Raw genomic sequence first — 121,926 nt, forward strand, 5'->3', positions numbered from 1 at the left:
TACGACACGCGTGGTAGGTCTGTAGCTATGGGGCATAGGTGCTGAGTTTTGTGAGGAGGGATTGGGGGAAGGGCGATAGATCGAAACACTGGAAATAACTTTAGGAAAATAATGTAGATAATAATTGAGGACAGGAGAAATATATTTTTTCTGTTTTGTTGGGAAGGGGGCGCCGTAAAGTTGTTATTTCGCCACTGAGGAAACAGCACCGATATGATCGAGACGGTACTTGTCAGTCTCTCGTCTTGATTGGAAGGAGAGGTTTACCTTGTTCTGTCTCCAGTTGTAAATGCTTATCTTGTACTGAGTCTCGTCTTGAAGTGTAAATACCCATTCTGTTAGCTTCTCCTAGATTTTACAGATGTATGTCTCATTCTTGGTCTCGTTTTGACAGTTCTTGGAGGATCTAGTCTGATCTTATCGTCATTGTTAAAAGGTCGTCTCGAATATTTTCCACCTTGAATTTTTAACTTAAAAAGGCTCAAGTTCCATGTGCCCCCCCCCCCGCGCTTGTTCGGAGCCCTTGCAATGTACCGTGCGTCCATTTCGATCTGCAGCCGAGAGATCGGGAGAAGCGTGGCGGGCGGCACTGACGGAGATGCCGACATTTGCGGCCTGAAATGCCCGCTTATTTTTATGGACATATGCAGACATTTATATAAATATTGCAAAACGAGCACTAACCTGTGTTATAAGAGTATGGTTTTAATTTTAGTAGCTTAGTGACTGTATGTGCCGATGATTTTGACACGCCCACCTCTTTTGAAACACGGCGTAGAGGTTTGTTTGGAGAACGTTCTAACGCTGCACCAATATCATCGAGTTTTGCTTCGGTTAGAATCCGTCGTTTTTGCTTAGGTGTTTTAAAATTTAACGATACAGTTTCTCGTAATTTAAGGACAAGATGTCTAACCGTATCTCTGTGTGGAGTTGAAACGCATGGGAATTTCTGTATAAATTACCTACACACGTCTCGACACGAGTTTGTTTTCACGTAGGTACGTGTCATACATAAAAAAATCTTTGTTCTAACGTGAATCTTGCGGCTGGCATTCCAATCGTCTCACTGACACGTCACACATACACACTACAATAACACAAACAAGTAACTGCAAGTAACCAAGAATAACACTCTTGCGCACAGTACGAAATTAACACGCTCTTGGTTTACATTGCTCGCCACTATATTTACAACTCCGTCTTCATCTAGTCGCGAAGGAACAAAAAACTCGAGCTCGGAGATTTCGGATTGCAAGGAAGCTCACGAACACTATTGACTTTTAACGGTTTCTTCTACAGCGTAATCTTGATACAGTGTTGCACATTCAAAACCTCCAAACGATCCCCATCGGCACAAAACTCTTTCAAGGATATAAATTTAAGCAGGACGTTACTGGTCAAAACTATGATTAAAATGTTTTATTATCTGTGGCTCTTAACATCGTTTCTAAAGCGTATTTTTTTGTGTATATAAGAGCAGAACTTGGATGAATTACAGAAGAACTTTTGCGTGTTATAACACAGGTTAGTGATCGTTTTGCAATATTTATATAAATGTCTGCATATGTCTATAAAAATAAGCGGGCATTACAGGCCGCAAATGTCAGCATCTCCGTCAGCGCCGCCCGCCACGCTTCTCCCGATCTCTCGGCTGCAGATCGAAATGAACGCACGGTAGTTGTAGATGGAAAAGAAGAGATTAAAATTAAGCTGTCCTCTGCCCCCTCGTCTCCCAATCCTTTCCCACCGGGGTACACTGGGTTTATTGTTCCACACCGACCTCGCCTGTACGTAAAAAACCTGATAGATTCAATGGAAACCTGGAGGCGTGGCTGCAATTCTAATCTGTACGTCAATCTTTGTGTCACGTACTTCTTGCTGGTAGCGAAATCTTGAGGCTACGTTGATCCAACTAGCGCATTTTTTTTTTTCCATTTTTTTCAAAACCAGAGATAAGTTAGAAAACATATAGTCTAATTTTTAGCATGTGACCGGGGGGGAGGGGAGCAAAAAGACCCCTTGCCCCCCGGTTCGACGTCCCTGATAATATTTATATTCATGTTATACGTTCGTTATCTTATTATAAATTGAATCAATCACACAAACAACGTTGTAACCAACAGTTTTGCCAACATAGACGTAAAACTGGAGACTTGCTCCCCTGATTATCTGGAAAAAGTTCGTGTAATTCGAATGGTGAAATTGTAGCAATATTTTTTTACAAAGAATATTGTTTTCTGCGATTTACAGACTGTCAGTTACAGCAATTAACTCCCATGTCCAACAAAATTACGAGAGAACATTTTTACAAGAGATAGTCTATTAGATTTATGTTGACTGTCCTAAATAGGGGTGTGCGGGATGGAAAAAAATTGTCAGGATGGGATTGGGAAGGAAATATTAATAATTCTGATGTTCGGAAGTTAAAAAATCCCCATTTCCGACGGGATCGGGAAATTTTCGGGAGGGAAAATTTTCGAAATTTCCCTATGGGGTGAAAATCTCAAATTGTACAAACTATTCCCCCTTCAAGTGATTGTTTTTGGACTTCTGGAATAAAAACTGTTAATTCCAAGAAATTTCAGACATTTATAGTATAGTGTGTACAGTAAATATGAAGAATTAACCTCTTTTATATAAGATCCTTTGGAATTTCTCTGTTCCGGATTACGAAAAGTTCGGAAATCATTTCTCGGGAAGCCGGGATCTGACCTTGATAATTCGATTGCATCCCATTTCGCCTACCGTTTCCCGTAATGACTTATCAGCACCCGTCAATCAGATCTGACAGCTGTCAGCCATTTTAGGCAAAATAGGATATCCCGCTTCGTCGAATCCCATTTCGCCTAAACCGGTCGGAAGGGAAATATTGCCAGTGAGGGAAATTTTGACGGTTTCAGATGTAGCTAACGCATTCGTGCAACGTGAACACCAAACAATTCGGAACATGTGCCGATGATAATTACGAACAGTCACATGAGCCAAATAAATAGTCAGGTGTGTCATGAGCCAAAGTCAGCATTTTAATAGCCAATAGTTTTAGTCGTATGCTTAGTCGTCCCGGGAATCTGTGGAGCAAGGTCGCGCGTGACGGCAGAGAAGGGGAGAAAAGGAGTGAACGGAGCGAAGCAGTACGCGCTACTCCTAACAGCTGGTAACGGAAGCCGCATTTTTCTCTTCATGTACTCACTTTCCCTTTCACGTGTTTATTGTTCGAGCACTCTCAAGTCACTACTTGCGCAGAGACTCCTTTTCGTTCGCTTCCCCAAGAGGTTCCCAGGATATAGTATAATTAAAGTAAGGTGCGGTTAGGTTAGGTTATTGTATTATTAACCTAACCTAACCTTAAGTGCTAATTAAAGATACATTAACAAAGCAGAGCACGTATCTCTCTGTTGAGAGACCGTTAAATTTCCCTAATTTAAAATATTTCCCCTTCAACCAGCTTAGCCGAAATGGGATATTCCGTTTCGCCTACAATGGCTTCCAGGTCATGAATCACATTATCTTGTGCTGATAATCAATTAGGCGAAACGGGACTACACGGATAATTCACACCCCGTCATTTTGAATTATTACTTTTTTTTACCGTAACCCTTCGGCATTGAAAACATGAACCATAAAGGACAGTAAGCGGACCTTGTTTGATATTTGTGCATTGTGATAAAGTACAAAAATACATAAAACTGTTCATCAATAATAATAGGGCGATGGCGCAGTGGTATTGTCGTCCCCTTGTAATCAAGGGGTCCCGGGTTCGATACCCGGTGGAGTCACATAGTGGTTCGGATCCCACTTTAAACAGTAGGTCCAGTCCCGATTAGCCTAACTGTGCATGAAGTGTACGTAAAACACCAACTGAATTAAGTTCACTTATTACAGCAACTTACAGTCTGCAAGTGACATAAAATATCACCTCTAGAATTACATTGTATTTTCTCAGATATTTCGGGGGGGGGGGCAAGTTCCCATTCTGCCCCACCCCCCTTGAGAGCGCCCATGATATGTACGTACAAAGGTTCACTCACCGGTCCAATTTGCAAGATATTTATGTTGGTTGGTTGATTGGTACTGAAAAAAAATAAAAGGGATGAATAACACCCTAAACGCAACTCCAACTGGCGGCTGGGAAACAGCGAATCAGCGATCAGCTGAATTTTCTTCGACTGAAATCGGGCATTCTCGAATCACAAGGTACCGAACGTTGTTCGCGGGACGAAACAAATGACCGTTGGGTCCACCATATGTTGCGAAACGTACTGTAAAGCACGAGAGAGTCTTCTCGGGAAACGATATGGGGTATGTGGCATCTAACAGCTTTTTCGACATTCCACACCTTAGGTACACAGTGTGCAGCGTTTTCGAAAATGCGCTCTAACGCGTTAATGACGTATTTCTGGACCCATGTTCATATAACATTATTTCATCGTCTCCATGTGAGGAACATGTCCCCCAAGTATTGACATATATTTATGATGTTACACCCTGTATATATATATATATATATATATATATATATATATATATATATATATATACACACACTTACAACAATATCAAATGAAGTATTTATTGGTCTACTTTTAATATGTAATAACATTATTTATATATCATATAATAATTCATGTGTGGGTGTAAATTAAGACCTTCCACTCCCACCTGTCTTCAATGATTTCGCAACCTTTTTTTTCGATTATTCTTGTTCCGTTTAGTACGCGTGCAAAGTGTAAGTACGTTCCAACAAAGAAAATGCATTCTATTTTATTCCCTATACATGATTTAGATTCTACAATTGAATATACATTAATAGAAGTATTGAGTATAAGTGTAAACTTGAATTCTTTTGTGTTTGTAAAATTCTCCCCAACCCATCCTTCTCATTGCAGGAGTTCCAGAAAGAACCCCGATCAACCAAAATCAAACTTTGTATTCAGTGGCCTAAACTATACAATAGAATATCACATTTTCTCATGCATATCAATTACAGATCAGTGCCCCTACGCACATACTCTCACTCTTGGTGCGAACATCAAGGACAGAGGAATGGCGGTCGAAACGGAAAAGCGCCCGGGTCGCCAACAAGAATCACTGGGGGGGGGGGGCTATCACAACTGGAAGACAGGAAACTGAAGCTTAAAATGAATTTTTCGTTATAAACAAAAATACGCAAACATAATAAAAATATTCCAAAATCTCATTAACCCACTCCTTAGCTTTCACCCTCCCCAATATTATTTCCCTGCTAGGGGTCCCGGGTTCGAATCCCGGCCTGAGCATGGATGTTTCTGAGTATCCATTCATCAATTTCATCATATCATCACTCATCCACATCTTCGCAAATTAGCCAAAAGTGACACAAAAAGCGAAGCAAAATTAAGCAAATCAATGAATCAATATTCTTTTCTCAAAAACGGCTTTTCTTTCAACAGATCCATTTCAATACATATGCATTTGAAATTCTACCAGCACACTGATCAATTTCCTGATGCAATGTGACCATCACATCTGAAAGATGTCGAACTCGGCAGAAACCGGATCCAATGTGACAATAAGAAAAAGTGAACTCATATTTATCTAGAGAGATTGAAGAAAGGATGCGAGGAGGGGTGGGGGACAAAGCAACAACCTGTCAGGATGCAATATCATCCTCAGCTACTGCGAACGGCCTGAATTCGATCCTCCTAGTACAGTGGCGCAACCACAGGCGTGGGACAGGATGGGCATTGCCCCTTCCCCAACCACGAACGGAAACCCAATTCTAGGGGGGAAAGGGAGGAGCAAACAGTAAAGAAAGAAGTAAGGCCAACAAAATCGAAGAGAAGTATGACGAAGTAGGATATTCAAGATGGAACCGAAAGCACCTGAGAGATTCGAACTGAATGAGGGCCGAATTTCAGTGATTGGAAAATATTTATTATAATAGAAGGACTTTTGTTGTTGCACTTTTGCCAGAGGGATTTGATTTTGTATACAACTTGCTTCCTGATGAATGTTGAGTTTTGTCTGTTATATACTACCAATTTTTATACAATCGTTTTTATCTCTCTTTTCATCGTTTTTAATTTTATATGATATAGTGGAACCACGAGCAAAACAACCTGCGCAGACCCGCGACTTCTGTGCACCGTACTCCCGCGAATAGGGGAGGGGGAGAGTGGACCATGCTTCCTTATGGCCCGAGGTGAAGGGAAAGCTGCGCGGGGACTTTTCGTCCCAAGGTTTTTTTCCTTGTGGTAGATCTATACCTAGCAGTAGCGGCGATTGGGTGCCAAAACTGGGGGGCAAGGCCAGTTTATTTTATCTTCTTTGCATTAAGAGGCCATAGTGCGGGGACAAAATGGGGGAGGGAGCAACTGCCTCCGAATGCCCCCCTAATCGCGGCCACTGATACCTACTAGTTCATATTTCATACGTAAGATCGTTCATGTGTGCAGTACATGATTCGTATTATGCTAACACTATATATTTGAATATTTGGTTTTCTGGTAGGCAGTTCTTCATTTTTCCTTACGTTTCCCCCCTTTAAAACCTAATTGTGTCTTTTTTATTTGTAATTTAATATAAAATTTGTTTCTCGTGATCTAAACCAGTGTTCCTGAACCACCAGGCCCTGGCGTCAATGATACCGGTCCTGAAGGTTCTCCTGAAGTTTGCGACTTGCAGTCCAAGCTGGCAACCACCTGGAAAGATGTCCTCTCGTACGGGGTTCACCAACGATGAAGAGGAAGGAAGTCCTTTCTCGCAGGTGCTGGGGAGGAATCGAAGCCACCGAGAGGGGACCGTCACCCGTGCAGCCTCCAATTTTGAATTTTAACGGTAGGGTCTTTCACGAGTTAAGAGTCGGAAGGTTGAAGCGAGTTGCAGCCCGATGTGGCAACCACCTAGAAATATTACCTTTCGTTCGGGTTTGAGCTCGACTGTGATAACACGAAATGCTTTCGCGGCAGTGGCGGTGAGCGGGAAGTGGGGGGGGGGGGGCCTTGATTCCCGCGTCCAAATTTGAAGGTTGACGGACGGGCACCACGGGCAATTTAGTTTGCGCAGCAATTTTCTTTGGTCCAAATTGGTGAATTTTGTTTCGTGTTTGCTGATTTATGTCATCACAAATCCAGGCATACGCCTGAAGGGGGTTGAACCGGTTCATCAACCCCCCACCTAGATATTGACAGTCTTCATGTCAAGTTGCAAAAAGGTCAGAAAGCTCGTTACTTTTATTGTTAGATCGAAATAATGTTCAATTAGTCAGTTTTCTAACAGAATAAGAAAGCAAAAGATGTGCTAAACCGAAAAATTCAGTGTAAAACAAAGAAATCACTTTATGTTTTCATATCCTACCATTTAAATCAAATAACAACTACGTAGTTTCACAATTTTCAAAATTCCAAAAATTAGACCTTTTGTGTGAACATTATGTGCTAGGTCACACAATATAAACACTATGACTAAAATTTCTCCTAACCATTAAAGCTTTTTCTTGAACGAGGTGTGTAAAGAGTTAATAACAAAATAGAATAACTATGCATTTCAATCCACTTACTGCATAAAATGTCAAATAATAATACAAAAACAGTTTTACAGGATTTTCACTCATCTGGTGGATCGAGTGCCAAGTCTTCCCAAGGATATAATAATAATAATAATAATAATAATAATAATAATAATAATAATAATAATAATAATGATAATGATAATTAGTAAACAATAATTGTATTATTATAATAATCATAAGCATGATAATAATAATTAATATTATTACTATTCAAGTTTTATCTTTGGGCTGAACCCCCCACATACATTTCTGAAGACGCCAATAGACGCCAGGTACTCTCCCCCAGACTAAAAATTGTGGCTGTGCCTGTAGATTATTGATTTTACGAGTAATTTGAAATGGAAGTCGATTAATGGTTATCTAATGGGGTAGGGGAGACTGAGAGATTTATGCAAATGAAATTTTGAATTCGAATCACAATTATTTTCAAACACGCGGACTAGCTTCTGTAACACATGCAATTTAAATTTTATTATAGATAACTTTATATATTACTTGCATTGGTGTAACTTGATGTAGATTGGATGACCGTGAACTCTGAGAAGCACTGTTTTATCATTACAAACAATATTAGTTTCAGGAGGAAATGCACCTGTCGAATCAAGATGATAAACAGACAGTATTTCACAGTAAAGGCACAAATATATAGCCATATAATATCGAGTTATAAGGAAAGTTTAGACCTAATTTTACGTGTAGCAAAGCGCTAAGCTGTTTCAATAATTTTGTGAAAGTTTAGAAGGGGGTCAGTTGAAGAACACCTTCGAATTTCACTATTCTTTTAGTTTTCCTCTACTTAATAACAATGAAATATGGTTTCGACCATAGATGTGTGCAGTTGATAAAAAAAGAAAGAAACAATCTTGCAGCCATGGAAAGTAACAAGATAAAAACTATCGCAGAACGTTCCCTGGTCTGCTCCTTGTCATCGATTGTAGTGAAACTCGACGAGGATTGGCAACATTGCGGGCCGCCTCCTCCCCTCTCTGTCTTCCCTTTATCCCCGCTCCTTCTGGTTCGGCAAGCTACACCGAAACCAGCTTTCAGTCACTACACTGCATTCGTAGCTATGGCTGTGAGGTAACGGGAGGAGCTTTTAAGAGGGTCTCAGTTGGGGTTTGGATGACTGGAAAGCGAAGTGTCTTTGTCATAATCGTCGGGCATTGTGTTCCCAAGCTTGCACCGAAGTGTATGAACGAAATTCTGTTGTCAGCTGAAAATTCAACGAGGATTCGTGAATGTTTTGAAACGTTGTGCTCAGAGAATTGAATTAATGAAAGTGAGAGGAACGAGAGCTGTGAAGTTGTGGCTCGCAAAGATGTCATGACTGTACCATAGGAAAATAACAAAGTCATGTGGAATGTTGTAGCAGTTCGAAACGGGAATGAAATTTTGCTGTAAGTATCTAATTATTTGGTTTTTGCACGAAGTGTAATTTTTAGTACTTTGTAGCCAATATAAAGCCTTAATACTACTTCAGTTCTTGAATTAGCAAAGTTTTGAACGAGCATATATTTTAAAATATGGAAAAAAATCAAAAATATAGATACCATATTGATTTTTGCGTGAGAGAGTATGTAAGCATTCTAAAGAAGCAAAAGTGGATCGAAGGAAGCATGCACATGAAAGCTAGCAGGAGTTCGAGTTCCTTGCATTGTAGCAAGCTCTGTCACTGTATTTCGCGCTAGTGAGCTTACCTTTACATCTTACTGCTGTTCTCTTGCAACAGAAAGAAGTGTTATTTTATTTCCAGAGAGCCTTGGTGGTTTTGTTATGCATCCCTCCTCGTCGATCGCGCGAAATATTAGCAATTACATTTCAGATTATTTTATAATTACTATGCTATCTCAGGCTTGTTTATACACAACGCTGTATTTTCTGGAAGTAGCTTGCATGAAAAATTTCTCCAACAATGTAAGACTACGTACTTCAAGAGATTTGGTATTCACGCTGTCAAAAAGGAATAATTTGATATTAAGAGATTGGGGTTCGTGAGGTGAACATCTGGAGTCTAAGGAAGACGCTTGGGCAACCACTCGAGAACGAAATTCTCTGTTGTCTCGAATACACTGCTTTATGTTTGTGTGTCTGTGTGTGTATTGTATTGTATGCATGTACACAGAGAGAGAGAGAGAGAGAGGTAGTATTATATTTCCATACAGCACCAATAAATTTACTTCTTTTAAATGTATTTCTTTTAAAAAAATATATAATGATTTTCCAGTACACAAACCTGTCACATGTAATGTTTTCTTTTATTTTTGTCCATATTGCATCTTTTCATTGTGGCCTGGTTTAAAACAAAAATATTCATTCGGTGATATATAATTATTGGAGAGACAGTGCTCCAATGAATTGCAGTTAGAATTTAGCATTCATTATATGTAACGGTGATTTGCATACAATCGGACACGGACACCCCTTTTAGCTTCTTTAGAAAGTTTTGCTGAGCACCCATATATCTAGCTACAATGCTAGTTTTTGTCTAGGACGTGGTGGTGGGGGGGCGAGGACGAGTTAACTTTACTCTGCACAATTCAACCAATGAAGTAGATATTTTGATAATTGCAAATAATGAGCTAAATTTAAAACTGTCTTGCTGCAAAATTATTTTCGAGTTGAATTGTCTTTTGTCACTTGTAAAATGTTGCCTGGAACATTCAGCTCGTAGAACGTGTGTATTTGTGAACCGCGTGCAACAAAAATAAATCGTGCATTTGATTTAACATTTACAATGGAATGTATGTGTTCGTTTCTTTAGGATTTTTTCTTTTAATTAGAGAACCGGGTACTGAATTGGCTGACACTAAAAGTCTTCCCTTCCAATCAGGCCCATAGCCAGACATTTATTTCGGGGGGGGGGCTCAAACCTTATCAGCAGCCGCCATCTAAAGGCAAAAAAGTGTGGGGGGGTAGAAGCCCTGAAGATGAATTTCTCCGTATATTACAACTTATTACACAAGATGTTCAATTCTTCGAAGGAAGTAAAATTAATTACCACTATATACTATTTAAATTAGATATTTGTAGGATTTCGGCCCACTGCGCCCTCCCCTTCGCTACGTGCCTGCTTCCAATAAATAATTACATATTGTTTCCTGTAGTCGTGGAGTTAAGAAGGATATATAGTACGGAGTATCTTTTTATTTGAAGGGTAGTTGCGTTATTTTACGTTCATATTAAATTCATACTTTGTGCTCGTAAATTTAATTAAAGACAATTTTATATAGTAGTGATGCAAATATTGAGAAAATCAAATTTCCGTTATTCCTTACAAATTCATTTCTTCCAATTAAGGAAAGAATGAAGTCTGCAGTAAATACCCATTCTCTGTACAACTTCCTTTATTTTTGTCTTTTTAATCGCACATAACAAACTGTTGCAGGTTTCGTACATGTAATTGCTATGTAACCTGCGATTCGACTTCCATCGCTAATCAGACGATACTTGAATATTATTTTTAAGACTGTTATGCCCAACAGCTTAAAATCGTCTTATGAACCTGTTCATAAAATTGTACTAAATATACAACTAGAACGAAAGGCACGTACGTACAATTTTTTGCAGAATATTTTTATATGAAAGCTTACTTTATCGGACAGACCTAGCCTAATAGACATTACTTGTCGCCTGAACTAAATTTTCATGCAAAATTTGATATTCACACGACATTTGTTTACAACTCATAAGATGATTGAGTATTTGGCTCAATTTTCTTGCATCATTTCTTGTGAAGACGCAACCTGGAGAATCAGGGAAAACGAATTCATCATGAGGGGTCCCCGGGTTCAAATTCTGGCGTGGGCATGGATGTTCTTTGTGAGTGTCCTTTCATCATATCATCACTCATCCTGATCGTTGCGATTAGTCAAAAGTGGCAGCAAAGCGACGCTAAATTAAAATAAAATCAAATCGAATATGAATTATTCACAAATGTTAATGGAAAATTTGTTGAAATCTAACAGTAGACACAGCATATAATGTAAGATAAAGTTACCGACATATACCAAATTATTCAACATGCCCACTTGCCCAGTTCATAACTTGCTACAGAAACGTCCTAACAAGCAAACGTTCAATAACGTGTAAGACCAGTCTTGATTGGTTACTATAGTGTTAGAAAGCCAGGTATACTAAATCCTAATTCTTAGCGAGATATTGTTTTTGTCTCATCATCTGTCATTGGTTCGTGATTTATTGTGGCCTCCCCCATGGCGCAGTGGTAGCGTCATTGCCTTGTAATCAAGGGGTCCCGGGTTCGATACCCAGTGGAGGCACAAGTGGTTCGGATTCCACTTTAAACTGTAGGTCCAGCCCCGATTAGCCTTACTGTGCAAAAAGTGGACTTAAAACAGCAACTCGTGATTTATTGTTACTGTCGCGATTAACCTAGAGAGGTAGAGAAACCACGTAAAATAAAAATTACTTCTAAAGTGAGCTCACCACTAATCAAGCAATGCTTTAAATCTAGACATACGAAGATCGTTTCCTTTCTGAAACCCTTGATATTACATGAAACTAAATAGTGAAATCTTGTAATGTTTGAAGTTTGAGAAAAGGAGTTTATTTAAAAAAAAAAAGTAAAACAAAACATATCTATTCTAAAGTAAGTAATGAATGCATTCAACTGGTGTCTTCATTTACGTTACTGGCAGGCACGCATCTAGAAATACATTTGGGTAGTGGGGGGTTCGATCAAGTGTCTTGGTAATAATACTAATAATAAAATTAGAATAATTGTGTTAAATGAAATTAAAAGAATAGATACTGTATGTAACAGCATGCATTCATTATCTAGCTTACGTGTAGTTAAGATCGCCAAAATTTGTATAAAAACAATTGGCCTGACTGGGAATTTAATGTATAATAGATAAAGATTTGAATATTATTGACCAAAAATGAGTTAGATCCAATTGTAATAGGCAAAAATAATTATGCAGTGATTACAATTGACGAAAAGTAAAGTTACTGATTAATACTATATGCATATTATCATAAGTAGTAGTGTGCATAAATCTTTGGAACTGTCCTTCCAAGCCATATGAGCCAAATTCCTTGTCTTCCAATAAGTTCAGCGGAAATAAATAACCATCGGTTATGTTTATTATTTAATTTTAGTACTTGGTAAGTCTTTGAGGTAAGAGGGTCCGGACCCCTTGGCCTCCCCCCCCCCTCGCCCTACATACGTCCTTGATTGCTGGCAGTTATATTAAAAGACTGTGATTATTGTCTATGTTGGCAGCTCGTAAACTTTTGTTCTCTTTATCACCCTACATGTGTTTCTTGTAGATAAGAAGCATAGCGGACACTCGTAAATCAATGCACTGAAATATGTTTCAATGTAGAAGGGCTGCCCTTTGTCTAATTGATGTTTACATTTAGCAAATTTACCGACATCTGACGGTCTTTATACTTTTTTCTTAAGAAAAATGAATTTTCTCGAACTTCTTGAAGCACCTTCATGTAATGCGCATGCAAAATGGTATTAACCTCCATTCTTGCAAGGAGTGATGTGGCAAATGGTAATGAACTTCGAATTTACGAATTTATCTAAAACCACTAATTTTAGAAGAATTCTCTGACAAAAAGAAATGAAGTCATAGTGCACGTAAATTGTGATAACTTCAGGCTGCAAGTTCCTAGTTTTCTTAAAATTCGCTATAATTTCTAGTTCAGTGGTTCCCAAAGTGTGCGCCGCGGCCCCCGAAGCCGTGAAATGTTCCAATGTTTTCACTGAAATGACACTTATTTGCACATAGTTTTAGTACTTTTTACACAAAATGTTTCTGAATTTGAAATATGTCTTTATTTTTTAAATTAAGGCATGCAACCTAACCACACCAACTGAGCGTTGTAAGTGTTAGATAGGCCTACATTCTGACTTGGGCGCCATGAAACGAAAAGGTTTGGGAACCACTGTTCTTTAAAATTGTAACATATTGAATTCTATGAGTAATCAAAAAGGACTATATGGTCTAATGAACGAATATTGACGAACTGGTGGGGTTGGCCTTTCGTGCGAGTGGCCCTGGGCTCTGTCCTCTGCTGCAGATTTTGCTGTTGCGACACAGATATAGGCAGTGGCGCGTACAGGGTGGTTGGGGCTCATAGCTCCCTTTTTACTAACTTTCCTAAAAATAAGAATAACAAGGGGAATGTAAAATGCAAAAGAAAGAGCGTGACCAAGTTTGCGAAATTCATGGGCATGCCACCGTAAATAGACATTTCCACACTTTTTGTTTTAAAGGAAGAACTATCCGCCAGTCTTATTTTCTCCATGAGATGGTAATAAATAAATAGTACAGTTTGAGTGACAATAATATGCAAGTGATAATATCTTATCAATTCACGTTTGAATCCACCGACACATTATAAATATTTATATTTTACACTATGCTACTTACATCTACCGTGCATCGTACCCACATACATGCTGTCTAGTATACCTAGGCTTCATGTTTCGGAAATTAGAAAACACGCATAAAGAATATACACAGTCTATTCGCATACTTCGCAGACTCCTCTTCTTACGTTGAATATTCGAATCTATATCAACTTTTCACAATGCTATAATAAGAGCGGAGATGTTAATTGGACTATCGGCGCATTATTTAGCATAGCGCTAACCTGTTTCCATTGTTTAGTAGGCAGGAATCCCTAGAACTCCCTTCACCCCCAATACACAAAATAATGTATTCTATCATTACCAACTGAACCAGTAGCGCAGGAACGTTTTTCATTTGGGGGAGGGGCTACAAAATTCAACCTCCGTAAATTCCCCCATATATATGTATGGGACGCACGAGAAATTCCACTTTAGAAGAGTGGAGGTTTTAAAAACAGATAATTCCGAAATATAAAAGGCTGTAGACCTCGTTCTGGACTCATTTGGAATTTGATCGAACATAAAACCAAAAGTTTGCAATACGAAAATTGTAAACAAACATCCACTTATTTATTTTAATGCAGGGTGCGATTTGAATCATCCCGACCTCTAGTTGTAAATGAAACATCCCAACCAGGCAATAGCGGCGATTGGGTGCCAAAACGTGGGGGCAAAGACAGTTTACTTTCTCTTGGTAGACAAGGTTTAGCATTAAGAGGTCAGAGTGCCAGGGCAAAAGTGGCAACAAGGAGGGGGGGGGGGGGCGTTAGCCTGCAGCGCTATTTCCTGAAAGCAAACTTTATCTTTTTCCTTCGCTTCACACTTATTTAAAACAATGTTCATGTCCTTGTAGAGGTTTTCGAGAGCACATATCAAGTGAACTAACTAGAACCACAATGTAAGCGGTCTGAATTATGTTGGAAAGGAAATATAAGGTTTGTTAACAATGTACACTTTTTGTATTGAGCTGTCCAGTACTACCAAAGAAATGACAAAACATAGGTTCTTTTTACAGCAGGACCTTGTGGCTGTCAAATTGAGGGGGTACAGTCACGGACACTGCCGGGTAATTGTGTAATGAATAAGTGTATTCATTACAACCCGGCAGCGTCCGTGACTGTACAAGGAGTACAATTGGATCTACGGATTTAGGGGGGTACAGTTCTTTCCTCCAAAAATTTAGTGGGGTCAATGTATCCCTGTACCCCCCCCCCCCCCCCGAACAAAGCTGTGTTGAAAACTCCACAGTAATATATAAATCACATTACAAGAACAGTTCATTGTAGTACTAATATTTAAACTCAATATGACACACACAACACATGCCATTTTGGTGTGAAATCTCCCTCATATTTGATCTATTACATCATTCTTTTTATGTTTTATATTGTTTATTTCCTTCACTGCAACGATTTAATTTGTGAGTGGCATGGCTCCATCCATACTGGTATACACATGCCTGCATCATTAGCCAATAAGTGTACATATGTTTATATCTGTAAGACAAGGTCTTGTAGAATAAATAAAAAATGCATCCTATCTGCTTCTTTCACACAAAACACGAGCAACAGACTGAAACTGAGAATATCAAAGTATAAATCGAAGAAACACTGTTAATATTAAAAATTAAAAGGAAGGCTCTCAATTTATGTTCAAGCTTTTCCTATATGTTTTTACTATTTTGAATTTCTACTGTTCTTGTCATCTATGAGATGGACTTGTGCGGATTGACTATCCTGAACTGTAATTTTATTGCCTATGCTCCAATTCTTTAGTAGCTCAGTATTCATTACTTTTCTAACTTTTTAGCTTTCCGACTACTATTAGATTTGGGGTAGGGGTAGATTTCCGGATATAACAAACACAAGCTATATCCACCAGAAAGAAGGTTGACACTACTGTCAATGTTGTGTGATCGCGACTTATCTTTAAAATATGATATAATAGCTCACTCAGTGCAACAGCTTCAACACAGCTTACTTTTTCAATTGTTTGTGTTGCTTGTTCTCATGGACGTCCGCAGGATTTTTTCCAGGGAGGGGCAAGGAAGGTATTTTTTCGGGGGGCAAACAAGGCACATTTTCCCCAATAATAGGGTTGTTCCCTCAAAAACATTGCTTATATTTGAATTTATCATATTCATGCAATAATTAACACATATTATTGTGGCTGAAATGAAATTTGCGAAATATATAATTTTTGGTTGAGTTTCATTTTCCAGGGGGATGGGGCACGGCGCCCCCTTGCCCCCCTTTCCGGACGTCCATGGTTGTTCTGATCTTTTTCGCAGATTGTGTAGATGCTGAGGAAACTGGTTTGACAGCACTCGGTGTCCACGATAAGTGGCCCATGTTGAAATTCCGTACAAATTGACATCTGATATAAATGTTCACTTAGTCCGAGCAGAGGCGTCCAGCTTTCTTAGCTTTCGCGATGAGGGCCTCCCCGATGGCGCAGTGGTAGCGTCGTCATCTTGTAATCAAGGAGTCTCGGGTTCGATACCCGGTGGAGGCACATAGTGGTTCGGATCCCACTTTAAACTGTAGGTCCAATCCCGAGTAGCCCTACTGTGCATAAAGTGGACTTAAAACAAAAACTCAATCAAAAGCTATCGCGATGATTATTGTACACGTGTGTGTATGTGCAGTGTATATCACGAGGATGTTAAACGTTATTCTATTCCATTGGCTGTATACTATTCTGCCATGTAGGATTTCAATTAATCAACTTGAATATTTATCATTCACGCAGAAGTTTCAATTGCAACATACTAATTGGGGAAACATTATTACAATAACATAGTCCCCAGCTTCCGTCATTATTATCCTTTCTAACAAATTGAAAGACTACATAATTACACCATATATTTGATTCTTCTGAAACCTTTCGTTCCACTTTCGCAAAATTACAAACTAAGATGCTCAAAAAGCATTAAAAGCTGCCGTTTAGGAGGCACATTTCATGTGTGTAAAGGTGTGGTTATCGATTATGAACAATTGCAGGGAAACCACTGCGGTTGTGATTTTTGTACGTTTGCATTAATCTTTCTCATTGGACTGTGGCACCATTTTTTAAAAAGTTGTTCTAACTTCTGAGCGGGAAAAGTAAGCTAATTTCCAAAAAAATGAAGACTTATTGAGGTAAAGGGGCACCTCAATCATGGCATCACCTGTCAGTGATAAATGTACATACAAACGTATATCAAAATCACAGCATCCAATCAGCATATTTGCCAGTAGTATTAATTATGTTAATACATATACAAATATGAAACAGAAATAGTAACTTGCATACAAGTCGTTAATTGTAAGGAAAACAGTCACTTGTTCACTTTCCAGTAAGTTATAGCGACGCCAAGGGTCCCGGGTTCGAATCCCGCTCTGGCTTGGTTGTTTGTGAATATCCATCAATTTCATCACTCATCGCCATCTTTGCAAATTAGCCAAGAGGCACAAAACGCGAAGTAAAATAAACTAAATCAATCAATCAATCAGTAAGTTATACTCATTGTTTTTGAAAACAACAAAGATTCCCTACATTGACTTGAAAGTTATACACAGAAATTGCGTTTTCGCTTTGTCTTGAGAGAAAAACCCTCCTGTGAGATATTAGCCAATGCTTCTTTTTTTTTATTTTAGGATCCCTTCACACGGGTCACTGAGTGGCGCCACTCAATGGGCCCATGTGATGTGATCCCTAGTGCGAGTGCACACGTAACCACTTGTTTAGCCGATGTATACCACTTATGTGACATAATAGCTTCCCCATGTGATTCTCCACAAAATATTACCCAAGTTCATCGAACCCTGCCTGCTGCTATTGCACGCGTAAGTTACACATCATCCATTGGACAGAGTAGATGGTCCTGTGTTCACTTCAGAACAATGTTGTGGGTTATCGTCTCTCCGATTGCGTAGTCACATATAGTTATTCGGATCCCACTTTAAACTGAAAGTCCAGTACTGACAGGGGCGTGCCGTGACCTTTCGTGATAGGCAAGCGATGGGTTAATTTTTCGTTTCGGTTAATTATAACAATTTCAAATATAATATAGGTCTAAACACATCCCTACTTACAATAATGTGCATAATGGTGAAGTATCGGGCTTGAGTGTGTGAAGTGCATACATACCGTAAAATCAAATCTTCGCTGCACGGTTTATAAAGAAGAAAAACAGTCTCTCGATATGAACTTGTAAATTTCAACCATGACGAAAATAATGATTTACTTGATATTTGAGGGCAACTGTAAATTAAATTACGTTCTTTTTTAATCCTGAAAATAATAAATATCCTATTAGCATAAAGTTTCGATCTTAAATAAACGGACGGGTTTCGGTTTCTTACTTGGCTAGAATTATGAATCATGACTTGTGTTCAGTTGGATGCAAGCGCAGATGTGATTCTGGGAACGTTCATGTATTTCCACTGCATTATAAAAATTGCTCAAGTCACTGTAGCCTGTATAGTTCCATGTTCCTAAATTTGTATTGAACAAAACACATGGCCAGCAAAATAATTTATTAAGATCATTGCTGCCACATAACCACATAATATTGTTGTAGTGAGATGTTTTAAACTGCCTAATGAAAACTTTCCCATCTTTCTTAGTTGGTTTGGTTATGCACAGTTCAGGACACGGTCGCTCATGATTCACAATCACAAGCTCCAACTTTACACCATATGTTCTCGAACTGAATGGTTTTGAAAGAAGGTCCCTAATCAAGGTCTTACCTGCAGCACTGCAAAGACTTTTGTACTTGATACAGTATGAAGAAGACCTTGCTAGAAGATTGAAACGTTACGTTTAGTTTATGTTTTTAATAAAATAAATTACTGCCTCGGTCAGCATATTTAGTTTTTCTACTACTACTAAAAAAAAATAATAAAATACACATTAAAATAACAATGGTATTTGTTATTATTATCGGTGCTTTTTCTCTGGAAAGAAAGTTTCTGGTACTCCAAGTTGGTTTGTTGTTATTATTTTTTATTGTGTTCATCACAAGAACTATTCTAAATATTGTGGTATGTTCATAAATGATCTAGCATCCATATAGGCGCGCGCACGCTCGAACTCACACAAACACACATTTATTTTGTTAAATAACATGTTTTTGTTTTTTCCTCATCTATAAAAAGATGCAGATACGACGTACCGTTGCTTGTCAGCAGTAAAAGAAGCAGTGATTGTTATTATTATTGCATCCAAAGTAAATATATAAACACAAGATCTATCACGTCTGTCATTTCAGGACATTCTGTTCCCATTTACATCTTAAACTAATAGCACTGAACAAATGTCATTTTTTTTCGGTATTTACGGACAGACCACAGACAGGAGACACATCTAGTAGAACTTTTCTGCCGGATCCTGTGGCCGAGTGGTTAGCACATCGCGCTGCGACGCCAAGGGTCCCGGGTTCGGATCCCACTCGGGCTTGGTTGTTTGTGAATGTCCATTCATCAATTTCATCATTTTATCACCCATCCTCATCTTCGCAAATTAGCCAAGAGGCGCAAAACGGGAAGTAAAATAAAGTAAATCAATCAAGTAGAACTTTTCTCTTTTCCTCTTCATGCATTGTTTACAAGAATTAAGCTAACAAAGGATGGTCTCTTGTACGATGTATTAAATAAATAAAATGCATGTCCAATATCGCAGCACGTACTGAGTTTGCCGGAACGGAGTTCCATTTCACTTGAAGCCCTGGGTGTAAACGTGAAACCGGAGTGCAGGCAAACAAACGTTAAAAAATTCTTCGAACTCTCAACACGCCACGAGCTTGTCTTGCCCACATGTGCTCCTTCGAAGATTCTGACTTAGTAGTTATTATTTTCGATTTCCGGTGGTTCGGATGCCACTTTATAAATGCACAAGAAACGAATCGATTGATGCACGAAAGTGTATTTTTTGGCCTTTGGCAAGAATCATGTTTACAGTTTGATGCATTTTTGTATATCGTTTGTGAAGGTAAAGACAAATTTGTATATCGTTTGTAAGGGTAAAGACAAATTCATTATATGATGCAACTGAGCATTTATTTACACGTCGAGCTGTACTTTAATTCAGCAACTGATGCATCTTCCTGTACCTGTCTCGATGATGCACTTAAACATTTGGTCTGAACTAAAGACTTTAGGCATTTGTTGTTTCAACTAATGCATTAACTTTTTTGGATGCAGTTCCGGCTCCGATAATTATTTGTCTGCAATGAACTTAAAACAAACTTTACGAAACTTTTTGCTTTGCACACTCCTTCGGGTTTTCCTATTTTCTTATAAACCCACGAGGATGTGATTGATATTTACGAGACGCTCTTGTGCACGATAGGTTTTTTGTGCTAAACTCTGTGAAAGAGTGTCGCGAACTTTCGCGCGTTCAACAGCTTCCCTGCACGTGCATAGGCCACTATGATGAAAACTGCTACCGACAAGTGTAACAAATCCTGTAAGACTATCGTTGTACGTGAATAACTTATAGTTCTTCTTAGTAACATTATTCGCCACAAATTATCTCCAAAAAGGTTTGTAGAGCTTGTAAATATATGAAGCATTAAACATTCGATCACTTTCAGAGTACAGTGTCAAAGTCTCTCAGAAAGCTACGTGGAAAGTGAATTTTGAGAGCTGGCAATCGTAGAACGCAGAATGTCTGGTGAAACTTTCAGTTTGTTTACATCCTCTCTGTCCAGAAGGCAGAATGTAAAGTCTTCCGGTGTGAAAAGCTAGATGAAAGTTCAGAAGCTCTACTGAACTTTCTCGATTTGGCGGAAATCCTATATCAATAGGACGGAATTTCAAAGAGAAGGGCAAACAGTCGCATGAGTACGGAAAATCTATAATTTGATCACTTGGGATTTTAAGCGTATTTGCAACATGACTTGAAGCTTTCATTTCAGCAGTTCAGTGATTCAAAATGTCAGGTTCCTTGTGACATCCTTTGTCTTTGGCCCGATTAATTTTGCACAAACTCCCGTCTGTGCTCAAAGTATTCCTTAAGGCTGTGCTTCGTAATTGTCCCAGATTATTCAAGACCGCCACATGAAATGATCTGCATGGCCGGGGGAGAAGATTCCATAAAACTGCCTTGTAACAAGATTTTTATTCTTCCCTTGCTAACTTTCTCTTTAGCTTGTTTAAGATACCAGAAAACTATCGAAAGCACACCAAAGTAAAATTAAATTCTTACTGGCACTTCTGTGAATAATTATGTGGTAAAGCAAGTCATGCTGCTCATGCCATCACCTTTTATTTTTGTGGATCCCTTGATAAAAAGACGAGAGCGTGAAGAGATCTTATTCAATTGTTGCATTTAGACACTACTTTATATCATATACACCATTGGAATTAAACCTGTACTCTCATCCACTTCTCCTCTGCAACTGAGCGAGTAATGACTTGCTTTACTTTGGATTTCATTCATTCGAATTCAACAATCAGATTGGTAAATGTGCCTAAGAAGAGTTTGAGTTCATAGCAAAAATAAATAGCAACGTGTTTCCGCGTACCCATGAGAAATAAAAAAATCATCTCGATGGTCGAACTCGTTGAGTGATCTTGCCTCTGAAAGTTCTGGGTTCGCTTCTAGCCAAGGACGTGGTGTTGGCTTTTCATCTCTCTATTCATGCTATTAGCACAAAGAACTAGAAAAAGCGTCTTCAAATAAATCTTTACAAATACGTATAAGGCGGTTGAATTCCGAGACCTGCCAATGTTAGTCGGAGCAGGTTGATTTTTTTTTCTGTACCCCCTTATGTTTTTATTGGAAATATTCCTCTTCTAAGACAGGGGTTGACGTTGTATTATCAACTGATCAATTAATCGTGATATTTTTTGTCGCTGTGTGGTAGTATTTGACAGGACCTTGTATCCCGCAAGTTGCATTTCTAATATTTCCTGGTATCACTAACATGGCCTCACCGTGCTAACATAGTACCCGAGTTCCTGAGCTAGTGAGAGAATAACAGTGTGTGTCAAAATTGTGTGGAAATAAAGATCATTTCAGTCAACACAATGCGATACATCAACATCGACAGATTGTTTAAAATCGAGCTATTTGTGACGATTAGGAACAGCAGATTTGAAAAAAAAACCTCTCCTTCCAGTTCCATTAAATTGAGGATTAATAGTTTCTTTCACTCCTTCTGCTCTCTTTATTTATTTTTAAAAGTTGTTGTGCTGCTCGATCCATTTTTTCAATAATGAAGTTTCCTTTACAAAGTAGCAGAGTTAACACACGTCGGCGATAGGTCCTTGATCTTCTGTTTTAACATCGAAGACTGGTTCTGAAGTTGAATGCCCTTTCGCTCCGCATCTCGAAACTGGCTTCGCTTTTTGCGGCTTTCTCACAATGTTTAATAAACCCTGTTTTCTTCATGCAAACCGCCGTGTATAAAGGCATGAAAACTGAACGGAATTGAACGTTAGGGAACAGCTTTCAAGAAAGAAAGCAATTTTCCTACTCGCATATATTTAGCTCCAGCAAAGCATATTGTGATTTTTATGCGTTGTGCATGCATGCACACACGCACGTACGCAAACCATGCGAAGCGCCAAGATGGCTTCTCTCCGTTGAAGTAGTTCCGTTTGAGAGTGCGCAGATGGTTGCTTAGCTAGAACATTAATTTAATTCCTTCGGCTTAGCCGCTACGAATAGGCGAAAGATTGAAAGCAAGGAAAAGAAAACATAAGGAAATGAATGCCCTTCAGGTTTCGTTCAACATACCATCCCAACATTCATACGGAACCAGAAAGGAAATATCATGAGAAGACGTATTCAAAGCGAAGACATAAGGTTTTGTGGGAGACCTTGTTTAATTCCCGGAGTGGGCGACCAGGCAGTTATTTTTAGGCATAGGCTAATTGGCTCTGGTTCGAATCCATCTTAAGTCTGTAGGTTAAATCTCGATTAGTATTTGTGCATAAATTGGTTTTGAAAGTAAATTTGGTCAACCTTTATTAATGTAAGTTCAATTGAGTCTCATACAGGAATATTGTACAACGTTCAATCTTATTATTAGCACGAAGCGTGAAAATGCACATTTGCATATTCACACATCGAATTTCTTGGTATTAAATTCTGGCCACTTACTGCACAGCGTGTTCACCGGAATTTGATGAAATGACTAAAGTTCATCGTCAAATGTTATCACTTTTTAACTGAATGTTTTTTTGTTTTTGACGGAATGGAATGTTTTTCTGCCATTGGCTTTTGGAAAGAAAATACACGCATTACATGAATACAATATATTTTTACTTCGTAAAAAGATATATTTTAACTATAAAAATGCCAAATTTAGGGTAAATTTCCTCTGCTATATATTAATTACATCCCTCAGCACTTTCACCAAAGTTGAAAATATTCCGATAATTGCTTTTGAATTTAAACTTTGGAGTTTTATCCAAGTGAGGTCTAAAGATACCTCGATATTACTCGGAAAAATTACCCTTTGTACTCTCTACTCGAGTTATATTGAGGGAGATGCTGAGGTTGTTCATGTGTAACAATTTGTTGTAACATCTTCTCTTAGCCTATGTAATTTACTTTCCAAACTGCCAAACCGACAACCTTGCGCCTCCTTGAATATGTAGAACCAAAGGAGAGAGAAATCTGTCTGGTGGCGACGTCAGAGAGGGCGCAGGGGGTGGGCACCTAGCTCGTATCTCCGACCCATCTGACAGAAAATGGTAATTTAACACATTTTCCCAAATTTACAGTTTTCTCACATTTAGGGGTATAAAATATGTCTGTTCGTTAACGGGGGGGATGCCGGAGATTTCTCCCCACAAAACATTTTATCCCGGCAAAAGATAATTATTTTTATCTCTGCCAGGGATGTTTTTATCCCCCTCAAAGCATATAGTATACCATTTATTAACAATGTAACAAGCAACTAAAATATCATTCGTGTCCATTAATGATCCAATCATCAAAGATTTCCATGCCGAAAAGTAGGCAGCCTTGTGTATTAAAGGAGGACACCATTCTAAAACTGACCAACCTCACCTAACATGTATTAAAGTGTTCACAAGAAACTTGTAGGTAGGTTTAACAGGCATTAAGTTTGAACCTGACAATGGAAATTTGGATAAGTTTTCTGTGTTACTAGTTCGATAGCTCTTTTTGTGTACCAGTTTGGGCTTGATTAGAATATAAATATATTGTTTCTAAATTAGGTGTAAATGTATTAAATAAGATTTAATGACCTAGGTTAGAACCAATGTTCTAAGGTACTTAGAACCGCAAGGCAATAGTTTCGTTACCTAACTGGTAACATACAAATTTGCATACCCAAAAAAAACTACTTCCCTAAATGAAATTACAAATACACCACTGAGTGGGCAGTCCCCCCCCCCCCCCCAAAGCAAAAATTTTAATTCGCACAGTGGTCCGTTCTTTCCCACACAAGTTCTTCGACTCCACAACCACTTTTCACTGGTGGTTTGAATTTTGAATTTGAATTTAAAATTTTGGGTGCGTCAGCACTGAGGCTATTTTGCACCCGTCACATTATACAGGGGCCAGCCCCTTATCATTACAAATGACAACTCTAACTCTGTTAAAAGCTGAGGCTGTAAACGGGCACTCAGCACACACAAGGACAAAAAACAGGACAACACACACAAAATTATACTGGCCATAGTGCCAGTCGCCAGAGCCTCGTTAGTCTCTTGTCCAGGGTGTACTACGTGGAAGTGAGGTTGACTTTTGGGCCCCTACGTGGAAGGTACCCCTTACACCCCTTTTCACTGGTGGTGTTACTGCCATAACCTAATTAATAGCTACATATAATAGTTCCTTTTACACATTTTGGATGTCATATTGCACCGCCTTTGTCGTTTCTAACAATAGAAGTATTGGAGTTGGCGAGCAATGGTTACGGGACTTCAGTACGTCACCGAACTCCATGGAAACTTCAACATATTTGCATTCAATAGTTGTCTGGGTGGGAAGGTAATTCTGACGCATTTTCATTCCCTGAAGATGTGATTGGAATTGAGAAGCGAGTGGATGCGACTACTGTATGTAAAGTAATAGACTATACTTAGTCACGTTTTAAAACTACACGTAAAAGCCTCTTCTTTGCGTTTGTATATGCCTATTCTTCCATTTGTAAACTGAAGGTCGACCACAGGGCGTATGGATATTTTGGCCTATTATATTTCTGTGTACTCAACAGTATATAAAATATATACAGTACATATATAGAGGTGATTCTCTAGCACTTGTGTAATTTAAGATAGTCGTGTAGAAAATTAATACCGTTCAAGATGTATTAATTTTTATTCTCAGAATTGCCAAAGGCGATGCTGCTAATTTCGGAACTGTTCATTAATAGGTTAACATATTGCTTCTGCTAAACTCGATCTACTGTACTGTACTGTATGTATTCAACAGTCAGTAGTAATTATTGCTAATTGCCTGATTATATGTACTAATTACTTTTAGGCGAAAAGGGCCTACAGAAGAAATTCCTAAGTAACAGTATATTTTTTTTTTCAATCCTAAACATTGTCAGTTTACTCCATGCAGAAAATTCTACAAATGGTCGAACTCAGCGTTAATTTTTTTCCAGAATGCCACTTTCGGGTGACAAAATATGTAAAAAATTATCGAAGGGTCATAGTTAGACGTCTTATGGCAGATGCCATTTGTCAATTACGACCAATATTGGTCATGTGCAGGGGTGAGTGACCTCTGCCTCTTGCTACCTCGGCCTGTTTGTTCGGCTGAGGAGCAGACGACACGAGAGTATCGGCAATAGTGTGCGAGCGACGTCTGCTGTTAGCCCGCGAAACGCTCTTTCTAAGGCCTCCTGCACTATAATAACAAATCCACCAAATGCTGCACATGACCAATATTGGTCGTAATTGACAAATGGCATCTGCCATAAGACGTCTAATTATGACCCTTCGATAATTTTTTACATATTTTGTCACCCGAAAGTGGCATTCTGAAAAAAAATTAACGCTGACTTTGACCATTTGTAGAATTTTCTGCATGGAGTAAACTGACAATGTTTAGGATTGAAAAATATCTCGATGAGCCTTTATAATGCACAAAACCCGGTGTAAATATCCCGTACGGTTTTCATGTTACAATCCATCAAAGTCTGAGTTTCGCGACTTTTGAAACTCTAGTTCGCAGTTTAATACTACAGCATATAACTTTCAGAGAAATTGAAATATGTAGTGTGAAACTCTTTTGAAAGCAAATGACCTGCTAATACGGCAGTTTGTTTTTCTTTCAATATTCGTCCTTCATGCATGGAAATATGAAGAAAAATATGTTGTGGAAGACTGCGATGTTCGATATTCCCGGAATAGGTTTTAACAATCTGGTAATGCAACTACCTGCCATCTGTTACTGTGGATGGTACCGAGACAAGCTTGTAAAAATCGAGACGAGTAGTCCGGACCTTTCGAGACTTGATCAAAACAGGACCGAGACAGATCTCTAAAAATATATACACGGTGTCCGAGACTCTCGGTCTCGTTTGAGAGTTTGGTGCGAAGTTGAAAAAAAATGTCTTAACTTACTTTATTATGCAACTTCTTCAGGCATACCAAGCGGATATCTATCTTATTATTTATTATTATTATTATTATAATACGAGTATAATATTATTATGTATAATGTTTATATATATGCATGTAAGGTAATCTTTTATTACGAGTGTTAAATTTTGTTAGCAGTTGTGAGTTCTGCTGCAGGATTGCATATATATTCTGGATCCAGTTTTTCGAGGTGGTGTAGCGTCGAAACGAGGCGTCAAACAGAAAAACGTCATTGCATTGTTTGCCTTAATTATCTCTAAATGCTGTGAAACTTAGTTCTGTGACACGCTGTATATATTGCTCGTACTTCATTTTTCGAGACGGAGGACCGAGACTTGCCCTTCGAGACGCATATTTCTAAATCGAGCACGAGACAGCCACTTACAAGCAGTGAAGTGACCAAGACTGCCAAGTCTCCTCATGTCTCGTCTCGATGCCAGCCCTACCTATTACGTTATAGCACTTTGCTTGCTTTGTAGTACAAATAGGTTGATCGTGATTATGGAAACAGTATCGAAGAATGCAAGAATGTAGGGACCGGTGTAAGTAAAAAAAATAAAAAATAAAATAAACATTGTAGCATCTTCATAACAACGACAGTTATCTCTCTGTGGCATTCATAAACCCGAAGGTTAATTGTCTTTGGAGCAACACAAGTTTTCCTCTGTCTCTATTTCGGGCAAGATGAGTCCATTCTTAATCATCCTTTCCAATTTTCTTCAGGTACATTTTGATATTGCCATTCGCTGTTCGTCTTGGCCTTCGCACAGGTCCTTGCCACCAGGTTTTCTGAGATCTTCTCCCATGCAAAGTCGTCTTGATTTTATTATTCTAATATTAGGTGGGCCTCCCCAATGGCGCAGTGGTAGCGTCGTCGCCTAGTAATCAAGGGGTCCCGGGTTCGATACCCGGTGGAGACAGGTAGTAGTTCGGATCCAACTTTGAACTGTAGGTCCAGTCCCGATTAGCCTTCCTGCGCATAAAGTAGACTTAAAACACCAACTCAAACCAATCTAATATCAGGTAAAAATGACATTTCACATTGCCGCTATCTGATTTTCTAGACTGAGCTCTGGAGTCGTGCTACTATTGCTTTCAAATACGTTTCACGGTGTTGGGTCAACAGTGAAATTTTGAATTTATCCCGACACCGTGAACTGAGTTGTAATATGTTATGCGACTTGTCTTTCATGTTCTAAAAACTAAAAATATTACGTACATTTCTTATTTCCATTCTGTCGATGTGAAATGAAACCGCAAAGGTTGTTATAATAAACAACGGTACAGCTTTTAACCTTTCTTTCTTGACCAGATCAAAATTGAGCATCGTAGTTGTTTCACGGTCAATAACTAGGGTACAGGAAGTTCTAAGTTTGTTGCGTGATTCTATTTAAAAGTAATTGCCGGTGCAAAGTAGCACGGTGGTGCCAAGGTTGGCAGCTTGCAAGTACCGCTAGGATCTCTCTACAAAAAGAGGGTTGGAATCTGGCTCCTGCCGTATCTAAACTCCCAGCATACCGCCGTGGAGGTGGAATTTTTATTTATCTTCTGCGTTTGTGTTGCGGCCATTCCCGTAGGTCATGATGAATTATGAACTTTATGAAATTGATATTTGCCTGTGAAAGTCTGTTACGGTTTTGCTTCTTAATTGATTTTATTCTATCCAATGGAAGGAAAATTAAATTAATCCCCAAAGTTCGTTCCACTGCTGTGGCCTTCAAAACTAAATAGTAATATTTCACTAGGAAAACAATTTCTGCGTTCCCACAGTTTTGTTTTCTTCTTTTGTTAATTTCATCCATCCATTGTTTGGGCCCAATGAAGAAAGCATTCAGGAACCTTGGAGGCCGATAAAATTAACGTTCTGCCGATCTTCGAACAAGAGTTGGTTCGATTGACGTTTTGTTTAACAAGACGTTGTTAGTTAATTTCCGTTTTCATCAGTTTTCCCTTTCCTTTGTCCGTCGTTATTACGTCATTCCTCGTGGTAAAAAAAATCAATAAATGTTTGTGGGTGTCTGCCGAAATAAGTAAATATTTTTTTTCAGACATACTGCGACTGCTTCTGGTTGTCATATCATGACTTGAATTTCAATTTTGCTTACAAGGAAGTGAAGGTTACCGTTACGCTAAGTGTGTCATTCTCCTTCGGGCGTCGTTAAGTTGTTTTACCATAAGCATCTTTGTCATAGCATCCATCAGCCATGGCAAAAGTAAGTTAACGGTATCTTGCAGTTTTTTTCGATACTTGTGATGCTAACAGTAACTAAATGGTATTCAAAGGATAACCTGGATTATGTTGCTCTACAAACACGTACGTAATCGGAAACCGCCTGACTCTATGAGAGACGTCGCTGACTTCCGAGTAAATATGGAGTGTTTGTTTGTAACGAAGAATATAGTTAGCACATTTTGTGTGGAATATTTGCGTGAAACTTTATTTGTGAGTTGAAGGAGTTGTTACTATTGATTTGGAAAACTTAAGCTCTTTATACTCGCAGATAGTCCAGTCATGGTTGGAGTTGCAAATTTAATATTTCTGTATATTTCATGAGCGCCCATACTCACTTAATATTCTGCATTTAACCCCGGTTCTTCTAAGTGAATGTAGGGATTCTACCTTAATTTAATGGAACAACAGATCTGCCTCGGTGTCCGAGTGAATCGAGTAGTCGAATCACGATCTCGCTGCGGAAGGTTCAGAGTTCGAGTCCCGGCTTCGTCATGACTGTTCCATTGTGAGTGCGCATCAGCTACATGTAAAAAAAAAAAATACAAGAACTTATCAGACCTTCCTTTTTCTTCCATTCTCTTTTCTTGTTCATCGACACAGTCAGGCAACATGTATAAATTAAAGGAAAACTTTTCCCGCACAAAGAAAAGGGTATACATAATCAGTAGCTAGACTGATGTAGCATTGGTAACTAAAATAGGTAATACCGATAAATAACTATCACCACTTGAGGTCTTTGCGGTTACCACAGTAATTGAATGCTAGGTCTGCAGCGATTCGGTGTCCGTCATAGATGGCAATTTGCCTTTAAAGGAGGAATTTGAAAGAAAAGTCCTTTGCTATTGTTAGTTACATTTGCCCATCTGTAAAAACCTCACTCAATATAACCGGCTACGGGACATGCTTGGTAACAATGAAGCTACGGAATACTTCACCTCCAATACTTTGCAGCCTAAGAATGTGGCCGATTCATCGTGGATGGAGTTTCTCTTTTTACGTAAATGTTTGTTTTTCCCCCAAACACCTTTTACTTCCTGCTGAGACTTTCCAACGGCGCCAGGAAAGGCCCTGACGAAACAGATTTCGAGAGTGTTGTCGAGGAAAATGCTAAGAATCACATCGTTCGTAGAATGCATATATCGGAGAACTCACGTTCCAATTAACCTCAGCCATTACGGCCCAGGTTTAGTGCGGGAAATCTGCGTTTCTTGAGATTGACCCATAATTCACGCGCTGGAAGCAAAAGTTTCTTAACATGCACGTGATAAATTTTGATGCAGGGATGCCTAAGAAGTGAGCACGTGACGTCACTTAAGCGTGACATAAGCAGCGAAACGGCGCCTTGTTTAGTTAATTTTCGTTGTTTTCACCTTCTTTGAAAGATCTTTTCCATGAAGGCCTAAATTTGTTTTGAAACATAAAGCGGCACCTCTCGGTTTCTTTAATGTTTTCGTAAAAATAGTTGAGACTGTCTGGTCAAGCAGTTTATTTAATATTTCGCGTGGGTAACGCTTAGTGAAAGAGCATTTCATTTTGCTCGAAGATTAAGTCTGTTTGATACATTTCTGTAGACCATATGTAGACCTCGTTGTATGGTTGCGTTTATTTTCTGCAATCTCTTATTCCAATATAGATATATATCTCCTCCGGTTTCCACAAAAATTCCCCGTAATCCGCACCTGTTATCATTTTGTAATGAAGCAGACAAGAGTCGAATTCCACAACAGTCGACCCAGAGAAGTTCTATCTGTTGTGTGAGATTGTATCGAACAAATTACATTGCGAACTACATTATTATCATTGCTAGAGGGCGGATTGTTGCATACATGCATGTGTTTCCTTGCGAAAGATTCATATGCTTCCTTCACCTTAATTAATTTAACTTATAGAATACTACAGTGAACTTTTACTGTGCATGTAAACGCATATTCGAGACATTACTGCATATTTTAGATTAATGTGCATATCGAAGTTTGTGCGACGTTTTGCTGAAATAGGCAAATCGGGATTGGACCTACAGTTTAAAGTGGAATCCGAACCACGGTACAATGCTTCTCCGCCGCGGACCGAACCTATGCCCAGTTGATTACAAGGCGACAGAGTTTCCACTGTACGCAATCGGGGAGGCACTTTAGCGTGAAGATAATTGCATATGTTAGGAGTAAATTTATTGCAGTCGATTAGATTGCCTCCTCTTTGTTCATTGTGTCAAAATTAACCAATATCGCCTAGCCGTGAACACGAATAGTTGGGTCAAGGACGTTCCAAAATTCGAAACTACCCATGTTGCAAAGATCGAGAATCCCCCCTCCCTTTTCTCCAGCAATCCATGACGTCTAATATAAATTAGTTACATTTCCTCTTGCCAGGGACAGCAGCCGAGGTGACATTATTTGTTGATTATATCTGTCAATACATATTCGAAAATCTGTGTGTGCGACTCTGTTTCCACTGATGCCAGAGTTCTTATTAAGTCGATCCTGAGCATGTAAGTATTCAGTTAATATTTTGGGTATTTACAGTAATTTGTAATATTTTAGCCCCCCGTACCCGAATGGTTAGCACTCTCGCCTTTAGTGCGAACGAACGGATTACATGCTTCAAAATTTCGGTGTTGATTCACAAGAGTTCACATTTCATGTCCGTGATACGTTAGGTCTATATTTTGCAAATAAACGTGCAGAAATGGAAGCTAAAAGAAGTTGTAAACTAATTATTGATATGTTATTTTATAAGCTGGCTGTAAGAGAATATATTCAAATTAAAATTACAAAATCAACTTCATAAAATTCTCTATTAAACACTGAACACTTTTTCTTACAAGAAAAATCACTCAACTCTGATAACCTATATTACGCTTGAAAGGCAGAATTTTTATACTTCCCCCTATAATATCGCATGCAATGCTACAACCATTTTTATCTGGACTTCTGGGCTTCGAACACACATACACTCACTCACTCACTCTCACTATATACATACATAAGCTCTGATATATATATATATATTTATGTATGTACCTAGTCTGGCCATATATACTGTTACAAACTTTCGGCTTGGACTGTACATCCGGTAGTCAGGCTCATGAACCATGCTTGTGCTGAAGTTCACTCCTGACCATTGTGTGTTCAGCTGTGAAAGAGCAAGCGCGTATCTTCTTGTGCTTAGCATGGAGTGGGGCGAATATGAAAACAAAGTAGCCGTAATTGCTCTGCATATTGTTGGGAAGTCACTCACTGAGATTTTTCCAGTCCCTAAAAATCCTGAAGATCAGCAAAAGGTTTGTGTATCAGACAATCCAGAGATTCACTGATACTGGTAGCATGAAAGATCGCCCAAGAGTTGGTCGACTTCACGCCGTATGAACAGCTGCGGCTGTTAAAGCAGTGCTGGCTCTCATCCGCCGAAATCCCATCCGGAAGCAAGTGATAATGGCACAGGAGCTGAACATTCCGCAACAGTCAATGTTCAGGGTACTTAATGAAGACCTTGGAATTGGAGCTTACCGGTGGAGTGCTAAAAATTTCCTGACGACACAAGTGAAGAAGCAGAGGGAACTGAAATCGAGATGGCTCCTGCAGCGGTACGTTCACTGATAAGAAATTGTTCACCACTGAATGAAGTTTTAACCGCCAAAATGAAAGGGCGTATGCTTCAAACTCTCGAGAAGTTTGTGAGAGAGTTCCCAAAAATCAGAGATGCCACCAGCCCTCCTCAGTCATGGTTTGGTTGGGGGTGAGCTATGAGAGTTCCACCAGGCCTCATTTTTGAGAAAAGGGCTTTAAAGCCGTGCGAAAGTGTATGTGGAAAGTATCGTGGACCCTCTCGTGACACTGTTGAACCAAACAATGTTTCACAATAAATCCTGGATGTTCAAGAAATATTTTGCCCCAGCTCATAAGGCAAGGATGACGCGACGGTGATTGGAGAACAGTGTACTCGATTTCATCTCCACTTTTGATTGGCCATCTGATATTCATGATCTCAGTACCTTGAACTTCAAACTGTGCCCAGAGCTAGAGGGGGCTGTCTGCAAGAAGAGGCACCCTATAATTGAAAGTTAAAAGCGCTCATTGATAGCAGCAGGGGCGGACTTTTCGATCAAGACCATCCGTGCTGGAATAGATGCCTGGCCAGGGAGACTTCGAGCCTGTGTGAGGGCGAAAAGTGGACATTTTGAAAAGTAATTGGTGCTATTTGCTTGTAATATATGTAAGTGTAACATACTAAAAGAACATTTACAGATCTGAAACCATATTCAATTTATTCACAAAATAGTGTGTAACAGTATTTATGGCCAGACTAGGTAGAGGCACGGCAAATTCAGTTATACTAGTTAATTTAACCCTAGGAATACCGCAGAAAAAATATAGCATCTGGTACAGTCACGGACACTTCTGGGTTGTAACGATATCATTGGAAGTCAATGGGATTACTACAACCCAGAAGTGTCCGTGACTGTACCATCTGGGTCTCTCAGTCGCAGTATTAAAAATTGAGAGAAGTATAACAATAAACAGATGTTGATTTAAGAATAATTTATGTGATGATGATTTGATTTATTCATTTTATTGCACTTTATTACGTTATGTTACAATTACCGTTCTACTATATTCTGTATATTACATTATCATTATTTTATTTATTTCAGTTTTGCTACATATACGTATATGTTTTATTGCACTTTATTCAGTTTTGTAACATTATTCTTTTGTTTTATTACAATTTTTATTTTATTTGTTTCTGGTTTTATTACACTGGTACAAGAACTACTGCACAGTAGGCAATTTATTTACAAATCCATGCACTTCCCGCAAACAAAATGTGAATGTTGCATGCATACGGGTTTCTTACATTTTGTACAGATGTGGTTGGTTTTCCTATCTGTCTTCCACTCGCAAATAGAGCATCTCCTCGCTTATTGTCTAGTGCTGGAGGTGGAATAGGATTCGGATCAGCTGAGTGTGAACCACCAGCGATGTCAGCAAGCTGTTTCCCTAGTTCGATAAGGAACTATATGTTTTCATTCTTCGACTTATAGACGCCAACGAGAATAAGAACTCCAATGCATTTCTTCAGTTCTTGCTGGTGCTTATCCTTCCAGTTGTCCTTGTAGACTACTCTTCCTTCTTGATTAGTCCACTTGCATATTTCTTCTAGCAGTTGGCATCGGAAGAACAGCAAGAAAGACGAACTTTCACTATCGCATTCTCTGTTGGAAAATCGGGTCTGTCCTGGTTGGTTCTTGATAACATTGCATCTGCTGGCTCTGCCGGAAGGACCCGAATAAGGTTCTGGCAACCAAACTTCTTCGCCATTTTTTGATAAATAGGAGGTAGCAAGGCTAGAGGTGGATCGGTTGAAACTAGTGTCATCAATGTCTCTGCCCTCATCTTCGGAAGAAGAATCGGAAGGGATAATAACAGCATCATCTTCATTCTCATCCGTGGAAGGGACGTAATCACTTCCATTGTCATCTTCATCAGAATTTAGCAAGTCTTCTTGAAGTAAGTCTGATATCGCTTTCACATAGTGGTCAAGCCATCTTGCTGACGCTGGCGATAATTTAGAAAACTGAATGAAGAAATAAACGTTTCCGTGTAAGTGATTCTCAGTACGACAAAATTTGTGCGCAGGCCACACTATTATTTGTTACTATGAGCAAACCACTTACGCGATCGAAAAGAGAAGGTGCGCACAAAGTTGCGAAATCCTTTGAAGAACGCCCGCTACAAATAAGACAGGAACCTAATTGAAAGCAAAAATGTGGTACAACAAGAAACATTGTTAGTATGACAAATAGCAAAATATTTTCAGGGCAACGAGCGCCATTTCCATCTACATATCTACATATTCAAATGGAAAATATAAGTGGGTCTCAAAGACCCAGCTGGTACCAGTTGCTATTATATTCTGTAGAAGTGTACTGACAAACTCAAAGACGAAGATAATCTCAACACTTAATCTTCACCGAAACTGCAACAAAGTCACATGACCTCATAGTCCCTGCAAAATTCCTTGCAAAAGTATAGACATATGAATTCAGTTATGGGTCTCAGAGACCCGGTTGGTACTCGGAGGGTTAACCAACCCTTTCTATGGCAATTATCAGGGCAGAGATTCACATCCTGGACAAGCTACTGATGTACTCTCAGTGCCCTGAGCTGTAATTTGAAGAAAACATGACCCGCATTTTTGTTTCTTCACTGGTGAGGTCCCAAACATCTTTCGTGCCAACGAAGGAGAACATTACACACGAGTCGACTGTTCGCATACATTCATGTTTCGACATAACTTGTGAAAGTGTACAATTTAACTTTTTTACACCCTATCACAAAAAAGGAAAAAGTATGGGCTTTGTAAAAATGTATTATATTAGCAATAAACAAGCCTCAACAGGAGTTTGACTCTCTTCTCATTTGGAAGAGAAAACTGATCTATTTTCTTGGTAGAATTCAAAGGCGTACTGTATCCACGGGAGAATCATTCTACTTTACTACTTTACTCCGTGACACAACAGCTTTTTGAGGATCAAGGCTTACCAAGCTGCCTTCCGTCAGCCATCGAATCCTGTCGGCTCTGTTATCTGCCATTCAAAAGTGGAGTTTACTATTTCTTTCGAGTAGCTCCCCAATTGTCCTTACGCTTACGATGCTGAGTGAATTCTGAAGTTTTAGAGTTCTCGCCGGTAATTGAACCCGAGGCCACTCACACCAAAGACGAGAACGCTAACTATGCATTCGACCACTGAGATTGATGATTCCCTCCCTCCCCTCTCCTACGTTCTCTCAAATCTATGTAAGATTCATATGCAAATATGCCATATACTGCTTCTTTGTCCATAGAGATAAAAGATGGTACGAGAGAGTAAAGGAGAAGTTTTATAAATACTAACTACACTCAGTTTCAGAAGGCCAATCTTCACTTACGTATTGGGGCATGCATTCATACCCTGCATGTGTTCGTGGCAACACTTCAGAATATTGAAACAGGAAAAAAAAGTTTGCTTTCAACCAGGGCAGATCTTCGAGAGCCACTTGGGAGTTCATTGATTTCTTGGAGCAAATGAAACCACATGCACTCAAAACTCACTTAGCTGTGGGCATCGCCTTTCTATGAAGTAAACTCGATACCCCTGGATTGATGTTATAATCGAACCCCGAAGCTATCCTAAGATGATATATTAATGTGCCAATTGTTTAATGTTTCAAATTGTTTCGGTTCGTGAGAAATTGATGACTGGAAGACCAACAGTTAAGTTCGTGTCGGTCCTTACTAAGTTCGTTTTACGACTATGGGAAATTTTCGACAAGTTCAGCTTGACAGTAAAATCTAATTTGAGATATTAAGAGCATGGAAATAAGCTATTTCTTGGGTGGCCTCTCTCCTCCCCAATTTCTGCAGTTGTAATTATTGTATGTGTTGTGCATTATTGATAAACGGACAGACAAGTGGGAACCACGAAGAGACGAAACAACGTCTTTTTCAAGTGGTCATATCCTCCTAAAATTGAGACGTACGGTCATCAATACGACAATAGTCAGTGGTTCTCTGTTATAGAGAGAACCTGGACTTGCTTCCCCTGGACTATTTACAACAATTTCCAAACCGCCTGCCCACCAGGTTGGACCTCCACTTCCGACACCAGACGAGGGCCATCGCCCTCAATAGCAACGGTATTGTAATCCGGCAGAAATAGCACGATTTTGACGTGAACCATGTTGTGTGGTCACTATTTCTTGTAGAAAAGTCCGTGCTTTCATATTGTAATCAGGTATCATTCAGCATATCTCATTGCTAACGTCACAATTGTGATATATACACAATATTATTAAAATGAAAGACATATCAAGCGTTTCCTCCAACATTTCTTACTTTACGTGAAACTCTCAAGTGGAAAATAACTTGGATTAATTACTTAATCCTACACAGCAAAGGCTTAAACGAGTGCAGTGAGGGTAATACCAGCATGCCCACTTGGAGGTGGAGGGGGGGAGCGCTAGGGGCATTTTCCTTCTACCAAGGCGTAAGAGCGTTATTTAAATAAATAGTATGAGTTTCTCTCAGTCCTACCTACTTACATTGCAAATTTCCAAGATAATATTAGAGCTTCATTGGTCCTTATCTAATATTATGCTATTGCAATTAAAATTAATATCAATGACAGCCCATCCAACCCATTAGGCGAGAATAGAATTTGTTTCGTCTAAAATGACGGCCAGGTCGTAAATAGCCTTATTTTGTATTGATAAGCTATTAGAAACGGAAATACACAGTACGTTTGGTGGAGTTTAAACGAGGTGTCAGAAATAACGTCATAAGTAAAATTTGTTCAACGGTGACCTGATGTCGCCCGCCAGAAAATGGAAGCATTTATAATAAAATGCAAACAAAACAACTATAGTGCAGCCCAGATTCTACCGAACTAATTGGTCACAGGTCCCAAAATGCTTGCTGTAGCTACATGTTGTATGACACCACAATAATAATGATATTTTTAAATGTAGTATATGCCCTGATTTTGAGGAAAAAAAAACCCACTTTAAATGTTTCTACACGTAAGTCATCGGTTTGTCAGTACAAAGAGTAAGGTCCACATTTTATGTATGCAGGTTGGTCTTTGTGGCAAAACTGCCGAACAGACTCTGGTGTAATGCATGAATCAGCGAGTTTGTCATTTTGACGTTCTAGCATCTTATCACCTCGAAATGAGTCTCCGCGTCTTGTTGTGTACATCATGGATGTTGAAGGCGTGTCTCACTGTTTATTTGGAGTCCATTGCAGTGCACCACTGTCAGGGCAACTATTCACTTCTGAAACATTTCAGTCATCAATAAATTCTCAATCCTGCATGTAAAGTTGATGAAACTTCTATTACTAAGCTCTCCACTACCTATTATCGGAGAAAAAGTATTACACAGGCATCCTTAGTCATTGATGCTGTTTAGTGGAAAGGTGCCCACACTCTTTTGATTATTCTGCTGCAGATTAAATAAAACAGTTTGTTTTTACTCTCTTATCGTCTCTATTGTTTTGCGAACATATCTACCGCAAAACTATTTCGTACAGCACCAACGGACGTGCGTCAGTTCGGTGTTTTTTCCCCTCCCCATCAACATCGTGCTATTGCTAGCCTACATAGTAATATAGGTCGCACAAAGTTACAAACAACCAAATTAACGCCTGAGTAACTAGTTTGCAAGTACATGCTTCTCGCGAGAGTCCTTGTTTTCGCTTACACATTTCACGTCAGTGGTGAGACTGGAAGTGTGTGCGAGACGTTTCGAGGTAAGTACGTACATGAGTTAAATATTGATCCAATTGCCAATGATCGATACGCTTCACTGAATCAATCTAAACTGTTTTCTTATATTTCATAAATGCAATATTATGTGACCGTGTATTCCTCTTGCTTTCATCTCGGCTGGAGCTGTCTATGGTTACGTAAACTTGAAAGCTGATATTTTTTAAAATTTTTTTTTACGAAGGAGAAACACCATGTTTCACAAACATTACAGACAAACTTCTTATAATTTTTGGAATAGATACAAATTTGATTCGTTTTACTGTTTTCTGTGCCCAAAACAAAATTCCACAAGTCTCCGTCAATCAGAGGCAGTGCTAGGATTTTAATGATCTAAAAATCACCAAACTATGCAAAATGAAATATACACATATGATTTAAACTTCTATAAATATGGCCTAAGAACAGTAAAATTTCTAATTAATTAATTGCATTTTCTTGTGTGATGTAAGATATACAGATAGTAAACAGAAGAAAATTAAGAAATATGAAAGTTGAAAATATGCAGGACTTATTATTTTCTCCTGCGTGTCAATACCATGTGATTGTTTGTAGTACTGACTACTTTGTGCATATTTACAAATGTAGGATATAGCAGTCGGTTCGGTCGCGTTAAGTAGTCACATTTTGAACTCACAACTGAAGTTCTTTGGTTCCAGTCCAGGCAGGGCTCTGTGTGTTCTTTGTGAGAGTCCCTTCATTGATTTCACCTAAACATCACTCATCCTTATCGTAACGATCAGATAAAAGTTGCAAGAAAGAGACGCTGAATAACTAAAATACAAGTAGATTATTGTTGTTGTTAGCTAACAAAACAGTGTACCTAGGAAAATATCTTTCCACTACGACTGATACAATGGGTGCAAATTTAATCCACTTTCGAAAGAGCGAAGTGTAAAAGAAAGTCTTTACATCTTGAGCAAGCAAAAAAAAACGCTGAATATAAAAGAAAATGGTAAAAATATGCTCTGTCAAGTAGAAAATGGCCAAATATGCATACTTATTTCCTAACGAAACATCTTAATTTAATTGTTTTTTTTTTTTTTAAAAAAAAAAGCATTAAGTTCTATCATTTTCAGGAATAATCTGGGAATGCTCTGATATAATGAAAATCCTATACCTACTTAAACGTGTAACACTCACTTCGAAGCTATGCGATTTTTGGTCGAGTCCTGAGTACTGCTTCGGGCATTTCTCTTCATCGTTGCAATTTTCGTAGATAGCTGGAACAGTAACACATTATAAAAATACAAATGTGATATTTTAGAGGAATTTCTCCAAATGTTTGTAAATCATAATTTCATATTACTGAGGATTTAGTTGACTTTATGTAATGATCTTCTGCTTCCATGCGTTCTTTTTTCCTTATGCGCAGATAGGCTAATCGGGACTGGACCTACAGTTAAAATGGAATTCGAAACACTATGTGCCTCTACCGGGTATCGGAGCAGGCAGGAACTCTTTGATTACAAGGCAACGACATATCAGTATGCAATCGGGGAGGCCATAACTTCTTCCACTTTCGATTGATGCAGTTGGTGTTTTAAGCACTTTATGCACAGTAAAGCTAATCGGGGCTGGACCTACAGTTTAAAATGGGATCCGAACCACTGTGTACCACCGGGTATAGAACCATTCCACTTTCGAGAATAACTTCCCATAGACACAACCTAACGAATTTCGAAGCAGAGATTCTCGCTTTGAATCTTAGACGAAGCTAGTTTTTGAATCCGTTTACACCTACGACAATCGTAAATTGACGTTCGTCTTCAGTCAACAATCTGGAGAGCATATATCGTGGAACAAAAATTCCAGTGTTGTCTCCGAGAAGGAAGATATCTGTAACTTTGAGTAGATATTCAGATGCATCACTGGTATGTGACAGGGTTTTCCGATTACAAAGTGAAATTGAAAAGTCTTAAGTAAGACACAGGAATCCATAGAGCACGTAAAATTACCATTTGAATAGCAGAAACTTACTTTTTGCGTGTCGATGAAGGATGAAGAGCAGGTTAAAAGAAAGTAAAACGAGAAGCGCCAAGGGTGATAAATATGAATCTTAATCCCCGGCAACCTAGAATTTCCCTTTTTGAGGTGTGTTGAAAAGTGGACAAAAGTCGGCGTTTCGCAGTACACACGGTACAAGGTGATGGCCGTGGTAGAAGGAGAAGGAAGAGTTGAATGAGAGAAGCACGAGCCTCCAAGGACATTCATTACATCAGACCATGCGAACGTTTACACCGGCCCTGATAGGAAGATTCATCAGGAGAGCAGGCTTACGCACGAAGCCTTTGAAGGCCACGAAATTCAAATGAAGATAGTATATAAATAATAAGAACAAAAACTTCAGTGTTTGAAAATTTGAAGAATGTTGCAATTTTCCATTTCTGTGATATTGCCTTACGTAATGAAATTAATACTTGACAGAATCATACTTGACCCTTTTGAGAAGTTGATGCCCAAGTGGTCGTGCCAGCCAAGTGAAAGTAAGATCTAGCACACAACTGTTTGTGTGCTTCTGCTGATGTCCTCCTACATTTTATCACCACCACTCTCTGATTCTATAGATACTTTTCGAAGTTGGTTTGAAGCTTAAACGTAATGTGTCCTGTTAGTTCATACGCCTAAAGTATAGCGAGTTCAGTAATCCAAATATACATCCCAGAGGCTTTCGTATCTTACCACACCATCCTCTTTTAAATCTTCGATTGTCGCTGAAGAAAATCACTAAGAAAATTCTTTTGATTAAGATATTGTTAATCAAGATGGCAGGATTCGGGAAGGGCTGATTGATACAGTCCATTGATAATTATAATTACAATTATGCAATTATAATTGGCATGTAAGCAGAAAATGCATATGCTAAATATTCACTCTTCTTTAGTGGAAGGAATAAATGCAAAAATTTGTGTAAAAATAATATATAAATACATTAAAATAATAAAACAAAATGAAAAGTCTGAATCGGTCATTAATTTCATTACAGAGATCACTTCTCCTTTAGAATATTTTTTTTCATTTTTTACCCAATTTGTTTGAAATTTGAGCAGCGAATAAAATGAGTCACTTATTCTACAAGAAAGTTAGCTGATTTTATGGATGCCCAGTATTTGAATTTAATTTATTATAAAAACTACGCAAACACAACAGAGTCCTTACATGCAAGAACGTAATGTTCGAATAAAGAAACGTAACACTTCTGCAACACTACATTACTTTCGGGTCGTATGAATTTTCTGTATTAAATTGACTAGTATAATTTTGAATCCCAATAACGTCGATTTATTTTTCAATCATGAGCGGGAATGGACATTTCCACTATTTTCTTTAAATACCAATTGTAATATCTATACCATCGACAAATAAGCCCTGCAATTTCCCACGTTCATGTGCGTTCATTTTTAGATAGAAAATTGACTTTCCAATTTTCTAGCCAAGCGTTGCGCACAAAATTCACCTGCGTCATGTTGTGACGACGTGGTTCGGCTCATCCTGTCGTTTGCACCTTGCGTTGGCTGCATTTGGTATTAGGACGTGTCTGTATTTGCTGTGACATAATTGATTGGATTTGGAAAAGATACCTAATCACTAGAATAGGAAGTGATCGTTACCACTAAGCAAATATTCTGTCAGTGCTTAACTACAGTTTTCTCCGTCAAGTTAACATTACAAATAAGATTTTACTGTTGCCTTGCGTAGAAACAACACGTTTGCATCTTGTGAGTTACAAGAGCCGAGCCGCCAGAATTTTGTAGTTGATCAGTGTTGTTGATATCACAATGGAAAATAAAGAATTATAAGTGGTGCATTTAACATTATGCACAAATACGAGTACCAGCTGCCCCAATAAGACATTCCTCAATGTACCCACGAAAGCCACATGTATGATAAGCTAAATGAGCAATGAACTTGGCCTGTGAAAGTTATGTAAAAGTACAAATTACTAAAAACATTGTTCTATTTAATTACAATGTCGGGCTTTACCATAGGCGTAACCAGAAATTTTTTGTACGAGGTAGGGGGTTCAGACTATGATAAAACTCAAAATAATAGAAATAATAAATATAATAATGGTTATGATTGTCATTGTAGAACAATATTATAAACTAATAAAATAAAGCAGTTTTATTCCTGTAATAATTTTATAACATTTTTCCTTCGGGAGGCTGTTCTATTCGGTCCACCAGATGAGCCAATATGCAGCGCAAAGTTTTTATTTTTTTCACATTTCAATACAGTTATTATACTGAAATGTATGGTACTATATTTTGTTATTTATATTCACATGCCTTGTTAAAGAAAATAATTTAAGTTAGGAGTAAATTTTGGTCATAAAGTTTGTTATGCGACCTCTCACATAAAAAAAAGAAAATATTTTTTTGGAATTTTGAGAACTGTAGAACCATTTATTCTTTGATTTAAATGGTAAAATATAGTTCCTGCATTTTACACTTAACTTTTCCCATCTCGCGCATTTTTTACTTTGGTTTTTCATTTGGAATCATGGGCATAGGAAAGGGAAGGGGTGGGTTCGAACGGGTCCGTCGACCCCCTTGGAAATTGGCATCGTTCATTTCCAGTTACAAAAAAAGCAGAAAGCTTGTTATTTTTATTCATATTCATAATCACTATTTATTGTTAATAACAGAAATAGATTTCATTTAGTTAGTATTCGAACAGAATATCGACAGTAGAAACAGTGTTATAAAGAATAATGGAACATAAAGGAACCAGGTTGTATTTCTTATGTTCTACCATTTAATCCAAGAAATAAATGGATCCACAGTTTTCAAAATTCCAAAAATTATAATTTTAGACGAGAGGTCACAACATATACCTTGTGAGAAAAAATTCCCCCCTAACGTTTGTAGCCTTTTCTCGAAAGATATGCAAAAGTTAACATGACAATGACTGTGAATTTCAGTACACTAACCGAGTGACATGTGAACAAAAAATATGTGAAATTAAATTTGCACTAGATATTCACTCATCTGTTGAATCGAGTAGTGTTTATATAATAATAATAATTGGAATAAAATTGGTTTATTTTTATTAGTTTAATATTTATCATTGTGTAAAACAATTTTATTTTTTATCAATTTTTATTAATGTTACTACTTCTACTATTCAAGTTTTTTCATTGTCCCGAGTAATAACATGCTTTCTGTTTCTTATAACTTGAAATGAACGATGCGAACTTCTAGGAGCTAGCCAACGGATCGGTTCGAACCCCCCCTCCCCCCGCGGCGCTCATATGCATTACATTAATTTATTTTCGGCTACGCAAGAAAAGATTGATTGATTGATTTATTTATTTAGTTTATTTTACTTCGCGTTTTGTGTCTCTTGGCTAATTTGCGAAGATGGGGATGAGTGATGAAATTGATGAATGGACATTCACAAACAACCAAACCCGAGCGAAAAAAGAACCCGGGAAAATAAAGAAAAGAAAACGCTGGTTTGTAGCGTCGTGCAAAAAGACACTAACATTTTTCTCCAGGTAAACTTATTGCACTGTTTACCACCACTACTAATAATAATAACTGAAGATTAGGAATGATTGCTACTGAGAAAAGTCTTGCAACAGAACAATATTGAATGATTTTGAATATGCTGTCGATAAGTACGTAAAACGTGAAATTTCCCTTGTAGAACTTAACTCGCTGCTTTCGCTCCTCTCATTTCTGCAAAACATGAAGCTATCGTGAATGCATGTACCTACAGTGTCTCTCAAAAGTTTTAGGACAAAGACATTTTAAACTAGGCAACGCAAATTACTCAAGGCGCTGGTAGGTTGCATGCAGAGTTAGGCTCGATTTCAGGGTTGCCATTTACACAATAGATATTTATGAAATACGCGAAAGGAATAAAATCAAGTATTGTTGTATAAAACTCTAAATAAATATCAGTATTACATTTGTCGCAAATAAGAAATACTTTCTGAAAGAAAGAAAATCGATTTTCTAGTATTTCATCGCTGATGAGTCTACACAAAGGACAAGAGGAGAGAGGAAACGAAAGGGGACAACAAATGAGAGGAGAAAAGAGAGAGCGAAAGGGGAAGAGGACAAGTAAAGGAGGGAAGAAAAGATAGAACAGATGTGGATAGGACAGGGTGGCGACAGACTGTAAAACCTGGAAAACCGGGAAAAGTCAGGGAATGTGAGGTGTCAAAAAAAGTCATGGAAATGTCAGGGAATTTTGTCTTCATTGACTTTTTTTAAAATTTATTTAGTTATTTAAATATATCGTTATGGAACTCTGCACGGGAACAGGAAATCTCGTTCGTAAGTTTAGGCCTCAACTTTTAGGCTTCTTTTATGCGCAACACAACCAGTGATGGCAGGAGGGGAGAAAGAGAGAGAGAGAGAGAGAGAGAGAGAGAGAGAGAGAAATTTCTCTCGCCCGGGCTTCTCGGCGGGAATTTTTAATTCGAACACTCTTTGGAGGAAAATTGTTATAACTCGGGCACTATGGGAGCAATCCACTTCGGATAACTTTTTTTTGCAGGTAAAACATCAGCGCATGCAACCGTGTACAATTCAGAACACCAGACCAAGGATGGGGGGCTTTGGGCGCACGTCCCCCGAATTTCAATGGAATAAACATAAAAATATGTAGTTTGCCCCCCCCCCTTCTCCTGCTAATTTGGGGAGAATGCCCAAACTTTAGTATTCTTTTCAAAGAATGGACATATCTCAAGAGAATGAAACATGTTTTATGTTCTTGGGTGCCATACAAGTTGAATAATAAGCCAAAATGTGAAACTGTTTTTTTTACGAAAAATAGGTAATTTGCATTTTTGTAGGAAAATTGTTATAACTCGGACACTATGGGAGCAATCTACGTCGGATAAGTTTTATTTTGCAGCTAAAACATCAGTGCATGCAACCGTCTACAATTCAGAACGCCTGACCGAGGAAGGGGCTTGGGGAGCGCGACCCCCGAATTTCAATGAAAAAATAACAAAAATCTGGAGTTTACCCCCTCTTCTCCCGCTATTTGGGAAGAAGGTGCGAACGTTAGTATCCGTTTCAAAGAATGGACGTTTCCAATGAGATTGAAACCTTTTTCATGTTCCTGGGTGCCACACAAGTTGAACAATGAGCCAAAATGTGAAACTCTGTTCGGAAATGTGGCATGGATATGGGGTTAGAGGGGGAGGTTGGTCATCAATATGAATTTCCCAGGCTTGCTCCAGACTTGTGTCAGAGTTTCCACCCAAACATAAGGGTATGAAGGTCCAAAAAGCACATTCATTTCATAATGAGCACCATGATACCATATGGTATCATCGGACCAGTACGATCTTACTCTGATGATACCATATGGTATCATCGGGGGAGTAAAGGTTAAGCCTCTAAATATTACATGGAAAATGCAATGAATTATTATTTTTCTTGTTCGTATGGGAGTAGTAAGGGGACTTGTTAACAGATGGAGAGGATAAGAGCGGGTGGCGCCGTCCGATAGTTGTCGGATGTCGTAGTAAGGCATTTTGTTGGGCAAACTGAAGGAACATGGAAACAAATAGGTTCCATTGATGCATACGATTTTTGTCGAATATCGCCACCCGACAAAGTATCTCACTACAACATGTGACATAAATTGCATGGACTGCAACATCCAATAAAAATCGGATGCATAAACAAGAAGAGGTTTAAGCTGCAAATATGCTGCTAGAATTTTATTACTCTTCTGGCTCACTTCACCTTATTTAATGTAGCAGTGCTTACGAAGGTTTTCTTTCATCATCCTGACGTATTACTGGTTTCGCACAAGTTAACATACGTTTACAATGACATTCCACTATTCCTAGATATCAATAAGAATCCAACCAAACGGGATATATATTGAATACTATCACGAAAAAGTGAAACATAAAACTGCATTAGTGAACGTTATAAAAATTGGCAAGTGCATGTTCCCAACCTCAAATTTACTGCAACACTAGTATTGCAATGAAGTTAACGCCACTCTCTGTCCTGTCTGTTTAAACTCGTGAGAGATGGTCATTAATCTCTCACTGAGTAAGGTTAATGTCCAATATTATGAAATAAAATACTAATAATAAATACGTTAATATTTTAATATCATATTTACTTGAATCATTCAATCATAAAAGCAAATCACTTTCTTCAAGAATTGACTTTTCTCTGCCAGCCCTTCTAAATTCTCACTTTCCATCTACTTATTTACACGAGGGGTGGCCAGAAAGTAATTTCCGATTAGTAGGGACATTAATTTTTCGCAAACGCCAAAACCGTGAAAAATGTTAATTGCTGCGAAGATATGTTTTGGAATGTGCAGTGATGTCTGGACACATTTTTCATTCGTTCGAAATATCGAAATAATGCGAATTTGGCATAAAATGCGAATTGTTGGCGTTTTTAGCGATTTTTTTAACCAAATATCCTAAAACATTGAAAAGTTCCATGAAATCCAACATTCTTGTATTTTCTAGGCCATGTTTGTGTACATAGAACATGCAAGTTTTCCAACATTTTACTCAAGAGTAAACTATAGAGTTACACGTACATGGAATAATTCCGACAGCCACATTAAATCATGTATTTCCCACGATTTTTTCAACTTCTATCAAAACCATTTGCATCACAGAGCAAAGTAGCAGGGTTCTAACAGGAGATCGAGTGCGTATCTACCAGTAGCGTACGCAGGATTTCATCAAGGGGGGGGGTTATATCTAAAACTTTCTCAAAATTAACATTACCATTGTTTTATTATACTTTAATTAAATAATAATACTCATAATTAATTAATAATACTTATAATTAATTAATTAGTTGAATTACTACTAATAATACTACTAATACACTACTACTATTAAGTAGTAGATATCTACATAAATATAGTATTTATGAAAGCAATAAAACGAAATTAATTTCTAGTAATTCGATTTTTAACAAATTCTAGAGCATTTTTCTTTCTTACGAAATAATTGTCTACTCAACGAGATGAGACATTTTAAGTGTGAAGAAAATCCATAAAAACAAGAAAATATATTATAATAATCAATGTACGGAACTCATCCAAGAAGCTGCAGGTGTCTGGTCAGTAGGGCATCTGACAACCATGCGGGAGATCCAGATTCGATTCCCGGAATTGATTGGAATTTTTTCCGGCTTTGTCGCCGCATAAATATCCCCCATAATTCACATCTGGATTGTCTCACTGTTGTTACCAACAAAACATTTTACAATAATTAAGCTTATTGTCGTTTGAAAAACGTGCCGCGGGAAGGCGGATGGGTGACTGAGTTATTCTTGTCGGCCTAACCTTTGTCTATACATTAACCGCTTTCAACGAACCAAGAACTTTCTTTAGTTCATGCTCATTGTTCACACAAAAAAATACATGATCATTGAACATTGTTGCAGCCGAGATACAAAACAACTTTTTTGCTCTTTAAAATCATAGTTGCCCTTATATATTATTTTCAAGAATTCGTGTTTATTTTCAAGGCATTCACTCTTAAAGGTGCGTGTTTGGAATGCTGTGCTTTTCTCCGTGCTACATGGGAATAATAATTCAAATTATATTATTATTATTATTAGTAGTAGTAGTAGTAGTAGTAGTAGTACTGTCGCAGGTCCTTGACAGTGATAAATTGGTCATTTTTATTTTCTTCCACAGCGTTTTTCATAATATTTCAAAAGCTCAAGGGGGGAGGTTAAACCCCGTAACCCCCCCCTTGCGTACGCCACTGGTATCTACCATCAAACGGGAGCCACATCTTCGTATATGTCGTACGAGATATGTTTTCAATTACCAAGTTAATTGCACACCATCGGCATTTGTCGAGCGAGTAATAATGGAGCTCAGTCGTTAGGGAATCTGACTACTATGCGAGAGATCCGGGGTCGATCCCCTGCGGGGGAGAACCGGGATGTTTCCCACTTATTCAAACTGCTCCAGCACCCACCCAGCATCATATGAAGCTAGTACCTTGACGAAACTTTGAGGGATAAAGGTAGCCAGGGGCGTGGTGCTGATCACATCACATCACACCCACCTTCAGCCGTGATCAAGAAAGTGTGGTGCCCTAACTCCACACCCCTATACACCTTCATGGAAAAGTGCAGGGGAGCACTTTACTTTTACTTCTTCAAAAATCTGATCCAACCTATCAAACTGTCACGAAAATACGTAGACCATGTGACCTACAATTTAAAATAATAGTTTAAAAGCACAATGGAGTATTAAGTTTTGGTATATTTGGCAGATAAATGTTCTAAAACAAAAACGCGAATTTTGGGAAACGTAAAACTAACAAGTCAAAAAAAGATAATGCCAATTTTTGGTGCTATAATATATCGGTATCTGTCACGTGAGATTGATTGATTTTAATTTTTTATGTGCGTCGCCACTTATTGTCATTAAGCAACCTTCAGTATATACGGGGAAAATTCCATTATCTAAATCCCTTACCTTAAAATTAAAAAGGTGTATGGAAAATAACTTTCCCAAAATAACTTTCAAGATATCAAACTCTCACTAAGAAGCATAAGCCATGTGACTTTCAATTTGAAACAGTAGTTTAAAAACACCATGAAGGTATAATTTCAGATATTTGCCAGAAAATGCGCTAAAATGAAATTGTGAATTTTGGGAAAAATAACACCATATAGTAAAAAAATAGAAAATAAGAAAATACACCAATTTGAAAAAAAAAGGCAAGGTCCTACCGATTAGGCATAAATAAAACAAGAATATCAGTTGTAATTTTTTGCATTAGTAACAGTGAGTCCTAACCTAATTTTCGGCATAATCACCACCGCTGTTCTGGCATTTGTCGTAGCATGGCACTAAATTTTGTATTCCCATGGTATATGTGTCTGACAGCAAAGGCTGGAGCTATCTCTACTGCAGTGTAGCTGTCAAATCCTTGCCTTACCAGAAACCTCTTCAGTTAAACAAAGAGATGAAAGTTGGTACATTCAAGGCCAAGGCTGTACAGGAAGTGGTCCAAGATCTCTCACCTGAAGTAATGCAAAGGTCCCGTGTGTACTCAGCTGTATGGGGTTGTGCACATTCGATTGGCCTTCCGTGAATTGTCTGCACCATCGTCTGACCATACTATCACTCACGACGTCCGGTCTGCACACCTCACGATTGCTTGTGGCTCTGTGCCAAATTCTGAGCATGCAATGTAGGCTACATCGCAGTCGGTGGGAGACTGTATGAGAGCTGCAATCTTTAACCTAGAACAGTCCTAAAACGGCTGCATTGCAACTGTACCAGAATACAGCTACATGCCACTTCTTCCTGCATGCATGTGTGTGTGTCGCTCTCCGACCACTAGTGCTGTGTATAGGCACCATTGGAGCTTTTTTCAGGATACCCCTCGTATATGAACTTTCAGAAGCTTTTATTATTAGTGTGTTCCTGTTTTGATGTGTGGTTAGCTAAATCAGGTACCTATACAATGAAATTCTATAAATTCCTTGCGTTAAATTTCTAATACCTACATACCCTTTTCGTCAGCATTAATGGTATAACTGCATGTTGTCAGTTTCACAGTACTTCACTTGGATATGACACTTTATTTTGTTCGATTTAATTGTTTCACTTATATGCAAGAGTTAAGTTGTTTGCTTTACAGAGAAGAGAGAAGTAGCTTTATGCATTGAAAAATGAGTCCGCACTCATGGTTCCAAGCAGAGGGTTCCAAACCTCAGTGGAAATATCAACATATAATACCGAGAATGTATAAGGAGACTGATAAATTACAAATTGTATTTCTTAATCAATGACTCTTCACTCTTATCTTATTTAGTCGTAGCTTTAAAAATAATCAAGTATTTTATTTTAAATTTACTGCGTATGACAAAATTCCGTAATCCTTCCCTAGCTTGTGAATTGTAATAATTTTCCAAATTCACTATTTTGCAGTTTGAATTCAAATGATCATAGAGAATAGAGAAATTAAGTCAATTTCATAGAAGATAATATTGGTACTTAAAAAAACCATACGTGGATCTGTATGAGTTTATTATTTCCATTTGCAAAAACATCGATTTAGTTTATTTTGTAATTCTCAGGAAAAAATGTAAATTTTGTCCTGGAAAACCTGGAAAAGTCAGGGAATTTCATTTCTGCTTGTTTGTAGCCACCCTGTAGGAGAAGTAATGATGAGAAAGCGAAAAGGTGCGAAGAGAGATGAGGAAAATGGAGCGAAGAGGAGAAGAGAGGATGAGAACGAAATGAGAGGATAGGAGAAGAGGAGATTTGAGAGGAGACGAGAAGAGGGGAGTTGTGAGTAGAGTAAATGAGAGGAAATGAGAAGAACGAAAAGAAGAGAAGAGTGCAGTGGAGTCGGAAATCTAAGACAGGAGAGGAGATAAGAGGAGTGGAGAAGATTGGGATTGAGACAAGAGGCGAGAACAGGAGGGAAAGCGATATGACATATAAGCAGATCAGAATAAAGGGAGGCAAGAAGGAGACGGAGAGGAGAAGGATAGAAGAGAAAGGAGACAAGAGGAGAGAGGAGGTATTTGTAGAAAATATCGTCTCGTCGTCAAGAATTGATGGATGCATTGATCAAATTATCGATATTCAATAATATTTTAAAATGTATTGCAGAATGTATTAGTTCGGTGCGAAATGCCTTTCGGCTGAGTTCAGAGCAAGATAAAATCTTCCACGTAAGATCTTTGATTTTACTTGCGATTATACCACTAAAAACATGAATGTAATTTTCATATTTATAAGAATTATCCGATTTTTCTCCACTTCTCAGTTCGTTGAAATGAATATTTTGTTATTTAACATTTCTCCACCCCCATCGTTAATTCCAAACAGAATAATTCCGATTCACATTCCGTGGACAATGAACACAATGGAATGTTTCTAAAACTTACGAAAATGTTCTGCCACTGGAGGGGTTTGCACCTACGACCATCAGGTTGACAATCGTTAACGGTAACAACTACTCTACCATCTTTAGTTTTTGAGAGTAGCTAGGAGGAGCTGACCAATGTGAAATGTAGATGCAACTCTCCTCCTACATGTAATGTGCAAAGATTACTTGTTTGTAACAAAGAAAACAAAGGTAGTACGAATTGGCGCAAATATTTCATGGAGAATTGCACATGATGAAAACTTTTCATTCTATATTTGCGGAGGTATCCTTGCACTGAACTTGAGTGGGAAATGGGGTAAAATTAGTATGTCCTGAAATACCACAAATATAAATATTTAATTCATTAATATTTGTCAATGTCTTCCAAGCAGTACACAATTATCGTTAGAGTATCATAATGCAGGACCTTATACGTGAAAATATCCCTTTGAACATATGTCAATTCATTTATTTTTTGTAAATTCCAGATGCAAAAAAATGTAGCCACATTACATTGCTATTACAAATAATGTTACAATGCTATTGTTTAATAAAAGGAGAGTAAAAAAAACGCCTCGTAAGGAGACTCGAACCTAGGACCACTAGATGTCCAGTCGAAAACATTAACCACCACCCTTTACTTTCCGTTGAAACAATAATTTTTGTATATTCAGTCACTCCAATATTGTAAATGTCGTTGGATATTCATGTAGTTAAACTTTTACTTCAATTTTGAATTGCTTTTCTTGTATTAGCAACTAACTTCGAGAAAAAAAATCGAACTGATGAAGAAAATCGAGAATATTGGTAGCTGTTGTGAAAATACGAGTTATTTCTTCTAAATTATTATTGTGATTGGACATTATTAATGGAAAATATCTAGAGGCTTCTACATTGCAGGCCGCATTAAGTACGTTTTATGCACAGTAAAGCTAATCGAGACTCAACCTACAGTTTAAAGTGGCCACATTGTGCCTCCACCAGGTATCGAATCCGGGACTCCTTGATCACATGGCGGCGACGTTACAGCTACGCCATCGGAGAGACTTTGAAGTATTCGAATGTTTCTAAATAATGTAAGCTTTATTTCAACCTGCGAATCCTCAAACTATCTGCACAGCATGTGTGGAAGTGCCTGCATTTCTCGTTTTCGTGAAACAGCTACAAATAATATCATTTTTCTAAATCACTTCGAAATGTTTTTTCTCGAAGATAGCTGCTAATACAAGAAAAGCAATTCAAACTTAAAGTAAAAGTTCAACTACATGAATATACAACAACATTTACAATATTGGAGTGACTAAATATATAAAAATTGTTGTTTCAATGGAAGTTAAGGCGTGGGATGGTGGTCAGAGTTCTCGACTAGAAGGTAAAGACGTGGGGTGGTGGTTAATGTTTTCGACTGGACATCTAGAGGTCCTAGGTTCGAGTCTCCTTACGAGGCGTTTTTTTTATTCTCCTTTTATTAAACAATAGCATTGTAACATTATTTGTAATAGCAATGTAATGTGGCTACATTTTTTTGCATCTGGAATTTACAAAAAATAAATGAATTGACATATGTTCAAAGGGATATTTTCACGTATAAGGTCCTGCATTATGATACTCTAACGATAATTGTGTACTGCTTGGAAGACATTGACAAATATTAATGAATTAAATATTTATATTTGTGGTATTTCAGGACATACTAATTTTACCCCATTTCCCACTCAAGTTCAGTGCAAGGATACCTCCGCAAATATAGAATGAAAAGTTTTCATCATGTGCAATTCTCCATGAAATATTTGCGCCAATTCGTACTACCTTTGTTTTCTTTGTTACAAACAAGTAATCTTTGCACATTACATGTAGGAGGAGAGTTGCATCTACATTTCACATTGGTCAGCTCCTCCTAGCTACTCTCAAAAACTAAAGATGGTAGAGTAGTTGTTACCGTTAACGATTGTCAACCTGATGGTCGTAGGTGCAAACCCCTCCAGTGGCAGAACATTTTCGTAAGTTTTAGAAACATTCCATTGTGTTCATTGTCCACGGAATGTGAATCGGAATTATTCTGTTTGGAATTAACGATGGGGGTGGAGAAATGTTAAATAACAAAATATTCATTTCAACGAACTGAGAAGTGGAGAAAAATCGGATAATTCTTATAAATATGAAAATTACATTCATGTTTTTAGTGGTATAATCGCAAGTAAAATCAAAGATCTTACGTGGAAGATTTTATCTTGCTCTGAACTCAGCCGAAAGGCATTTCGCACCGAACTAATACATTCTGCAATACATTTTAAAATATTATTGAATATCGATAATTTGATCAATGCATCCATCAATTCATGACGACGAGACGATATTTTCTACAAATACCTCTTCTCTCCTCTTGTCTCCTTTCTCTTCTATCCTTCTCCTCTCCGTCTCCTTTCTCTTCTATCCTTCTCCTCTCCGTCTCCTTCTTGTCTCCCTTTATTCTGATCTGCTTATGTGTCATATCGCTTTCCCTCCTGTTCTCGCCTCTTGTCTCAATCCCAATCTTCTCCACTCCTCTTATCTCCTCTCCTGTCTTAGATTTCCGACTCCACTGCACTCTTCTCTTCTTTTCGTTCTTCTCATTTCCTCTCATTTACTCTACTCACAACTCCCCTCTTCTCGTCTCCTCCTCTCCTCTCAAATCTCCTCTTCTCCTATCCTCTCATCTCGTTCTCATCCTCTCTTCTCCTCTTTGCTCCATTTTCCTCATCTCTCTTCGCACCTTTTCGCTTTCTCGTCATTACTTCTCCTATCCACATCTGTTCTATCTTTTCTTCCCTCCTTTACTTGTCCTCTTCCCCTTTCGCTCCCTCTTTTCTCCTCTCATTTGTTGTCCCCTTTCGTTTCCTCTCTCCTCTTGTCCTTTGTGTAGACTCATCAGCGATGAAATACTAGAAAATCGATTTTCTTTCTTTCAGAAAGTATTTCTTATTTGCGACAAATGTAATACTGATATTTATTTAGAGTTTTATACAACAATACTTGATTTTATTCCTTTCGCGTATTTCATAAATATCTATTGTGTAAATGGCAACCCTGAAATTGAGCCTAACTCTGCATGCAACCCACCAGCGCCTTGAGTAATTTGGGTTTCCTAGTTTAAAATGTCGTTGTCTAAAACTTTTGAGAGACGCTGTACACATGATAGATTACCTGAATTGGTTTTTGTATATCTTTCGTCTGTCATAATAGAAACTTTAATTATGAAAATCACTTAGAATCTGCAGTGTTCAGCGTTACAAGCACGAGGAGCAACGCCTTCTTGCAGAGCGCGAAACAGACGACCGCTTTCACTGACGAACGAGATCGTCATAACTGCAATATCCAATCAGAGGCAGTTTCGGTTTTCGTGACGTATATCATCAATCTGGTACAACTTCTAAGGTCAATTTTTCGCAAACTATTTTGCACAACGTTAATATAAAATGAATGGCATGCAGTGATGCAGTTAAAATCATATTTTAGGTTAGAGTGGATATGTCCATTGCTAGCTTTTCGCTCATGTGATGGACATTTCAAAACCGAAAAGAAATAATTTGCTTTTGAACATGTTTGCTTTTTGGACTGAAATCCTTGATTTACATGTGCGAATATATTGATGGGAATGAAAATTAATTGATTGATTTGGTTTATTTCATTTCATTTTCCTGCCGCTTTAGGCTAATCGCGAAGATGAGGATGAGTGATTATTCGATGAAATGTAAATTAATCTTCTCTTCCAAGAGATACAGTGCACTGTGGAAGAACACTTAATGTGTTACATTGTCACCTTGATGACCTAAAAGGTAACATAATTTATTTTGTGGTCAACAGTATTTGTAACGGTCACGAACAAAAAGACAGAATGCACATTTTCCTCGTGAAGAACGTGTTCAAAAGAGCATTTCTCTTTTTTTCAAGATAAAATTCTGTCTGCCATCCCCCTCGTACATAGTTTGTCCCGGGAGCAAGTTCTTCACTTTATTTGCTCATCTAGTTGCAAGAGTTCACTATGCCCTTATGAAAGATGAAGAAATCAAATAGGTAAAAATTTCTACACAATTCACTGCCCTTTGGCTAATTCTTTTTTTATACGTTCCTGTGTTAACGAATAAAGTGACAAGTTTGTCTTTACAGTTCGTACATATTGTAAGCAAATTCAGTCAATGTAAATGTTTATAACGTTTTACGTTTGTTCATATGTACAGTTACATACACTTCTGGGTTGCAAATGGCATTGTTACACTGTACACTGCTTCGGCACATACTGAAAAAGAGAGAAAAGTCTGTTCAGGTCTCAATTTTCGTCATCGTTGAACAGTATAATTTCATAGTACTCATAACTGTACTGTTAAAGAAAACTGCAATACCTATGTTCTAGAACAATTTCTCAATCTAATAACAAGACCTTCAGGTCCACTGATTTTAAAAAGTACTGCTTTGTTGTGTGAAACATAACATAATAAGCCATTTTTATTTAAAAAGTGTAGCTTTTTCAGTTGTCCTTAATGAAAGCATTAAACTATTGCTTTTCATAATTGGAGTTCTTGTAAGTGTGTGACGTTCACAATAGGACGCGTGCATTTAATGTGTGCGGTGCAATAAAGGAATGCATTATGTGCTGAAATGGCTGTGTTTATTCCTCTGACATCTTTGTAGGAACATTAATTCATTCTTAGGTTCTGTTACTGCTCATAATGCAAGATCGTTCCTGGGAACGGATTTCTTGCAGGCAACGTTACGCTAGTATCGTAATCTCAAGTTCTTTGTGGGCGTGAAAATGAGATATTGCCATATAGGGTGGCAATCAGTGGCGTGCGGTGCTATATTAGGTAGGGGAACAGGTGACCTGCACTTGCCCCCTCCCCTCCCGAACCTGTCGTAATATAATACAGTAGACCAAGTAAAATTCAACACTTGTTGAAATGAAACAAATAAACAAATGATACATATGTTACAAATTGTCAGAAGTGACATACATGAAGCACGTTAAAATTATGACAATACCAATGTAAAGCAAATATGATATAATGTAAAGAAAACATTAAAAAGAAAATTGTTGATGCGCAACAAAGAAAAATTAATAAAAGCAATTTATGAGTGATCAGAGAAAAAAATGTTTTGTCGAAACCTGTTTCATCTCTCTATTTGTAAATTAAGTTGACATTTTTTTGTAGAGTTAGCATTCTTGTAATTCAAACGTCCCCAGTGTCGTGCCCAAAGGGTTGGGGTTGGTGGGGGTTATACCCCCTCTTTTGGTCCAGCATTTCTAAAAGAAAGAACGTCAAAGGCAGGAAAATATGGCAAAATGAGGACGGACTACATAAAAAAAAACTACACATAACCCCTCCCTTTCGAAAATCCTGGGCACGCCACTTCTAATCAGATGGCCGAGTTTGTCATAACGTCCGTTAGATTTGTAGAAATTGTGACAAAACCCGAACTGTTCCAAACTCCCTTCTCGGTTTGGTTTGATTTGGTGTTTTAAGTCCACTTTATGCACAGTAAGGCTAATCGGGACTGGACCTACGGTTTATAGTGGGATCCGAACCACTTCTGCCTCCACCTGGTATCGAACCCGTGATCCCTTGATTACAAGGCAATGACGCTACCACTGCGCATCGGGGAGGCCCACCCTTCTCGGGAACAAACAAGAACAACAATAATTTACCACTGGAAGAGTGTCCAGTTAATCATTTTACAGAGTTGTAGTAATTTGCTTGAAAATTCCTTGTGTACGATTTCGTTTTAGTTTTTAATTCAGTTAGGATATGTGTTAGTTTGCTGTCTGTTTTGTAAAGTTCAATGAACTAAAAGCTTTCGTCTTCAGCCGGTCGATCATACAACATTCGCAACCCTACGCTCGCAACATTCGCTTTCTTGTCCTGCCTCTGCTTGCGTCTTGGGGCTGTTGGGACAGGTGAACGCGAGCTGTTCCCTCGGAAGCTATTTCGCAGCGTTTAGCCAAGGCATTTAGCAGACGCTTAGACTGTAGAAGATTTTTCTAGTTCGTTATGACTGACAGACGCAATTTCGCAATAAGATTAGAAAACTATAGACTTACTACACTCAAAACTATAGACTTACTACACTCAAAACTATCACTACGACGCAATTAAACTTTAGCACATAGCAAAAACTCGAAGGAAAACTAATTCGCTATGTCTCTCGTAGGGGATAGCTAGAGAGTTCAGCTTCCGTGGTGGGAGGTGGCACCATGAGGATCGTTTACCTTCGCGCGTGGTCGGAAATACTCGGCGTCAGACAGCAGAAGGTGGGACGACGAGGGTAGGTGAAGTAAACAAACGTCCAGTCACGGTGAAAGTTTTTCTTCGGCATGTTGATTTCGGAAGAAAGAAGTGTTCTTATTATGTTATTATAGATAATTTGAATAGCTAAAAAGGGCGATAAGTAGAAGGGAACAGTCTGTTCCGTCTGTTCCATGGAGGGACCGCCACTGGTGGCAATAACTTTATGCATTGGGATTTTTAAGTAAGAAATTATATATCGTGTAGCATAGTATTTACAGTAACCATCAACCTACTTGGAAAGGGCTTCATAAAGAGCTTGTTTCCAAGCACGAATTGTAAAAATAATGTACTATTTACATGGTAGCCGCGGTGCTGTAGTTGTTAACCTCCGTGGCGGAGTGGTTATCTCAGCGCGCTACGTCGCCAGGGGTCAAGGGTTCCCGGTTAGTACATGGGTGTTTGTGTTTGTCGTGGGATACTACCCCATAGTGGCGTTCCTTTAAAAAAAATCGATATGGCGCCTGACTGCCACGCGGGAGACCCGGGTTCGTTCCCAGGGTGAGTGATGTAAGGTCGTAATTTTTTCGGCCTTGTCCCTTGTCTGGGGCTCACCCAGCCAACAAATCAGTGGGTACCTGGGGCAACCCTGCGTGCTTGGTGCTGACCACATCACCTCCAAAATGGCAGAGATCGAGAATGTGCGTGGTCCTACCCCCAAATCGCCTATTGTGCCTTCATGGCACGGTGCTACATGCACGGGGAACTTTACTTTTACTATTTACGAGGTTGCGACTATCCATCTGTGCCAATGTGAACACACATGTATTTGAAACATTCTCATTGTGTTCTATTTTGAATTTTGAATTTGAATTTAAAATTTTGGGAGCGTCAGCACTTAGGCTATTTTGCTCCCGTCACATTATACGGGGCCCAGCCCCTTATCATTACAAATAACAACTCTAACGTTGCATATCTAAAAATGTTAAAATGTTCTGACTTCTGATAAAAGCTGAGGCTGCAAACGGGCACTCAGCACACACAAGGACAAAAACAGGACAACACACACAAAATTATACTGGCCATAGTGCCAGTCGTCAGAGCCTCGTTAGTCTCTTGTCCAGGGTGTACTACGTGTAAGTGAGGTTGACTTTTGGGCACCTACGTGGAAGGTACCCCTTACACCCCTCATTGTGTTCTAAATCAACTTTATGCACAGATAGGGTATTAAGACTGGACGTACAGTTTAATGTGAGATTCGAACCACTATCTGCCTCCAACGGGTATCTAACCCGGGACTCGTTGATTACGAGGCGACGACGTTGCCACTCCACCATCGAAAAGGCCCGTATCGGTACCTGGGTCTTCGTATGCACATTTCTAAAAGTGATTGTTACTTGATTTAAAATTCTTCCGTCAATATTGCTGTTACTGCTAGGAGTGGGAACCTTGTGAAAAAAGTCAAGGCTTAATTGTACGTACGTGGGAGACATGGATACAAAACATGTTCCTCACTTCCTGTGACTCAGTTTTTTTGCCACTCACTGGTAACAAAATTGACAGTAATAGTGACGTTTGCGAAATGAATTTCCATCTTTCAACCATTAACTGAACTCCCATGACAGGAATACACGCCAAGGATTATTTTTTATGTTAATACATTTATATTTACGTAATCAGCACACATTCAGTAACGACTCTCGCAGTTTATGAGTCCAGAAACCGCGTGCCAAAACATATGGATATATTTTATTCATATCGTTCAATCCAACCGCAATCAGTCCCGTGCGAGTGCGAGAAAATGCGAATCCCAAAGATATGACCTTTCTCATACGTGGCACCTGGAGTCTTGGAAATTCCAAACGTTTTCGGGGAACGTTTGTTTGCACTCCGAACCCACCTTTACACGCAGTGTCTTGAACGTGCGTAATTTAGCACTTACAGATTTTGATCACATTCTGAATGTACAGCAAATGAACTCATATGAAAATTCGTGTTTATCTGTAACTCAATTTTAACTGCCATCGCAATACAATTTTTTTTCCGGTGGTGCAACATAGTGGTTCGGATCCACTTTAAACTGTAGGCCCAATCCCGATTAGCCTTACTGTGCATAAAGTGGACTTAAAATACCAAATCAATCAATCAATAAAAAAAACAATTTAAATTTTCGAATGTTTCTTAAATTTTGTAATCAGCATTAATTTACAACACTTCATACTTGTGATTTTCGATTTACAATAAAGGCACTCATTTCCATAGTTCGCCTGACAAGTACAATTGTCCGTTCTAGAAAATATAAGTCGCTTAAGGTAGTATTATTATGGTTTTGTTAAAAATTGTATGAGGTGTCCGATGGTAATTGTTGACTATCAGATGTTTGCATCTCATAGTGAAGGCAAAGTTTCCCGTGCCATGAAGGTACATTTAGGGAATGTGGGGGTAGGGCCCCATATATTCTCGATCTCGGCCATTTTGAAGGTGATGTGATGAGCACCACGCTCCGGCCGCCTTTATCCCCCATGTACCCATTGATATGAGGCTGGGTGAGCCCCACAGCCGCTTTATGCGGGGACAAGGCCTTAACAATTCCGACCTTAGATCACCCACCCCGGGATATGAACCCTGGTCTCTCGCGTAAAAGTCAGACGCCCTACCGACTGGACCACCGCGGAGGCATACACAAACAAATGATACTTATAGTAATGGTATTTCAGTAGCAGTTTGATATATCAATTAAATCGATATTAATTTATTCAGTTGTAAATTATCACGGATAACCAGATGAATGATGGTAATATACGTGGTGTGTTCAGTAGGTTTAAAGTTCACTATACTGTGTAGCTGCATTGATTTATGATATACATGTAGTTGATTCTGACAGACGGAAGGAATCATCATAGCTAGATCAACTTTATTAGAACCTTCCTAATTAACACCCTAACTTAAACTTCAGCTAAAGCTTCTACTTTTCAAAGCTCGTAAAGGGGTAGAAATAAGTAAGCATTCGGCTCCCGAGGACAGGGCATTTTATAAATTCTCATGGAAGCGCTGCATGAGGAAGACGTATGTGATCTTTCACTTCCTTTGTCAGCGTAATGATGTGACCTCGTTCTCTCGAACATTGTAACAGGATTTGCGACTACAAGGAAGAGTAGGATGTAGACCTGGATTTTGTGTTCTGTGTCTTGAATTACTGACATTTTTTGCTGATATACCAATATTTCATAGATTGGCACACGTAACTTTTAGAAATATCTAGCAAAGCCATTATTTCTACTTGAATTGCCATTTGTTTTTATAATTTACGACGGGAATAATTCCTGTGAAAGGTAAGAAAAACGACAGAATTTCTTGATTGAATTTGAGTCTGTCAGCAGTTAGACTGGGTTTTTGTAACTGTCAGAAGGCAGAAACAATTCCCGTGTCAAAACAAAATGCAAAATGTGGACATGTCTGACAATGTCAAATTGCTCTTATGTGTCATAGTTACAACAAAAGGATATCAAGGCAACACTCTTTAATAGTTATTCTAAAATTAATAGAAATATTAGAAACCCTTAACTAATCACTTTCAGCGTAGAACAGAGCCTCTTTTAGTGGCATTCATCATAAACAACGAAACCTTGATTGTTTGATGAAAATAATTAGAAGTGGAAAGATATTCAGGAACTATTCCGTCGCCGGAGCTTCGCCAGCCCACATTTTTCAGTTCCCATGTTTGCTTGTCACTTGAAATTCTTCTTCGGGCAAGTTTCATTTCAAATATATGAATTTAACATTTTCAATGTTCGATTGGTTGGTTTGTTGATTTGGGGTTTTAAGTCCACTTTATGCACAGTAAGGCTAATCGGGACTGGACATACAGTTTAAAGTGGGATCCCACTATGTGCCTCCAATCAATGTTCGAATAACTAAAATACGATGAAAACAAATGCAAAGGATGCCATAAATTTGTATGATTGCCCTTTACAATACACTATTATAAATAAATTATTCTAACTTTCCGATACTTAAGACCAGAAACATGTGTCAATGAATAATGAAATTTTTTTATTAAAAAAATCAAGTAATCAAAGAACAAATGAAGTTCTAAAAGAGCATCGCATCACTATCAGACATACATGCGACAATTGATCGACTAATGGAAAAAAAAAAACAACAATACTTTCGCTTCAGCCCTTTTTTTTTTAACTATACCGTGACGTGATTCATTCCTAGTATCATTCTCACCCTCTTTTCTTGGTAGTCCTAGCAGGTGTGCATTTTAATTAAGTAAGGTTTACAGATTTTGCTGTCGATTATGCGGGCAGAATTTGCATTTTCCATCGCGTGTTTCCAAAATAATCGCGATATGGAGTCCCACATTCGAATGATTGTGAGAATTTTTTATTGTCGTGTTTTTCAAGGAAAGATCAGAGCAGACGCGTGATTATCTGTGAGAGAATTCGGTATTGTGGTACACCGGAAATGCTGATTTTTTTTAAAAATGGTTTCAACAACATTTGCATTATCTTGACAAACAGGTTATTTTATCTGAAATGTGTGGTGTCAACCCCTTTACTATTCATGATGGATTTTTTTCAAGCACTAAGCAAGCATTGACACTTTGTTATCCGCAACAAGGTTGCCTGGTGATTATTTCTGAAGCTGCACGATACATTTATAGAATGCACCCTCTTTTTTCCCAACTTTTTTAACGGGTGGGTTGGAGTTGTCTTCCTTTGACGTTCATGTAAAATGAGGTGAAACCAACTGTCAGAAAGGAGATGATGATGGCAAAAGGGAGAAATATAGATTCGAACCTGAAACCTCTTGCCACTGGCGAATTTCTCGCGAGTTCGTGGCTCGATTGCCAGCGCCTTTCGTACAACCAACCATTCCTTTGAATTTGTTTCGCCCGGCCGTTGTCAGTTATCGGTACAAAGAGTGATGCAACTGTTAAAAGCCAGCGGAAATTGAATCTCATTTCCATGCATGTGGTGGGCGGAACCTCCCGCTTTTCGGTCGAAGCGAAGTACAGAATAGCACACGCTTCTCGGCCACGTCGCTATTGTAGGTGGTCAGGGAGGAAACGATGGGAACAAAAGCACACATAATGCAGATGCGTGTTGGTTCAAAAAAAATCCGTCATATCTCAATGTAAAATGGAGTGAGTGGACTTCAAAACTGTGCCAGAACGTCATCATGTAATATCGCGGTGTTATGAACGTATATTTGTGCGCATGTCAAATCACAGAGATAATTCTGGCGACACATAAAACCGTAATGGTTCACTGACATACAGCCTGTAGCTGTTCCGATAATCAGGTAGTGGCACGCGGGCCTTTGTTTAATCATCTAGATTCATGGTGGATTATCGACAAAGAAAACGTTAGAGAATTATGTGAGCAACTATAAGTGAAATTAATTTTATTTGAGAGTTTAAATAAAAGTAGTTATGCGTTCTAAAACAGACTTGGTGTTCGTCAATACCGTTTATCGTTTCTTTCTTTACCTTATGTGAGACGGGTGTTTCAATTTTTTTTTAACTATTATATTTTTTTAAAGATCGAAACTGGTCTCGATACCATTTATTGTAGCCAAAATCTTAATATTTTTGTTCATATCAAGGCCTGAATGCGCTACTTCCACGTTTACAGAATACATTTTTGTTGTCATACTGCATGGATCGAACGTCGATTTTCTGCCTTAATCAATACCACCAGCTTACCTTTGCACAATGACCAAGCAACGCAGTGAATGGTTGCAGTTATGAAATTGAATTCTGAAGATAATGCGTGGAAAATTCCGATCATCCACCATGACATATGTGTTTTCCCATTTAGTCCCATCAGGTCAGTGTTGAGGCGGTACATTTAAGGATATCATACACAATTATGCTATTTCTCATTCTATAATCACGGCTAACAAAACTTTCAGATAATTGGTATTATTTTACATCCATATAAATGAATCACGACAATGAAAATGGTTGATAAATAGGTGAATTGGGAAGAGTCTGACAATTCATATTATTTTTCTTTCCAGATCCTTTGAGTACAAATTAATCTAATGGATCTAATTACGTACATATAAAGGACAGGTGCGTGCAATGACATTTGGAGTCAGGAAAGCGACTGAATATGATTCCATTTCACACAAATACGTGATATGATATTACGATGCATATGCAAGCTCGAACCGGCAATACAAAGTAGCTTCTTTAAAAGCATTAAGAATCTTCACGATTGTGCAGTGGTTATTCATGTTAGATTATGTAATAATTGGTCGCTTTAAGGTTAAATATTTCCTTTTTAAATTGTTATTGCTTGGCGATTTATATAGGTACTAGTTGAATGTAGCTAGGGTAATTTACGTAAAGCAGCCCCTTTCGAGTCTCCAAGGCTCGAACATACACCCCTACCCAGGAATTTCCACTTCGAACACGAAAACTATTAACAATTAAACTCCTGAAATATGTATACATATAATTACGGATTCTTATATCACTTCTGGAAATTTATTTCAAGAAGATATTTAATGTATTCGCGTAAAATTGTGGGTTTATAACTAGTTTACATGGAAAATTTCGGTCGTCTGCTTGAACTTCAGTCAGGCGAATACTAGTTCCTTTTTTCATTGTAGGAATTTAATTTTTCTTTTTCCACTGCAAATAGTGGTGCTTCACGTGTTTTGTCAACTGTATTTGTGTCAGACGTTGTACGATACTTGTAAACAAGAGAAAGAGAAATGTAAGCAAAAGTCAGTCCAAGTCTAAGATTTCACCCCAGATCTTTCCCACAGTACTATAGTGTTGCATATTCCAATGTAATGTCACTGGAAGTACGTATTATTATAACAATTCGTATTCATGAATACGTATATGGCTTTATTTCTTACCCAAAAAAGAATAGCAAAATCATCTTACACTTCCATGGCACAGTGTGAAATGTAACGGATTCAAGCCTTTTTGAAAGACTTCCGTCGCCCTGCCATGCACGAGTAAGATAAAGGAATTACAGAGTAGAGTTTGCAACTCTTGCAGGCACCAAAAGTCGGGAAGGCAAATTCGATTTCTTTGCCGCGTTTCAGCTGGCCAGTTCTCTGCGTATACTTCCCAGGCAAAACGTGGTAAAACAACGTAAGTCCACAAGGAGTAGGCCGCAAGCATAGCCAAGGGGCAAATGCGAAGAGAGAATCGCATTTTTCGTTTGATTGAGAACAAGCGCAGTCATAATGAAGCACGAGAATATTCTAAGTGGAGAGGAATCGTGCCTTCAGATTTTGAAAACACTTCATTCTTTCACAGAACATGCAGAAAGCAAAAATTTACTGAAATATTATTTGCGAGCTTTTGAAGAACCTACGCAAGGGACTCTTGCCCCGCCTCTCCTTTCCGCACGTTACTGATAAAATAAGAAAAAAAAAAATTATATTCTGCGCTAAATATTACCAAACTTCCCGAGCCAGAGCTGTATGTATTTGAAAGTATATGACGAGTTACCGAGGGTGGACTGAATTTTATATTAAAATTTCTTGGTTCATGAAAGCTTAAAAATGTAATGAGATTATTTTTAATAGACAGACTGACGGGATAATAAAAAATATATGTTGCGTTAAATTTCTATCTGAAATATAGTTAATTGTAGAAAACTTCAGATATTAAAATCCACATGTTACTGAGACTTAACAAGTCGATTTATGTTGACGGGTCGATCTAATTTATGTTTGTTGCTTTAAGCTACACCTAAAGGCAAGGATCATCGTTTGCACAAAGTAACATGTTCCCTGCATTTCATCTCCATCGCCGCGGTAGGTAAAATGTGGCTGAATTCGAAATCACTCCACAAAGTACGTACACGGTGCTCAACTACAGGCAAGGGTGTACTTTTTGGTAGATGTATCATTTCACCAAAATTTATCTTTATAATTCTCGTAATCCCGGGTTCCTTACCCGCTGGAGGCACATAGTTGTTCGGATCCCACTTTAAACTGTAGGTCCAGTCCCGATTAGCCTTTCTCTGCATAAAGTGGACTTAAAACAACAATTCAATCAATTGTTTATAGTTCTCGTAGTTACTGAGACACAGTAAAGGGCGGACATAACGTCCTTTTTTGAACTTTGCTTATTCGTACCATAAAATTTGTTATTTTTATTGATACGCAAGTGATCATCAGTGTCGAGGTTTAGTTGCGTGTGATAATAATTGGGGGGGGGGGGTATATTGGAAATTAAAATTAATGCTTCTCAAAATATTGAGAGGCCTTTCCGTCCGTTATGGTGGAGATGCAATCGGCAATAAGACGCGACGTTGCAAAATTTTCCCTTAAGATGACTGCCAACACGTGCAATGTGTAGCCAAACATTTATGAGCCACCGAAAATATCTCCACGAGATACCCGTAGCTCGCGATCGACGGTTTGGCGATCACCGCTCTAGACTATAATTTAATATTCATAACATTTATAAATTCTGTGATTACAGTGATCTCCAAATCATAGATCAAGCAGTGCCTTTTCCACTTCAGATACACGAAAATATAGCAGAACTACTAAAAAAAAGTAATAACCTCCCCTTACGATCATTACCCTTCACGAAATTCTTGAGCACGCCACTGATATCAGCGTGTCAGATTAGAAGTAAACAAGGATTGTTTTGCGGGGAGGCGAGTAAATAACTTTTCACCCAAGACACTGCTTCAGTTTGCAGCTATCACGTTCCTGGGACGATCTGTACCAGTCTCACATGTAAAATCATCAGTGCCTAAAAAAAAACTATTTTGCTTGTTAGAACCTATTTTAGGTTTATACCCCTAAATCAAGCCTTTTTAAAGGTTTTTGTATATTTTTAAAGGTTTTACAGGATTTTTATGTCACACAGAGGCATTTGCTTTGTTTGGTCAGGAAAAAATTCAATGACGAACGTGTTTGAAACGTACTCTCTGTCGATTTCCCTTCCTCAAAGTCCATGGTGGTTTTTCAAAGCTCTAAACAAAGCAAAATGTCTGGTGCCACGGTTACCTGTACAATCAAAGGTTATCTGACCTGTGTGGTCTTGCTCACTTTCGCATAACTTCGGTGCTTTGTGGCATTCACGCCTTGCAAACTAACATGTCATCATTGAAATTTGCACCACTGACTATGTTTTTGTTGAAAGATTATTTTCAGCATATAAGATGATCCATCCTCACAGACAAAATTGCGGAGTTTGACTGGATAACATGAAAAAAGATTGTTGCCTAACTATACGGCGAAGAGTGGATTTAATAGCAAATTTCCAATGGTAAGTTCTGCCATCGCCGTAGGGTTAGGCAACACATAACGTTATGCAAGATAGTGCGTATTTCAGGATATAGGTGTCCCATTTTCATTGCCGGTAACTATACCTAATCAGCATTTTCCAGGAATTTTGAACACTTTTAAGTTTTTTTTTAACCTACTTCAGGATTTTTCGAGCTTAACTTAAGATTTTTAGGACCTATTTTAGGAAAATCCGAGCACAAATTACTGTAATGGAAGCGGCATATGCAATATATATATATACCATTATGCTGCCATTCACGCTCATGATTCGAGGCAAATCCGAATTCTTGGCAATTACTCCGACATGGATGATAATTTCCAAAAGCAATAATAAAGGCTGTCCACGAGAGAGAGAGAGAGAGAGAGAGAGGGGGAGACGAAAGTCGATTTTCTTCAGTCGCGTGCGTGTCCGCTAGCTTGGTCGATTGAGCGTTGGCAACAACAGTTACAACGCTAGTCACTTGATTGTTGATTTCCCGTCTTAACCGAATAACTGTGTTTCCGACTACCGGAGAAAGTCAGCCCGGCAAACATTGGTGGTTTCTAGATGTTTGTCAAAAAGGGCGTTTTCGTTTGGCAAACAAATGAAGTGTCATTGTGTGCAAATTTATACGACATTGACCTCCTGAGTTGTCCGCTGCGTTTTTTCAGTCTGGAGTTTACATTCCTCCATCACGACACCTTCCTTTACGGCAGCCACCTGCGACTTCCCACGTAGCACCGATTGGGAGTGGCCGCGCCGATACTTTCCACGGCGGTGAAATATCAATTTCTTTTAAGAAAAAAAGGTGACGTAACGGACAGGTCTGTTGGACGTTTGACACGTCACAAAAACCAGCTTTTCAGCATCTATTCTAACAACGTAAATGTTTCAGATTCTGAAAACTGGACCTTTTTAAAATGAATATCTTCCGACGTCCTTTACGTGAAACATTTGCGGATTGTTTGATTTTGTTTATTTTACCTCGCTTTTCTGCCACTTTTGGCTAATCGCGAAGATGAGGATAAGTAATATGATGAAACTGATGAAGGAACACTCACAAACAACACCCATGCCCAGCCTGGGATTCGAACCCGGGTCCCCTGGCGTCATAGCGCGCTGTGCAAACCACTCCGCCACGGAGGCCGGCTTTTGCGGATATTTGTAAAATGCAATTCTTGCACAGACGTAATTCTTCAGATTTTTCGAAATTTGGTGTGGTTCCTGTAAATTTTGAAGGCAAATTGTCCTGAGACAAATTCATAATTCATGACAGAAGTATCAAGAGGCTTTTCTAGAATTTACCATCTGCTGGTGGGGAGTAAGATCGTATTTAGGGGGCTGCAAAGGTAAATTTTGAGATAAAATGACCATAAATTGGACCTTCGTGAAAAATTCTAAGTGGTGTTGAGGAAATATGGAGGCTTTTGGGGGGGGGGAGGGGGGCTACGTGGATAAATCACTCGTCGTGACCGTCTGAACAATTGTTGATATATCGGTATTGACGAGAGCTGGAAAGATGAATTTTGAAAGATGATGATGACTCGGTATGATGCATCGTGGAAATATGTATCTGATTCTAGAGAACGATAAATAAATTACAGTTATCGTCAGAATTTCCTTCAAACCTAGATTATGGCTAATTTCATTATTTTTTCTATATCTGGCAACACTGTTGAGACTAGACTGGAGGGCTGTTTAGTCAACAATCGCACCTGCTCGACGTCAGTGGTGAGGGAATTTGTCCAACAAGAGTTCCCAGTAACCGTTCGCGGCAGGAAGTTTCTCTGCAGGAGTGGTGTAACTTATGAAGCTTCTTTGACAAAGAACTTGCGGGGGGAGGGGAGGGGAACTAGCCAGTATGAACTCTTCACGCTTTCGCGATGGTTCCTTTCTGTTTATTTATTGCCTCATACATTAAAGCTTGGCAAAGTTTGTTTCAGTTCCACTACATGCGCAGATGGGGTAATGCGAACTGGACATAAACTTTCAAGTGAAGTATGACCCCACTGGGAATCGAACCAGGGCACCTTGATAGCTTCTTATGTATCTACACCACCAAATATACTGGCTTATTGCATTACAAACTTAAATTGTTTTAAGTCCACCTGTTTGTGCGATTGAACAGTCAGTGTGAATCGACTCGCTGATATGTCAGAAACTACTGGTATGTCAGAAAGATTAATGTGTAACACATAAAGATTCAATACCATTTCTTTATTCAATAAACGCTTTAATTTATGTAAACTAGCATAACAAACGCCATTTTCGACACACTTTACTATTTTATCCTACATCTCAAATCATTTAATTGTTATTTTTATTTTTATTTGTTTAGTACCAGTGCAACATGTTACGATTATAAACATGGTTCCGTAACGAAAGTTTTTTTTAAAAAAATATTTATTTAAAGATTCCTATGTATGGGAATGCATCACACATAGTGGCGTGTTCACTCCGAAGAAATGCGGGCAGGAACAACGTATTATTTGAATGTTGGTAAATCTGATAGAAACACGGGTGTTGAAAGCGAGAGACAAGGGGCACGTTCAAGTCAATACCCCCACTTCTCTCAACATGTGTATTTGTTACGGAGCACGAGGGAGGGTAATAGAGATAATTAAATTTTTCTCTTACTCCTACGTATTTTTTAATTGATGCTAGTGCAGAGGTCGTTAGCTGCTTCGTTGAAGTTTTGTTTAATTTCTTGAACCTCGCATTGTGCAGAACAAAGTGAATGAAAATAGTTAAATAAATAAATAGATGAACAAGTTAATCGAGATGTTTTATAAGCGGGATCCAATCAAAGCAAAAATATCCCAACTGGGAATCATATCCAGGACTCTTAACATTACAAGGCAATTAATTTATCAACAATTGCCGTTGAAGTTGCTAACTGATTGGTAGAAGTTCTAGCGAAAAATAAACGAATGAACAAGTAATGCAGACTACTAATAGCTGCCTCGGTACTGGGCATGGGAGTTCTAATCTGACATTTACTAGTATAAGCAAGTACCTCGACGTTACTATAGGGTTCTTCTATGCAAGCGAATGTCGTGCCCTTAGGAATGTGAACAATTAGTATTCCCATCTGTCACACCGGAGACTGAGTTCGATTCCTGCCGGGAGGATGACTTTGGGTTTATGTGGTGGACCAGCGATATAACTGGACGTTGCCCCTCAATAAAGTCCATTCAATTCACTTCTCTGGCGTCGTTTTGTTTGCATGACTTAGGAAACCTTTCCTGCCTTTATCTGCTCCTGTTTTGTATTTTGAATCTTGTTTGTCATTACATGTAATTTCACGGACTCTTACGTCGTCACGAAGTCAGGGCTGAATTGGAAGTGGCAAATTCACGCATGACCAATGAAAGATTAGAAAGGCAAAGAATAACGTACCAAGAACAGAAACCTGTCTCTCAGATTAGTAATTGTTATTTGAATTGAAACGAAATTCAAAATTCACGAAAGAGTCGAAAATACAATGCACGTATGTTTGTTCTCAAATTGGAACCAAAATTATCAGTTTGTATTGTGTTCATTCTCAAACTATAAGTCTTTCTTCTTCGCCCCAAAGTGTCACTCTCTCCAGCAACAAACGCACTACCAGAAGAGCCAATCAGAGTAGTAGTCAGTTTGGTTACCTCCCAATCAGTAACTGAAGCTGATTAGAACTCACACACGCGGTATTACACCCGGGCCACGCTATCTCCCGGCCCCAATTCACAGCGCAGAACGGTTATTTTGACAAAATCCTCTTTATCTGCTACTGCTTCGGGGAGGAGGGATTCTAAGGTTGCCGTTTGTTGCCCAAACAGTGGGGCAGTAGTAGACCTAATTTGCTGTTTCACAGCAAGTTTCTTCGTAGGTAAAGGCGGCAACAGAGGGTTACTGCCATAAAAGCGTTTCCCGCTCCAGTTGTTATCGTGGCTTCACTCTACGTCAAACATTTTTGCGGGAAGAGGATAGAGTTAATCCTTAATCAGACACTGATTACTTGGTCTGGTTCGATACTCCGTCTGCATTCTCCTTCAAACAAGTGAATGGGGCTCATTTCGAACATCGTCTGTAAATAGTAGGTAAGCTCAATTTGACTTTTAGTGGTGTACGTGTTGTAACATCTTGTAACCCCCCCCCCCCCCATTTACCTTCAATTGACATTGTACATGTAACTACGTGCCTCCTTCACCATTTGACTTGAGTTGCGATTGTGCATGTTGGTCCGTGTCCTCCTGGTAGCAATCTCAGGGGGCGCGATGATATGCGGGTTTGTGTACGGACGCTTGCCATCTCTTGGGGGGCGGGGGGGAGTACGTATTTGTAGACACTGCTAGGATATCTTCGAATCATGTTACAGTGTAGGGACATTTTTTCCAGCTCTCACTGTTGTCTAGGATTACTACTGCAGGAGTTGGATTCCTGTCCAATGCTGGTCATGTTCCACATTTGATTTCACGCCATTGTCAATTGGAGCTATGTAGAGACCCCAGATTTGCTGCATTATTGTTGTTATGATAAGACCTTTCAAGCTACATATTCTTCGATCCCCCTTGCTATTTGAAAAAATTGTGTCGACCCTAGCCTACCCCCTTGTGGGGGCCCGGGTAGAGAATGGTTGGCTTCAAAACGTTTCGCCCTGAACATCATGGAATACGTGTTTCGCCATTTCTTCCTATTTACAGCCATTCTCACAATACCCGGGGTGGGGTGAGACTTTATGTACACCCTGTATGTGTGTGTGTGTGTGTGTGTGTTTCAATGTTCCCTTGCTGCTCTTTCAGAAATGATATATTTTTAAATGGTTGATGCTTTATAATTTAGTGTCGTCATTAAGATTCTTACACCCACAATAGCCTTTTAACTGAAAGAAAACATACATTGAGAGATAGTTTGGATACATAGAACAACTTCCAAACCGTCTAATTTGAATTCTAAATCACGACCCCATTCAAGACAGAAAAAAATCATGCATGTCCTTAAAGTGGAAACTTTGTACACGCAGCGGAAGAAAGGAAAGGTAAATCAGATCCCAAGATGATTCTTTTGAATATGTTTCCATTCGCGAGAGCCTGGGAAAATTACAATGCTGCATATTCCTGGGGTTGAGGGGTTTGCATCTGAGTGCTCTTAAAAATAACACCATTCCTTTTTAATTTTTTAACCCTGCATGTGTCAACAGTTTTACTGTGGTGAACGTCCCTTATACAGAATGTGAATCCACATTTGAAATGTTCCGTACTTAACAAACCGAGTTGGAAGTTCATAATTGATCCACTCTTTTTTTTCTGGTTATTTTACGTCACTTTTCTATATACATATTTAAGTTAATCACGGTCATTGGGTTGGACGATGAACTGGTGAAATAGATGAAGGGGTAAACAGGAGCATTATCCAGGATTCGTACCCGGAGCTTTGGGTTCGTAGCGCATTACGCATACCACTCCACTACAGAGACGAGCTGCCGAAATTATTTATTCGACGTCTAATATTTTCACAAGGGAGGAAATCAGAAAACGATGTTATGAACTACTGCGAAATTCTACTGAAGCTAATGAAATCTTGATAATCTGAATGATTATGATAATAAGATATGCTCACTATACCTGCGTGAGAAATTTTCAGATTGGGGCATAAGAATCCGCAAATGTAGTTTTGGAGAGCTATCGAAGAAACAAACATGTCCCTTGTCTTCGTCGTTGATGATCAATGTGCGATGTCAAAAATATCGTCCAGTTTTTTTTTTTAACAAGTGTTTTTTTCCTTCTGCAGTTGCAATTCATTTCTTACTCAGGTTTTTTTTCGGAATAGTAGCACTCTGAGTTGTACTTCTAATGTACTGGGAGGGCCTCCCCGATGCCGCAGTGGTAGCGTCGTCGCCTTGTGATCAAGGGGTCCCGGGTTCGATACCCGGTGGAGACACATGGTACAGTGGTTCGGATTCCACTTTAAACTGTAGGTACAGTCCCGATTAGCATTCCTGTGCATAAAGTGGACTTAAAACACCAAATAAATCTATCTATCAATCAATAATGTAATGAATTTTGAATATGGATTTTTATATTAGTAAAAATAAATACTTAATCGTATTGACATATCGGCCTTACTCATTTGGAAAAAACCTAAAAAATCTTAAAATTTCAAGCGCTTTCCTTTGTTGGATTGAATTGAAACTTTACACAGTTTATTTGCTTGATGAATGGCATCAGTTGAGGGATGTTCAAAAAAAGGTCACTAGATGTATAGTAATGACCACCCTATTGTCATGTCATTGATATCCAGCAGAGCTACTGAAAATGGTTGCCAGGATGGGAAAATAGTTCACTGATGCTGACCTAACAAAACACGCAATACACAGTCCCCACAGATGATTATCCTGATTGCAGACGCCAAAGCCTCGTTAGCCAACACGAATGAAGTTTCCAGGGTGTTCTGTGTGGAAGAGAAGCTGATATTTTGCATTTGAGTGCCTTCCGAAAAGGTAACTCACTCTATTTAACTCTTCACGTGCTAAATTCTAAGTTTCTAGGTTGGAGTCCTGAATGAGACACATTGTCACTTCAATACCTTTACATGTTTCCATTGCAAAAGAAACAAATGAATGCCGCAGTATCTTAATATGTGACGTGGTTGATTGACACTGATGTGTTGGTTATCTTCGTATAATTTACAGCTTCGAAGATAGGTAACGAGATTTAAGTTCAACTCGAAAATCCACAAAAAGCATACTTACACATCTCTACAACATTTATTAACTTTATACTAGATAATATGGACAACACTCAATCTCCTAAATAACATGTTTACGACATACCATCAACCTCACCTGTCGTACCATATCTATTCTTCAAAGTATTTGGAAAAATTACAAACTGGAGTGATGGGATAACTATTATTTAACTAGTCACCTGAGGAATGACACGCACCTTCTGCCTTTGGGGCTTTAGGTTAGTCCTTATACGACCCCTTATCGGACTTTTCAAAGGGCATAAATGGGTTTGTACCTAGGTAGAACCAAGCCCCTGCGTAGTCTGTGGTGTACGATTTGTTTGTTTTTACCTAGAGTTATTTGGAATGAACTCTTCTCTAGAGTTTTATACAAGCTTCCGACGATACACATAAACTTTTAAACACCCGATATAACTTGTAGGCAGAAACCTATTAGTTATACCGCAGTTTAAAACCCTGGTCTTTTTCTGATGCAGAAAAGCGAATCTTTCGGAACGTGGGTTTGAAATATCTGCCTTGGCGTGCACCAAAACCTCCCGAAGAGCGCGGCTAGATATTTCCCCAGAGATCCCCTGAATCACCAGCCTTTCAGCAACCAGGAGAGTGTCCCCCGATTTTACAGAGTATTCCCCTTTTATACAGAGAATTTGTTTTACATTTTTCCAAGACAACACTATAGTTGTTTATACATCCTCATAGTTACAGAACTTTTACAATGATTTACAATATTCTTGTATTTTTGCAAAATACCAAAATCCATTACATTTTTTAACAACAAATCAGTGGGGAGAAACCTTTAAATATACGATGTTAACAATAAAGTATTTTTTAAACATATTTTTTTATAAAATTGAGTTGACCTCAGATTATTCCTACACAGATGTCTCAATTAGCGTTTGAAAAACGCGTAGTCGACTAGGGCGACACAGGAAGAAATAAAATAGATTTGTTGTTGACTAATTAATACGCAGTAATCATCTTAAGGGAATGGATAGAGGAATAATTATCTCAAGCGAATGTCTTGTGCAACGAAGTTTCGAAACCAAACGTGTAAGAGAAAGCTTGGAAAGCTGACATCACTGTTGCGTTGTTAGATATCTGGATCTCGATGGTCAAGTGTGGGGGCGTGAAAAGTAGGCCCTCCGGGTCTTTTTCAGCATGATCAGCAGTAAAATGCGATTATAGAATAAAAATGTCCGCATTGTAGCTAGCGAGACGTGGAAACATTTTTTCGCCGAATTGACCACTTCTTGCCACTATAAAATGCAAAGGGTACATTTTCGTACAAGGGCGTAGTGTTACCACCTTCAAAGTTAAGCATCAGTGTCTTCAGCGGAGAATAATCAGCTGATAACAGTCGATTCACTGAACTAGCACTTTGGAGCGTTGCTCTTCTGAAACTACTTGGGTGTTTTGCGATTAAAATTTTGCTACAAGATGTGCAAAAGATTGTGATGAATTATTATGAATTATCTTTCTATTTCAGTAATTTTATGGCGTTTTTCTACCACTTGGCTTAATCGCAACGATGAGAATGAACTAATGAAATGGATGATTGGACAAACACAGGTCTCAGATCTGAGACTTTTGGCTTCGTAGCACGTTACGGTGACTACTCTGCAGCAGAGGTCAACGATGCCAATTATCATATGTAGTGTGCGATTTTGTACTACGTAGATTTATTGCTACTTGCTTTCATAATTCTTTAACAATTACTTGCATTAGTGAAATATGTCAGTGAGAATGTTGTACAGACTTATAAAATATTTCTTGAATACACAGAAGGACTTGCATTTGTATTTTATTTTTGTTCCGTTGACTAATTCTTCATAGTTTGATTTGGTTTATTTTACTTTGTTTTTCTGCCACTTTTGGCTAATCGCGAAGATGGGGATGGGTGATGAAGGGACACTCACAAAGAACACCCACGCCCGGCTGGGATTCGAACCCGGGACCCCTGGCGTAACGCACTGTGATAATCACTCCGCCACGGAGGTGACTGTATCTTTGGTGGTATAGAACACGTCATCAAATTGCTTTACGATGCTCTCTTGAGAGGAATGTGCCAGTAGCTTGCTTGTTTGTTGCCAAATTTCGTTTTAAGACCACTCTATGCTCAGATAGGCTAATTTGGACTCAACCTATAGTTAAAGTGTAATCCGAACCACTGCGCGTGGGAGTATCCAACTTAGAGAAAACCCGAGCCCGGGAGATGTACGTAAAGTCGCAGACAATAAAAATGGGCCACATAGGTCCTGAAATACTACATTCCTTGCAATGCGTTAGCCTAACTCTGCGGCTTTGGTAGAAGTTGCCATTGAAAATGTCTATACATATACGTATATATATAAATGGATGTATGTGTGTTAGTGTTTGTTCCGGCATAACTCTCGAACGCCTGGAGCGATTTCAACCAAACTTGGTACACGTATCCCTTGAAATCCGGAAAGAAATACTGTGGGGGTAAGACACCCCTGGCACCCCTAAGGGGGTGGGAAGGGGTGACATGTGAAAATAGTCGAAACCGACCGATATTAGTGTGGAATCCATAGTTTTCTGGGTCGCTGAGATGAATAGTGACACTCCCAATGCCGTTCAACTCCAATACACCCCTAGGGGTGGGGGTGGGAAGGGGGTGACATGTAAAAATAGTCGAAAACGACCGATATTAGTGTGGAATACATAGTTTTCGGCCTCACTAAGATAAATAGTGAAACTCCCAATACCGTTCAACTCCAAGACACCCCTCGCACCCCAATGGGTGGGGTGGGAAGGGGGTGACATGTAAAAATGATCGAAAACGACCGATATTAGTGTGGAATCCATAGTTTTTTGGGTCGCTAAGATGAATAGTGACACTCCCAATGTCCTTCAACTCCAAGTTCATTTTACACTACAGTAAGAATTCATTTTATTCCTGTCTAATAGAAGATTGGGATAAATAAATACCCGGGCAACTCCGGGCAATCAGCTAGTTTACTATTAAGATCCACTTATCGCCGTAGGGGTAGGCAACACACATAACGCCTTGCAGGGAAGCGTGCATTTCAGGATCTAGGTGTCCCATTTTTATTGCCGGTCACTGCTAGTTCCATTAACTCTCTCCATGGTCATGCCTCACTGCTTATTCTTGTTGATAATTGTTTACTATATTATTTAACATTCGTTGGTAATTACATTGTGACATCACTTTCGGAGTATATTCACATTAGTGGGCCGTTTATTTTGATTGTATTTGTTTCTGTTGTTGTTTTTAATAGCAGTGCTTCTTTTTCTGGCGGTACGCCTTACACCGGCACCCTTTTATTAGCGAGAATAAAACTAATAACATTTTAACAAAAGAGATGTGTGTGTGTGTGTGGGGTGTGTGTGTGTGTGTGTGTGTGTGTGTGTGTGTGTGTGACTACATGGATGCACTATCATTTGCAAACATTCCACGATATTTTGAATAGTTCTTTTGATGAACACAATAACAAACAAACTTGAAGAGTACTGGAACTTTTCTTTACAGAAAAAAAGCACTGATTAATAGTGTAACCCTTCCACGAAGACATGATAACCTGTACTTCCTCATAATGGTGTTGAGGAAGTGTGCAACTACAATTATGAAACGTCGAAAACAAATTCCTGAGAAAAATATGTTTAATCATTTTTTAAATTAAATATATGAATGAAATTCTATGATTGTGTGTGTGTGTCGCGCGCTGTCTTGTGCACTCAAATATTCCAGACCTGATAACTTCCGTGTATATGTGTGTGTGTGTGTGTGTGTGTGTGTGTGTGTGTGTGTGTGTGTGTAAGGAATGAGAAATGTTATCCACTTCATATGTTAATTGCTCATGAAGAAAAGCCTCCATTTAATGTTCAATTCAAAAATTGTTTCTGCTCTCATTTAAGAAACTTGGGTTTTTCAGCGATCATGTTCCCCTTTTATAGTCTCATTAAAGACGAATAGAAGGTAGTCTTATCAGATAACAATCTTTTGGTCTGATTTTGATGTGTGCATTGTAATATTGAATTTAGTACACTGACCACACATCATCTATTGCAACAAGTAAAAGGTGGAATTCATCAGTTCAGTGTAGTCGTGAACTCCCTCTGCCATCCAACTCCACTTCACATTAAGTAAGCTAATTATATTGCATGCCTTAAGCACCGAGGTCGAGTATTGTAAATGGGACGACTTTGGGTGTAGCGGACATGCATCGAAGGAGTTATTTCTCAAATTTGATTTAATGTAGAATTGTAATTTCCCATAAACACACCCTTTGACTCCTTACATGAAAGGTGCTGGACTAAAAATTAAGAGTGCTTTAAACAGATGCTAAATGAGACTGATCCTACAGTGTAAGTGATTATGAATCGCTGTATATGTCCTCACGGGATAGAACTTGAGATCCCTTCATTACGAGACATTACTCTTAAGCAGTAAGCTATATTTTTGTTATGCTAGTGGTTGATCGCATACTTTTGGTAAATATGTCGCCTCTCAACTTTCTAGCAGGAGAAGGTAATTTACATTTTTTTACAACTCCTCTTCTGTGGATACAAGACCCTTCTTAGGTTTTCAACTCGTATATTTGTTTCTTATTTCTAGATCCAAGGTTACGTCGGTATTTATTATGTTTTCTAAACTACTGAGCAATTAACAAGCAGTGTGTGTTACTAAAAAATAAGTTAACGTATTATTATGTTATTTAGCCAGTATTGCAAAAGTAAAAGTTCCTTTACACAAAAATGCAACGCTGAATTTGCTATTAGGCGCTGTAGTAATTTTTAAGTACTACCAGTAAGTGTCAGCACAAGTACAAGATATTGACAATAAATCTATGTCTCTATGTCCTTGCATATTTATTGACCATGTTTCCGATTTATGTTACACATAAATTTATTTATTTAATATCGTCTGAATGAATTTATTGCCCGCAACTAATCTTTATGGCAGGGGCGACTCAAGATAAAATTTTCGTCAGGGTGAGGTGGATTTTTGGCGCCCGCTACTTTCCACCCTGACTCCCCCATCTTTCTCCCATGGTGCTACTTTCCACCTTCCTCCAATTAAAAACAGGACCATGTTATATATTTACGGTTTTAATGACGAAAAATAGCCTTATTTTAAAAATACTTTAAGTGTTAGCTACTGTTAAAGAACATGTTTGTAGTCATGTGTTCATTTAATACCTACACAACTAAATCAAAATAACAGTAATTTCTTAGCTTAAATTGCTACGTGATTTTGCAATATACTTATTATGTTACAGGGTGACAATTAATGAACTATATGAAATAAAACCGTCATAATTTCTGAACGGTTCGCGTGATGACGTCCAAACTGCGTGGCTGGCCTCAGGGCATGATGGGAATTCGTATGCGTATGCGCACGCAACGTGTTGATGTCGGCCATTTGCAAGTGAAAATGTCCTGGAGGAGTATTTTGGGGACCGCATTCTGGCTCTGGGGTACCCAGAGGCCACTGGAAGGGGGCTATGTTAAGGACAAGGTGTACAGAAATAACCCCAAAACCATTGCCGAGCTGAAAACTGACATTCAGGAGGTTATCAATGTTTCGACACTTCAGCGGGTCATGCAGAATTTTGCTGTTCGTCTGCCCCACATCATCGCCAGAGATGGCAGACATATTGAACATGTCATAACCTAAATCTGAATGCCTGTAGTGCCGTTTACATGTGCAATACAGTTTGTGTACTACGTGGTTTGTCACTAATTTCCGTTTTATTTCATATAGTTCGTTAATTGTCACCCTGTATGAAGCAGTAAAGCCACGGTGGTGATAGTCGGTATGTCGAGGCCAGGAGTCCCGGGTTCCAATCCAGGTTCGGACATGGATGTTTGTGTTCGTCTGCCCTGAACGAAAACAGAGTATTGAGATAAATTGATATGAGTTTGATGTGGGGGGAAGGCTGTCGCTTAGGAGTCTTCCTTTAAAGAAAAAAAGTCTGTAGGTCGTCTGACTGCCACGCGGGAGACCCAGGTTCGATTCCCGGGATGGGTGATCTAAGGTCGAAATTTTTTCGGGCTTGTCCCAGCGAAAAACTGCTCTGCCGTTCATCCAGCCTCAAATCAACGGGTACCTGGGGCCAACCCGGGGGAGGGGGGGTAAAAGCGGCCGGAGCGTGATACTGATTACATCACCTTGAAAGTGGTCGAGATCGAGAATGTATGGGGCCCTTAAGCCGTCTCTGCCACGAGGAATACTTAATTTCCCAGCGAAAAATATTTAACTTGGATTATTTTTTTAAAATCCAGTCGCTGTCGAATTCCTGTTCTAGTGTCTGACAAAAACCTATTTGTATTAGCCTATATCTTTAGAAAGTGGGAACTAGCCATTTTTTAAACACTGAAAGTTTCTTCTGGACTTCGGTCTCCCCGATGGCATAGCGGTAACGTCGTCGCCTTGCAATCAAGGGGTCCGAGGTTCGATACCCGATGGAGGCACATAGTGGTTCGGATCTCACTTTAAACTGTAGGTCCAGTCCCGAATAGCCTATCTGTACATAAAGTGGATTTAGAAACTCAAAACTCTTCTTCTGGACTCATTATTTGATTTTTACTAGGTAGGTTAATGCCAAAGTAACTCGAGGAAACTTCAGTTATCTTTTAAGAGTCGACACTATAATGGGGGTGTAACGGGTGACATCTGAAGGCACTAGGATGTCAACCTCTCTTCCACATAGTACAACTTGGATTGCATTTTACAGGCTAACGAGGCTCTTGCATCTGGACCCTCAGCCAGTATTATCCTCTGTTGGTGTTGTTTTGTGTCGTCCATGTGCGTTTGTGATTGCCCCATCATCTATTTAATCTTTTCACCATTCATCTCCATCGTCGGGATCATCCAAACTGGCAGAAAAGCTTCGTAAAATTATCCACACAACATTGACACTATAATGCTACTCTTACGATTATTGAACATTTCCTGCTAGCATGAAACTAGCGTAATACGAAACGTTATATTTATAAATTACCCAACATTCAAACAGGCACTTATTTCAAACAATATAAACACCCCTGGGTTCCACACGTTTTGTATTATTTTACATACCTGGTGTTTTTTTATTTTATAGATTTATTGCTCATTCACTTACAAACTACGCTAACTTGGTTCGAGATTAATGTCTACGCGGAAGAAAGGAGATAACTAGTAAACCCAAATGAATATCATTGAATTGAATTGTAATTGGTTAAGTGTGACGTATAAATCTGCCGAAGCCCTTATTTCTAATTCGTCTGACTTTACGTGTATGAGCTATATTAGTGGCAGATTACAATCAACGTAATACTATCGTTCAGTCATGATGCACGGATTTGGTTTAATTTGTTTTGACCTTTGCCTGTACGAGCATTTTTCGGTACATAACTCGTAATGTAGGGTAGTGGTGCTAAGTGTTTTCTTATGGCATTTCTAAAATAACACTACTTTTCTCCTCACGGTTCTTTCATTGTCAAGGTATTTTACTTCATGCGCCGTTCCTTCCATGTGTAAAATCACGTGACTGTATGCACTAAATACGCACGTGACATGGATTTTCTTTGGATTGGGGTTGTGATTTTACAGCGAAAAGGTTGATGGCATCAGCGAGGTGGTGGCTAATGTCTGAAAGTAGAAAAACACGAAAGTAGAAGGTCATGATTCTTTCAGTTACGCAAACGTTGTCACGAAAACACAGAAAAAAGACAATACAAGGTGAATTGTTTCCATGAGCTTCACATTCTGCAAGTCTGAGGAAGTTGTGAAACAGATTTGATATTCGAAGTAAATCTCATTCTCGCTACTATTTTATTAATATATTATAGTGAAGGCAAACATGGTCGAATTTTCTACTCGAATTCGTGCGTAGTGCTTGACAGACACATTTATTTATTGAACAAAATTCCAAATACAGCACCTGGCCATTTTACATTGTATTGTAACAACACAGCGTATCTTTAAAAATGGAAATTGAATTGCAAATTTTTGCACAGTACTCTTTGAAGCATTCTTGGCTTTCCTATGCAAAATTTCTAACTTTCGATTGAAACTTGTTGGGTGTACCTGATAATTTACAAAGTAAAATTGGGAAAATGTATAGCCGTTAGAGGAGACCGGGGTTCGTTGTGACAAAAGAGGATTTCTTTTCTTTCGCTTAACATTCTTTATTTTCACAATTTTTTTCGTCTTAAAGCATATACATTTGGCTATTACCATAATTTTTTTTATATGTGTTCAAGTTACGTCAGAAGTACAATACGTGCAAAAAATGGAATGAGAAATGTTTTGTTACAACATGCCCCAGTGTGGGGTGGGCTAGTAGTTGTGACATGCAGGGGGCAAGTTGTGACAGCAACAAACACTTCTGAATTGCATAGACAAATCACACATCATCACTGTGCACTAAAATTAATTTAGTGATTAGATACATCATTAATTACAGCATTAGGTCGAAAAAGCATAACAATGTAATTTTCTAACTATTAATCAAACGATATCTTTACCACCATATCAAGAAAATTGTGGTGTAGGTTTAGTCTAATATAAAAATGGAATAATCGTTAACAACATAATAATACAATGAAATAATGAATTGTGTAATTCAAGGTGCTTTATGTATCATCATCCGAGTCACAATTTTGACAGATATAAACAGGTTTTCCCTCAGTACAAGCACCACGTACCCAATGTTTACACTGAAGGCACTGGACCCTCTTCTCTTGAGATTTAGAATTGGGAAATTGCTCCGTGCACACAAGTAGAAAAATAATCATCAATATCATCATTATTATCATTATCTGAACTTCGCTCGGTTTCAGTACTTTTCCCTTTTTCATATAAATGTCTGTAAATTGACGTTTTACATCACTCTTTGGTGCTTTCGCAGCTCTGGCTGTTTCTTGAACTTCCAGTGCTTCTTTAACAGGAATACAAGCATCAATGAGTATTGGTGACACACGTTTTTTTTCTTTCCCCGTTTAACTTTTGGTACAGGACTAATTACACGTGGAAGAACATGTGGAGATGCGATAATGTCGAGGGATAAAGATATATTGCCTGTGATTTGGAATCCCGTCTGAATATTTGTTGGATTTACACCAAGAGGAAATGCTACTTTTACATTGGATGGAATGTCGTAAATGTTAATTGTACACTCAGGATTAATTTTCATTCACGTGGCACTAGCATCGGAAACAAATTTCTTAAAAGAAGTGTAGACTCCTCTGTCCAGAAGTTGTAATTGATGTGACTTGTGGGGTGGAAGGAATGACAACAGAACACCACCATTTTCTTTCACATATTGCATTACTTTCACCGAGATATGAGAATATTGGTTATCGACTAGTAATAGGATACAATGTTGATTCGAGCTGTGGGTTTGTTTCACAAAATGATTCATAAATTCCAAGAAGATGTAAAAAAAATAATAAAAACACCTGTGCGCACAGAGAATTTAACTGTTAGGCTACTGTACTTGAATTAAGCTGTAAATAACTTAGCTCAAGTACAATAAGGTTAGTTGTGACAGCTGTCACAACGTTCCCTTATGTTTGTCAAAACTGGCCCCATATTTTTTTTTTTTTTACTTCTAACCCTTCAATCCCGAACTTCAAGTTTACATTTATTTGAACTAGAACCTCTCACATATTAACTATAAATGATAGAATTCTCAGGATATATTACTGTTGTTTGTGGTTATATTAAAAACTGTAGAGAAGAAATAATATGTAACAGAGGAAATAGCTAAAAACTCCACAAAAACAAAACACCTACCTTGCTCTTCTCTGGCGAGAAGCACACAACTGGCAAACAATGGGCAAGAAATGGCCAATGTCAAAAACAAACAAGTATCACGAATACTTTAGAGTGTACAGTGCTTGTCACAACCAATGCCGGTTGTCTACCATTGTGTGTCGCCTGGTGGCCGAGCATGTTAAGCATTCAACTTTCGATCTTAGCACTAAGAGATTTTTGGGTTCGAATCCCGGCCTGACATGTGAGGTTCATAATTTTAATCTAATCAACTTACATCTTCATTGTTGCGATTAGACTGAAGAAACAGAAAGCGACGTAATATAAAAAAATACAAATACACTTTGTTCTTCAGACCATTTCATATGGTGCTGGCTCCCGTGGCGGAGTGGTTAGCACAGCGTGCTACGACGCCAGAGGTCTCGGGCTGGAATCCGGCCTGGGCATGGGTGTTCTTTGTGAGTATCCCTTCATCAATTTCATCATATCACTCATCCTGAACGTCGCGTTTAGCCAAAAGTGGAAGAAAAGCGATGCCAAATAACAAAAATCAAATCATTTCATATGCTAATCGTATAGCACTTCACACAACACATATTGCATTATTAAATTGCAGTTTCTATGTGTCCAAACAACTTGATCGCCACCCATTAGCCAAATTATGTTGCTATTACTGTCTGGAGAATCGAAATGAATATGAAACAAAGCTGCTTTGCGCATTCAAAGTGGCATAAAGTTTTTGAAGATGCATCTGCCGTTGTGAAGAGAGAACTAGTACGTCACTCACAACGAATGTAGGACATCCAGAAGAACACTATCTTACTGAACGTGCCATTATTACATCAGAATTTTACTTAATGTGGAATTTGTCTGGACATGTTGACTTTGCTCATTTACCTCAGTGACATGCGGTGATTTTATCCTTGGGAAAGCAGCTCCGGGAAAATTAAGAAAGTCAAAAATTATTATGGCCTCCCCGATAGCGTAGTGGTAGCGTCGTCGCCTTGTAATCGAGGGATCCCGGGTTCGATATCCGGTGGAGGCACATAGTTGATAGGACCTCACTTTAAACTGTAGGTCTAGTCCCGGTTAGCCTTACTGTGCATAAAGTGGACTTAAAACACCAAATCAATCAATCTTATGGTCTTTCTTCTTTCAAAACATTATTTAATTAGTGGCTATTTGAAGGGGAAATATGGTATTTCTCCGCCTTTGCAAATTCATTAGTCATTTCTTGATAAATGCTTTCATTGTTTGCAAAAATTATTTTTCAATCGATATGTTGGTTATTCTTCTGTCAAAAATCAAAGTTTTGTGTGTTTACTGTACTCCAAAGCTTATAATTATATTTTTTTAAAAAAAAAATGCTTGCTGATCTGCCTCAGCGCTGATAATGAATGGCATTATATGGAACAAAAATTCCCTGTACGTAGATAGTTAACCCTATAGTTTGCAACACTAGAGTAGATACAGCAGCAGACCTTGCTGATGTACTGCAACTGCCATCCCCTGCATAGGTATTGTGCATAGAAGCTGACCTGTTATTGGATAGTTCAAGGTCAACCGGTCCAATTTTCATGTCATGCTTCCCCTTGCCAGGAGGTGTTGAGCAAAATACACAGATGTTTTGTCAAATCGCCACAAGGTGGTGTTAAGGGTTAAATGAATGGACTACAACTGGGAGGACAAAAATTTATTCTTTTGAGATGGTAGAAAGTAATTACAGAAAAATTCCAAGTAAAAAGAAAAGGTATTTTGTAATTGTAATATGCTGTGGGCCAACACTCCTTGCTGTACTGGAATGCACGTGGATGATTTATCTACAAAGCATTCCCTGGCATTCGCTACGAGACTCAGCGGCAAGCTGCCCGGCATCAGCGCTTGTCTTTCCCGGTGAACGGGTCAGCGACAGTCACTAGAGTCTGCTATTAAAATTACAGTTTTCATATTGTGTACTAACCTTGACTACAGAAGGTGTTGAAAATGATGTCCCTCTGCTGCAACACATTCCTGGCATATCGGAAGGAAATTGGCATTTATACGTGCAAGTTCGTCTACTGTAATTCTCCCAATTTTTTGTGCAATACTCTCTTTTAACTCATGGATAGTGTGCGGATTGTCTTTGTATACTTTATTTCCCCATTTTTCTTTCCACTTTTATTCAGAACTGACCCTGTTACTCTAAACTTTTTTACGAGGTTTAATATAAGCGACTGTCGCGGACCCGTTCACCGGGAAAGACAAGCGCTGATGCCGGGCCGCTTGCCGCCGAGTCTCGTAGCGAATGTCAGGGAATGCTTTGCATATTATAACTAAGGCGCTAATTTGGTGCAAGCGTCATGTTGACCTGTGTTCATTTCCAGAACGTCTTTATACATGATATAGGAAAGGGGGAAACATGATAGTGTCACTCCACACTTCATCGGGAGACCGAAGTCCCCTTTCTAGGTGCCAAGCTTAACGGTTCGATTCCAGGGTTCATGTGACAGGGTCGGTTTTCACCCCCGGCGCATAGCCAACTCGTGCATAAAGTGTAGGTTGAATAGTTAATAATAATAAATACGTCGATAATAATAATAATTGATGTTTAGCCCTTGACATCATTGGAAATGCTGTGCTGACTTAACGTTGAGCAAATATTAATACCAATATTAATGAGGATCTATTATATATATAAACATAAATCATAGTCATCCGTAAGATAACGTAAATGTATATTGTATAACACCCCAAAAAATAGACACATTACAGAACCCCTCACTATCATTCAAGCATTCACACTCACACTCATACTGCAGGGGTAAAAATACATTAAGTTGAATACATTGACTTTTTTTTTTTTTTTTTTGATACAAGCAATATTTAGGTTTTCATATGAACAGGGATGAACCTTAATTCGTGCCTGCAGACGTTATTTTTTTAGAAACCAAGATACTTAGGGTAGTTTTTTATATTTCGCAATTAATTAAACATTAATAAATTATTGTCGAATTTTCACATGTGCCTTGGAACTAATAACATTAGGCAGGGCACACAACTCGTACAACATAAATGTCAAATGCAAGGCAAGTACACGTTTACTGAATGAAAATGAAGACAACTGATGCATAAATATAATAAAAATAGCACGAAGTTAAATTACATTCTTATTTAACAAACTGAGAGGTGATCTCTGCAAGAAATACACGAATTCTCCGGAAGAAAAGTTACGCAATTATACTAAAATATTTCAGAGTAAACACATAATATTACATGAAGATAATTATTATTAAAACTGCTCGGCGCAGAACGTGGAAAAGCAATAGTATGCCGTGAACGATCGTAGGCATTAGAAATTGTTGTTATGAATTTTTTAGATTAGGTTGGCCAAAAATTTAATCAATAATTTTGCGACTTTTAATTCAAAAACTGGTATCTTTGCATCCGACGGCCGATCTTTGGAGTCCTGGGTCGATGATCACTCACACATATAGAAAAAATTTTCTGTAGTATACTGTACCATCTCGGCGTACTAGACGTTCCAGCGATGTTTACTGTAGTCTTTTAGACGGTGACGAGACTTTACTTGCAGCGCTATCACTTTAACTTTCTGTCCTCCTGGTGGGCGAACCCGGCGGACGTCGGCCTCATACCTTCACTCATCAGCGGCGGCGCTTCGCAAACTTCTCGTACACTTTCAATTTTTGCGCTTCGACATCACGGGGACGAAGATGGGGGGGACTGCCTCATTGCCATCTGTCTGTTTCGTGGTGGAGTGATTAATTACTTCGACATCGTCTCTCCCGGCTACTCGGGGACGGCGAAACGGGCGAAGTCGCTGTACTGGGGTACTCCTGGCTTCTCACCGCTAGGCTTACGCGGGACGTCGGCGTCGTCTCAAGACGTAGCAAAAGTCGCTTCATCTCCCAATTTCATCTAAAAAATGGTATATGTGTGGGCTGGTGTCGCTTCATCTCTCCATTCCCCTCTCTCTCTGTACAATTTCTGTCGGGCGTCGGCGTACTCAAAGGACGCTGATTCGGGCTGTCGGCTTTCGGCGACATCGTGACATGGCTTCATCTTGGGCTGTGGATGTCGTTTGTGGCGGCGTAGTGTCGGTTAAGCGGTGCGGCGTCGCGACGCGATGCGGTGTACTGCTACGTCGGCTTCATGCAGGGTAGCTCCGGGGAAGACCCGTATAGGCCCCCCTTCTCTTCTGCTCTAACCCGCCATGATCGTATCACTGTTCCTTGTCACAAAAATGAAAACAAATCTAGTGCACAGGTCACTAGTTAGTACTGCGTATTTATTAGAACCACTGTCACTCACTCACAAGGAGTATCACCCGGCGCGGTAGAAAAATAACAAACTCCCGAATCTTTCTTTGACTGTCGCAGAGGTATTGTCGGTTCAGAAACTGGCGGTATACTGTATACGGTTCTTCTGTTCGGCCACTATTTAAAAAAAAAAAAAAAAAAAAAACTTGAAATTTTGAATCCCAACTGACTTTTACGCGCGAAAATTTCGGAGTTCCATCGTTGGTGGTCTAGCGTCCTCCTTGGTCCAGTTTTTCAACGGGCACACGTGTTGCGTTAGAATGGGGTGTAAAGAAGAATACTTGTAACTCCTGAACCCCATCTGGTACGTAACATACTTCTCCACTAATTGGCCTCTTAGGTCGCTCTTGCCGTTGCAGAATGCACAAAAGTCGCCCTAACAGTCAAAGATTTATCACGGCATATTGTTTTCCAGCCCCTCGGACAGAACCAAGGAAAAAAGCAGAGAAACACGAAAGGTTCAGAAAATGGTGTTTCTCTACACAAGCTTCAAGAGAATCACACAGTTATGAAAAATATAAAATAATAAAAACCTAGGTGACAAAACCAATTGTCACAATAGAGTATGTTACCAGCATGACAGTCATCTTGGAAGTCTACTTCATTTTTCAATATGAAAAGGTGGCACATCAACTTGGACTAGAATTTCATGAGAAATCTGATTGTTTGCTCTTACCAAGGCCTGAACATTGTAACAATCTAAAGTAGTTCAGGATATTTATAATTGTCAGTGTACAAGTATTCCATTGGAATTGTACCATATCACTCTACCAGACTTTTGCTTTTGATATTACCTCACAAGTCAATACCTAACATGTGAATATGAAAAGTCTTCAATTGCATAGCCTAGTGATAAATGAAAATCACAGTTTGCTCACTTATCTCTGAGAGTTTCAATTAATAATAGTTAGTACATCAAGAACTCAATATATTTGAGATGCTTCCTGATGAATAACACATTTTCACTGCAGGAGTTGTTTAGATTTGTTTGCCATGATTGTCACTTTTCATATATTTGATCATGATCATATCATTCATATTTTCTACATTCTCTAGCTGGAGAATTGTATTTCCAAAGGCGTCAAATACTTAATCCATCAGCTGGAATGGTATGCAAGCCTTGACACATAATGCAAAGGGAGCCTCACCTCATCCAAAGTGTGATTGATAACACAGGTAAAACATATTGAAATAATGATTGTAGCCCCTTCCTTGGAGAACAAATTGGGATTTGTTAATGGAACAGATTATATAGGAAAATATGAAATAATAAAAAACTATCAGTAGCTATTCAAATTCAGAAACTCTCTTTATTAAATAGAAAGTGATCAAAAAGAAATTTCAATCAAATGCATTTGAAGCAACACAATAACAGGCGAAATTTTTCATTTTGGTACAAACAGATAAATATTAAGAGAATTTGCTTCGAAATCATGAAATGATTTACATGCTGTATTAAGTACAGGAAGTTCAAACTTTATGAGTATATTTTCTTGTAAAAACCTAAAATAATTTCTGCTGAAAATGAAGTAGTAATTTTGCTGATGGTCTAATGGAATGCAGAAGCAAACAAACGTAGTTAGAAGATATTTAGCATTGATATGGATGGTATTATTGAAAGACACACTCAATTTCCTGCAGTTTATACCCTTTTCTGAAAGGCAGTCTTGTATGGTGTGCTACCTGCCATTACTTTTTACTGTTGTTTGTGTTGCCAGTAAGGATTATAATTCATAAGAATTTTAGAGTGTGTTCTAATTCTATAACAACACTATGTTCTGACTGTACAGCCTCCCCGATGCCTTAGTGTAATGTCGTCACCTTGCGATCAAGGAGACCCAAGTTCAATACCCTGTGGAGTCACAAAGTAGTTCAGATCCCACTTTAAACTGTAGGTCCACTCCGGATTTTCCTATTTGTGCATAAAGTGTACTTAAAAAGACTATCTCAAATCAAACTACACTACAAAGGATTGTGCTGGCTGTAGGTTCAGACGCCAGAGCCTTGTTGGTCTACACGAATGCAGTTGCTGAGGTGAAGTATGTGGAAGTGAGGTTAACATTTGAGAGTGTTCAGATGAACATCATAACATACGTGTATACTCGTTATTAGTTATTACAGACAAAATGTCTGCTTTCAAGAAAGTAAAAATCTGTAAAAACAGAAGACTGACCAGAGAAGTTATATTATATGTGGGGGAAATGCATTCACCTAAACACAGAGACAGTTTTGTACAGTGCTGCTGTGAGCAGAAATTTTGATTGAGAATAAAGATGCATGATTTATCGGCTGAAAAATTTCATTGCATGTGTCGAGCCAATTTGACTAATATCAAGTCCTTAAGAAGACTAGAAGCAGATGCTTCATCCTCCCATTTGTTTTCTGAAAGTCGTCCTTGCGAAAAACTGTGTGTGAAGTGTTGCTTTCTCGGCATGAAAGAAAGTCTTTCTTGCATCGGATAGTGACTGGGGATGAAAAATGGATCTACTTTGAGAACCCAAAATGCAAATAGTCATTGGTTGACCCAGGACAACCTTCAACATCGACCGCAAAACCGAATCTCTTCGGAAGGAAGACAATGCTGTGCATTTGGTGGGATCAGAAGGGTGTGGTGTACCATGAGCTTCTGAAACCAGGTGAAACAGTGAATGCCGTTCTCTACCGTCAACAACTCATCAATTTGAACCATGCATTGATCGAAAAGTGCCCAGATTGGGCGAAAAGACACTGAAAAGTGATTTTGCAGCACGACAACGCCTCATCACACACAGCAAAAGGCGTCAGAGACACCATTTCTGCACCTGCCATACTCACCAGACTTAGCCCCTTCGGACTACCACTTGTTTTCATCGATGTCTCACTCATTTTCCCAGCAGCACATCAATAATTACGAAGATGGCGAACAATGGCTTGCTGACTGGATCACCTCAAAATGTGAACGATTTTTCTGGAAGGGCATCCACAATTTGACTGACAGATGGGCACAATGTATAGCTGAAGATGGGGTATACTTTGAATAAAGCATTTGTTACCTTTCTCCCCAGATACACTTGTTTTCTTTCGGATCAATTAAGAATTATTAACCGGCACACCTGGTAGCTACCACTTTGAGATGGTAATCATGGTTTTTTGGCATCCATTCATAACCATGTAACTGTGGTATAAAGGAAAATTAGTACCCCCAAATTATACCGAATTCTTGATTTTGTACACTTGGCCCATAGACTATAGATACAAGGCTGTGTGTTAGCCAGACAATTCCAATGTTTATGAGAGGTGGTAAGTATTTAACGCCCTTCCAAAAAGGAATGATTGTGGGTTTTGCAAGCATCAGGTGCATCGATAACCCAGACAGTGACACTGGTTGGTTCCCAGTGCCCATTCTAATGTAGTAAAGGTGTACATGAAGTGACAAGAAAATGGCACAATAACCACCAAGAGGTAGAACTGCAAGGGTATATGAAAGGTGAAACCATGGGATGAGCATCAAGCACAATGCCTTGTAAAAGCTGAATGCACAATCAGCGTACAAAAATTATGGGGCCTATACACCCATGGATGCACAACCATATCCTTCATGATGGTGTGGTGCACACTGGCATGCATAAAGTTCCACTCGTCAGTCACTCTTAGCAAAATGTCACCTCCGACTTCGTCTCACCTGAGCCCATGAGCATGCTGATTGGCATTGGAAGAGGGTGTGTTGGTTTGATGAATCAAGATTTTTGCTTCACCATACCAATGAGTGTGTGCGTGTCTGACAACAACATCATGAGGGACCCTTGCTGTATGATGAGTGCTATTCAGGCTAGTGGAGGCAGCTGTATGGTGTGGTTTGGTTCTGTTGGCATGGACTGAGACTGGTAATATGTCTGGACCACCTTGTGACATCTATTGTGTATCATGATGTGTTAGGGAACCACATATACACCCCACGAGCAACACTTTCAGGATGACAATGCATAATGCCACCAAGGAAGGATGGTGCTTGCACCCTGATTGGGTAAAGGACATTCTAACAAGATGCAGCATGTGAATTGGCCTCCTAACTTCCCTGATTTAAATCCCATAGAGCATCGATGGGAAATTGTGGAATAGCCCCTTTGAACCATGAATACTGCACTGATCTCAATCAGCTTGTTATGGGCTGCCAACAATGATATATCATTTCAGGATGCATATCAGCACCTGGCGGAATCCCTACCATCAAGTGTGTGGGCCATCCTCCATTGCAAAGGTGCATCAACAAAGTATTTAGTAGGTGATCACAATTCAGTGAGCACTCTGTGTATTATGAACTTATCCTTTTGTTCACTTAACATTGTGATTAACATGCATATGGAATGTTTGACTTGCAATGTGAGATCCACTTAGATAAGTTCCTCACAATATAATTACATAAATAACTATTAAGTGCACATACATACATACAAATAAATAATCAACCAAGTTCATGTGCATGTAAAGAAAACATTATTGAAATATCTCGGAAAGGTCAATGCAATACTGAGAAACCCAAAAGTCATAGGTAATTTTGTACAAGTATATCTTTTCTTTCGAAGTTGATGAAATACTTACTGATAATGAAGAAGATAAATATGAAGCTCACATTCAATTCTTTAAAATATTTACCTCAGGATTTGCTTGAAGGGACTGAAGAAGAAATATTATCCAAGCATTACAGCAGTAGGATATTAAGAAAGTTTATCTTGAGCCATTTTGCCTCAATCCAGTTATTCGAGATCACTGATGAGACATGCTCAGTGAACAGCATTAATAAGAATGTAAGAATGGATAAACTAGGATGAACTGACAGGAAATTTTTTGCCAATATCAATAAAGTACTGATAGAAAATATACCGATAGTGATAACCAATATTCTGCCACATCCAATATGAAATTGCAAGTGCTCAATGAAGAAACTCTTAATGTATGTAACCAGGTGACTCCAATGGGTTTTAGCTTAGAAAAATAAACTATGTATTTAGACATTTACTTTACAAAACCAGGGTATTTGAATTGCACCTTTAGTCACAAAGTGGTAGAATTCTACACTGTTACATAAGTGCTATTCATAGAAATATCAGATTGATAAAATTATAAGCAATTTTAACAATACACCAACATTTCTATTAACCAACATATGCATTCCAATCGGGTAATGGTTAATGTGTTCCATTCCTTAAAAAAATAATGCTCTTACCTATATCATGATCTTGTAGATCTCTTCCATGTGGTTAAAGTTTTGAAACTTTCTGCCACAAATTCAAGGGCACTGCTCCCATTGAATGATGGAAAAAATTTTGTTTTTGCAAATATTGCACAAAATGGAAAAATACAAATCAAGAATACCCACTTCACTAGTCAACACAATACATACATTTCCATTCCCAGTTCTAAGCAAACAAGAGAAGGACACTGGAAAAGGAGTAATATAATTAAGCCTTGCTTAATGCATATGAGTTCTTCGTCTGAGGAAGACCCTGATACAGGGTTGAAACGCTACATGTTAAGTGTTTTTATATCTCTATAAACTGCCTTGGTCAGCAACTTAGTGTTTTTTTGGAAAAGGAGCTGCTAAAACCCTCCAATAGGCTTGTTTAGTTTCATTTTGGCTACCATAAACTGTGTATTGTTTGCCTTTGAAGTGAGGAATGAGAAGGGTTTCTAAGAATGTAGTGAATCTCTCTCTGGCTGATAGTCTGAATTGATTTTTTAACCAAATACAGTGCAAGGGAGTTGTCTGTATAATTTCAACAATTCACTAAACATTTTTCTGTGGACTAAAGTTTGTTGGGTAGACAGCATCTAGTCTGTTTCCATTAGCACTCACATCACTGCTATTTGTGCATATTTCATATATTATCTTATTTAATCAAATCATTCTAATTACTTAGCTATATTAAAGAAATTAATGAACAAGAGTGACATTCTGAGTTGTATATCAAAGAGGTGTAAGTTAAACTTGTGCATTAAAAACTATCCTCTTCTATAACTACCATTTTCACTTTTTCTTGCAGAATCTGCCCGTCCTGATGGCTTTAAGGATCCGAATTTTTCATTCCTTTGTGCTCAGCTTGGTTGCTCTTTTGTTGGTAATGTACTCATCATATTATGCAAATCCAACCCAGTTCCATTATCCAGATACTAGAGAAGGTGGTAAGTAGAGGTTTAAACATGTATTGTCTTTTGTAGAATTGATGATATTAATTCTGAAGTAGCTAATAATATAATTGCATTGTTTGTTCATTTCCAAGACAAGTTTTGTATTCTATGTAACTTTGGAGAGGTTTCAAGCATTAAAGTACAGTTAGCACTTAGCACAGTGGCCTGAAAATATCATGCTTTCCCAAGTACTGTTTTTTTTAGGGGAAGGGGATTGCTGGTTGTAAAAAAATCATAGGAAATGTGTTTCTAAGTTTATTATTATTCACCAAACCTTTCTGAAATCTACAATACTTTATGTACATAATCTTCTATTTATGAATGTTTTTCTGTATTTTTTTTTGTTAGTAAGAAAAGAATATGTTATAATAAAAGTTTCTGAAAATGCATTTTCAAGCAAAGCAGAAGTAAATACGAAAAGTACGAGGGGACTAAATAAAGAACCTGAAGGGGGACAAAATTAGGAACAACCCTCAAGCTAACATGATGGCTCCTATATTCTCAAAGTGAGCCTGACTACACACAAATCACACATACTTACTTCTATTTATGAAATGCCCAAGCCAATGACATGCAGACAATATAAAAAATAATGGTTACACTAGGCGTAAAGGACTAGTAATGATGACATTGCAAGAACTCCTCTTACCAAGAAAATGAAAAATCTTCGTAAAACTGGAACAGAAGCTTCCTGGATCACTAAAAGCTCACAGCTGGCTCTGTTTCCCTCCTCTACACACATGTGCTGGCTGGGTTCCTAGTGGCAGGACCAATAAACTGAAGGGGATGAAATTTGGCCCCCTTTACTGACCAGAAAGCAAGGTTTTCATAAATTTTACAGAAATTGTTAAATCCATAAGTTTGTTAGTAATAAAGGAAATAAAATATAAAATTTGAGAAATAAAATGCAAGGAAGTACAGAACAAAATAGGTTCTAACTGTTAACAACACATAGCTGTTTTCTTTATCTGAACTTCATGCTGGTTACACAAACATAGTGTTCTTCAATTCTTCTAATGCTAAAACTATTTGTGTCTGGGTTTTTGTTTTAAGTTGTGTTTTATGCACAGATAGGCTAATCAGGCATGTGGGTGTGTGGGTAGAAGCACTAACATGCTGAAAGAGAAAAAGATTCTATACTAAACTGTCGCCACTATGTGGGAAGGATGTTATTGTCTAAAATGTCCTGGTACATGCCAGAGGTCATAGATTATAAATAAGTACCCAAGTCCAAACCAGGAGAAGCATCCCCAAACCATTAAACCATTACCCTGCCACCACCGAATTTCACTGTCAACACAACACTGTGGCAATGCCATTTGTCAGCCTTCCACGAAGTCCACACACACATCCATCTGACGGCCAGATCATGTACCATGACTCATCACTCCATAAGACCTTCTTCCACTGCCCCAATGATGGCATTGTTTACACCACTCCAAACAACATCGGGCATTAGTGTGTGTGGTCAATGGCTTCATAGCAGCAGCACAACCATGAAAACCAAGTTCTATCACTGGCATACATGAGCTGTGATTGATATCGTCTGCAATCTTTGACGATGCTGTCTGATGAATGGTTCGCACAACATGTTTCAGAGTTCACCTATCCCAGTCAGTTAGTGTCTTGGGCCTACCAGAGCAATGATTGGGTTCAGTGCTTCTATCACATTTCCACTTGACATCCGCATGGCTAACAGTGCAATGTACTGGGGCATATTTAATTGATAAAAAATCTCTCTGATGGAATGCTCAATTTTATGGGCCCAGATGCTACATTCGAAAGCACACAATTCTCTCTGTTTACTCATTATAACAGCAAAGGTGTATAGTGTGTTATTGGTGACGTCATACTGGGCAAGTTCACTTAAGCACAGGGCTGATTAGTAACTTTTGGATATATAGTGTGTGTGTGTGTGTCTGTGTGTGTGTGTCTGTGTGTGTCTGTGTGTGTGTGTGTGTGTGTCTCTCCATGCAAATATCTAGTGGATAAAGGGAAGGATAAATAATAAGTAAATAAGTAAAAAAGTGCTCATCAGACACCTTTGCTGTTTCCTGTGTCTGGTGAGTGTGTCTCCTTTTTACTTATTATATATATATATATATATATATATATAAGGCAGAAGAAAACGAAAGTAGTTGGTATGAATGCCAACAGTGGAGTCCAGGTTTTGGGTGAAGGAGTGGTGGTTGTTATAATAATAATAATAATAATAATATCGTCTTTATTGAGAGGGCGTGTTTCGGCCTCGCGGGCCGTTCTTACAACAAACCCTTAAAAAAAACACATATTACAATTGACACTTTAACACTTCTTGAAAATCATTATTGCAGTAGAAAGAATAAAAGTAAAAAATAAAAATAAAACATTCATACCTATAATGTAAAACAATTAATGTACTGAAGGTACAGACTTAAATCTAAAACCACAATTAGAATAGAATTATTACAGCTAATACTAAAACCAATGCCTCATTCCCATTCATTACAGGAAAGACAAATCCAGACACTATATTGTTTGGACAGTAGATGCTTCTTTAGATTTAATTTGTGTGTTCCAGGGTGAAGCTCCCCTGAGGTCAGTGGTGGGGGGAGGTCATTCCATTCTTTTATTGCGGTGACTATGAAAGAGTTTCCATAGAATGTTGTTCTGTGTACAGGAATCGTGAATTGTGTTTTTTGACGAAGATTAATTTGTTTTCCTCTCTTCCTGTACGGAGCAATTTTATCATATAAATATCTTGGTTCCTTATTGTACAGGATCCTGTACAATAACGACAATGCCAAAAATGTTCTCCTATTCTTAACATTTAACCAATTAAGTTCCTGTAAGTACGGGGAAATATGTTCTCTTCTTTTGACATTCAGTATAAATCTTATGCAACTGTTTTGAAGTTTTTGTAGCTTGTAATTTAGGGCACTGTTGATATTCATAAATACGGGGGAAGCATAATCAATTTTTGGCATTACAAGTGTGTTGACTAGATGAGTTTTCGTTTCTTTGCTTAGCATATGTTTGAATGGAAAAAGTGATTTCAGTTTGGCTATCGAGTTTTTAATTGTGTGTGTGACATGAGGACCCCAATGTAGATTCTCGTCCAATGTTATGCCAAGGTTGCGTGCTGTTTCTACTTTCTGTATTTTGGAATTATTCAGTGTAGGGAGGGGGAGTTTTAATTGTTCCAACTTTTTGAGGTTACTCGTTGTGCCTAAAGTTAAAATGTAAGACTTGGATGAATTTAATTTGAGTGCATTACATTCCGACCATTTAGATATTGAATTGAGGTCCTGTTGCAATGCTTCTAGGGCCATTGCACTGTTTCTTAATGGTGTTTGTATATATATTTGTGTGTCATCCGCATACTGGTGGTACTTGCAGTGTTTTAGTGCATCATTAAAATCTTTGATGTATAGGGAAAATAGGATAGGTCCTAGAATACTTCCTTGTGGTACTCCTTGTTTGATATCAAGCCATTTAGACATGCACGATTTATTATCATGTACTAATTTTACACATTGTTGCCTGTTCGTTAGATAAGACCGAAACCATAACAATTCTTTATTTTCTATGCCGATAGATTTCAATTTCTCTGCCAAGAGGTTGTGATTTATGGAGTCAAATGCCTTGGTGTAATCAAGGAGTACCAGGAATGAAATTTTACCATTATCCATCCCCTTGGCTATGTCATCAACAACGCTAACTAAAGTCGTTACCGTACTGTGCTGTTTTCTGAAGCCTGATTGATATGGAGAATAGTGGTCATGCAACATCAGATGGTCTACTAATTGTTCTTTTACTATGCGTTCTATAACTTTAGACATAATTGGTAGTACGCTTATTGGTCTTAGATCTTTAACATCAAGGGAAACAGTGGTTTTCGGTATGGGCGTCACTACGGCCTTTTTCCAATCTTCGGGAAATACCCCTTGCGATAGAGAGCAGTTTAAGATGTGAGTTAGGCTCTGTAGGCAATGCGGGATGCAGAGTCTCAACATTTGTAGACTGATGCCATCATGACCCTTGGCATTGGAATGTAGTTTTTTGACCTCTTTCAACACGGTGGCCTCATTAACCTTCTTCAGTTTGAAGGTTCCGGTTGTCTGCCGTGTTTTATATGACTCGATTAATTTCTCAACCTCGGTCGTGTTTGTTTGCTGACAAGCAGAATTTACAAAAAAGTCGTTTATTGCATCCGCATTGAGTACACTTGAAGGTAATTTTTGGTTAAACTTATTAGTAACAACTCCCTCTCGTTTTAATGTCTGCCAAAATGCTCTAGCGTTTTTAACTTTTTCATTAAGAACTCTGTCATAATGGTAGAATTTTGCGTTTCTCACGGCTTTTTTTCGCACGATTTTTAAAATATTTATAAGAGAGAAGCGCGTCTTGATCTCCGGTGTTCACATACTTCAGGTGAAAGTAATCACGTATTTTCCAAAATTCTTTTACTTTTTCAGATATCCAAGGGGCAGGTGGTCTTGTTACTCGAAAAGTTTTTACTGGAAAGTGTTTGTCAGCCAACGCAATAATGTTGCTGTTCAAGATAAAAACGGCTTCGTTTACGTCGTGTTTGCTGCATATTAAGTCCCAATTAATATTTCTCGCGTCTTTGTTAAACTCGCTTTCGTTAAAGTTCTTAAAGCTTCTGACTTGAACCAATTTGTTATATTTTTTGGTGCAGTTGATTCCGAACACGGCGTATGTTAGGTGATGGTCTGATATACCGGACATTATATTCTGATCGACGTGGGTCACCTTCAGGTTATCAGAGCAGATGATAACGTCGATTAAAGTTCTTGACGTTGGCGTTACCCTTGTGGGCTTTGTGATGATTTGCTTACCGTGAGCCTCGGCAATGATGTCGTTTAAGAATCGCGTGTTGGGTTCATTTCGTTTCAACATATTTACGTTGAGATCACCAATCGCAATGTAATGAGCATAATTCAAATGAAAATATTGCATGATATCACCAATATCGCTTAGATGTGTATACTTAACTTTAGGAGGTTTGTATGCGACTAATATCCCGACCTTCACCTTCTGTGCGGTTACCTCGACAGCTAAGGTTTCGATGTCATTATATTTTTGAATAGGAACTTCGAGTGCTTTCCATTGTAATGATTTGTGTATATATAAACAAACGCCTCCTCGAGTCCTATCACATCTGTCATTACGGATAATATCATAATTATCTAATGCTACCGTGTTATTCGAAATATGTGGTTTAAGCCACGTTTCGGTAATTCCTATGATCTGAAAATTTAATTTGTTTATTATGTACTTAAATTCGTCAAAAGAATTTAGCAGACCTTCCGTGTTGAAGTGACACACTTTCAGTTCCTTGGGGAATGACTCGAGACCATTGCTTAGCTTCTGTTTGGGGAGCGGCGTTTGACAATAGCTGAGTCGGGGAGGAGGGGGTGAGGGTGCCTGACGGAAATAACTGTCCTTGAAGCTAAAGGGAGGGGAGAGGACTCCACTGACCTCATCACGTGGGCTATTCACGGAGCCTGGTTTCTTTCCAGTTTAGCCGAACAATAAGCGCCTGGAACGTCTTGTAATATACATTGAGTTTTCCTGGCAGAAACGAGGCATTGGGTCTTACAATATTGTAACAAGGTAAACAATATCTTGTCATCCAAAATGTAATTGTATGTGGCTTAATCATCATGTTTGGAACACATAAGTAATTATGAATATACGATTTTAAAAATAAAAAAAATATATACTAATAAAAATGATTAAGATAAAAAATATGAGTATGACACAAGAATGCAGGAAATGATTACATAGATACGTATAAATAATGGTACAAATAAGCAAAACGAGAAAATACACAAAAAACAAAGGGGTATATATACTGTATATGCTAATACGTTTGGGGTTGCAAAATTTGGGCAACAATGTAGATTTCAATAATGTGTTTATATAAATGAAAGAAATAAACAAATATGCAAGATGCAATTAAAAAATATAAAAATAGGCAATTTGACAATATGGAAGAAAGTATATGTACGTTTAAAAATCTGTGAGAAAAAAAAATGAGGTTTCAACGCTATTTTGTAGCAATTAACGAATGTGTATATAATTTCTTGAGAAGTGAATATGATGAAAGGTTAATGTTCATAAACCAGAAAACGATAAAGGATAGTGATTGTCCGTGTAGTTTCCAAGGCACAACAGGCACATTTTACTTCATGTTCCGCAGCTCTTCCTTTGTAGAGATGAAGAATCTTTGATCGTCCCTTATGACGAGGATCTTCCCGTCTCTCGTAGTGGCAGCACCAAACTTTTCCCTTGCTTCATGCAAGAGCTGCAGCCGAGCTTTGCACAAATCTTCGTGAATGGAGATCCGGGTTCCCTTCAGTTTGCTTTTGTTCCTCATAACCAGCGATTTTGTCCTGTAACTGACAAACTTCACGATACCAACCAACTACCTCAATACCCCCTTCTGCTTCCAGGTAGTGATCATCCATCCCTTACACCAATCCACAAACACTTTAGTATGTAAGGATGGGGCCTACATATCAGCCATGAGTGGAACCACACCTCTTGGCCTGAACAAGCCCACCCAGTAGCATTCCCCATCCTTACCCCTCACTTTCATTGCTGTTCCTTTGCTCCCCCACATTGTCCCCCCCCCCCTTGCATCGCACCATATCACTCATTGTTTTTGACAAACCTGACAAGAGAACCAATTTTTGTATCATTATAACTTTGATCTGGACCTGATAACTATGCAGATTGAACTCATACTTTCATGTCTGCCATCTTTCTTTCTTCTACATCTGAGGATGTGGCTTGTGGAAGAATTTAAATTCTTCCTGTGTCTTGTTTCCTTTATCCTCTTTTACTTGTGACCATATCAGCATATCCAGTCCAATTGCCACAATTTCTTGGCTTTCAAGACTGACACACACATATACATGCATGTGCAGTGTAATTGAGTTTGTCTTGTGTGTAAGGGTACATATTGAAGATATACTGTTTTCCTTTCCAAACAACCACTTTTTAGACTGATGGTAGAGTGGACCCCTATTTCTGTGCATCTGTTATGTAGCATACTTATACTTGTGTGTGTGTATGTTGTAAAACAAGGTTTAAAAAACAATATTAAGTACAAATTGCATGGAGGTTGAGTATATTCATGTCAGTTGAAACAATTTGAGATATAGATCTTCATAAATTGAATTAATTTTCTTCTAATCAAAGTCTGTAAAGAAATAAAACATTGAAAAACAATGGTATGGCCAGTGAATGGATTTAAAATGAAATTTTACAAATTTAAATTTAAAAAATAATTAGATTATTATATTTAATCCTTTAGATGAGAATTATCATAAATATTTTGTTTTGTGAGATCAGCCAGGAAGATACATCATAATTCATCAAATTCTCAATCACCTGTATTATGTAAGGGTAATGAGAATATAATTATGCATATGCATACTTGTTTTTCTGGGGAAAATTGTGCAAGTATTCTACATAAGCGAGTTTGATATGGTAACAGAAATTATAATTATGAATAGTTAATCATAAACACTTGTAAAATACTGTGGTGATTCATGAATGATCATACATATGAACATATTTCTTTCATTAATGCAAACTATTTTTTTTATTCTTGACTGCAAAAGTTCCTGGTACAGTGTATCTACCACCAGAAAAGAAAGCAATGTGAGTCAATGTTTTTTAAATGACAGGTTGAATAAACACCCTGGTTTTTGTAAGAAATCTGCTATGGTAAGCATGTTTATACCTAATAAGCCACATATTTACACACACACACACACATTATGTGTGTATGTGTGTGTGTGTGTGTGTGTGTGTGTGTAAATATGTGGCTTATCAGATGTAATCATGCTTACCCTTTTATTACAAAAACCAGGGTTTGTTCAACTTGTCATTTAAAAAACATTGTCTCACATTGCTTGTTTTCCTGATGATTGATAATCGTATGCAATCTACTGGCAACTTTTGCAGTCAAGAATAAAAAATAATGGTTTGAAGGAAATTTAGATAATCAGTTTGTCTGGCATAAATCCTTGCCATAGCACTGTTCTTACATAAACCAGGGCATTTGTTCAAATTGACATTTTAAAAAACTTGCCTCTTTCTGCTTTTTGGTAATAAAATCACCAATTTTTAATTTCCAAAGAGTGGACTAAATCCCCCCTTATTGAAAATTCTCTCTACTGTTTTCAGTAGATCAATAGATGTTTTGAAACACCTACCATTTTCAGTTAATGAACTGTAGTGCAAATGTTTTCTACTGTTTTTACAAGCCCAACTGTGTCTACTGACTTAAGTAGCTGAACTGTACTCTTAATGTTTTCAGTAACATAATTGTACAACTAACATCTTTTATTGTGTTCAGTATGTGAAAACAGAACTATTATCAATAATGAAAGAAATCTTATCTATATAACTGAAAATGCAATGGAAAAATCGTATAAATGTATGGTAAAGTATGTGGAATTTGTTACTTGGGAATGCTTTCACACAACAAAAAAATCAAATATGGTGAACATGTTTTTAAGTATGTAGCTTCAGTGTGGTTAACGCACTTGTAGAAAATTGAAAAACATACTGTTTTAGACATAAATAAATATTGTTCTTTCTATATTCACACGAAAACAAAAAAAGAATAGTTTAAACAAAGACCTGACCCTCAATGTTTGAAAAACCAACAAGCAAACACTGTCGACTACGTTGATCAAAAGATTGCTCATTTCTGCAATTGCATTACACAGACATAATATAGTAATAACCATGGACATTCAATGCTGAGAAAAACCTGATATGATCATGTATTCAAACTACTAGCTGCTTTAAGATTGAGTCATTTCTTAAGAAAGAGTTCCATTAACTTATTCATTAAGATATATCTGACTTCAGTAGTATTCATTAGAAAAAACGGTAGAAGTAGAAATTCAGTTCATGTACTGTTTTTCCGATACACTTCTAAATCACTGAAAGTGTGGTGCCAAGAATTAAATAAATGATTTTATAACATATTGTAGCAAGTATTATGCATTATCATTCACATTGTTTCTTCAGTACAGTAACACTACTGTTGAAGTACAGTAGACCTACAATTGGTTTTCAGTACATAGTACACAGTAGAAGGCATTTGAAGACAGTAGAATTTGCCTACCACAGTAGAAATTTCCAGCACCATCCTCCCAACCTCTTCTCTCCTTATGCACCTATAGGATTAAGCAAGATTTGGCAATTTGGGAACAGTCCTGCTATGTTGATGGTTCATAAGTGACAAATTGGGAATGAGGTGCCATAAAATGATTATTTCAAAGATTTCATCATATATGTATACATACATACATACATACAAATTGCATGTCTGTGTGTTTTATATGTGGCACAATTATGCTCTTGATGAACTACCTATGTTGTGTTTACACTCACTGCAGTATTATGCATTATTATTCACATTGTTTCTTCAGAACAGTAGCCTTACTGCATTAATTTGAAACTTTCTTATTTTTGGTGGGCAGAAGAGTTCGTACCTTTAACACACACCCTTCAGTGTGTCCCTTGTGTGCAATAAATAAGATCATATTTTTAATTACTTTGCTTATTTTTTATTTTTTTATTTTACAGATCCCGCAAATGACTCAGCATTACTGCTGCAGGAGTCACCTGCAGAATCTTTCTCAGCATCACCTCTGAGTCTCATGTCTACATCTTCTGACATTTCTTCCAGTGTTGGTTTGTCTTCTGCATATCAAGTTGTTAATGTTACTCCTGTTCCTGACAGTGCAACAAATGTCACAACAAGCCATGTTAGTTTTCATGTGGCACATATCACTGCATCTCAGTTGATAAAGAAAGCAAAAAGTAACAAGCCATCTAGTTCTGTGAAAGGAAATTCAACTACAGATTCTACTGTGCGTGGTATTCAAACAAAGGCAATTTATGAATCAGGCCATGATATACCCAGTGTGAAACTTTGTCCAGAATTTGGAGCTGACCTGAAGTTAATTATCATTGTGACATCTGCACCTAATCATAAAGATGCACGTATGGCAATTAGGCAAACTTGGGGACATTATTCAGCAAGAAATGATATAAGCATTGGATTTTTGCTTGGAAGAACTACAAATGAAGAAATACAAAAATCTATAAATGCAGAGTCTGAATTGTTTGGTGATATTATTCAGTCTCACTTCATAGACTCATACAATAATCTTACTCTAAAGACAGTATCAATGCTGGAGTGGATTGATAACTATTGTTTTCAAGTTCACTTCATATTGAAAACGGATGATGACATGTTCATTAATGTTCCTACATTACTTTCTTTCATGGAAAAGCACATAAAAGACAAACGAACTGTCTTTGGACGTCTTGCAAGAAAGTGGAAACCTATTCGCAACAAGAAATCTAAGTATTATATTTCACCTGAACAATACAAACCTTCAGTGTTTCCAGATTTTACCACAGGACCAGCATATTTACTAACTGGTGATGTAATCAGAGATTTATACTATGCAGCTTTAGATACAACTTACCTTAAACTTGAAGATGTTTTCACAACTGGAATTGTGGCACAAAATATCAAAATAAAACGCATTCATGTGAATGAATTTCTAAATAAACGGATAAGCTTACAAGCTTGTCAGATTCAAAAAGGTATTAGCATACATATGGTGAAGTATTATGAACAGTTTGATATATGGAAAAAATTATTGGATGGTAGAACTAAATGTAAGTGATGTATATTTTGGCCAACCAATGTCATAATTTGACAACCATAAGAGAGAATGCGGCAATAAACTGCATTGTACCTTTTCCATGACATCAGATTTAACACATGTATCACACAGTTTTCAGATGCTACTTTGTAAATGGATATTATAAGAGTATCAAGAAATTTTCATTACACACACACACACACACACAATATGTTTGTATGTAGGTAATGAATGTACATATATGTAATATGTATGTACCTATTGTGGGTTGTGTTTTAAATGCCAATGCATCTATTTTTGGAAGTTTTTATCCATCACATTAAGCATAATTAATATTTAATAAGATTGTTTGCATTTTGACGTGAGAGGAATGAGTGTTTCATATGTATGCAAGTGCAATCTGTGTACTTATTAGACTTGTTTTGTTGAATTTGGTGCTAAGAGTCAAATCATTTGAAGAAAACTGAACAAAGAAACATATTTAAATACACATAAATCCATTTTCCATGTAGACAGTAAGAAGGCATTGTTATAGTTTAGTTGCTACATAAATTCTGCAAGTATCATTAATTTGATTCCTATCATTGTTACATTTTCTCATCATTGCACTGACAAATACCAGTCTATTTGTCAAAATTCTATTCATTTCTGTTGTATAGCTAGTTGTCAGTTTTCATATAATCTCTATGATAATGTGCTAAATACTGGTTCAATGTTACTGTATAGTCACAGTAATGTAACAAATAGATAACTGTAATTACATTTGTAACTGTTAAATTACAAATGGACTTTTATGAAAACTGGTGATGTATATTTCACAGTTTTTTCTTCACATAGATTCATTTACAAATATGATGTGCCTTGTATCTTTTTGAAGTTAATCTGCATTTTGGGAAGAAAGTTGTATGTAATATATTGCTTTTGATATTGTACATAACACTCCTACATTTAAAAAGGCTGTCTCTTCAAATTGCATAACATACCGTGATATATCCAAAACCATATATAATTCTGTGGTTCAACATCTGTGTGTTGCAAATTATAATGTTTCATATATTTATATAAAGAACAGTGTTTACAAAATAATAGATTTTCAGTGGAAGTACTAATATTTGTGGTAATTTATACAAGTGATTATGTAATGTTTTGTGGAATTTCATGCTCTCAGTGTACTCAACATGCCTTTAGTAACACATATTATGAGAAACACAATGTACATCCTGTACTTATTTGTAAATCATACAAACATGATTAATATTAATAAGAATGGATTTTGCTTATTCCTGTATCATGCACATATTTTTCATAATTATTCCAGTATGTGATATACTATGGTGCTTAGTATAGGGGAACTACCAAGTGCAGAACAGAATTCAACAACAATCATTTCAAGTACAAATAATTGTATTTATTTAAAATGACATTACTCTCTCTCTCTCTCTCTCTCTCTCTCTCTCTCTCTCTCTCTCTCTCTCTCTCTCTCTCTCTCTCTCTCTCTCTCTCTCTCTCCCTCTTATTTCTTTCATTCTCTCTCCCCGTACCTTCTCTGATGTGATCCATTAAATATTTGAAATTTTATAATCTATTAACATTATTATTTTGCTCATAAAAAAGAAAATGGTGACATTCAAGAAATTTACAAGATATTCACAATTTCTTGAATGTTACGACATGCAGATAGTTGCCTGAGAAGATAATATTTGAGCCAATATCTTAAAAAAAAATTACCATGTCAGCTACAGATGCTGCAGATGTTCTACTCTTATGTTTACTTAGAGCTAAAGCATGTATTTGCAATTACTTGACACACACAAATGCCACAATCTGACTTATGTTCTTGCTTCCTCATAGCATATATGCAAACTCTATCTTGAATGTTCAACATAACATGTCTTAATTATTTAGCATAGGATGTTTCCAATGTAGTTGCCTGTTAACCAGAAAGTCATATTATAACATTAAATATAACATTAAATTCTGATCACATACTGGGCTGGATTTATAAATGTACGAACATTTGCATTTTTAATTGAGTGTGTTTGTTTGAATAATTCTGACAGGAGAAAATCTATAATCATGATAAATGTTATATAGATTTTATCAAAAAGCAAAAATTGAAATATCTACTTATGAACAACACATTTAGATTTTTTAAATACTCTTATCCATATGTATATAGCAATATAATGTTTACTTTTCAGATATGATAGATTTTAGGAAAAATAAGCTCTGTATGTGCCTTCTCTTTCTTTATGGATAAGTAATAATGTTTTACTTATTGTGGCAAACAAGTAACACATGCTACCATATCATAGAAAATAAAATCAGTATGAACATTTTATCATTAATGTAGAATAAAAATACTTTATAATGTCAACAATCCGTGCATAACAATGTTCGAGTAAAAATTCTCAATATATTTGGGATGTTCTGGTTAATTCATAAATAGAGGAAACATTTTAGTTATGCATATGCAGAAAATGCCATGACATGAAACAAATATGAAATAAAAAATTATAATTCTTAAGAATTTTATGAATAGGTAATTGGCATGTTTCCTTTTAATTTTGAGCCTAATTGTAGGTGCCCATTCTTAAAAGAATGATGGTAACAAGGCAATTTTTAATGTATTGCTATACATGTATGAAACAATCCATATTTTCTTATTACAAGATACAAAATCTCAATAGAAAATAAAATGTTTTTAAATTTCAACTTTCAAAATCAGAGATGTAAACTGCAAACGTTTTTCCACTTTCTAATAAAATATGGAAAATTTATTGATTTTTTAATATAGTGGTGGCTTTTGTTCTTTGTAGAAAACTAGATCTACTTGAAAAGAATATATCATATCCTTTCATACACTGTATTTAAAATATTGAAACTTTAATAAGCATGTTGCTCCACATGTATAAATGTGATTTTTTATAACTGAAATATGTGTGTTTGTGTATATGGTAGTTATTAAACTTTGAATGTGTAGTATTTATACTGTCATTTAGAGTTAAACAAAGTTAATATTGCATGATGTATGGAATGGACAGATGTACTTCAGATGAGATATATTATTTGTGTTACTTCCTTTAAAGTAATAAGCTTTTACATAGAAATAATGTAATACTGGTGTATATGCTAAAACAAATTGAATCTCTTATTTCTAAGTAAAGTATCAAGAGGATAAACATTTAATTAGTGAAACTATGAAAACATAATCTGGGAAAAAAGCCTGCCTCACTTTGACAATCAGGTAAAACATAATTCTTCCTATTTAACTATTTAATGAAAAACCCCAAGTCAAAAAAAAGTAGATATTATCACTAAGAAACCTCATGCCTGATTATTTATAGTTCGATAATATAATATTATTACGTTATTATTGCATGAGAAAATTTTTACAAATAATTTAGAACTAAGAGAAAAATAAACCAGTGATTAATGACGTAATGTGGTGTACTTGCTGATACACCCCTGTCTAGTCAGGTTGTACTGTCTTAGAAAGAATGACTGTGTTCTTTGCCTTAATTCTGTTAAATTTGAATGCAAATTATGGATTTATTTGTTGTTTGTGTAGGAATTGTAATTTACACTGGTCGTTTTGTCACATTTGAAGGTGCCTTTCAAGTTTTACTCATTTAGCTGTTCACATGCAATAAACCTTGTTATAGCATTATTAATATGAGCAATCAAATTATCATATTTGTTATGTATAAAACACCATTTTGTAACATGAATGCATTTGTCATTGTTACATAAGCACTTCAATGTTACTGAAATGCCCCTCTTTTACATCTTTTGTGATGTGAAATGTGAAGTTTGTAATGTGGTAGCATAAGTGTATTTAATTTAAGTTTGGTTTTATTTCATAAGGAAGGGAAACATTTGTGGAAGCTCGTACTTGAAAATCTGATTGAAATTAGCAACATAAAATTTGAAACTTTTTAGATGCACTAGTACTTTTCATTCGAGGAAGGAATGTAGGGAAAGTCACCATTGGAAGTTATTATGAAGTTTTGTAGGATTAGAAAATGCATGCATTTTTTAAAGGCTGATTGAAAATAATTTGAAGTGACACATGGTGCCATGTCTGTTTTTTTGTTTTTTTTTAGTTAAAGCATGTTTTGGATCATTGCAGTGATTGTGTATTACTTCAGTAAAGCTTGACATGCAAAGTTTTTCTAAACTAGAAAAAAAATCTGTTATGTAGGAAACTTAATACTATATTTCTACTGGGAACTAATAGTTGAATTTCATCCTGTATACTATATTTTAAATGACTATTGCTTTATGCAGCAGGTGCCATAATATACTTCCTACTGGCTGAAAGCTATTTTAAACTAAGTAAAAATGTCCAGATATATTACAATTCAGTTGTTGCTTGCTGATAAATATTAGTGCTGGAATTGAGAAACTTACTGTGTACTCACTGCACAAGGAGAGAGGATTAAAAATTCAGATATAATTTCATTTTACAATAATATGTTCTCCTTTTGTGCAACAAGAGAAAAGTATATTGTTTAGAACCATGGGGAGTTGCTTTGATGATTTGAGTACCAGATGTAATTGTAGAAATATTAACTTGTAAGTGATGAAAGGATTTAAAGGTATTTTGTAATTCACTCTCTCTTAGCAAAAATATCAATAGCCAAGAATGTTTTCAGCCAAGTAGTAAAAATTAAGAACAAATGCAAACATTTTACACAGCATGCTTATAGTTATTGTTTAAGACATTTATTTAATGTCCCTAATAAAATGGTATCATGTTTTAAAGCACCTGCCTTTGTATGTGACGTAGTGCATGAGTGCTAAGATTGTGTAAGAATTAGTCACTCAGATACATAATCCTATTATTCTGCTCTATAAGTGTAAAACTTGCATTACTTAGGGTTTTGAGTTCAGCTAAAAATGAACAAAATATCCACAATATGGGTCTCTTTTACTCTGAAGTTGCAAGTGTTGAGTTTCTAGAAATGCAAAGTCTTCAGTCTTGACAGTTGTGAAAGAATTATTAAAGGTACATCAGTGGTAATGAAAATGTATAGAATTTTTATTATAATATTTTGATCTAATAGTAATACAAAAGTTAAAAATAAACATTCCATACATACATTTTTTATACTTGTAGGTCTATTATACTTTGGTTTGCCCACTTTTACCTAATTGAATCCTTGCAACATATTTTTTCAGTAAGTTAATCGACTATAATGAGAATGTAATCCTAATTGTATTTTGCATTTTTCTGATTAATGAAACCATGTACTTGCATTTTATGGCTGCAATTATGTAATTTTGGTGATAATAAGGAAATGAGTGTTTGTGTTTGAAAGTAAAATAAAACAATGGAAGGGATGTGTAAGATGTTTTTCATTGATAAGAGAAATATATTTTTACTGTATCAGCAATCATAATTGCAGTGCTCATTTATTTTACTGCAACAATAAAAGTAATAAGAAGATATGCACATGTGTTGTTGACCAAATGATCAAAAATCACAGCAACGATTGTTAAGTTTTTTGCAACTTGTATGTTAAAAACAAACTTAGATATTAATACTAAAAATCTTAATTGCTGCTAGCAATTTTGCTATATCTGTATCACATAGTAAACATGTAATTGTAAACCTGAGACAGCAAACATAATAAAGCTACATTACTTTTATTATATTTTCTTTTTTTAAATATTCAAAGGGTTTGTATCACATTTTCCCTGGTGGTGACTAAATGTGTATGCACAGCAGGATCATATATTCTAACCTACCTGGGCTATCTGTGAAGCTTGAAGCCCAGAGACTGCGATACAGGTAAAATCAATTATAAAATAAATGTCCCATGTACTTGTTAATTTCCTGATGGAGGCACATAGTGGTTCGGATCCCACTTTAAACTGTAGATCCAGTCCCAATTAGCCTACCTGTGCATAAAGTGGGCTTTAAAAAATCAATCAAAAATTCAAATTCAATACTCGTTCATTTCAATGAAGAAAATCACAGTTCACACACATAATTGCCCTTGCTTTACAGCCTGTTTTTGAGAACACAAAATTAAAATTTCCTTCAAGCAGAAATCATTTTGTTGCTGTCACCAGGGTCGAACTGGGACACTGGGAAAAATCTCTGTGTGCCCTCTGGTCTCGACACCCTCCCGAAAACACAAATTATGTGCCTTTTTTTCTTTTTACTGCCCATAATCAGTCACAGATGTAGTAAAGATGAATAAACATTTTCTTTTCTGTTCCTTTGTGGACTTGCACAAGGGTGTGGCTAAAGGCTGATTGGCCAGAGCGACTGCCGGGGATGTCGCCCTCAGGGAGGTGGGGGGGGGGGGAGCAACACAGAGAAGTCCCCCTTTGATTTGGCCCAAAATGCTAATCAGGATCTGAATCACTATATCAGTCTACCAGGCACCTATATTGTAGGCTAGCTAGGCTATCTCCCATTGAACACATGCAGAAGCGACAGGTCGCTGACCTTCTACCAACCACGCTTTACAATGGTGGTGATGTTTTCAACCCCTCTGCTGCTTTGTTTATGACTGGGGTAGACTGACTGGCCAAGGATGACAAAGGGCAGGTCATTTCGTGAGTGGAAATTGCGGTGAAGGAAGTTTAGGAAAATTAGATTTCTTACTGTGTCAATTTTATTTAGTGTATTGAGTGAGTGAATTATGTATGTTTTGAATTATCTGTGCTGCATCGTGTAGTGAACGAAAATGAGACATAATTAATGAACTATTGATGAAACGATTTACTTGGCTTTTGTATGAGGATAAGCTTCAAATCTTGAAGATAAGCAGTCCTCTGGAATCCCAAAGAAGATTTCTTTTGATTTGTTATTTATAGATCAACCACAAGGAAAAAAACCTTGGACGAAAAGTCCGCGCACAGCTTTCCCTTCTTCCCTCCACCTTGGGCCATAAGGAAGCACGGTCCACTCTCCCCCTCCCCTACTCGCAGGGGTATGGTGCACAGGAGTCGCGGGTCTGCGCAGGTTGTTTTGCTCGTGGTTCCACTATAGCATTGCTTTTCTGCCACTTTAGCTAATCATGATGAGGATGAGTGACGATACAATGAAATTGATGAAGGGACATTCACAAAGAATACCCATGTCCATGCCTGAATTTGAACCTAGGCCCCTGCATTGTAGTATGCTGTGCTAATAACCATTTTACCACAGAGGTCGCCAAGAGAAGAATGGAGTTCCTGTTCAAATTAAATATTCAAGGTAAGAACTTTATTATATACACTCTCTCGTAGGCCTACATAAATATTTCACAATATGGGCCTCTATATTTTATAAATAACCGTGAAATATTTGAACTCCTTTCCTTACTGTTTCTGTATTAATGAAACAGTGACATTTTTATTGAGGGGAGGGGGGAGGATGAGCAAACCTTTAGACTGCACTTGCCAAGCAAGTAATATAGGGTTCGTACTGGAATATGTGTACGTAAAATAATAAAAGTAGTAATTTGTCCAGCTTCGCAGAGCAAAGAAGAAAAGATCATCTAAATGTTGTAAGGTGAAAGGATTTCTTATTCATTTTAGGTTGCTTAACATACAGTAATTTTTCAGTTAATAACTTCTTTTTAATGCTACATACCACAAACTGTACATTAAATTATTTCTTGCCACGAGTTTTCTTCCCTAGCTCTGGTGCAGATGCTTGCCCTAACTACCCTCGCATACGAAAAAGGAAACTAAAATTTCATATCGCCTAACACAAGGGGAAACTTAGTGATCTGGTATTGTTGGCAATAAATCCCAAAGTAGCTATTCCTTTGGTGCAATTTGTCAGCATAATATCAAGAACAAACACATTTTAAAAATATTACAAGAAGTCAGTTGATTAGTTGTTATTTTATCTATATTGTACTTAAAGCTTTATTTTTTAATTTTTTGATGATGTAATAGTAGGAGAAACAAGAAGCAGTGAGATGGGCCAATCCTAAGTAAAACTGTTCAAACAATATAATGCTTGTCAAATTGAGATTGCTATAAGGTACAGGTATTATAAATATCATACTAAATAGTTCTAATTTAAAATCTTAGCTTTTTTACCTAAGGCTTTATGCCTGAAAATACATCCTTTCTTTGCATGTCATTATGTATGTATGTATATCAAAGCCTTTGCTCTTATTTATTTTCTGCAGTATGTGTTTATGTATGTATTGAAGAAACTTAATGACAGCAAATGCTTTGACATTTCCTTTGAAAAGTATCTGTACACTCATGCTCATATACCAGGTGGTCCATTTATAATGATAGTATGGAATATCGCATGCAGAATGCATCCAATCGAAAAATTACACAGAATAAAAGTTTGATACTATTGAGGGGGTAAGTCAATCCTGCAAAAATTTTGTCGCCACCACCCACCCCTTAGGGGGGCGGGGGGTAAATTTGAAATTTCAAATGGAACACCCCCATTCGTTTTACATATTTGGATTCAGTGTTGAAAAAGAAGAATTTTTTGTTTGAAAAATTTTGTAAAAAAATTGCAAACTTCGAACATTTATAAACATTTGGTAGTCTCAGATTCATTTTGTTCCCTTTATGTAATAACGGTTTTGGTTTCCGTTGAGAACATTGCATAAATGAATTTTATTCAAAAAATGTGTTCAAAGAATTCGGCAAAAGAAAATTGTTTGCAATTTATGTTCTTGTGTAACAATAAATAATATTAATTTGTTCCAACTCTTTGGTTTCAAGGAACAATTTCATATGAACAACACTACTCACTACTCCATTCAGGCTCGAGCCATGTTGGACACAAAGTTTCCTGATCGATGGATAGGACGTGGAGGACCCGTTTCTTGGCTAGCTCGTTCACCCGATCTCACGTCGCCTGATTTCTGCCTTTGGGGACTACTTAAAGAAAAGTGCTACCACGAAGTTCCAGCAATGCCAGAAAACATGAGGCAACGAATTATTGATTCTTGTGGCTCTATCACTTCTGACATTTTGGGACGAACAGTGTGGAGCTTCAGACACCATGTTTTGAAATGCATTGAAGAGGACGGTCATTATTTTGAACATTTGCTCCCTTAAAACATTTATTTGTGTACCTCAAATGATAACTAATTTGTAATAACATACTTAATTTTGTTGTTCATATGAAATTGTTCCTTGAAACCAAAGAGTTGGAACAAATTAATATTATTTATTGTTACACAAGAACATAAATTGCAAACAATTTTCTTTTGCCGAATTCTTTGAACACATTTTTTGAATAAAATTCGTTTATGTAATGTTCTCAATGGAAACCAAAACTGTTATTACATAAAGGGAACAAAATGAATCTGAAACTACCAAATGTTTATTATTGGGGTTAAATCTATGTATGTTTAAACTTAGTGAAACAGCGTGACACTTCTTCTTTTGTTATCTGTGTTGGTAACAAACAATCTCTTTAATTTCTTATGTCTATTTTTAATAGACCCTACATAAGAAAGTGTATGTGTAAAGATAAGCCACTACAATCAATGTTTTCTTGGGGCACCCTCTTAAGAAAAGTTGTCACCGCCCTCTTGGCAGTCCCAGTCCAGCCCTGGCTGTGACAATGGGGAAGGGATCAAGGGGGTATATACTCATGTTTTATACTCAAATATCATCTAAAAGCATATGAACCCAGATGAAGATTGGAGGATACGAAGCTTAGTTGAGTTGCAGCTTCTATTGTCCAGCTTGCATAGTTTGTTGCCAGATTGGAGAGACAGAGTTTGGCATTCAGTTACAAGTCCAACACACACTAGATCTTCACATTAAATGTTTTTATGAGCATCACACATAGTTACTAAGATTATCAAAGATATCAGTATTTTCAGGGCAAATATAATCACAAATAGGGTGTAGATCATTACGCACAGAACAAAAGTGCTAAATTATTATTATAAATTTTCCATTTAATCAGCCCAACCTTTACTCAGTATGCAGGTATTCATTCTTTAGTACAATAATTTGAGTGGTTTGTAAATTATATTTACTTATGAAGTTTACAAATTTCATAAACTCTGCAATATTTAAAAATATTCATTGTTCACCCTTGATTCAAATACTGCTTTTGATGATATAGAATACAATAATACAATGTTATATATTGCTAAACAGGAAATTGTACACTTCATTGAAGCCTTTGACAATAAAATGAAGAAATAACATAGGAGATTTTGCAAGGTGGCGACAGACCTGGAAAACCGGGAAAAGTCAAGGAATTTGAGAGGTCAAAAAAAGTCAGGGAAATGTCAGGGAATTTTGCTTTTATTGTCTTTTTTGATATGCGATAGAATGAATGTGCCAGGCGTTTGCTTTGAAAGATGTCATTATGTAGCGCTGCATGGGAACAGGAAATCTTGTTGTTAAATCTCAGCCTCAACTTTTAGGCCCCTTTTATGCACAACACAACCAACACAACCACAGCGCCAGAACAGAAACCAGCAATGGGGGAGGGGAGGGAGGGAGAGAGAAATTTCCGGAGGGGCAGACAGATTTGATAAGCCTCTAAATATCACATGCAAAATGCATTGAATTATCATTTTTGTTGTCTGTATGGAAGTAATAAGGGGACAGAACAGTCAACAGATGGAGGGTGGGGTGGCACTGTCTGATAGTTGTTGGACATCATACAATGGCATTTTGTCGGACATTCTGAAGGAACATGGAAACAAAAAAGGTGCTATGCAATCTTGTATTTTGTTGAATGTCGTGGTACACTTCGCAACATCATATTTGACCGCCCCAAAAGAATTCTAAGTCCCGAAATCGTAAACTTAGCAACATTGCACTTCCGCTCCAGGTGAGAGTAGCCAACTTTCAGTTGGTCCTTCCACTAGACGAAAAACGCTGCGGTGATAGGTTTTCAATTTAACACTTTCCATGAACTTAGAAACTATAAACCGCTATTATAATACACAATCAAACAGAAATAATAAATTGGAAAAATAACCTTGAAGGATATTTACGATTCTGCTTGCTCGACTTGAAATTTGGGGGGGTTGAAACACTGAACAGAGTTTTTCTCCACTTGGAGGAAATTGCCATCAAGTTTGTGCAGAAAGAAGCAAATTTGTGAGGAGTTTATGAGACATTTTATTTACAATACCTTGCATAATATCGAACAGTTCTCAAAAACATATATTTTACACGACTTGACGAGAAAATGTGCTTGAAACTCAGGAAGGTGGGAGTCTTCATAAACGTTAACATGTTTTTAAGGATATTAAATCGTGAAGTTAACGTAGAGCAGTTTGTTAGGCACTGCTGTCCTCGTTTTTCATCAAGCGTGAAAGGTCGCAGGTTCAAATCCCACCCTCAACTCTTTCTCCTTTTTAATTTTTTTCTTTGCTGAACAGAAACCGTTGATATTAGAATATTTAAAAAATGAATCTGATGCACACTTGAGGGACGTCCCTTCTGCGCATATTTCCCCTTAGAAGTTGGAAATTTCCAGGATTTAAAGTTAAAACTTTTCTTTTTAGTTATTGTTCATATGTTGTGTTAACACACACATCATGATTAATTCACAAATCACATATATGTATTCAGGATGCAAAATGTAACCTGTTCAGTGTTTCACAATGCACATACATTTTCCTATTTTCAAATTCAGAACGAAGAATCTTGAAATATTATCAACATTCGTATTTCTACTTAACATTTTTTGTCTACTCATATATTTTATTACTGCTTTAGGGGATCTTTATTTTATGGAATGTGAAAGAATGAAAAAAAAAATCACGAGCGTTTTCATTCAGGAAGAAGAAATGTTGCAAAGTTGGCTACTCTTGGTTGGCTCTGAAGCGCTATGCTGCCAAATTTACGAATTCCGGACTTTGAAATTTTTCAGGGCGGTCAAATAAGATGTTGCGAAGTGTACATGTCGGATGAACATTTAGGCTCCATTGATGCACACAATTTTTGTCAGATATCGCCGTCTGACTAATGTTGAACTTCGACAAAATGTTCACTACAATGTGCGACAAAAATCGCATGCATGGCATTCTTATGGAATTGATTTTTGTTGGTTGTCTTCGGACTGCAACATCTAACAAAAAATCCATGCATAAAGTGCCTTGTACATCTGAGTTTGTCTGGTGTGGTACAACATTTCATTGAACAAACTTTTTGGCTCCTTATATGCATGCAATTTTTGTCGAACATAGCAGTTCGATACTTGTCATTCTGCGACATCTGACAAAAATCACATGCATTGCGCTCTCATGAATCCAATGTTTCTTGGATGTTCCAGTATGACATTTTTTGTCATTTACGACGTTTGTCGCTTGCAACATCCAACAAAAATGGAGCCTTAGTGTGCTGCACCACTGCAAATATGCTGCTGGAATTTTATTACTCTTCTGGCTTACTTAATCTTATTCGATGTAGAAAAGTGTACCAAGGTTTTCATTCATCATCCAGGCATAATACTGGTTTTGCACAGGTTAACATTCATTTACAATGAAATGGAACTGTAATTCCATGTCAAGAAGAATCCAATAAATCGGGATATATATATATGTTGAATAATGTCACGAAAATGTAAAACAGAAATCTGCATTGGTAAACGTCATATAAATTTGACAAGTGAATGATGCTCCCAACCTCAAGTTTTCTGCAACACTCTTATAACTCCTCCCAATGTTATGAAATAAAATGATAATAATAAATACATAAAAATTTAATATCATAATTACTCGAATCATTCAATCCTAAAAGCATATCACTTTCTTCAGTAATTGAAGTTTCTTTGCCAGACCTACTAAATTTTCACTTTTCATCTACTGATTTATACAAGGGGCATTCAGAAAGTAAGTTCCAATTAGTAGGGACCTTGATTTTTCGCAAACGTGATAATAGTGAAAAATGTGCGAAGTAGTGTTTATGGATGTGTGGACACATTTTTCATCAATTTGAAATAGTGAATTAACAAGAATTTGGCATAAAATGTGAATTGTTGGCATTTTTTGCAAATTTTAAAAATGTGCTTAAACAACGAAAAATACGTCGAAATTCAACTTTCTTGTCTTTTTTATGGTTAAAGAAACAAAATGTGCCATATTTGTGTATCTAGAACACATGTTTTCCAACATTTTATCCAAGAGAAAACTATAATGCATGTTGTACTTGGAATAATTCCGACCGCCACATTCAATCAAATATTTCCCAGGATTTTCTCAACTTCTATCAGAACAATTTGTACCACAAAGCAAAGTGGCGGTGTTCACACAGAAGCCGCATCATCAGTATTTGTCATGTGAGAAGTGTTTTGAATCACCGAGCTAAGTGGTGTGGTGCAATTTTGGTGGAGATCGAGTGCTCACCTCATTTGTCGAGTGAGAAATAATGGAAAATAGCTTCCTCAAAAATTGGTTCCAACATATCAAACTGTCACGAAAATATGTACACCACATGACCTACAATTTAAAACAGTAGTATAAAAACACCATGAAGGTATAATTTTAGGTATATTTGCCACAAAATGTGCTAAAATGAAAATTTGAATTTTGGGGAAAATAACACTGAATAGTAAAAATAAATAAATAAATAAAAAAAGAAAACACCAATTCGGAAGAAAAATAGCATAAATAAAACAAGAATATCAGTAGTAATTAAAAGCATTAGTTACAGTGACTCCTAATCTTATTTTCAGCATAATCATCACTGTTGTTCTGGCACACACTAAATTTTGTGTGTCCATAGCATATGTGTTTGACGACTATCTGTACTGCAGTACTGCTGCGAAAACCTTGTCATGCCAGAAATCTCTTCAGCTGAACAAAGAGATGAAAATGGGCACATGCAAGGCCAAGACTCTCCAGGGAGTGGTCCAAAATCTCTCACTTGAAATTATGTAAAAGAGCCTGCATGTACTCAGTTGTATGCACATTGGATTGGTCTTTATCGTCTGATCATACTATCGTTCATGATGTCTGGTCTGTACACCTTGCACAATTGCTGGTGGCTCTATGCCGGATTCTGAGCATGCAAAAATCTGATTACCACATGTACCTCGCAGTCGGTGGGGGACTGTATGAGAGCTGCCATCTTTAACCTAGAACTGTCCTAAAACGGCTGTATTTTACTGCACCAGATTACAGCCACATGACACTTCTTCCTGCCTGCATATGCATGTTGCGCTCCGACCACTAGTGCCACATACAGGTGCCATTGGAACTTTTTTCTGGGTGCCCTTTGTACATAAACTTTTGGAAGCTGTTATCAACAGCGTGTTCCTGTTTTAATATTTGATTAGCTAAATCAGGCATCTTTACAATGCAGTTGATTCCCCTTCCATAAATTGCTTGCGTTTAATTTTTAATACATATATACCCTTTTCGCCAGTAATAATACATGTTAGCAGTTTCACAGTACTTCACTTGGATATACTGTAAACGTTTGTACTGAAAGAGAAGTCCCATTGATAATGTAAGGAAATATGACACTTTGTTTTGTATGATTCAATTGTTTCACTTGTGTACAAGGGTTAAGTTGTTGGCTTTACATTGAAAAATGAATCTGCACTCATGGTTCTTGCAAGCAGAGGGTTCCAAACCTCAGTAAAATATCAACATATAAAAACAAGAAAAAAATTCCTTTTTGCATCAATCACTTCACTCTAACCTCATTTAGTCGTAACTTTAAAAATAATCAAATATTTTATTGAAAAACTGGCTGGATATGAAAAAATCCCATAATTCCTTTCTAGCTTGTGAATAGTAATAATTTTACAAATTCTCTATTTTGCAGTTTGAATGCAAATCATAGAGAACTGAAGTAAATTTCATGGAAGCTAATATAGGTACTTAATATACCTGGATCTGTATGACATTCTTATTTCCATTTGCAAAAACATGAATTTAGTTTATAATTGTCAGGGAGATATTTAAATTTTGTCCTGGAAACCTGGAAAAGTCAGGGAATTTCATTTCTGCTTGACTGTAGCCACCTTGTTTTTGAAATATGAAAGCAAATTAAAAGTTTTGAAAAAGTTTTTGGGACAGAGAAGATAACCTTTTCAGCCAGCCAGTTTAATGAAGAAAATGTGGTTAAAGTCTCCTGAATTTCAGAAAAGTCTACATATTTAGCTGCTCTTTCCGGCATTTCTGTTAAACAATGAATTGAATAGTGCCAATGAACACTGTCACCACCAGATAACTTTCCATATCTAACCATCACTCTGCTACCACCATCTCAGGCTGGGAGGAGTCGTTTCTCCAAAAAGTTATGCCATAAACATTCACTGTTATGTGTCCCGAGGACAGTCTCTGGCTTTTGATCTAGAAAGAAGGCTATTTCTCAGTCATTCTGCAGCAATTTCATCATGGCCAGTTTCAAAATCATGGCTTGTGATTTCTGATGACAGAAAGAGATAGAATTTAGGTTACAGAAGAAATTAAGCACTTTTTTCCATTAGGTAAAGAGTATATTTTGTAAATTTCATATCATAAAAATTAAGAAACAGTGTCATACTGCTACACTTGGCAGTAGCCAATATGTGAACAAGGAAGAGCCCCTTCAAATTCAAACACTACAGTGTGGTGATACATCCCAGGACTTGAACTCAGTATGTGCCACTGATGCGCAAATATCATTATGTGTATTTTTCAACCTTTCTCTTTACGTTAAGGGGTGTTTGAATGTTTGATGTTAAGTGATCTTAAAGTTAATCTCAATTTCAGGGACATCGTTAGGGTGGGGCTAAGGGGGTCACAGGTCCCTGCAAATTTGTCTGCACATTATACTGGAAATTTCACTTTGATGATATATAGTGCAAAATAGTTCTTCAGTAATTTTTGCTTACTGTTTGAAACACTGCTCTTGAATTGTTGTCCTGCATGACCCGCAAGAAAGGCATTTCTTTGTGCCCCTCATTTTCCTGATTCTTCCTCGTCCAATACAAAAATAGATACATTTGAAGTAGTTTTATGGCCCAGCCCACTCAGAGAAGTCAGAGACCTTGGAAATGCACTTTCTCTCCCTGGCCTCCAGTTAAGTGGTAACAGCTGTCCATATTCCCTTGCGGGATCCCAATCACTCCTTCGGAGGATCTTTGAAAACATGGATTACGGATAGGTTGCTATAGAGCAACCACATACAAATTGAACTTGAAAACTTGAAAAATTGAAATTGAGAACCTTCAGCGAAAAGTCTCCGTGCACCTCCCCCTTCTTCCGTTCAACTCTGGCCATATGGAAGCATGCTCCACTCTGCCCCTCCCCTCCTCGAGGGAGTATGGTGCACAGGAGTCAAGCGTCTGTGCAGGATTTTTTGCTTGTGGTTCCACTATGGAACTCTGTGGGTTAATTATTTTATTGTTCAGCAAGGATATCCTCATGCTTTTTAAATGGCAAGAGACAACACTCTTGACAACGGCGAGACAAAACAAACAGACTTATAATTATTTGTCCCTTTTCCTGTATCGGGATGAATGAGGAAGATATCGCCAGGCTGTTCTATATATAGCTCATTAGTTCTTTCAGGGTCATTCACAAACCATGGGGGTTGGAGTTTTATTGCTTCCACTGAGGCAAAGTAATAAGCCTTTGTAATGTACCGACTTCCCATCATTCCTCAGAAAGTTTCTATGCATTTTCCAAGAAACCTCTCTCGCTATTCTGGACAATTGTTGACTGCCAGCTGTGAAACAGGGGTTTGGTGGTCCGAGAGTAATTTGTGGTTATATAGTATTTTGTAAACGTGAGAGGGTAGAATCACAGAGTATATGTGATCTCATTTTTGTACACCGTGAGTGAAAAGTCAAGTGTCAAGCTGCCACCTATGGAAACAATGGATCAGGATCGACTGCATTCACCAACACATTGAAGTCTCTCCCGATAAAGTCATGAACAACTTTACAAAGAAACATCGTCAATGGTTGCATTGCATCTCCTCTACTTGTAAGGCAAGTTCTGAAAATATTATGTATTGTGCATGAAAGTAGTATTTTTCTACACAATTTATCATCAATTTTCTGCTTCTACTATGCATTATATTTTTCAATTTTTGTAAAATTTCCCACAATTATTTTTGTTCTAAAAGAGCCTGTGACCACAACACAGGAGCCCGGGTTTACTATCAGGGTCGTTAATCTTAGGTGGGAATTTTCTCATCTATATTCCTGCATAAGTCGATCTCGGACACACTGTCAGTCTTTCATAAATGGGGGAAACCGTTAATGGTAAAAGTCGCTGAACAGTAATGCTAGTCATATAATCTCTAGCGTGCCTCATGGCACAGTGCAATGAACAACGGACAGCTTTACCTTGGACAGCTTGGAGAGTTGAGCTAGATTTTGGTAAGGCCAAACTAGAAAGTTTATTTGTGTGCATCCAGCTTACAAGACTTACAAAGTGGTAAGTGTAACCAGGTTCAAAACCTCATTCCATCATGCATTTCATCAGTGCATCACCATCTTGATTAACCCAGTGGTTTCAAGTAGCTCCTAATTGTCCTAACGATGCTGGGGCAGCACAGAAATTTTTGAGGTCCGACCAGAGATCGATCCTGGGACCTCTAGCACAAAAAGACGAGAGTGCAATAATTTGAGCACGTGGGAGTTCTCCTATATTCAGTACCAACAAATCATCAGTGCTGCACACGCAAAGACATTTCTACGAAAGTATAGAATTTCTTATCCAACACCAGTCTTCAAATCCATAATCAGCTGCTGCAAGAGTCTCGGGCCTCTCCTACACATACTGGCTAACATGGTTACCTTGGAAAAGGGGGTGCCAGGTTCGATTCTGATACCATTGATGTTAATTCCACATTAGATGACTAACTTGAACTTCATTATGACCACTTTCCATTTTTACATGATTATGATCACCCTCTTTTATATCTAAACCTAGTCAGTGG

At 37.8% G+C, this 121,926-nt stretch overlaps 1 protein-coding gene across 1 annotated transcript; it reads left to right on the forward strand.

The window, feature by feature from the left end:
• Positions 1–8,591: 8,591 nt before the first annotated feature.
• Positions 8,592–108,527, forward strand: LOC145984099 (beta-1,3-galactosyltransferase 5-like). The gene is made up of 3 exons (XM_083117515.1): positions 8,592–8,946; positions 93,220–93,358; positions 102,986–108,527. Exons 2-3 carry the CDS (start codon positions 93,235–93,237, stop codon positions 104,098–104,100), a joined length of 1,239 nt encoding a protein of 412 aa, XP_082973641.1. The 5' UTR covers positions 8,592–8,946; positions 93,220–93,234; the 3' UTR covers positions 104,101–108,527.
• The last annotated feature ends 13,399 nt before the right edge of the window (positions 108,528–121,926 follow it).

This window comes from Lepisma saccharinum, chromosome 2, assembly GCF_977018435.1.
Source record: "Lepisma saccharinum chromosome 2, izLepSacc3.1, whole genome shotgun sequence".
In the NCBI taxonomy this organism is placed as follows: Eukaryota; Metazoa; Arthropoda; class Insecta; order Zygentoma; family Lepismatidae; genus Lepisma; species Lepisma saccharinum.

Coding starts and splice junctions, on each gene's coding strand:
- LOC145984099 (XM_083117515.1), top strand. CDS start 93,235: ATGGCTTTAAGGATCCGAATTTTTCATTCCTTTGTGCTCAGCTTGGTT. Junction 93,359..102,985: donor TCCAGATACTAGAGAAGGTG/GTAAGTAGAGGT, acceptor TTTATTTTACAG/ATCCCGCAAATGACTCAGCA.